The 144179-nt window shown below is 37.5% G+C and overlaps 1 protein-coding gene across 9 annotated transcripts; it reads right to left on the bottom strand.

Moving 5' to 3' along the window:
• Window positions 1-26568: 26568 nt before the first annotated feature.
• On the bottom strand, window positions 26569-132602 carry SNX13 (sorting nexin 13). 9 transcript variants are annotated; one of them, XM_083378685.1, is made up of 27 exons: window positions 132396-132598; window positions 119962-120159; window positions 107142-107254; window positions 105890-106017; window positions 98121-98210; window positions 95108-95229; window positions 89936-90057; window positions 84352-84453; window positions 83699-83787; window positions 79462-79545; window positions 78160-78298; window positions 75230-75318; window positions 71312-71411; window positions 62581-62774; window positions 61115-61219; window positions 59143-59275; window positions 57793-57830; window positions 57230-57299; window positions 53114-53286; window positions 50252-50359; window positions 49163-49273; window positions 45397-45558; window positions 41755-41826; window positions 33137-33282; window positions 31128-31196; window positions 30130-30242; window positions 26569-29843 (listed from the first exon to the last, which is right to left on the bottom strand). In XM_083378685.1, the coding sequence occupies exons 3-27, from the start codon at window positions 107185-107187 to the stop codon at window positions 29596-29598; spliced, it is 2853 nt and encodes a 950-aa protein (XP_083234811.1). In that variant the 5' UTR covers window positions 107188-107254; window positions 119962-120159; window positions 132396-132598; the 3' UTR covers window positions 26569-29595. The 9 variants fall into 9 exon arrangements, with proteins under 9 accessions (XP_083234811.1, XP_083234807.1, XP_083234808.1 ...); XM_083378681.1 differs by having other exon boundaries at window positions 105890-105992; XM_083378682.1 differs by having other exon boundaries at window positions 53114-53253; window positions 105890-105992.
• Window positions 132603-144179: the final 11577 nt, after the last annotated feature.

Here is a 144179-nt window from a genome sequence, read left to right as displayed (position 1 = left end):
GAATGACTGGCCCCCAAATCACCCAATGGCTCTCATGGCTAAAGCGGGACTTGAACGCATGACTTCCTAGTTTGTAACCTGGTGCCTTTAACCAGGTACCTAAATCTCCATTTCAACCAAGAAGAGTACATAAACTGTTCAGTTACCAAAATATGTCAGTGTAGGTAGTCCTCACTTGACAACCATTTTATGACTTTGAAGTTATGATAGCTGTGGAATGGGTGCTCCATGGACGGTAAAGCACTCTAAGTGGAGTAAATGATCATACTGATGCACCACCATCCTCAGTCAAGTGACTGCATGTCAGGCAGGACAGTTTTACAACCTGTCGTAATGTTCCATGATCACATGACTGTGATTTGCAATGTTTTTTTGCCAGTTTCTGCAAAAAAGTACCCATTCAAATAAATAGGTTCACTTAATGACTATGGGATTCACTTAATGACCACTGTGGAAAAAAGCCAGAAATTTACACAGGGTGCCTCAACCTATGACTATAGCAAATTATTACCATGATTCCAGACTCAGTTTACAGACATAGGTTGAGGAATATTTAAAATGATCACAATTCAACTGAGCAGCTACTGCTAGAAAAATAATTTTTACTGCCTATCGTTATCTTCTTTATACATTTCACTTAAATATGATTTCTCACATACAGCCAAGTTTTACATCCCAACCCATTCCATGATATAAAACTCCATCTGCAGCAGCTTTCTGACACAAGCCTTTTTACATTTGCCAATTTCAAAAAATATAGCTTTTCCTGACAGAGTCAACCTCTAAAACTTATTTATAAAAGATTACATCTGAAAGGTTGTTGGCAGCTGTTAACTAAACAAGGTCACTGTGACAAGTGACAAATACTATAAATCTATCCTGAAATTATTTCCTTTTAAATTTTAAACCATGTTCCCACGCCCAAGTGTTTCAGGAACTGTGCTGTGTCATTGGGAAAAAAATACATGTCTTCAGGGTGAAAAGCTCAGTACATAAATAGAGGAAATTTTAAGTGAAGATCTGGCCTAAAAATAAGCCGCCTTTATATTTCTTGATTCAAACCATAGAGTAAAAAATATGATGTTTGAGGATGATCATTTCCGCTCACATCAAGTATTTCTTTTCATTTGTTTTATTTTTAAACCAACCCACTTTAGGTCACAGCCCACACAGAACATGAGAAGGCTAAATTTTTTCTCCATAAGAGCTGACACACAGACACATTCTCTTCTCTTCTCTTCTCTTCTCTTCTCTTCTCTTCTCTTCTCTTCTCTTCTCTTCTCTTCTCTTCTCTTCTCTTCTATTCTATTCTATTCTATTCTATTCTATTCTATTCATGTTCCCTTCTCTACACACAAACATATAAACACACACACTCATATACACAGAACTCAACTTGCAGTTTAAGTCTCCTTTTTTCTTCACACTAGGGATCCTTTCTTAGCAGAGATTCTGCGAGTAACAATGACCAGGGTTTCAAAGCTTTTTCTGCTGAGGTGAAACAGGATCTGTTTTCAAAAAAAGACAAAGGTTGTCCTTTCTGATTTATATTTTTATGTTTTATATTTATTTTGCCACATCCGCTGATTATGTTTCAATTCATTGAAAGCAAAAATATTCAACACCACATAATATCTGCTTTCATTCATGCAACCTGGTTACATATGGAAATTTTTTCAATAGGATCTACACTGGACTATATATTCAACTGAATAGAGTAAATATGAAAAAAGCTCTCTAATATGACTATCATGACTACTTTCTTGATTAGTCATGATTAACATAAATAACTCAATTTTTTCTGTCCAAATGGTACATTCAGTCATAAACTACAGAATAAGTTTGCACAAGAATAGGTTAAAGTGTGGTTCTCTAGTTGTCAATTCACTGAGATGTGCAAACAGAGTTATCAAATTTCAGTGAACTTTAGCCTTGCCCCAAATTTTCTTGGTATTAGTGCATTCACAAATCCTGCGCCAGTTTATTTGGCAGTAATTATTTCTTTGTAAATGTATCTTATTTCCAAGTAAGTATTCATATGCCAGTATTAGGAAATTAGTAAAATATAAAATTGTTGTGGTAATTTTCATCACATTTCTAGGCTTACTTAATGATATTCATTTAACGTAAGGTAAGATATCATGAATTCTACTCTCTTTTCTAGTCTTATGCATGATAAGTTGACTGGATGACATTGGTCAAGTAACTTTCTTCCAGCCTAACTCCCCTTTGTTGAGAAAACAGGGAGAGGAAGGAGTCTTAGATATGTTTACCACATTAAGTGGTTTATAAAAATAATAAAGGCAGAATATAAATAAATAAATACACCTCAGAAATATCCAGCACTGAGAGAAAATAAATTACTTGAAAAGGACAAATTTGTCCAGTTTCAGATATTTTTGTTTTGATGTAGTGACAAGGAAATGCTGCAGATAGCTTCAAAGAAAGAGGAAAAAAGAATCATGTCCTGGCAGAGAATAAATGGTGACATCAAAACAATGGTTATAAATGGGATACCGGAAGGATGTAATGTCTGGTGTTTGAAAAATTAGAAAATATATAAAAAAATAAGGAAACTTATAAAATTAATGCAAACATGATATCAGAACCATTGAACCATATCTTTCAAAGATCCTGGAGCGCCAGGGGATTACTAGAGGACTGGAAAAGAATTGATGTTATTCCCATCTTCAAAAAAGGAAAAAAATGGATCCAGAAAATTAAGAACTATCAACCTGACATCAATTCCTGAAGGATCCTGTAAAAACTAATCAAGCAATGAATCTGCAAACACAGAGCAGACATGTCAAACACAAGGCCCAGGGGCCAGATCCGGCCCGCGAAGTGGTTTCATGCGGCCCGCGAAGCCACCCTGGAAACAGTGAGGGAACAGTCCCCGCTGCCTTGGCCCTGGCCCAGAGACCCTCCTTCTGCCAGAGACCCCCAGATCTGTCCCACTCCTGCCCAGGCCCCCATAGGCATCCTTGATGACAATGATGTAGAGCTGGCCATGCCCACCCAGTAGGCCATACGCACTCCAGCAGCACCCACCCAGTAGGCTGCACCCACCCTGGCCATACCCACCTGCCCCCCCGAGGGCAACCACAATGCTGATGTGGCCCTCATTGAAATTGAGTGTGACACCTCTGACATAGAGGAAAACAAAGTTATAGCTAGAAGTCAATAAGATTTGTTCATGCCAGACAAATCTTATTGCATTCTTTTAAAAAAAGTGACTGAATTAGTGGAAATTACATATACTTCAGTAAGGCATTTGATAAAGTAAACCACAACTTGGGTTAGACAGCATCACCACCAGATAGATTTGTAACTGGCTGATGAACCACACTCAACATGCAATCCTTAATGGAACTACATCTACATGGAGGAACGTATGCAGTGAAGTATCTTAAGTTTCTTTCTTAGCCAAGTACTCTTCAACATCTTCATAAATGATTTAGATGAGAGGATAGAAAAGTAACTCATCAAATTTGCAGACAATACCAAGCTGGTGGGAATAGCCAATACTCCAGAAGACAGGCTCAAGATCTAAAAGGATCTTGACATATTTGAACACTGGGGCCTATCCAACAAAATGAAATTCAGTGGTGAGAAAAATAAGGTTTTATACATAGACAAGAAAACCCAAATGTACAGATACAGAATACTGATACTTGGCTCAATAATAGTAATTGTGCAAGGAATCTAGGAGCTGTAGTGGACACCCATTTAAATACCAGTATGTTGCGATTGCCAAAATGCAGTTTGCATTAACAGAGGGATAGAATCAAGATCACATGAAGTTAGTATCACTTTATAATACCTTGGTAAGACAACACTTGAAATCTGCATCTGATATTGGCCGCCACAATGCAAAAAATATGTTGAGATTCTAGATAGAGTGCAGAGAAGAGCCACAAAGATGATTAGAGATGACTGGAGGCTAAAAATATGGGAACTGGGTATATATAATTTAACGGACAGAAGGATGGACAGAAGGGGTGACATGACAGCATTCTTCCAATATCTAAGGGGCTGCCACAAAGAAAAGAGATCAACCTATTTTCTAAAGCATCTGAATGCAAGACAAAAAGCAGCAGATGGAAATCTATCAAGGAGAAATGCAACCTAGAAATATAGAGAAATTTCCTGACATTGAGAGCAATTAATCAGTGGAATGGCTTGTTTTTAAGAAGAGATTGGACAGCCATTTTCTAAAATAATATAAGGTCTCTTCCTTGAACAGGGTGTGGGACTATAACACTCTCAAGGTCCCTTCCACCTCTGTTATTCTGTGATGTAAGAGTAATTATTTGTATTCTAAAATGCTTGCAGTCATTAGGAAAAAAAATTCGACAACCCAGGACTTGTTGAGTTCTCCTTTTTGGTTTTAAAATTAAAGAAGAAAACATCATTTTATTAAAGAAGAAAGATGCATTGCAGGAAAAATTTTCATTTAAAGAACATTTTGTATTATATGTGTAGTTGATCTACCATTTTTAAAAAATATTATAACATTTTCACTTGTTTTTCCTTGGCTTAAAACAATCTACAACTGATCATGCTGGAATACTGGTTTCTCCATGGTTTGCCCTTGTATTTTATGTATAGTGAGAGCAACACATTATTGAATTAGGAACTGTATCTGTTGAAGTGGGACATTTCCTTCTGATAAATTGAGTGTAATTCTTTGAATCATCATAATGTCAGTTTTGAATGCACCAAAATTTATCTTTGAGCTTCTCATGGGAGTTCTTCCAAAATCATCTGCATTTCATTGCATAGCCTTGCAAGATCACGATTTCTTATTAAAATGAAGGGAGATCCTATGTTCATTTCTAGTTTATTTGGTGGAAGTCCAAAAGGTTCAATTGAACCATGGAATTTGGATGATAAATTAGTTTTATTAATTTTTTCACTGAAGCACTGAAGGAACAATAGTCTTCATTCCTGGGAAATATCTAATGCATGTGGAAGTGCATCATTTCAGGTAATTTTTGATTTATGGTCATAATGGAGATTGCAAATTATGCTTGTAAATTGTGACAGTCATAAAGGCGGTCATCACATCATCAACCTACTTTTACAATCTTTTTTTGTGGTGATCATTAAGCAAACCGCTTGGGGGGGCAAAAGCCCTAACAAGCAGGCATATACATAGAATGAAGACTATTGCTAAGCACATTGATTTGTGCTTTAGATTGTAAGCCGCCCTGAGTCTTCGGAGAAAGGCGGGATATAAATGGGATTAAAAAAAAAAACCCATTGTTCACTATAAGATGTTTTTGTCAAAAAACAAAATACTTTTTTTGTCAAAAAATGGAAGTAAATGCTGGTTTTCAGCTAAATCTTTGTGAAATGTGGCCATGTGATTGCATACAGCTGTAAATGCAGGCTGATTGTCAAGAAACTGAAATACAGCCATATGACTGTAGAAGAGCCCGGCTATCAGAACTTCAGAACTAAGTCTCTTTTGAGTTATATGTTATAACTTTAAATGGTGTCTAAGAGACCACCTGTAAATTGAGGATTGTTGTTGTTAGCTGCAAAGTCGTGTCTGACCCTATGGACAACGTTCCTCCAGGCCTTCCTGTCCTCTACCATTTTCTGGAGTCCATTTAAGCTCATGCCTACTGCTTCAGTGACTCCATCCAGCCACCTCATTCTCTGTCGTCCCCTTCTTCTCTTTCCCTCAATCTTTCCCAGCATTAGGCTCTTCTCCAGTGAGTCCTTCCTTCTCATTAGGTGGCCAGAGTATTTGAGTTTCAACTTCAGGATCTGGCCTTCTAAAGAGCAGTCAGGGTTGATCTCCTCTAGGACTGACCGGTTTGATTGCCTTGCACTCCAACTGGCTCGCAGGACTCTTCTCCAGCACCATAGTTCAAAGGCCTCAATTCTTTGGCGCTCAGCCTTTCTTATGGTCCAACTTTCACAGCCATACATTGCAACTGGGAAGACCATAGCCTTGACTATACACACTTTTGTTGACAGGGTGATGCCTCCACTTTTTAGTGTGCTGTCTAGGTTTGCCATGGCTTTCCTCCCCAGGAGCAAGCGTCTTTTAATTTCTTGGCTGCAGTCCCCATTTGCGGTGATCTTGGAGTTCAGGAAAATAAAATCTGTCACTATCTCCATTTCTTCCCCATCTATTTTCCAGGAATAGAGAGGGCCGGATGCCATGATCTTGGTTTTCTTAATGTTAAGTTTCAAGCCAACTTTTGCACTCTCCTTCTCCGCAACAAAAGGCTCTTTAGTTCCTCTTCATTTTTTGCCATTAGAGTGGTATCATCTGCATATCTTAGGTTGTTAATATTTCTCCCAGAAATCTTAATTCCAACTTTTGATTCATCTAGCCCTGTCTTTCTCATGATGTGCTCTGCATATAAGTTAAATAGGCAGGGTGACAGTATACAGCCTTGCCGGAGTCCTTTCCCAATTTTGAACCAAGCAGTGGTTCCGTGTCCAGTTCTCACTGTTGCTTCTTGACCCGCATATAGGTTTCTCCAGAGACAAATAAGATGGTCTGGTACTCCCATCTCTTTAAGAACTTGCCACAGTTTGTTGTGATCCACATAATCAAAAGCTTTACCATAATCAATGAAGCAGAAGTAGATGTTTTTCTGGAACTCCCTAGCTTTCTCCATGATCCAGCTCATGTTGGCAATTTGATCTCTAGTTCCTCTGCCTCTTCGAAATCCTGCCTATTCTTCTGGTAGTTCTCGATCCGCATACTGCTGGAGTCTAGCTTGTAGGATTTTAAGCATAACTTTACTAGCATTGCTTCTACTTTATTGGTATTTTGTAGATCACTCAGAACTTATTTGAAAGAGCATGTGGGTTGTGATTATTTCCATCTATTTATTTATTGGAATTATTATTATGGTTATTTTAGCTGTTTTTAATATATTTTATTAGTTTAATAACAAATCCTACATTTAATCTTATAAGCCAACAAGAGTTGTTTGATTACAGTGAGTAATAAATCTAATCAATAAGTTAAATAAATACATTTGCTTCACCATTATGGAGAGAACATCATTCTTCATATTTGTATTAGAACTGATATTATACCAGCACTTGAATCAAATACACAATCCAGGTCTTAATTACCTCCAATTCCTTTTGTATGCAAACAAAAACACATGTTCCAAATTGTTTGTTTGGGATATGACAATGTATACAACAGCTGACTCAAACTTTTGTTAACAGGTGTTCCTGAAAAATATGCACATGGGGTAGAAAATATACTTTGTCACTGAAATGGCCAAGCCTGTTTATAATCATGAAAAAGCCTGCATCACTCCTAGTTAAGGGTGTCAGTTGTCCAGTATTTTACAAATGTGTCAGTGACCAATAGTATGCATTCTATTCATTGTATGTATGTATGGCAACAATATAACTTACATATTAAAAAGGTAAAGTTTCCCCTGCACACGCGTGCTAGTCGTTTCCAACTCTAGGGACCGGTGCTCATCTCCGTTTCAAAGCCAAAGAGCCAGCGCTTGTCCAAGGATGTCTCTGTGGTCATGTGGCCGGCATGACTAGATGCCAAAGGCTCATGGAACGCTGTTACCTTCCCACTGTAGTGGTCCCTATACCCACGCAATTATGTGCTTATCATAATTCATGAAATAGAGGTTGTGTAAGGATGATGGTTGATTGACTATTTTGTAAACTCCAAAGCTGGAAACTGCCACCACTATATTGCAAAAACAAAATCGTTGTGATTGTTTGAATGTCTTATTGCATTCAGGTAGACAAGAATAAGGAGCATATTCAGCAGAGCTGGCAAACTCATAGCTCAACTTACTTTAAAAAAAAAAAGTAAAAATTTGCTGATTTCTTTGCTGATCACTAGATGGCAGTATAGGCCTAAAGGAAAACATTTCTGTTGTTCCAGTTAGTGAGCGAGCCAGCAAGCAAGAAGGAACATGATAGAAGTTTTTCCTTGTATCGTTTGAATCCTGAAAGATGCCCAGACATTCCTAGTGTTATATGTATGTATGTATAGGAGAATTATTTATCAGCTTTAATTGTATTGCCACTTGGAGAAGAAAGAGACCCAGCTTTACTGAAACATGGCATTAATGGGACAGTTCTTAAAAATAATCTCAAATTTATAACTGGTCTAGAATGCTGCCATTTGGAGATTGATTAGTATTCTTCAACTTGTGTTGAAACAACTATGTTGGTTGCAGGCAATTTTCCAAGACCAATTTAAGATGCTCATTTTGTTACATAAATCTTATATGGTTTAACTGCAAGTGACGTGCTGGATTAATTTTTGTATTCTCAAGTCTTCAGTCCTTTCAGATGTTGCTCTGGATATGTAATGACATAACAAAAAGTGATAATGAATTAATCTTTTCTTTTGTTGAGCCTTCTTAGAGTAGAGAAGGTTTTCTTTTAATTACTAAGTAGAGCTTAATAACCAGGGCAAAAAGTCATAAAAACAAGTATAACTTATTTCTAATCCCAACTGTGGTTGTAAGATGAGGATGTCCTTTACAACACTTATTTTGTAGCATGTCTTTTATGGAAAAAAGTTTGATTATAATATTGGAATTGAAAATCTAAGCAGTCAACATAGAAAACTATGTAGCAAACAAAATTGGCTTCACAGTTTACTCTAAAAGCAGCAGCTTGCTCAGCAGTGGTTTGATAAACCATGTTTTATTAACTATAGACCACAGTGGCTAAATTTATACATTTGAAGTCAAAGCCAAGCAGTGCATATTATGACTTCACCTAATGTGTATAGCCTGCCAATGAATATATACAGTGATTCAAAGCTTTTCCTCAAATATTAGATTGTTCACTTTGATGAAAAAAAAGAAAAACATAGAAGAAATAAACAAAAGTTCTTAGATGATGGGATACTTTTGCAGATTGATTCTCTCAGTCTTCTTTTCTGGCAATAAAAACCAAAATAAATAATATATGAGTAAGCAATATATTTACCCACGCTATATTTTTAAACTTCAGCGGGTAAGCTTTATTTTTAGCTGCATATTTCTAACATCTATCTTAATGTAGGTCTAAATGTTCTTAATATTTATTTTTTAAAATATATTTTATTGATTTTTAACATAACCTTAATATTGGTAAACATTTACATTTAAAACGATAAGAATTAATTTCTATAGTTCCATAATCCACATTTCTTTGATTTTCTCTTCTTCCAATAATATTCTCTTTTACCAACCTTGAATTAGTACATTTCCTAGTATTTTGATAGATAACAATTGAATATAAACATTTTTCAAGTATTTAACAACCACATCAATATAAAGCTTCTTTTCTAAATGATCATCTTAATCACCTCATCACAAATCCTTTTTTCAAAGTTCTTACTTAGATTTGTTTTCCCTGCAATGTTTAAAACATTCTTACCCGTTAAGATTTTCTCAGAGTTAATTACACTTAAATATTAAGTCTTTTTCCTCATACAAGCCATCCCAACAATTTTATATTACTCAAATCTTTAAAAAAGGGGAAAAGAAAAAAAGAAGGAAATAGTTTGCTACTTAAAAAACATGTCCCTCTTAACAGTACTTTTTTTGTAAAAGAAAAAGGTGCCGGAACTCACACATGTCATACAACCTGCCTTGCCTACCCTAAAAGGTTCCATCCAAAAAAGGTGCTGGAACTCCGTTCTGAGCGTTCTATGAGAAAAAAAGCCCTGCCTCTTAAACTAAAATACATTTATATCCAAAAAGTTTCTATTGTTTTTAACCATATTCAAACAAATGTTTAATCTTTAAATATTTCATCTAATAAATCCAATCATCTGATCTTTTGAATCTATTCAGAATATTCTTATAAATTGAGATTTTCTGAAGATCAATTACACTTAAATATCTAAAACATTCTCTCATATAAACTATCACAACATTTTTATATTTCTCATATCATAGAAGAAAAAAATATTATATTACTTGAGGTGCCCATCTCTCTTAAACTAAAATACATTTATATCTAGAATTTTTTCTATTTTTAACCATATTCAAACAAGTGTTTAATCTTTAGATATTCCATCTGGTAAGTCCCATCATCTAATTTCTTAATTTTAACTTTAGCCTCTGATTAGTATGCTCCACTGGACCAAAAAGTCTTCCCATAGTCTTGTGGATGTTGTCAAAGATACAAAAGACAAAAAAAGTTCTTGTGGGAGGGTTTTGCCCCTGTGTATTCATTGAAAATCTTTTTCTTTCATTCTCTTAATTTCTCTTATCATTTTTTGTCTCTCAAATTCTCGAAGTTCTCCTGACAGCTCTATAATCCATTTTGTCAGATCTTTTTTCTTGTCCTCAGACTTATTTTGCAATCTTGAAGTGGAGGTTATCTTTTCCATATCCAACATTTCCTGCAAGTTTTTTTCCACCTGGGTTAAGTCACAATTCCATTGTTGGATTCCATCTTTAAATCTCTTTCCTCTAGTTTATATTCAGTTTTCTGTTTTATCTGATCATTCTCTATTTTAATTTTCTGAGACTTTTTTGTTGTAAGGTTAAATTGAAGATGTTTTTAATTTCCTTGTGGTTTGAAATCATTGTCATTTGAATTAGTTGCAACATAGCATACATTTTCTCCTGGAAAGTATTTGTTTTTTCTTGATATGTTCTTTCTGCAGGTCTCTGATGTTTCATGATAGCCGAAAATCAAAGTTTTCCTTTCTCTGCAAACAGCTTTAGAGTCACAATTCTATAATCCAGGAAGGTTAATCCCCCCCCTAAAGTTTATAGTTCTCACCTTGTAGGTAGCCTAAAATGTTTTCTTTTTGTTGCAGCTGTTCTCTGTTTAAGACATTGAAGGTCACAAAAATAAGTTATCTTTTTCTGGGCTTTCTATCATTTCCTGTATTAGAGCAACTACAGTTGTATATTTTCATCCATCACTAGATGTCAGCACCAATTCATTTTTCAGTTTTTTAGGTTTCAAAACAATTACTTTCTTCTGTTTTCATCAATAATTTTTTGAAAAGAAAATCTTAACAAATTCCCACCAATTTCAAACTTATCCAGATTTAAGTCTTATATTCATTTCATTTCAATATATTTCTGTCCCCCATAAAAGTTTAATTCACAACTTCCTTCTGTGAGAAGATGGGGCAAGGGTCCCCTTCCTTCTCACTTTCAGAGGATTTTTGCTTCTTTGGGTTTTTTTTTCCAGGAAATCAATTATCAAGTAGAAGACAGAGAATCAGTATTCTTACCCAGTTCCAGACACATTGTTTATGATCAAGCTGAAATTAGTACTTTTTGGCTTCAGCTGCTTGTAGCTTGGGCTAGACTCTGGAGTGAGCCTTTCTCCTGCTGGTTTCTGGAGGGCTTTCCCCAAACAACTGGATCGAATGCCATTTCTCCATGGTTGGCGGGGCTTCCCTCTTTCTTTGTCCCCTCTCTGGGGCAAATTTAGGCCAATTTAGGGTCCCCTAGCAGAAAAGAATTGGCTTTAGGATGAGGAGCCCCGCGAGCCCTCAGCTATTTGCGCTACTGTGCAAAACCCTAAATATTCTTAATATTTATATTAATGCATTTGGGAGGAAGTTATTTCACCAGTATCAAACTTGATGAAAGATTCAGCAGAGCTGTATCTTGGGAATCAGCTTTAAATATTACCAATAATGTCAAAGCTCAGCAGAAATGCAGAATTGATTCCATGAATTAATTAATTGATTACTTTCCCCAAAATTTCTAAATGCAAAGAAACAGTTTCATGTAGCAGTCTAAGTATGGATAATAAAGAGGTTCTCTCAAATCAAAAAACATAGACAGGTATAAAAATGTGAAATTTAGCAAGGAGAACTTGCTTCAAAATTTGTTGGGTCTCTATACCAAGGTGGTATCCCTTCTAATCATGATGTCCAAATCTTTGTGGAATTTATTCAAACTATTTTGAGGGATATATATGAAAACTGTAGCATGCATCCTAAATTAGACTTCGTAGAAAACAAAACAACAGTGTTAGAAGCACCTTTTCTAGTCTTCTATTCTTCCTGCTCAAATAGGAAACCCTATACCATTTCAGAGAAGTAGTTGCCCAATGTCTTTTTAAAAGCCTTCAGTGATAGAACATCCACAACTTCTGAAGGCAAATAGTTCCACTGATTAATTGTTCTGATATGATTATTATATCTATAACCCTGTATTCAGCTCTGGGAACTGGGGTGGAGGAAGGGGGGTGGTTTGGGGTGGGTGGGTTTTGGGGATATGTATTGTAAATATTTTTTGTAAAACTCTTTAAAAAAAGTTAACATATAAAACAAATTTTAAAGAAATCAACAAAGAAAACAAAATAAGACAAATGACATTTAAAAAGTGCATTAAAAACACATATACACATAGTGTTCTACCCTAGTTGAATGCTGATTAATATATTACAATAGTATAATTTCCCAAACATTCCAAAACAGGTCCAAAGAATTTTAAACTACTGATTCTATTTGCAAGTTGTTAACCTGTCATTTATATAGTACTTTAATAACAAAATAGTTAACAGAAAGAACGATAATAATAAAAAGACGAGATTAAAATTCCAAACTCTCTGTTAACAAACTATTATTGTAATCATCTAATAGAAATTTACCCTGGCTTCTTAACTATCTCACATCATTACAAGAATTAACATGACTGGTCCTCAATCAAATAAACATGTTTGTTTCTTATTTCTATGTCTTATCAATTGTTATCTGATTAAATACAATAAGTCCAATCCCCAAAGCCAGTCTATCTTACCCAAAAAGTCCAGATGAAATTGTTATTTAGTTAAATGTGATAAATACATTCCCCAATCTCCTTCAATGCATATTTAAAAAGACAAATTTGTTCTTATGCATTCAAACATTTTATGTTGTATAAGAGTGAAAGCTGGAACTTCAGGAAGACATATGGATTCAACTCTGTTATTTCTAAGTCTGGGTCCATATTTCCCAGTTAATCTACTGCTTTAAAATCACATTCATTGCCTCTGGATGTTTTCCACAGCCTTTATAATTCATCATGCTTTATAAAAAAGCTTTCAGCTAAGGATTGCATACCTTATGGAGAGAACCAAAATTATTAAAAATAATAATATAAATCAAAAGGAAGGGGGAAAAAACAGTCCCATGAGGTGGTTAAAATAAACCAGCATTCAGTCAACCAGTCAACTCTTAACTCTTTTTATCTTAAGGATAAAAAACAAAATAACACAAAAGATTCAAAAAGTAAAGTTAAAACCCAGGTATGCTTAAAAAAATGAACTACCAAGAGGAAGATATATGTATGCTTAGCGGCTTTCAGATCGCTCCCAATGGGAACTGGAATTGATCACTATATTCCTAAAGTATATCATTTTTTTAAAGAATTGATCATTGTATCTGCTTCACTTAAATTTTCTGAGAACTACAGCATATTTCTAGAAGTAAGTGAGGGACTATTTAAGACCAAGTAAATAGAACCATTTTCCAAAATTATGTTTTCCAAATTTCCTTTGGATAAATGAGTATATATACTCAACCTTTTTTCTAGAAGTAAAGGTACCATATTATTAGCTTGTACTAAATAAAAAGAATCTCTGTGTTTTTAGCAAATGCCTAAATGACAATCTATGCTACCTGGATAAATTAACATAGCATGGACAACTGTAGCAACAGTGAAACATTGAAATACTTTTATTGTAATTTACTGAGCTTGAAATGTCATTGACCAGCAATTATTAATTTATTTAACTATATATTTCCCATAACTTAAATATGCAATGGAAATGTTTCTAATTAAGCTTGATTCTGATTTTCTCTTATCAATTCATATATATACATTTAACAGCTTAACATGTCACTTCAAAATAATTACTCAACGCTTAGCAGGTGCTCTTCAGAGTAAGATGTAACCAAAAAGTCAACATCTGGAATTTACATCTGCAAATGCTCTTCCCATTAAATGGTGTATTGAATGATCAAAGCAAAAATTCCAGGTCACACTTCAATCAGTTCTGTCTCAAAATCCAATTATTGTTTGTGGAAACCTAAGCAGCTGAGAAATATGCATATGCTGTCTCTCTCATGTATACATACATGATAGACTTCACAAAGAATAATCACAACATTTGAAACAATTTGATTTTTGGAGGAAAATAAATGCATCTCCAAAATAAGATAAACAAGAGAACATAAAAAGATGGATGTCAATAAATATATAAAATAATTGTACATTATATAATTTTGTTGTAGTTTTAAACTAAGCTTTCTTATTTATATGTGTTAAAGTAAACATGAAATGTTCATACATTTGTTGATTCTTATATTGTCTTAAACTTGTTTTGATTTGGTTGCATAATATTAAGATGACTACTTCTGAATACATCTGGCATCACTAGCAGGTATTATGACTGTAAAACTTTATTAATAACAATGAACAATTGGAAAAATTAAGCCATCTTATCTGAGAATTACAAACATCTCAGACTATTTATCACCCTGGAACATTGTTTTGTGCAGCTGCAAACTTCATATACAGTAAAACCTCTGAAAGCTGACCACTCAAGAGACTGAGGGAAAGTGGTCAACATATGGAGTGGTCAACATATGAAACAACTGTACGTGTGCCTCATTTTAATGTACAGCTCTGGGTCCTCCTTACTTAATTCTTCACTTAATTCTTTTGCTTCATCAGTTGCTTCTAGCATTTTTCTGCTGGATTGTACATCAGTCAATACTGATTGGAAAATTGTTTCTGGGTCAGGTTCATTGTAGATTGCCACATCGTCATCTATTGCAATAAAATCTACTCCCTGAAATTCTGCTTTGGGAGGTGGGCTGTCTAGTGGGGCTGCAACATCTTGCCCTTTGGTTGTAACAAATCCAGCTTTCTTGTTTCAGGCTGAACTTTATTCCAAGCAGAACTCCAGAGAACAGCATCCAGAGCAGTAATTGATGCAATGGATGATTTTGCTCCTGCAGATGGACCATACCTTTGTGTTTTAGCAATGACACACTGCAGAAGCTAGGCTTGATAGTGTATTTTGAGTGTTTTCATTATGTCTTGATCAAGAGGTTGAATTTTTAAAGTAATGTGTGGAGGCAAAAATTTCAGTTTCACGTTTGTAAGATAATTCACTTGGGGATGGCTAGGACAATTGTCCACTATAAGGAGAATGGATCATTTCTTCTTCTTCATTTTCTTGGTCAATACCTCTTATACACTCCTCAAATAGGGCACCAGTCATCCATGCAGATTTGTTAGATTTCCAGATGACAGGAAAGTCCTTAGGCTGTCTGTTCTTGAATGAGCTTGGCTTTGCCAATTTACTAATACCCAAAGGCTTTAATTTCTCTCCTGTTAAGCTAGCACACAGCAGAACTGTGAAACATTCTTTAGAAAGTTTTCCACTCTTACATTTGTCACCCTTCAGAATGAGGCTCCCATCAGGCATCGCCTTGAAAAAAAGTACACACTCATCAGCGTTAAAAATGTTGTCATCTTTGAAGCCAATGGCAAAACTTTTCAATGAACTCTTCAACAACTTCTACTGGAAATCCATCAGATTCACTAACCAATACTTTCTAGGAGATCTCATGTCATTGTTTAAATTTCTCAAGCAACCACTTGATGGTTGGAAATCTGATACCCCCAAGCTCCTCTGCAAACCTTTTAGCAATTTCATGGATCATTGGTCCAGAAATTTGGGCATTAATGGTCCTCATTTGTTTGAATCAACGTACATTGCTCTATAACTTCATCCAGCAAAATTTTTCTCCTTTTCCATTGTAAATGTTCACTTGATTTATTATATTTCTCCAGGTACTCATCCTTATGTTTTTGGATATTGCTTACTGTCATTTTGCTGATACAAAAATGTTCTGCCATCTTTCTTTGACTACTGTTTTCTAGAAAATGTAAAAGATCAGCTCTTTCAGTTCCTTCCTTTTTCCCATCATAACTCAACTTGCATAGAGAAAAGACAAAAAAGTAAAACCTGGTTCTTTCTCATATGACTGCTTCGTATTTGTACCTAAACATTGTTTGTTACACTTTAAAGCTGTGTTTTCTTTCTTCCACAATGATTAAATCCATTATAAATTGCACTCTGTTGTTGGCGCTTTTCTTTGATGATTGCTGCAAGGTAAAACAAGTAAAACAGCTCACATATGTCTATGTCGTTTATTTGTTTCATTTTACCTTGGCTTTTTTTTTAATCGACCCTGAAAAAGGGGGGGAGTGGAAAAAAATGAAGCCTTTGTGCAATTTGTATTACAAATTGAATCCATAATTATCATAGTTAAACTGCTGAATCAAAGTCAAAAATATTGTATTCTTTGATATCTTTCTTGAAAGAAATTCATTACTTCCAATTCTGAATTTCCCTTTTCTTGCCCTTGGTGCAGGCTGGACTCAGCTGGTCAGGTTATAGAGCAGGTGGTCAAGATACAACTTACAAAGGTGGTCAATATAGAAAGGTTGGCTTTTTATTGTGTATATATAAAGTATGTCTGGTCTATGAAAATTAAGTCAACTTAGAGAGGGGGTTAATGTAGGAGCTGGTCAACTATGGAGGTTTCACTGTATGTGGTACTCTAAAAAAAATGGACAATACATCATTCTACTCTTTTTTAAAATATATGGTTTCATTTCCTTCTTGTTCAGTCTTAGTTAAATCCAATAGATTTGTTTGATAGATATAGACAAATATAGACACAGGCAGACACTCATTCTTAAGAAGAATTAAATTGTCATTATTTATAGACTTTTTCTCAAAGATTTTTCAGAGGGGTCTTTAGTAAGGTGGGTATCACCATATCACAGAAATATCTGCAGTTTGCATCCTGGTAACTATTTGTCATGCTAATTGCTATATTGGAACCAGAAAGTAGTGATTATATTGTGTTTTAAATATTTTAAAATTGCTAATGGCTGCAATAGCAAGAGAGGTTCTGCCACCATTTTTCCTCTACTATAGAGATAATTTTGGCAGCTTCTGAAGAAAACGTGCTTGGTATTTTTATTAAGAAGAGATGGTAGAAAATCTGTTAATAATACTGTTTTCAAGATTATATATTGCTGAGAACAGAATTGGAAGGTAATTACAAAGATTATCAGAAACCAGTAGATACTCTATAAATAATATAAAAAGGTAAAGGCTCCCCTGCACATGTGTGCTAGTCATTTCCAACTCTAGGGGCCGGTGCTCATCTCCGTTTCAAAGCCAAAGAGCCAGCATTTGTCCAAAGACGTCTCCGTGGTCATGTGGCCAGCATGACTAGACGCCAAAGGCGCACAGAACACTGTTACCTTCCCACTGTAGTGTTCCCTATTTTTCTACTTGCATTTTTACATGCTTTCTAACTGCTAGGTTGGCAGAAGCTGAGACGAGTAACAGGCACTCATTCTGTTATGCGGCACTCGGGATTCAACCCGTCAAACTTCCAACGTTCTGATCGACAAGCTCAGCATCTTAACCCACTGAGCCACCGCGTCCCATAAATAATATAAAATATTCTAAAAATTTTCAGGACAAAATCACATGGCTGCAATCTCACTGATGCTTGACCAAACTAAGGTAACTGAAAGTCTGAAAGAAATAGCTTATAATGATCATTTTATTGAAGCTTTGATTGGCTTTGCCTGAAGATGATCAGATAGCTGTTGTGCATCATCATTGTCTCCAGATATCCTTTTCATAAAGCTGATAATCTCAATAATTCCTTGTTACATTCTTTCGCTTTCTCACAATAAATAAAATTCACAATAAATGAACGAATCTAACTATCTAAATGAATAGAAACATTAAAAGGCTTGTATTATTATTTTGCTCTGACTTGACAACAATTGGATTAATCTATAAACTAGCAAATAAAAAATAGAGAAATAAATCTTTTCCCCAGTTTTACTTCTATAAGTTTAAACTTTTATAACTCAGCAACTTATTCCGTGATGTATAAAAATGACCTAGAGAAGAATTCTTATTATTGTATTGCTACAGTGGCTGCGTGTTTGAAATTATAAAATTTAATAGTCATATAATGTAAATTACCACTTTTAAACTTATTATTATTTGCTGTTTACATTCATCTATGTAAGTCTAATAATCCTTGTCATCTTCTTAATTAAACATTTACTTAATATTTCTTCATGTCCTTGACTAGCTGTTTGTATCATTTCTGCCTTCCTTGCTTTTATTTCATTAACTCATTAAGAATTAATTTTATTAACAATGGTCCCTTAAAGTTTAATTTCCCTCAATTCCTTCATATACTAATATCTGTTTAGTTATTAACAGAGTCCTAGTGAAAAATAATTGAAAAAAGAGTACCGCAATTTGCAAACTAAATGGAAGATGTTTCCATCTAACTGACAGGAGTGCAAGACCTAGTACAAGTATGCATGAAGTTATATTGATCAGATGTCTTTTTTTACTTCACCATTCAAGAGAGTGAAAACAGATGATGGAAGGTTGTCTATCAGATCTAGAATCAGGCTTCAGAAACATCAATTCAACCATTCCCTGGTAGGCTGGTCCTTAAAAAACTAAACTGGATCAGGCCTGATATGTATGGATAGAAGAGATCACTAGAAAATTACAGGGTTGCAGGTAGGATTGCAAAGTATTATTTATTTCTTTATCATATGAGACCATACCAACATACATTGACAATGTATGCAGCAATTAAAACACCTTCATAAGAATGCATAAAACAAAAATAGCATGTAAGGTACCACATATTTCTGTAATCTATCTTGCCACTATCCTGATCACTTAAAAAAGCTCTCATCATGAGGAAAACATGGTCTACTTTTTCTGTATCATTGCCAGAAAAACTATACTGTTTGTTTTCCTACTTATTAGTTATCAGTTCCTTCCTCAAAGGAATGCAGAGTTGTTCAGTCTGTTTTTCTGAGAACCACTGCCTGTAGCTTCAGGGTGATTTAGTCTCCAATGAACTTCATGAGGAGAGTGATGGTCTGAAATTGTGCTTTTGTAGTCATTCTGGCTCTTTCAAACTTAACCACCTTGTCATCCTTAGAATTATTATTTGTAAATTAGAATTTTTGATTACTTTGCTTTTTCAATGTACTCCAGAGGTCTAGCTAGAATTCATTTTCTTCCCCATTATTTTCCTAAATATTCATACTGGAATATGATTTCCCTGTGTTTTGCTTAATCAGGTCTAATTCTATGTAACAATCATTTAATTTCATGTATCTAACATGTAAAAAGTCAACAATCAGATCACTTGGATCAAAATAATATAGCTAATTCTTCAAATATATGCCCTGATTTGAATGACTGGGTGTTGAGAAAAGATTTCAGCTAATATTTCTCAGATAACACATGTCCCTATTCAACATGGCCAGTCAAATTTGAAATAATAATAAAGTTGGAAGGTACCTTGGAGGTCATCTAGTTCAACCCCGTGCTCAGGCAGGAAACAATATACCATTTCAGACAAATGGCTGTACAGTCTCTTCTTAAAAGCTTCCAGTGTTGTAGCATTCACAGCTTCTTGAGGCAGGTTGTTCCACTGATTAATTGTATTAATTTAAAAAAAATCATCCCTCTAAGAGTAATATATTTCAAAGTTTTTCCATTTCTTTAGCCATATTGAAACAAATGTTTCTTATTGTATTTGTTAACAAAAAAGAAAGAAATTCATCTTTCTAAGAGTAATATATTCCAAATTTTTTCCGTTTTTAGCCATAATCAAACAAATGTTTCTTTTTTTTAGTATTCTCTCTGATAAGTCCCATCATCTATTTTCTTGATTTCCATTTTAATCTTTTTTCTTTGGCCATTGCCTTTCTTAATCAGTGTGTTTTGCTGCATCATTCGTTTCCCTGTAAAGTATTTTTTTCTCATTCTTTTCCTTATCTTCAAAGTTGCTTGGACGTGTTCAAATATTTCCCATTGAATTAAAACATGATTTTTTATTTTATACGGTTCCATCTTTAAGTCTCTATCCTCAGAATTATGTTCAGTCATCTCTACTGTATTTTCCTGGGAAATTTCTTGGAGTGAAATTAAGTTGGAGATAAGTTGATTCATATTCTCAAAGTTGTTCTGTATTTCTTTGTAGTTTAAAATCATTGTCCTTTGAAATTGTTGCCGCTTATCATATGTTTCCTTTTGTAATGTATTCATTGCTTCAGATTTGTTACTCTCACTTTGTTTACACATTGGTTTGGCATTCCGAATCTTCAGACTGCTCACTGGAAAACAGGAACCGGAAGTCCCATCCATTGCTTCTTGTCTTGCCTTCAGGTGCTTTGGAGAATAGCTTGACTGCCTCGTCTTTGTGGCAACCCCTGAGATATTGGAACACTGCTATCATGTCACCTCTCGTTGCTCTTCTCTGTACTGTTTCTAGAGTCTCAACATCTTTTTTACATCGTGGTGACCAAAACCGGATGCAGTATTCCACGTGTGGCCTTACCAAGGCAATGTAAAGTGGTATTAATACTCCACATGACCTTGATTCTATCCCTCTGTTAATGCAGCCTAGCACTGTGTTGGCTTTTTTGGCAGCTGCAGCACACTGCTGGCTCATATTTAAGTGATTGTCCACTAGGACTCTGAGATCCCTCTCACAGTTACTACTATTGAGCAAGGTACCAGAAAAGAGAGGACAATTATAACCCCACAAAGATAATCAATGACAAGAACAGAAAACAAAAATCACAGTACCATATACACTAACAATTGCTTAAATTGATATTAAATGGAAATATGACACCATATTAAATACTATTAAAGAGTGATATAACACATTTTGCAAATCAAAATAACATTTCTAACATTTTCAACAATGGAAATCCATTTTTTGTTATTTGAACAAAAACTTTATTAGGTTCAACTAAAATATCAGAAAACTGAAAACTTTTGGTTTTTCAGAACCTTTAATAATGTAGAACTAGATAAACCAATGATCTCACCTTTGTGATTTCAAACCTAATAATATACTTTTATAAAAAGTGTATTATTAAAATCTACCTAAATCCTATTTTTAAAATTTTAAATTGTGACACTTGAGAAAATAACTACAGTTCAATTCTTTCAGATGGCATTCTTCAACTGGCATTCCTTCAGAGGTTTGGGAACTGTAATTTCCAGAATTATACATATTTTTGTATTGTCATCACATAATTTGTTCCTACTACCTAGGCATTATATAGCTGCAGTCACAAGAGACCAGAATTCCAAATTGGAGAAGGCTGCTTACATTGCATGAATTAGTGTCCAACTATCACCAGAATTTCAATACTTAAAATTCCTTTGTTTGAAAGTTAGACTAATACATGGGGGGGGAGGTTGGCTATATAGACTGCAGTGATTCACGTAGAATCATTATATGAGGTAGATGGCCAAACAAGTACTGCAGTTTTCTGAGTAAACAGATATACAGTCAAGATGTTAAAAGCAACACCAAAACATTATTATTTTCTACAAAACCAGAAAGGTAATTTTGCATTTCAAGTTTGTATATAGTTTCTTTTGTTACAATAGGGAAATTGGCAGCTGGATTAAAATACGATAGTTCTGTTTCAGGTTGGGAATTGAATTACCATCAAGTAGGAAAGATAAATACAATTAGATTGCAGGCTCTGCGTTAATACTTTTGAATTTCTTGGTTCACTGGTTGGAACCGGCAATACTCTTGATAATACAGGCAGGAGTGGATGCTTTATAACATTGGACAGCTGGAATGAGAGAGGACCAGTCACAAATTAAATTAAAGAGGTGTAAAATGCCGTGAGAACAAAAACAATTTGAGATGGTGAAAACAGGTGCCAAATGAACTTTACTCCATGTTCAGTTGCATTTTCTTTGTTCTTTATATATTAGCAGCTAGGTTGAATTAGAGCAGATTTCATGCTGCTGTGACCTTTATGGATTCCTATAAAGGAAAAAAAAACCCTGCAGGAACTTATTTTTTTAAACAGTAAGATACCCAACCATGATTGAACCCTGTTGATAACAGAATATGCTGATTGAAATTTAAAAAGTAACACCATAGTAATATAAATTTATATTCACAGGTTTTTTTTACAAAAAGTTCTGGTTTTATTTTACTTGTTCTTAAATTATTTCATTTAGAATCCATCTTAGAGCAAGGTGATAAATATATACCATATACTTAAAAATGTCAGGAAAATGAATTTTTGAAAATTGGATTGCTGCTTCTAATTTATCATGTAGTTTATCATAGAAATTACAGAAATAAATATTTTATTTAATGTAAGCACTTTCTGATTTTCATAAAGAAATAAAAGTGGAAAACTGATTTTCATATACAGAACTTTAGTTTACTTGTTCATTAGTTTACCTTCAACACTTCCTTTATGCATGTGTCATTTATTTCGCAAACCACCATTATATTTTGGGAACATGTCTTGGTTAGATTTAAAAGCACAATGCAACAGAGCAGGTCTATAGGAAAGCTAAACATTTCCTAATTAAATGATCTGATCACAAAATCTTTCCATTTCATTGTACCGATTGGTTTTGTCATTGCTTGGTGCCGGATTAATGAAAACTCCCAAGCTGTTCAAAACTTCTTAGGATGATATAACAACAGATGATTTCACTTTTTTCAGATTGTGGAACCAGCTAGCTAAAAAAAATCCTAAAATTCCTGATCAAGAAACCAAAATAAAAACTTCCAGTTTGCCATTGGCACCTGTGGACACATGGAGGCAAACTCCGCCTGCAGAGTCAAATTTCATCCCACTGGGGGATCCTGGAAAGGGTCAAAAGTTGCCCTGTAGGGGCAACAAGCGAGGTGACCCCCGCTTGATCATGGAAGGGCAGCAGCCTTCCGCTTGATCCAGGGCAGCTCTCCAAATTGGCGGGGGAAAGACCGGCCATAGCAATATGGCTCATCATTAAGCTGCTGACAGCCGAAGTCAAAATTACTAACAAGCACCTTTAAAGCAACACGAATGAAACTGGGTAAGATCTGATCTTCTCTTTAAGACTCTAAATATTCCTGCAAAAGTTGCTCAAAGTATTTTTCCTCCTGTGAGGAGAGAAGGGAATTGCTGCCCCACCCTCTAAGAACAGCGGCAACTGACTATCAAGGGGAAACAAAGCAATTATAAAAACAATTTTAATCTAATTGGATGCATACACTTTTGAAATTTGGGGACCAAAAAGTTTTCCTAAAAGTTTTCTTATTCTTATTTCTACTGGATACTCTGATTTTTATCTAAAAAGAAAAGAAATAAACTCTGAAAAACTATTATAAAAACGCAGGACTTAAAAAGTTTTAAACGGCATTGGTGACATCTTGTGGCGAACTATGGTATTACAACTTGTTATTGACTAAGAGACTTGGCTTGAAGCCCAGAATTTAGAAAAAAACTCTTTGACCTTCTCAGATACCACCTGTGATAAACTCAGCTGTAAAGAAGGAACTGCAGGGTGGCACATCTGGCCTGTTTGAACTATGAAGATAAACCTTTACTGTGAGAAATTGTTTTCCTATTTCTTTACATGAAAAGTATCTGTTATTATACAAGATGATGGAATAATTTGGATTATAAATTCTTACTTGGCAAACAATTTTCACTATAAAGACTATCTACAACACATCCCATACCTCGCTATAAAAAACACAAAACTATTTTTAACGTTTGATTTTAAAATTTTCAACTTAATACATTATCAAGATAATATTGATGAAGATCAGGAAATCTTTTTTATCTTGAAATCAATACACGAAACCATTTTTTCAGCGTGTAACAAAATAAGAGGCAACATAAAGGAACAAGATGTCAGCTTAGATATACAAACCCAGATCTTGATTACAACCAAAGAACTAACAATGCAGCAAATAACAGAAGAAGTGGAACAACTTAATACTAAGACAAAAGACCCAACTAACCAATGGATCCAGCCAATGGGAAAATTAGAAAAGAGAGTGACAACATTGAAAATGGAAGACTTTTTACATAAATCAGAAGAAATTTGAAGAAAAGGAAGAACAGATTGAATAGAAAATAAATTTATCAGGACAATTGTGGAAAATTGGATTAATAGAGAGGAGATTAAACGAATATAATTGGGCTAGTCCTTCCAAAAAAACTGTAGGTCTTTCTTATTTCAATTAATACATATAATAGAGGGAGAACTGTTTGAGGATTTGACAGGGAAGGTTAGTTGGCAAAAAAGCCAGAGTAAGGCTGAAAGAAACTAGGGTTTTGATCTAGTAGAGGGGATTTTATACTATTGATTAGTGGGTTAAATATGGTGGAAATAGATAATTTTTAGAAAATAAAGCAACAATTGAATAGGTAAGATGTGTAATAGGGTGAAAAAATAGATAAACTCTGGAAAATAGAATAAGATTAAATGCAAATAGACAAGATGTGTATTTAGAATTTTAGATTTTGTTATAAAAAAGGAAAAATGAAGAAGTTGAAATAAGGGAAAGTCTGGTTGCCTAAAGCTTGGAAATTGTAATATACCAAATGTTAACTTGAATATTGAGGGGAAATTAAAGCCTGGGAAAAAAGCAATAACAGGACATTGATTCTATATAAGGATTGAATGCAAACACAATTAAGAAATGTAGAAGCTAAAAACTATTGATAAATGTAACAAAGATGGTTTTATTTTAGTTGATAACAATAAGAACTATATTAGTTCAATATGAAATAGTAGATATTAAGGGAAAAAGAGAGGAAATATTTGATGTTGTAACTTGAGATTTGTGCTAAAGATTTATGTGTTATTGAATTATGACTACCCAGCCACATTGCTTTTTAAATGTTTAATTGTAAAATTAGAAAACTAGTAAAATATTATATATACATACATATAAAAATAAACCAAAATAAATAACTGCACTGGAATGAATTTGCATTGTGTGTCCTTAGTTTCTTGGAAACCTGCTAAGGTCTTGCACAACTCTAGAGTTCTGCAGAAGATAGTTGGAAAAACCCTGCATTATAAATCCTAATGCATCAGGTTTGTTCTTATGAACTTCTATCTAAAGATTAATTTCAATTACTGACTGTATAACTTTATTTTAATAGCTATTTGAAGTTTGTTCCTCTTAAAATAAGCATTATCATTTTAGCACACAGTGAGGTTACAAAAAATGATAAACCAGAGTTTTAAAAGAAATCCTTAGATAATATTTGATTCTAAGTGATGTTAATTTTTTGGCAACACTATGAAAATTGGCTAATATTATACCAAAAGAAATGGTATTTCAGGGTTGAACTACCCTGAAAATAAGACCCAGCTTTATTTTGACATGTGTGCCTAATATAAGCCCTACCCCCAAAATAAGACCTAGTTTTGGGGCGAGGGCAAGCATAAAAATCAAGCTACGGCAGGCATGGAGCTGCCCCAAGCACCCCACACCTGTTTACCTTAGGACGGCTGCAGCCAGGCCTCCCACACCAACACCTGTTGTGCTGCCTGAGTTCTGTGGCTGTTTGAAGCAACTTGCAGCTGGACGCCACATGGCGCATTGCGCCAGTGCTACCACTCACAGCATGATGCTGTGGCATTTTGTGCCGGTGACACCACTCATGGCATGATGAGCCTTGTGGCGTCCTGCCATCAGCAGCAGCACCGGTATGACGAACCATATGGCAGCCTGCTGTGAATGGTGGCACCGGTGCAAAATGGCATGTGGTGGCCTGCCATGAGTGGCGGTATTGGCACAATGCACCATGTGGCATCCAACTGCAAGCAGCTTCAAGCAGCTGCAGAACTCAGGCAGCAGCACAACAGGGGTCAGGGTGTGGGAAGCCTTGCTGCAGCAGTTCTAAGGTAAGCAGGTGTGGGGTGCTTGTGGCAGGTGTTGGAGCTTGGGAGGTCTGACTGCGGTGCTCCTAAGATAAGCAGGTAAGACATCCCCCAGGTCTTTTTTTCGGGGAAACACAGTATTGAGTCCTTGGAGTTCTGTATGCCAAGGTCATAAAAAGAGTTCTTTAAATAAATAAACTAGATAACACAATCAGTGCCTGCAAAAAAACAAGCAAGCTCAGAGAGCACCAAGGACCCGAGTCTGGGAATTGTCTTCACTACCTACTGGTACCTCTAAAGCAGTCTCTCATCTTAATGAGAGCCTTAGTCAGGCCTATTATTCACTGACATATCAGAATGAAAAAATATACCTTAAACATTTTTTATAGGGACAGACGACTCATTGTCAGTTCTAAGATGTATGTGAAATATCTGCAATATTTATAGATACCAAGCAGAGCAAGAGTCCTAGCACTCAAACCCAGCATTGTGAAAAACAAAGCTTAAGATAAAAAACAACACAACTACAATATCTTTGCCTGTCCTTCAGAAGATAATGCATTTCAGGTTGACCACTATTTATAGCAAGTGTGATTGAACTAGAGATCCACATAAACTTGTGTATAATATGTTTGTTCTAAATTACTATCAAACTTACTATATTTGCCAAAATAAATAATTTCTAAATATAGCTAAACCACAATTTGTTCTTTTAACAGGGATCAAAATCTCTTATGAGATAGAATTTAACTGTTATTTCAAATACATTGTTGTTCCCTTATATATAGTAAATTTATTATATAAGGCAAATAAATAGGTCAAATGCAAATATTTCTTTTTAATGCTTTATTAGTGTACTTTTTTCCAAGCTCATTCATTGGACAAACATAATGGGAACTCCAAATAAAAATTTAGAGTTTTCAGTTGTTCAGAACAAGAGAGACTATGACATTCCATTTTCCCCATTCTTTGTTAAAGAAAAGCATACTGATAGAATCATTAGGCACGCAATTGACACATACTATACAATTTTATGCACATGTCACTTATACATCTTCTACAGGTTGATGTGCTCTTTAGATTTTGCTCCTTGAAAAATCTATGCTCTTTTGAGCATAGAAAAGATTTTTAAGGAGTGACAAACCAGACTTTTAAAACAAGTCTTTAGATAAGCCAACACAGCAGCAATAACTGAATATTATACATTGTTAGTTAATATAGTTTACCCTTGTTCTCAAAACCTTAAAAATGTTTTTTTACAATTATTCAAATACACATGCATTACATGAAAATATTGCACTGAAGTTAGAATTGAGAGCGGAGTTCATATTTTATTTTTTAAAATCATTACACTTTCTGGTAGTATTAAAATTGTTTATTTGTAGCAACACCAGAGGCAGAAGCTTGAGGATGAACTATATGAAATATTCAACCTTACCATCAATTTTCTTAAATTAAGGCTAAACAAGTATATTTGTTGGACAATGGCACATTTATTTTCAGAGGGTAGTCATATCATTCTTAGGCTGGAATGTGTGTGGCTAATTATGTGCAGCAATAACCAAAATTTTGTGGATTCTTTAAAGGGTATACAATGATGGGCTACAGTTCATGTAATGTCAATGGATCGCATGTGAGTTAACTATAATAATTTATTAGGGCAATGTATACAACATGCTTCCTCCCTGTGGGCTCATTTTGAAACTAAATACAGATGACAAAATGCTATGGTATAGTGATTATTAATATAAAAGACATATTATGTTTCCTTAATACAAATATTTTACGACTAAGAAATACATTTCTAAAGTCAACTACTGAGAATAATCCTAAAAAGTAGAAATGATATTCATGGATAAGAGATATATTCTATTTTCCTGACTGCGATTTGTCCATTTGTATTTTAGATCTGGGTAATCTACAAGGATTAATTCAAGTTAATTAAGTTAACTAAGAAATCGAAGGCAAGTTCTAATTTGTTTCCCACTGGGTTTCCTTTGTCTGATGGTCTATGTAGATTCTGGCTGCCTACCACTTTAAAAATCAACTGCCTGGAACACAAGGACGTTTAGAGGTCAAATAGACCTGTTGAGAGGATGCAAGTTTAAACTGCAGGAGCAATTCAAAGGACCCAATATTCTTTCATTTAAAATGCAAAGAGCACCAGAATGCTAGGACCAAGTTTAACCATAGCAGTACTGATGTCCTATTTTTCTATGTAAAATAATTTTGATTTTTTTAAAAATAGAAACACTTATATATATATAAATCTTATTATAATTTCCATAGCCAAACTATTTTTATCTTTTCATTAAGAAATGGGTTGAAGAGAAAACCAAGAATCAGAAATGTATAAAAGAATATCTGTATGAAAACGTTTAAGGTCAATTGTCATTTATATTTAGAAACATGGGGCATGATAGACAGGGAAACAATATTTCATGTATTTTATCTTAAACTGTCCTGCTACCACTAAACGGTATTACATATATAGTATACAAATCTGTAATTTTTTTTTAAAAAGCCACAATTGCAATTGAGCACACGCTTCTTATAATAAACATGTTTTTTCCCCAGTTTGGCCAGTACTAAGCAAGCTTCATATTGTTGAAGCAATGCTGCTCCTTTCACCTTTCGTTTATTTTGAAGTTGCATATTATTTTCCCTGAATATAAATAGCAACTTCAGTTACAAGATGTTTGCAAATACAGTAGTACTTATACTCAAAAGTCAAACATTTCTTCAAAAGAAATCATGTTCATGAAAACCAAATATTTTTAATGAAAATGTTTAATATCAGAGTAGTAAATCATAATATAATTTGGCTATTAGGGATTTAAACTCCTTTTTAAATAGACTACATAATATATTATTTGAAGTTGAAACAAATAAACTATTTCCTTGGTACTCTCAGGGATTCTTGAAGAAAAATAAGAACAAAAGATGTAAATTCAAGTCCAAATAATTATTACTTCATTCATAATTAGATATTGTGGTGGAAGGAATGTATCAGAGTGATTTCTTTAAGGTCAAATAGGGCAATTCTTTTTAAAGACGCTCTTAATGTCAAGAGCACAGTGCTTTTGTTTGCCTCTCTCCAATCTCTCAGATTGTTAACAAGGAAATAAATGTACTAACTTGATTTAATTTTAAATATTGTTTTGAGCCTTCACTTTTAAAAGTTATATGTAGCCTTGAAAGACTAAATTGAAGAATATACCAAGACCCTTAAACCTATGCTTTATTTTTTTGTATTTCTACCCTATTCCACTGAATAGTGAAATGTGAACAAAGTCTTTCTTAATAAGTTAATAAACGTTTTCCAGATATTTAACTTATTTAGAAATATAATTTGAGAACATAGATTTTTTTTATAACCACTTGTCCACTAGACCTCATTATGCCAGTCCAACTTCTGCAGAGCTAGGAGGTACTCATAATACAAATCAAATCACACCTGATTCTCACATTGCACAATCTCCTAGTTCCAAGCAAAGTAGTCAAGTCCTCTATTTCTACCCTAGAAGTTGAGCTTTATTTTAATCAATGGACCCAATATAGCATTTTTCATTGTTGGCAATCACAATCTAAGATTCAGAAGAGACAGAGATTCTCACAGCAGACTAGTATTCTTCTCAATGTTACACAAAGATACACTGAATCATTTAAAACACATGAATCCAGTTCATGATAATGGTTGCAATAGTGATGAAAAATGAGAAGAACCACATTTCTTATGTATGTATTAATGATCTAATATAAGGTTCTAAAAGATTGGTGTGAACAACATGAGTTTTAAGCCCCAGAGAATATACCCAGGTCTTGGGCAAATGGACACCAATTTTATAGTAGGAAGTGTCACCTTTTCTGTAAATAAAATGATTGTGTAGATTGTAGTTTATGTTTATATAGCTGCATTTGCTTTGAACGTGAATGCAATCTTTTGAAGAGATCATGGAATCCGTACTCTGAAAATAAGGTTTCCAAGAAGCCTTCCAGGAAAACATATACCATTCTCTTATTTAGTTGAGTATGCTGGAACATTTCAAAGACTCGGAGAATGCCTTTTCTTGTTGTCTCGGCACCAAGGATATGCTTCAACTCATCTAGACAAACCATAAAACAAACTTCAGTGAAAGCTTTATCTTCATTTTTCACATATATATTAATTGAATGAACTTCTGATTATAAATTATTAAAAATACCATTTAAAAATGGATTCCATAAAAAGTTAAATATTATATTCAAGCAATATCACTTTTTAATATATTATTTCTCAACTTGTTTATAAAACATTTATATGTAGAGAAAACAAGATTGTATTTAGTTACTACATTTGATATATTTCCTATTTCAGTTCAAGAAGTAATTAGTTTAATATATTCCACGTACCAGGCATTACTCCCAGCAGTTTTGTTTTTGCAGCAATTCGTGTTCGCATTCTAATTGCATTATCTCTGTGGGGAACAGTTTCAGCTAAAATGCCATTTGGCCAAAAGGCATCTCTAGAAGGAGACAAATCTACTTATTAAAATGACTATCATTTTAGAATTACAATATCTAAAAATAGTGCTGTTACCAAAAACATCTTGCCTATGACAGGTCTGAATAAAATAAAAGCATAGCACGTGAGTGATTTTTTTTCTTGATAAATGTATGTGCATTATCAGACTCTGCTTTTGAGTGATTTATTGAATTTATAATGTCTTTGGCATTAATTAGACATTCTTTCATTTAGTGAATATGTTTCTAATGATTGGCTGTTAAGTGAACACATGACTGTAAGAAAAAAAACTGCAAAGAACATATCTGTTGCCACCTCATTCAGATAAAGCTTTGCCCTATGGCATTCTGTGCGTGACATTTCCTCTTTTGCCTTCTCACAGACCGATGATTACTTACAAGCTAGCTCTGCCTGAGCTGCCTTTTCTAGCAGCATAGTCCTTCTCTACAAAACAAACTGCAAATTAACAAGCTCATTTCTATGACTTTAATTGATAGAACCCTCTTGCCAACTGTTGCTATTGCCTGAAACTGACCAGACTTTTATCAGTTTCAACTGAAGGATTTTGTTCTCAGGCACCAGAAATTTAGTGATAAATGCATACAATGATCAGAAAATGATTTTTAAATTACTGTATTTGTGAATGTTGTTAACCAATATATTTACCAAATGAGGGGGTGATTTTACAGCTATTTCATTTAATCAGAAGCAAAAACTTTGATTTTTTTTTATTGTAAAGGATTTTTATACCTTTTCTTTTTGTATCTATTTACAAATTATTTGCTTTCTACAAAGTAAAACTTTTTGTAAATGGCTAAATATTCTAAGCCTTAGTAAGTTCTAATGAAGAAAAAAATATCTTGTAATTACTGCTTTAAAGACCTACCTAAACCGTTTAACTGCATCTGCTACTTGCTCAGGAGATGTCATCCAATCAACATGATCAACTATTTTTCTGAAACAAATGAAATTTCTGAATTATTTTTTTGAAACAAGTATTTTCTTTTATTTATCTGTATCCAAACTAAATTACTTAAACCTGGGTCCCACTAAAATCACAAGAACACCACTAAGAGCAACTATAAATAAATCCAACCCACTTCACAATAATTAAAATCCTTCTGATAAAGAAGCAAAAATACAACAATAATGAAAAGAAGAGAACAGAAATGAATATACTCCATTTATATTTATCATTGTCAAATTCATACCCTTCTAGGTAACAAATTTATTGCTGATACAATTGCTAAAGTATTTTTACATTTTTTGCAAATATGCTGACTGAAAACATATACTTCAAAAATAGAGAAATCTCCTATGAACTCTTTGTGGCTTATTAATAATGTCATACAATTCCTGAGAATCAGAAAAAGCTAATCTTGATACATATGATGAAATTTAATTTAATGATAACTGCAGTCCAGGTTTCCCCATCTAAGTGCAACCAGGGTTATGAAGATGTGGCACACATTGCTATGTTAGTTAGATAAAAAAAGACTGGAACATAATAAGGAAGAATATATTTTTAGAATATCATAATATGCTCTACAGCAGACATGTCAAACTTGTGATGTTACGTGACGTTGTGCAATGTATTGGGACGGTTTAGCCATTGCAGGCAATGGGATGGGCATGGCTTCTGGATGACGTGTCCGGCCCATGGGCCGGCAATTTGACACCCCTGCTCTACAGGGAGCTGCTCTCGAAGACGTTTTATGAGGTACAGCTGCTATAAAATGCAGCACTCAGGTAGTGATTGATGAAGATCAATCAAGGAAAGAAGCAACCTGGAATTAAGGAAAAACTTCCTAACAGTGAGGTCAATTAGTCAGTGGAACAGGTTGTCTTCAGACACTGTGGGTGCTTCATTACTCGAAGTTTTTAAGAAGAGACTGGACATCCACTTGTCTGAAATGATATAGTCCAAGAGGCTGGACTAGAAGACCTCCAAGGTCCCTTCCAGCTCTATTATGATTAATTGAATCCTAATATCTTTGGCTATCCTCAGTACTTTGGGAATTACATTGTTTGCCAGTTGGTTTCTGGGCACAGTTAAAAGTCCTTTAAAGTCCTATGGCTCTAGACATCATTATCTGATAGAACACCTTTTTCTATATTCATCTGCATGTTCCAACAGATAAAATATTTTTAACTTTCACTAGGTCCTAACTATACAAGTATGTCATCTGATAGATCTTTAAAAGCAGATTTTTTTAGAAGCCTCTCTACCTTTTGGAATTTCCTCCTAGCAGATATTTGGTCACCTTCACCTTTTCTTAAAAGAAGAACTACTTGTTCTTCTTCAGTGGTATTACTGAAGGTGAGGGTTTGCAGGTGTGTGTCTTTTTTATTTCCTCATTTTTATTGTCCATTTTTATATATGTATTTAGTATCCTTTTTGAGATGTTACTTTATGTTGATACTATTAAAAAACCATTAGGAAATAATGGCATACAAATGAATAACTAAATAAAAAAGGTATGTAAAATAGCTGCATCAATGGTAGATAGAGGCATCAAAAATATCTAGCATAGTGAAGCTCCACCCTTGGGCATTGTACTGGTATTACATGGACAAAAAGTAAAGCTTGATTACATTGCCATATTGCCTTTTTAAAACTTCCCACTGCAAAGACTGCTGATGTGACTTATGGAGCCTGATGAAACAATTATGAAAGACCAGGGTACTAAATCAGACAGGCAAATCCTTCCTGACCTATTCTATGCAGGCCCAGCAATATGAGAAAAGCAGTTATATATTCATATCATATTCATTCCTTAATTCACAATATACCGCTTTTAAAATAATTAATATTTAAAAGTGGGAGCATAGATTTTTTGTATCTTTTGCACATAATGCACAGGTTTTTAAGAATGCTGCAATGAAACACAGTACTTATTTATTGTATATCCATGCATTGCTCTAATAAGCTGCTGAAGCAAATTTTTGATATTCCGTCGTAGCCACTGATTTCTCTCCTTCAGATCGAATATTTCATCCATGAGTAACAGCATTATTTTAAGAGGTACATTGTCTTCTACCTAATAAAATATAATGGAGTACTTATTGTTAAAGGCAAAAAAATTATCTAACTTAAACAACATTGCTTGTTAAAATATTTATTAATACTAGAATTCTTGTGTTCAAGCAGCTATATTGGATTAGTCCAGTAATATTTATTATTCTTGCAAACAGAAATAATCCGTACTTGATCTAGGAATGACACAAAGAGCAGAAAATTTTCACATATATTATTTCTATGATACTGTAATAATGTGGCAGAATACTGTAATAGCAAAGGAAAGATAAATGATAGCTATTATGTGAACAATTTTACATTTATTAATAGTTCACCTATATTTTTACCAGTATGTTCTCTGAAAAACTAATAAAACACGATACAATTCAAACTATATCTTGAAATTAAATGAGGGAGTTAAAAAACTTCCCTGGATTTACATTTATCTAGTGAAATTAATTACTTTGCCCATCATCTTTAAAGAGCACAGTACTGTGCATATTACACACTGAATTTGTAATATCAAAATGTTTTAGAAACATTAGAAATTTCAGACAAATCTTTGCTAGCATTACATATCATTTTTTACAAATCTAAAAAGCATTTTCTGAATCAGTCAATGCACAATGGATTGTGAAATGCTATAATACAAATACAATAAAATAAGCACCAATCAATAAGCACAATATGGTATACCATTATTCCATTACCATTATATAATATGGTATATCATATTATTTATTTATTTATTTATTTTATTGAATTTGTATACCGCCCTATTCACGTAGGACTCAGGGCGGTTTACAGGGCAGTTAAAACCATGAAATACAAAAATTAAAATCAATTAAAACAATTAAATTAAATTCAAGCCCCAAGAGTAAATCTAAAACCCAGTTAAATTAACAACCCCACAGTCTGGACCAAACAGATCAAAAGCCAAGTTTTCAGGTCCCGGCGAAATGAGCGAAGGTCGGGGGCAGTCCTACGTTCCGTGGGTAGTTGGTTCCATAGGGCAGGCGCACCCACAGAGAACGCCCTTCCCCTGGGAATAACCCGCCGGCATTCATTAACCGACGGTACCCTGAGAAGGCCCTCCCTGTGGGGGCGCACAGGACGATGGGAAGATGATGCCGGCAGCAGGTGTTCCCTTAGATATTTATTTATTTATTTATTTATTTATTTGTTTTTATAAACCGCCCTTCTCCCGAGGGACTCAGGGCGGTGTACAAAATAAGATAGGCATACAGAATGAACCGTAGTGAAAAACAAACAATAGTAAAATACAAATTGGGACCCCAATAAGAGCTATCAGGCCAGGCCGGACTGCTGGAACAGGTAAGTTTTTAATTCGCGCCGGAAGGTGCGGAGGTCGGGGGCCATCCGGATTTCGGTTGGCAAGCTGTTCCAGAGGGCTGGCGCACCCACTGAGAATGCCCTCCCCCTGGGGGCCACCAGCCGACATTCCTTGAGCGGTGGCACCCTGAGGAGGCCCTCTCTGTGGGAGCGCACAGGACGGTGGGGCGTTGACATTGGCAGAAGGTGCTCCCGCAGGTAGTCCGGACCCATGCCATGTAGGGCTTTGTATGTCATTGTCAGCACCTTGAACTTCACACGGAAGGCAACTGGAAGCCAGTGTAGCGCACGGAGGAGAGGTGTGATATGGGAGTATCGGGAGGCTCCCAAGAGTGTCCGCGCCGCTGCACTTTGCACCAGTTGAAGCTTCCGAGTGGATCTCAAGGGCAGCCCCAAGTAGAGAGCGTTACAGTAGTCTAGGCGAGAGGTCACAAGAGCATGGGTGACTGTACGTAAGGCATCCAGGTCCAGATAAGGCCGTAATTGGCGAACTAGTCGAACCCGGGAGAAGGCCCCCTTGGTCACAGCTCCTATGTGATCTTCCAGGGAGAGCTGCGAGTCAAGGAGGACACCCAGGTTGCGGGCCCTATCAACAGGGGGTAGTAACTCGTCCCCGATGTTAAGGGATGGGATGTTCTGAGTATCCTGGCTAGCCGGTACGTACAGCCATTCAGTCTTGTCCGGGTTCAGTTGAAGCCTGTTCCTCCCCATCCATTCCCGGACCACTTTCAGGCAGCGGGACATCACGTCGAGGGCATCACTGATGTTGTTTGGAGTTGAGATGAAAAGCTGGGTGTCATCAGCATACTGATGGTACCCTACTCCAAAGCTGCGAATGATCTCGCCCAGCGGTTTCATGTAGATGTTGAACAGGAGAGGCGAGAGGACCGACCCCTGAGGTACTCCGCAAGCGAGAGGCCTCGGGGTCGACCTCTGTCCTCCTGCCAACACCGACTGCGAGCGACCCTGGAGAAAGGAGGAGAACCAGCGCAGAACCGTGCCTCCCACTCCCAGTCCCCTGAGGCGTCGCAGCAAGATACCATGGTCGATGGTATCGAAAGCCGCCGAGAGGTCTAATAAGACTAGGACAGAGGAATGGCCCCTGTCCCGGGCTCTCCAGAGATCATTTATCAGAGCGACCAATGCCGTCTCCGTGCTGTACCCCGGCCTGAAGCCCGATTGGTACGGGTCTAGATAAACCGCTTCGTCCAGGATCTGAGGGAGTTGGTGCGCCACCACGCTCTCAACAACCTTCGCAAGGAAGCGAAGATTGGAGACTGGACGAAAGTTATTCAATGAGGATGGGTCCAAGGTGGGCTTCTTGAGGAGAGGTCTCACCACCGCCTCCTTCAAGGCGGTGGGGAAGTGACCCTCACTCAGAGAAGCGGAGATGACCGCCAGGAACCAGCCTCGTGTCCCCTCTCGAGCTGCATATGCCAGCCAGGAAGGGCACGGGTCCAGTAAGCATGTGGAGGAGCTCAACCTCCTCATAATCCTGTCCACTTCCTTGGGAGTCACAGGATCAAATTCCTCCCAGGTGACGTCGACAAGACTGTCCGGACCCAAGCCATTTAGGGCTTTATAGGTCATCACCAGCACCTTGAATCTCACCCGGAGGGCATCCGGAAGCCAATGTAGCTCACGGAGGTGTTACACAGGAGTATCGGGAAGCTCCCATCAAAACTCGCACGGCTGAATTCTGCAACAGTTGAAGCCTTCGGGTGGTCCTCAAGGGCAGCCCCATGTAGAGGGCATTGCAGTAGTCTAACCGGGAGGTCACGAGTGCATGAGTGACTGTACGTAGAGCATCTCGGTCCAGATAGGGATGCAACTGGCGCACCAGGCGAATCTGGGCAAAAGCCCCCCTGGTCACGGCTCCTATATGATCTTCCAAACTGAGCCGTGAATCCAGGAGGACGCCCAAGTTGCGAGCCCTATCAACGGGGGGTAATACCTCATCCCCTATTGTTAATGATGGAGAAGGCTGGTCAGCCCAAGATGCCAGTATGAACAGCCACTCAGTCTTGTCAGGATTGAAACAAAGCCTGTTTCCACCCATCCAAACCCGGACCGCCTCCAGGCAACGGGACATCACGGTGAGGGCATCACTGGGTTGGTTTGGGGTGTAAAGAAAAAGTTGGGTATCATCAGCGTACTGGTGATACCCCACCCCGAAACCACGAATGAGCTCACCCAGCAGCTTCATGTAGATGTTGAACAGGAAAGGAGAGAGGACTGACCCCTGAGGGACTCCACAAACAAGAGATCTCGGGGTGGACCTCTATCCTCCCATCAACACCGACTGCGAGCGGCCCAGGAGGTAGGAGGAGAACCACTGTAAAACAGTGCCACCCACTCCCAGCCCCCTGAGACGCTGCAGTAGGATACCATGGTTGATGGTATCAAAAGCCGCTGAGAGGTCTAATATGACTAGGACAGAGGAACAATCCCTGTCCTGAGCCCGCCAGTGTGACCAATACCGTCTCTGTGCTATGCCCAGGTCTGAAACCCGATTGGTATGGTTCGAGATAATCAGTTTTCTCCAGGAACAGAGGGAGCTGATGCGCTACCACACTCTCAACAACCTTTGCCAAAAAGCGAAGGTTGGAGACAGGACGAGTTATTCAAAATTGCCGAGTCCAGGGTGGGCTTCTTGAGGAGGGGCCTCACCACTGCCTCTTTCAAGGCAGCAGGGAAAACACCCTTGCTCAAAGAAGCAGTTATTACTGCCTGGAACCAGCCTCGTGTCTTCTCCTGAGCTGCATAAACCAGCCAGAAGGGGCACGGGTCCAATAAACAGGTGGTAGAGCTCAGCCTCCTCATGATCCTGTCCACCTCATTGGGGGGGTCATAGGATCAAACTCAATCCAGATAACACTTTCAAGACCACTCGATTCCTCCCTGTCAGACTCTGTCCAGTCAGAGTCCAAGCCGGCCCGAATCTGAGCAATTTTATCCGCAAGATGATGACTGAACTCCTCGGCCTGCCTCTGCAAAGGATCCTCCCTCTTCTCCCAATGAAGTAGGGAGCGAGTAACCCGAAACAGGGCGGCTGGGCGATTATCTGCGGACGTGATGAGGGTAGTGAAGTAATTAGACTTTGCCGTCCTCATTGCAGCAAGACAAGACCTTGTAAAGGCTCTTAGCTGCAATCGGTCAGGCTCAGATCGGCTGGATCTCCAACAGCACTCTAGACCCCGTCTCCGACGTTTCATCTCCCAGAGCTCCGAAGAAAACCATGGAGCCCACCGGGATCTGCGTCGGGTTAGGGGTCGCAAGGGGACAACACGGTCAAGCGCCTCAGTGGCAGCCCTTTCCCAGGCATCCACTAAGGCGTCGGCCGAGCTGTCAGTGAGGGACATAGGAACAGACCCAAGTGTCATCTGGAACCGATCAGGGTCCATTAGGCGCCTGGGGCAGAACCACGTGGTCGGTTCCGCAGCCCAGCGGCAGGGGGTGATATAGCAGAAGACCAGCTGCAGGAGATAATGATCAGACCATGTCAGGGGGACAATAGTTAGTAAGCCCCCTCACAGATCATCCAACCATTGTCTAGATAAGAAAACCAGGTTGAGAGTGTGATCCCCCCGTGAGTCGGACCCTGAATTACTTGAGTCAGGTCCATGGCCGTCATGGAGGCCATGAACCCCCCGAGCTAACTCTGATGATACTCCCAGAGAAGGCAGGTGGAAGTCACCCAGAACAATGAGTCTGGGGAACTCCACCGTCAACCCTGAGAGGGTGTCGAGCAGCTCGGGCAGGGCTGTTGCCACACAGCTGGGCGCCAGGTATGTTAGCAACAGGCCCAACTGAGCCCGAGGGCCACATCTCAAGAGGAGGGACTCACTCCCGCCTATCTGTACAAAGGTGGTCTCCCTCGGACATAAGGTCTCCCGAATAACCACCGCCACCCCACCGCTCCTGCCCTGAGCCCGCGGCTGATGTAGTACACAGAAACCCGGAGGGCACAACTCAATCAGAGGGACACTGCCCTCTGGGCCCAACCAGGTCTCTATAATGCATGCCAGATCCACGTGTTCCTCCTCGATCAGATCACGGACGAGGGGAGCCTTGTTCGCAACGGATCTGGCATTAAAATACACAAGCCTGAGCCCAGGGTCCTAATCCCCATCAATCCCGGATAAAAGGGGGCCAACCGGAGGGTTGGAGCACGCCACTGCTCGAAGACAGCGGGGGCATGATCCCAGATGTTGATATGGCCCTCCGTGTAACCGCCTGCTGCCATTCCCCATCGTCGTGGGGATTTGCAACCCCACCCCAGTACTAACGGAACCAAAAGTCCGTGCCCCCAACCCCATCTCACCGGGAACCGTTATAGGCCCAGACTGACAGCCGGCTGGAGAAACACAGTCCGATTCCCTCCCCTCCCTACCATTCTTCCCCCTCCCTAACCCTTTAAAATAATTGGCTAAAAACATACCAGGGGCCTCTTAATAAATTTATACCAGAGGCCCCTACCTAAGCCCAACCACCTCTTGGGGTCCCAACAATTGGGGCTGTCCTTAAGGGAAGAAAGGGACATGGCAACAGGTCGTATCTAGGAGGGAGGAGCCCCCCTGAGAGCAAATAAGTCCGTGCTAGAGTACTGAATACGGGCCATAGTATAATAAAAAACCGCATAGGGCAATATAACCAAATGGATAGTTAGATGACAATAATGATGTTAAATTAAGGCCAGAATATATCTCAGTCCACCAATTCAGTTCAACTCGGCTCTCACCCGAGTCAGCCAGGCAGAGCAAGCACAGCGGCTCTCTCACCGCCACTGAGGGAACCCACCTATGGTGGACTGAGCCCAAACTACCGGGAAAAATCTATCCCACTGATCTCTCATATCAGTTGGTGGTTGATGACCAATCCAGACCGCCCTCTCACCGCGACTGATCCCGGGACCATGCCGGACTGGCAATGGGAAGCCATAGGGGCAGGGACAAATGTTCGTATTCTGCCCTTCTCCAACCAACCGGGCATTAAGGAGACAGTCTTGCATATCAAGACAGTGTAAGTCAGCCAATCTAGGGGGCTCGAACCAGGCCCCTCCCAACCAAGCAAAGTACGAAGGCCATGGCATGGAGATTTCACAAGCCATCGAGAAGGGAATCTCCGCGCCGTTGAAAATGGCGCCCACCCGCTTTTCATATCTCCATATTAGATCAGTATACCATAAATTAGGGAATGAATATACCAATAATGAGCCCAGAACACTGAAAATTACAGAGTTGAAAATTAATTTAAATAATGTATATAGATAAATCTAGAATATTAAAAAAAACATGCATAAACATATAAAGCTTCTGAGAAGAAATAAGGAAATTTGGCAATGTCACAGTCACAGTAACTAAACAGAAATACCAACTGGAATGCTTTGATGTGGCAAGTAAAAAAAGTGAAGTATAGAACAGGTGCAGACATCTGAACCATGACAAATATATCCATAACCACTGATAATATTGTGGATTTGTATTCTCATTAAAGATAAAATGTCTTTCAATTGATTTCATATATTTGGAATTTGGTAAAGTAGGGGATCACAAACTTAAATATTTTATTGGCTAAAGTATCTTAGAAGTGATACAGAAATCATCAACTGCTGATAAGATTATAAACATCCTGAAAATGCTTCTTTTGTATAATCATGCAAGTCAAAATCAAAAGAAATGCTCAATCAGTTCTGCATGCCTATCACAGAGGCCTAAACCAACTCTTCTTTGATTCTTGCACATTTTTTGTGGATTTTACACCTGACCCAAGGATCTGTTTTGTTTTAGAAAACATAACCAAGGCTTGGTTTGGAAGAAGAATATTCCAAAATTGTAGAAAGAATCACAGGCTAAAAATTTAAGCATTCCTCCACTGTTTAAAAGGGTTACGGTTTGTCATAAATTTTTACCTGCATGTCAAATAATTAGCTGACTTATTTATTTATTTATTTATTTATTTATTTATTTATTTATTTATTTAGTTAGTTAGTTAGTTAGTTAGTTAGTTAGTTAGTTAGTTAGTTAGTTAGTTAGTTAGTTGGTTAGTTAGTTAGTTAGTTTTATATACCACCCTATTCCCGAAGGACTCAGGGCGGTTTACAGGGCAAAGTTTAAAAACAATATAAAAGTTAAAAAAGAAATAGAATTAAAATGAATTAAATTAATTACTAGCCTAACAAATTAAAACAAAGTTTAAAACTTAAAACCCCTCAGTCCAGGCCAGATAGATCGAAGAGCCAAGTTTTCAGGTCCCGACGAAACGAAGGTCGGGGGCGGTCCGGAGTTCCACAGGTAGGTCATTCCATAGCGCAGGCGCGCTCACAGAGAACGCCCTCCCTCTGGGGATCACCCGCCGGCACTCCCTGACCGGTGGCACCCTAAGGAGGCCCTCCCTATGGGAGTGCACAGGACGATGGGAAGTTGATGCTGGCAGCAGGTGCTCCCTAAAATAATCCAGGCCCATGCCATTTAGGGCTTTATAGGTCATCACCAGCACCTTGAATCTCACCCGGAGGGCAACTGGATTCTAATGTAAATAATCCACATTATCTATATAGATTTAACTATAAATATAATTATTCCTTAATCTTGAAGGAAGTAGAGGACCAAACTGGAAGTATCCTTAACTTCAAAATAAACAATAAATTGGTATATTTATTCATTTATATGTATTCAATTTCTATAGTTGCCCAATTCAATAAGGGACTTGTATTAAGTATTACCTGAATAAATTCTTTGTGATATCATTTTATTGACTTTATCAATAGACAATAATTATTTGAAATTGAATGTTCCTTTTTTACCAAAGCTCTGAAATACAAAACATTTATTTTGCTTATATTTGTTTTTATATCTTATTATGTTTTGATCTAGGACACAATGCTCATACATTCAGAGTTTGTCTTTGTGAAGAAACTGCTTTGCTAAGATGGACAGCTTTGACAACTGAAAAAATTTTTCTAAGAGTCCAATGTAAGACATAGGGATTTGAAGTTAAAAAAATGTTCATGCACAATAAGAATTGATAAAATAATTAGATTCTAATGAAAGGTTGGATACATTTCAATAAATAAAAAAAATACAATTTGCTATTTTGTAATTCATTAATTCTGTTGAAATTAATCAAATAATTAACTCACATTATCATCTAGGTGTGCCGAAACCCGACAGTGTTTAGGATCAACATATGTCTTCTGCATTAAAGGAGGCTCCTAAATATTCCAGACAGGGAAAACATGTTATAAAAGACAGAATCATTTACAAATACAGGGTAACAAAACGTAATTCAAAATCGTATTTTATGACACACACACACACACACACAGAACTCTTTCTTATATGTGAAGTATTTAAATCAAAGTTAAAAGAAATTTCAAATACTTTATGATTCTCTATAATCAGATAATAACCATCCACATTTTTATACTTATTAATGTATAGCAGCATATAGAACAAATAGAATTGAATTTATGAAATACAATCTCATATATCATATATGACATTATACAATGTTTTTATAATTTAAATCAAGGTATAATGTAATATTGTGATCAATTACATAATATGTTTTCATTTTACTGCAGTTTATCCCATAGTTTTTGACTTATACAAATGTAATGTGTATAATTAATGAAACCTGTATTCGTTAATTTACAAACGTTATCTTTAGTCAATATAACAAGAAAACATATTCAATTCCAATTACTATCTCTCTCCCTTTTTATTTGGTCATTTACATTTATTTATTCAAATATTTAAATAATCTTTAAAAAGAAAGATGCATTCATATGTGCAGAGCAGAGGTAGGTTAGCAATGACATGGCCAAATGGTATATTTTATTCAGGGATAAGTAAACGATTGATGAAAGCAAGGCTACTGGGAAAAATGAAAGAAAACAAATTGCTTCAGATATTTGTCCCATCCAGAAATGTTGGTGTATATCTGAATTGTGTATATCTAGCCTATCAAAAATCAGGCCTAACCCAGCTATTTCTACACTAAACTATACAACTTAGGCATTGAATACAGAGAGCATTCTATTCTCCAAGGATATGAAGTACCACAAAGACATGTTAATTGAGAATATGTTATAGTAGGAAAGGAGGTTTGAAATACACTCAGGGCTTTGGACATTTTAATAGAATTTTCAGAGTTGATAATGTGTACCATTCTTATACTGTGACAAAAAATGTGAAGAAATTGCAAAGCATGCGAAGTAGAAGCTTCCATAATATCCAAGTCTAAAATTACATTTTGAATCAGAATCAAGGAGTTTTTATGCAATAGTTCCATTTAAAACAAAAAACAAACAAACAAAAAATAACATGATTCACCTGTATAATCAAAGTCTCACTAAAATTCATTTGGGGAATCAAACATAAGCAAACTTCTAAACTGAGCAATTATAAAATACCAAACAAATTTAGAAATCATATTATAACTGTATGTCTACTTGTACGCTTGCAGACACATATAAAACACCTACATATTATATCTGTATCTATATGTAGCACAAAAATTTTCTTCTAAATAATTAAAAAGTTTTAACTTAGCTCAGAAGCTGTTATAACTATGATTAAGAAAAATGTAACTAGCAATGCTTATAATATGGAAAGTCTGAGAATTATTTATTACATTTATTTGCCACCCAACTTGATCGAAATGAGATTTTTGCACAAAAAAGTATCTGCTCCTCATATGTACTTCACTAGTTGCTTTGAAGATAAGCATGTTGCTCCAAAGCAATAGATGTTATTTAATTAATTTGTATGCTGTTTGTTCCCAATGGCACTGGATAGGTAACAATAATCACCAAAACAAAATATATTTATCCTCAAAAGCAACATACTTACAAATGAAATAAACTGTGTATCAAATCAAAACTATGCTCTAAAAAAGATATGTGATTTGCCAAATTCCATACTTCAGTCACAGCATGCTCCATGCCAGGAGTTAATCAAGTTTAACTGCTCTCCAGTTAAACCCAGAGTGGAAATACAGACTAGTTTCCTTGGGGAAAAATTCCAGACAGGAACAGTCATGGAAAAATGCCCACTTCCAAAATGCCCACTTGTCAAATGGCTTTCTTATGCAGATAGGCCATGAAGAAGCTGACCCTACTTGACCTGTCTGAATGGGCAGATAAATATAAGATACAGCATTCCTCAGATAACTATGTATGCAGGGCCTTTACAACTAGACAACCAGTACCTGATCTGTACCCAGAACATGAAACTTCTGAAGCACTGGAGTTATCTATTATTGTCTGAGTAGGCAATGTAGTTGCTGAAAGCTTTTCAAGGTAACCCCTGTAATCCAAATGCAAGGTGAGTAGGGCATAGGTTGACTGTAAGCAAGGGCCCCCAATTCAGGAATTGTTGTAATTCTCACACAAGATGTAACTGGATCTGTGGTCAAGTACCATAATCAGTTCCTTATTCCACTGGACAGCTTTGACCAAACTGGCTACCACATCCTAAGGAAGCTCTCAAAGCTCTTTATACATATTATTTATGGATATGTTATTTATTTATGTTGGGGAAATACCAACATTCTTTTTCATAATGGAAGAGGTCACATCGCAAATAGCAACCACAGAGTGATCTGTCCATGACAACGGGCTATGCTTGATATCCTCCACTTCCAAATTACATCTGTCCATTTAGCATGGATCACTTAGATACATCAGACTCTCAATAAGTTGGGTTGGGTCTATGGTTGTCATGACAGTCTAGGCTCCTCAGCTCCTCCATAAGCCTTGCCTAGCACAGGCAATTTGAAATTCTCAATGTCACTAGTGTAGGATATTCCACTGTTACCCCAGAAACTAGGCTAAGCAGCAGAGATGTTATTATGCAGCAAGGGGAATAGAATACAAGCAATAAATCCAATTCCCCCTTCAGGTGCAACTGCATTAATAATGTTTCATACTGGTCATCTAAGAACAGATGACTACTGATGAAAACTCTAATGAAAATAAATTGCCAATGAGGATGGTTTCCTTACAGACAGATCAGATATTCAAGGGCTGCAGCTAAAATCCCAAGGCTCTGAGGATTTGATATCCTTATATTTGAGATGAAGAATGGATAGTGGATAGCATGGATAGCAGAATTGGCCAGAAATACACACTGCTAAAAGCAATTATTCTCTTTCCATTTTCTCCCTGCTTTCTTCTCTATTTTTTATTAACCTGTGAACTCAGACTAAGTAGTTAATAAAAAACATAATTTTATTAATACAAATTCATTTTGTTCAGATAATTTTCTGCTATTCAAAGATTTTTAATTTCAATATTTTTAAAAAGATACTGAGCTTCTGAAAGCAGTACATATATAACTAATTCTTTTTAAAAAAGATTTAGTATTTACTTGCATTATTAAGAAATGATAATGATAAACCCTAAATTAGTGTTTTCTATTATTAATAAACTAGCATTTTTATTTAATAATCATTTAATGTATGAACTCAGGTATAATGCACAACATCAGACAACTCAAAAATTAAGGTAAATATGGTAGACCATTATGTGCCTACAGAAGGTTCCTTCTGAATTTCTTAACAGATTTCTCAGTTGCATCTTCTATTTCAGAATAAATTCAAAAACATTTTTGATCTTCAGGTCTGCTTTTTCTTGGGGTAATTTACTATATTTTCAGCCCTCCAATACCAGTGTTTTACCAATAGTTAACATATTGAACTTTTTGCCTGTTCTGTTATTTGTTTAATCAAAGTAACTCAAAACAGTACAAACTCTGTTGTTTTATATGTACATTCTTACCTTGAAAAATGATTGCTTTATATCTTGTCCCAATCTTTCTGATATTTTGCCCATGTTGTCTGACATTTTTGTCATCCCCTCTGTGAAGCTGTCAGGGATGGACTTGACAGCATTTGAAACATTTCTCATAGAGTTACGCAGTGGATTTACAAATGTGTCCACCTGAAGAGGAAAACATTTACCACGCTTGCAGAAATCTATGAGGACATGATTACAGTCATCCAATAATGCATGTTGGAAAACATCACACTATTTTGGAGACTAGTAACACAAAATTATTAATAAAAATAATACATGGTATAAATATAAAGCATTCATATTCAGTTATTTTGAATATAAAACATCTTAAACACATACTCAAAGTGAGTATTACTGCATCAGACAGATTTTCTTTTTTGTCCTTTATCCAATCCTAAATTCAATTCCCAAATCTACATTTGGACAGCAATTTTTTTAGGACAAAATGTGGTGTGTGTGTGTGTGTGTGTGTGTGTGTGTGTGTGTGTGTATATATATATATATATATATATATATATATATATATATATATATATATATATATATATATATATATATATATATATATATATATATGTATGTATAAAGCTGGGAGAAAATTAAAAGGAAAATGATGAATAATAAAACATTAGCTTATAAGTTCTCATACAACAACTATTGGAATAAGAAAAAAATTAATGAAGGCAAATGCTGTACTATATTCATATGTTACTTTGAGATTCTGCAAGTTTATATCCACATAGTAATAAGTAATGGTAGATCTATAAACAAAAGTTTGGTAAGGAGGAAAGCAAAATATAATTTTAGAATTAATTCCTCACAGTTTGCCATTGCCTGTTTTATTTCTCATGCAAGATGTCCACATTATTATTATTATTATTATTATTATTATTATTATTATTATTATTATTATTATTATTATTATTATTATTATTATTAGACACCACTTAGAAAATGTGTGCATTGACAAAATTTCCATCTAGCAATTACAAAAGGAACATTCGAATTAGATGCTTGGACTGGCACGTATTACGTCTAGGTTCAGTGGAAGAACTTGATGCATATGAAGGTCAATGTCAGTTAAAGTAGTGACAGCTGTGAGTTCACAATATTGTGCAAATAACAACAACAACTGCCTATTCTAGGTTCTTGGGAAGGACTCAATAGTGCAAAATCCATTCTAAACATCAAGCTGACTATAAGAAGGAATCATTAAACATTTATGCTGCCCAACTCTCAACAACTTTGGATAATTCCTAACAATCTAATAAAGAAATTACAATAAAATCAATAAAAGTTAAAAGATAAAGTAAAGAGATAGAAAACGTGATAAAGCAAGGGGTCTCTCTCTCTCTCTCTGACTTCACAGATTTTCTAAACAAAAAGCAAAGTGGAGGCATCCAGATCTTGGGAGGAGCCTTGAAGACTCCTTCCAGAGGAAAGGACTGCTACAGAGGAGGTATGCTTCCAAGGTCTCGATAAATGACATTGTTTAATTAAAGGAAACCAGAGTACACCAATCCCTGCAAAATATAATTGGTTGGGCAGATTTTACTGGAGACAAGTGTTCGTTCAAGTAAGCAGATTCTATGCCATGTGTTATGACATTGGATGAATTTTTCAGAATACTATTAAATCTGAATGCTAATGTTAGAATTATCTGATGTTTGCAGTAAAGCATAATATCTATTATTATTTATTTATCTGCATGTATTTTGTTCAGTTCTGCATTTCATTTTCAAATATCTAGAACCCACTGATTCCTTGATCTGTTCGTTTATGAAATTACTCTGCCACTCAAAATATGGAAAAGAGTGAAAACATTACCAAATGTAAAATATATTAGCAGTCTAGACAGCAGGAATAACATTTTCTAAAGCATGCAGCTTGTGGACAAGACATAGTAGTAGTTAAGATGAGTGGAAGTATATTGTATTCAGGTAATCCCTGACTTATAACAGTTTGCTTAACAACAGTTCAGAATTATAATGGCCTTGGAGAGGGTGGCCTATAAGTTGCTTCTGTCCACTTTGTTTACAAAGATACAGCCCGTATGGCCACATGATCATGATCTGGGTGCTTGACAATCTGTTAGCACTCAGAACTGATTGCCAAGTGTTCATGATCATATCACCATCATTTGCAATCTTCTCTGCTGATTTCGCCAGAAAGTCAACAGGGAAGCCAGCAGGGAAGATTGCAAGCTGTGGCTGCTTGCTAAAGGACTCCCTCTTGTCTCTGGGGGCTGGACAACACACACCCTTCTGAGGGAACTGAACTCATTTGGCAGGGTGCAAAAATGGAACCGAAATCCCGAAGATTTTATATCCATTCTTGCATTACGCCAAAGGAGTTCTATTCCGTGCATGGAAAGAAGCTGTATTTTTTGGCAGGCAGCTCTTTCAACCAGCCCCCTGAGATAAAAAGGAGCTGAAATCCAAGCAGAAGCAGAGTCAATGCAGTAAGGTAAGGAGTGCAGAGAGCCTCAGGTGTGTGGGGAAGCCCTGGAAGAGCCTATGTGGACCACATTCAAAAGATTGCTTCTCTTTATTCAGGGGCTGCTTGTATTTTGACAGCAAGAATTTTCAGGTCCTGAGAATATCCCCTTGCAACTCCTATGGAAGCTTTGCTGTGAATGTTTGTAACTTTTGAGTTAATTTAAGTAAAGATAAGAAATAAAGAGACATTCTAATTAGGGCACATAATTTTAGAAAAGCCTTCTATAAATCAGAAAGCAAATGAAAATGATTTTTATTTGTGCAAAAATGTTAATGCTTAACAAGTTGCTGGTTTGTTAAATTTTATGGCTAACTGCTTTGAACATCCTTTAAATTAACAGATATAATAAACTAACTGAAACACTGTATTTATGAAATTTGTGAAATATCTGGAATGAATCTTTAAAAATATTACTTTTGTTACAATTTTAAGCTGAAGCTTACCATTTTTGAAAGACATAGGAAAATTTTCCAAGGTATTCTTCAGCCTACTCTCGAAGGAAAATTGGTCTCTTCTTGTTCAAGTAGACGTGTGAAGTGATAACACAACACCAATTTTATTGCTTAATTCCATAAAGGTTTTAAGAAAAACCAAACAACTCAGCTTATTGGAAGCTACTTTTATTGAAATATTTTTAGAACTGCTATTAATTAAATTTGAAATATTGCCTTTTATACATTTTATTAAAAAGAATGGTTGTAGCAAAAAAAAATACCTGTGCAAAAAGCCTGCAAAGGAACGTACTTTTACCTCAACTTCTGAATGATCAGTTTTGACAAGGGCTGTATGAGAAAAAAAGCTTTGCTTTGATTCCTTCATGTAAAACAGCCTCAGAAAGCAATTTCAGTGGGAGACATGCACTCTCTCTTTAGAGCAGGCAAATGGAAACTATAAAGCAAGTGATGCTTGAAATGATCAGCAGTTTTAAAGGTAGATCAAAGGACAGAAATCTTAACATATTTAAAAACACTACATAAAATTTTAGAATAAACTTCTACATATTTCTTCAAAAGAAAATGTGCTCACTACAAAGATTCTGTAGCAAAAAATTGGTTCTGAGAATAATTCAATAGTTCTATTCCAAAATCTTATTTGCAGTCTGTATTTATACAAAGTAATAAATTCATACATTAACTGTGTCACATTGGTTAAAGAACTACGTCATAGGAGTTTTGATGAAATGAAAACAGACTAAATTATTTATTCTTTGAAAAGTTCTGATTGCTAAGTTATAATATATACATCTTACCTTCCGAGCAAAATCCCCCTTCTCTTTATTGTATGCCTTGTTTTCTAAGAAATCATACACACAGTGTGCTAAAGCCGGATAAGCTTTCATCACTTCGGGTGTTAACAAAAGCTAGTAAGTAAAAGATGCAAATTACATTAAGAAAGATGACTATATATATATATATGAATGATTTAAATTGATGTGTGTTTGTTTTGGTGTGTGTGTGTTGTTTTTTTGATGAGAGCAAAGCAGCTTGAAATAGCTATACCAGTCTCCCTTTAATTCTGTTAGCAATACACACACATAACCATATACGTTTACACACACACACACACACACATCCAATACTGTATTGCCCAAAGTCCTACCCAACTGTAGTGAATTACTGAATTATTGCTGAACAATTTTAGCCATCCCACTCAACTCCCCATGGCCAAAACTCCACATTAATTTTAAGGGCAGTTAGCTCTTTATGATAACTGTGGTTTGATTCTATCTGGAAGTGAACTCATTTAATGTGCCAGTCTCCCAAAAGCCCAACAGGTGATCCTTACTAATGATGTTGTGGTAACAGGGACTCCACTAGTAATTAACATGAATTACTAGACACAACATCACATCACCATAACAACAATGACAGTTCTGGCAGTCCCAATTGCTGTTGTTAGGCAAATCCCAGGCAGTTGCAGCATTACATGATCAAGTGATCACCACTTGTGATCTCCAGCCTATTGACTTTGTTGGAAGCTGGCAGTGAAAGTCACAAATGGTGGCCACATGCAATATTATAGCAATATTATAATTGTGAACTAGTTGCAGAGCAACCAAATTGTGATCATGTGATTGTTGGGGACATTGCAATGGCCACAACCATAAGAGCCTATTGATAGCCTATTGCTATCATAACTTCAGTCACTAAGGAGTGGACATTAAATAAAGCCTAGGGTGCGTTTTAATTATTTACACAATTATATTAACGTAGTACCAAAGCATGCTTATCCTAAGTACCTATAAAGTTTACTGCAATATCCTAGAAGTCAAATGGGGAAGGAAAGTAAAAAAAAAATACACTCATCTTTAATTAAGAATCTGAGTATAAGAACATACCTGTAAGTATGAATTTAAATCTTTCTTCCTTTTTTCTAAAAAATCTCTATCCATATTGTTGAATGTTTTTTTACCAGGAAGCTTCAATACATTTCCTAGGTTTTCAAACTAAAAAAAAAATAGATGTAGTGGTTCATTATAAATACACACATACTGTAGCATTTCAGCAAAAGAGAATATTGCTTATTAATTTCACCATACAGAATTGCTGAAAGCTAGGTGGCATTTACATGTAATAAATAAACAAATGTCATAACCAATATAGATACAACACTGCTATTTTCTTCACAATGTCTACTTGGCAGGAAAGTCTTTTCCAAATCTCTTAGACTGTTTTCCTTGTTTACTAGAATTAACTATGATAAAACTTATTTACATAGGTGGCTAGTTTCACTGGAATTTACAATCACCAGTTTCTAGACTGGGCCGCTCTAGACTGAAAGTATAGGTTTGAATAACTACACATCAGTATACATTTTCTCAATATTTAAATTAGCTATAAAAACGAAGAGCCCAGTTTACATTCTCTATTTTTCATACAAGATTTTTTACAGGATGTTCTACAGGAACATTTAATTGAGTTAATTTTCAATATTGTGTCAATATGAATTTCTAGAGTAATGTGATTAAGAAACATTTTGCGATTGTTTGTAAAAAATATATCTGCAAGAAGTCAATGTACACAATTTATAAAATGTAAAATAACAATAATAAGATAGTTGAAGTGAGAGAGGTGGCCTTAAATTGCCTAATTTTAAATTATATTATGAAGCTGCTGCATTAGTAGGAATAAGTGATTGGATTAATTTGACGCAAGGGAGGTTATTAAATCTTGAGGGCCATGATTTGTTGTTTGGCTGGCATGCATATTTGCTGTATGATAAGAAGGTAGACAACGTGTTTAGGGTGCATATTTTAAGACAGGCATTGCTGAGAGTTTGGAAGAAGTATAGACATAAGTTAAGTTGCAAGATACCATTGTGGGCAATTCCAAAACACGCAATAGAAAATATACATGCTGGCTTCAAACATGATGTGACTACGTATAAGGAGATCCTCAGTTTGGAAAGAAATGTTTGGTGTTTGAAATCATATAGCCTCTTGCGAGAAGAGAAGGTTGTTCAAAATTGGTTTCAATATACTCAGTTACGGGCCAGGTGGAAAGAAGACCAGAAAATTGGATTTACAATGACTGATGAAAATTTTATAAAGCAAATTAGAAATCAGGGACCAGCACATATCAAACGGATATATCTTGCATTGATAGAGATTGACTCAGAAACAGAGCTTGTTAAGGATTGTATGATAAAATGGGCCCAAAATATCCAGGAAGTTATCACAATGGACATGTGGGAAAAGATTTGGGTGAGGAACGTAAAATTTACTCAAGCTCAAAATCTAAGAGAGAACTTTTACAAAATGTTTTATAGATGGCATTTAGATCCTAAAAAGCTTGCAAGTATGTATCCAAATTATCAGCCTAAATGTTGGAGGTGCGGTGATGAAGATGCAACGTATTTTCACATATGGTGGACATGTAAGAAGGTTAAGGCTTTTTGGATAAAAGTCTGGTGGAATATGCAGAAGATTTTTAAACAGAGGATAAAGTTTTGTCCGCAACTTTTTTTGTTGGGAATAATTGCAGACGTTACAGGTGTGGACACCAAGTTGATGTTGAACTTAATTACGGCAGCAAGACTTTTGATAGGCCAATATTGGAAGAAAGAGGAACTGCCGACCATAGAAGAGTGGACTTTAAAGGTTTCCGACCTGGCAGAGACGGCGAAGATTTCGGCCTATTTGAAAGATCATTCGCAAGAACGCTATATTATGGAATGGAAAAAATGGATTGAGTTTATCCAGAACAAGTATAGGGTTAAGAAGTTTTATGTAGCATTTGAATAAGTCTTCTTTCGTGTTTTTTTCTTTTCTTATTTTAGTTTCTTTTTATACATATTCAATATTACTAAGGCTTGTTTTATCCTATATAAGCTAGAGGGTGATGGATTTTAGAGTTTATAGTTGTTAGTATATGATTGTTTATGATTGCTTTTTATATATATACCTTGTATTTAGCTCTGGGAAGTCGGGGGGGGGGAGGGGGGAGGGGGGGGAGGAGGGAGGGGGAAGGGGGGATTTTTTAAAGGAAAATTGTATCTTAAAACTTTTCAATAAAAAAAAAGAAACATTTTGCGATTGTTTGTAAAAAATATATCTGCAAGAAGTCAATGTACACAATTTATAAAATGTAAAATAACAATAATAAGATAGTTGAAGTTTAGAATAGAAAGTCTGGTATGCAAATTTCATCAGCTCTGATTACCTTACTCCAATTTCAAGTGTATAATCAGGAGACTGTGGAATGGTTTTAAGCAGGGGTTGCCAACCTTTTTGGGTTAGTGGCCCGGTGGGAGAGGTAGGGACAGGGACCTTTATACGCGCATGAGCACACACGCAAATGTGGCTGCGTGCACATGCATGTGAAGTGAGCATGCACGCTCCACAAATGGGGCTGCTAGCACTAGCGCGGCACTTGCCTAGTCCCAGTGAGAGGCTTGTGGCCTGCCTAGCACTGGCAAGAGGGTCGCGGCTTGCCTAGTGCCGGCAAGAGGCTGACGCTTGCCTAGCATCAGCGCAAGGACAAGGGTTAGTGTGTGCACATGCAGGTGTGCACTGAGCAGCCACTCAGCAGGCCTAGTGACCAAGAAGCCATGGCCCATAGGATGGGGATCGCTAGTTTTAAGAATAAGATAAACCAAAATCCATTGATTTCAAGTAAACAAAATGAAATTTATCCATTGCTAATTTTAATTAATCGATGTTTTTCTCAAAAAATAAACAAATCAAGATAATTTCAATTACCTGTTCAGTGATTCTCATATGGAAGTCATGGAAATCACTGTAGCGGCGATATGTTTTCCACTCATCATTACCAGTCGCAGTTCGACGTTGAACAGTTATAGTATATAATGCATATGTCCTCCCATGGTCATTACAAACTCCTGCCATAATATATGGGTTATAATCAGCATAGACTATCAATTAAAACAAACAATAATGAATAGACGAAAAGAAAGACGAAAGTGGAAGAAACATAAAATGAACAGCTGTTGAAAATGAGAGAAGTCAAATCAATATGGACATGCAAACTACTTTCTTCTGAAATTTTACATTTTCCCCCTATTTATCTCAAAAAGAAATGTGATCGGTATTTTATATAATATATTATATTATTTACTGTTACAAGAAAAAGCCTGGGCTTTAAGTTTCCTTCCTCATCTCAGAGATGCAAGGAAAATAAATATTACTTTTTTATTCAATTTATTTATTTATTTATTTATTAGCCTTTAATGGTTTTCAAGTGGTGCTTCGGTTGTTTTGGGATTGCACCTAAGGCCTCTATTACTATTGGTACTATCCTTGTTTGCCTTTGCCACAATTGTTCTATTTCTATTTGTAGGTCTTTGTATTTTGTTATCTTCTCCAGTTCTTTCTCGTCTATTCTGCTGTCTCCAGGCTCTGCCACGTCCACTATCCAGACTTTTTTGTCTTTCTTATCGACTATTATTATTATTATCATTATTATTATTATTTGGATTAATATACCGCCCCTCTCCCGAAGGACTTGGGGTGGTGTACAGGGCAATTAAAACACTATATACAACACATAATATACAAAAATTAAAATAAATTAAACCAAGTAGCCCTAAACAATAAAACACATTCTAAAATTTAAAATTTAAATTCTAAAATCCCAATCCCTCAGTCCAGGCTGGCAAGTTCAAATAGCCAAGTCTTCAGGTCAAGGCGAAAAGAGCGAAGGTCAGGAGCCATCCGGAGCTCAACAGGGAGCTGATTCCAGAGTGCAGGCGCGCCCACAGAGAATGCTCTCCCCTGGGGGCCGCCAGTCGACATTCCCTGACCAACGGCACCCTGAGGAGGACCTCTCTGTGGGAGCACACAGGGACGATGGGAAGTTAATGCCGGCAAAAGGTACTCCTGTAAATAATCCGGGCCCATGCCATTTAGGGCATAATAGGTCATCACCAGCACCTTGAATCTCACCCAGAAGACAACTGGAAGCCAATGCAGCTCACGGAGCAGAGGTGTTACATGGGAGTATCGGGAGACCCCCATCACAACTCGCGCAGTCGCATTCTGCACCAGCTAGAGCCTCCGAGTGGTATTCAAGGGCAACCCCATGTAGAGAGCGTTGCAGTAGTCTATCTGAGAGGTCACAAGTGCATGAGTGACTGTGCATAGCGCATCTCAGTCCAAATAGGGCCGCAACTGGCGCACCAGGCAAACCTGGGCAAAAGCCCCCCTGGTCAAAGCTCCTATATGATCTTCTAAACTGAGCTGTGAGTCAAGGAGGACACCCAAGTTGCAAGCCCTATCTACAGGGGGTAACACCTCACCCCCTATAAAGATGGAATAGAGTAGACAACCTGAGATGCCAGTATGCACAGCCACTCGGTCTTGTCGGGATTTAGACGAAGCCTGTTCCTCCCCATCCAGACCCGGACCGCCTCCAGGCAACGGGACATCACGTCGAGGGCATCACCGGGTTGATCTGGGGTGGAAATAAAAAGCTGGGTATCATCAGCGTACTGATGATACCACACCCCAAAACCATGAATGATCTCACCCAGTGGCTTCATATAGATGTTGAACAGAAGGGGCGAGAGGACTGACCCGAGGGACTCCACAAACAAGAGGCCTCGAGGCCGACCTCTTCCCCCCTGCCAACACCGACTGCGAATGACCCAGGAGGTAGGAGGAGAACCACTGTAAAACAGTGCCACCCATTCCCAACCCCATGAGGCGCCGCAGTAGGATACCATGGTTGATGGTATCAAAAGCTGCTGAGAGGTCTAATAGGACTAGGACAGAGGAGCAACCCCTGTCCCGAGCCCGCCAGAGATCATTCACCAGCGCAACCAATGCCGTCTCCGTGCTGTACACGGGCCTAAAGCCCAATTGGTAGGGGTCCAGATAATCCGCTTCCTCCAGGAACAGAGGAAGCTGATGTGCCACCACACTCTCAACAGACCGGACAATAGTTGTTCAAAATGGCCAGGCTTCTTGAGGAGGGGCCTCACCACCGCCTCCTTCAAGGCGGCAGGGAAGCTACCCTCTCTCAAAGAAACAGTTATTACCACCTGGAGCCAGCCTTGTGTCCCCTCCTGAGCTGCATAAACCAGCCAGGAGGGGCACAGGTCCAATAAACACGTGGTGGAAGTCATCCTCCCCATGATCCTGTCCACTTCTTCTGGAGTCACAGGATCAAATTCTTCCCAAGTAATGTTCCCAAGACCGCTCAATTCCCCATCGTCAGACTCTGCCCAGTCGGAGTCCAAGCCAGCCCGAATCTGAGCAATTTTATCCGCCAGATATTGACTAAACTCCTCGGCACGACCCTGCAGGGGCTCCTCCGTTGCCTCCTGATTCAGGTGGGAGCGAGTCACCCCAAACAGGGCAATTATCTGCAGACGCGATGAGGGCAGCAAAGTAATTAGACTTCGCTGCCTCCATCGCTGCAAGATAAGACCTCGTGAAGGTTCTTAACTGCAATCGATCAGATTCAGACCGGCTGGACCTCCAACCGCTCTCTAGGCTCCATCTCCGACGCTTCATCTCCCGGAGCTACACGGAGAACCATGGTGCCCGCCGGGATCTGCGCCGGGTCAGGGACCGCATGGGAACAATGCGGTCGAGTGCCTCCGTGGCCGCCCATTCCTAGGCTTCCACTAAGGCTGTGAGTGAAGATGGCAGGCACAGATCCAAGCACCTCGTGGAACCATTCAGGGTCCATTAGGCGCCTGGGATGGAACCACCTGGTCGGTTCCATAACCCCGTGACGGGGGGCGAAACGGAAGGCCAGCTGCAAGAGGTGATGATCGGTCCATGACAGGGGTGTAATTATATTACTACTACTACTACCACCACCACCACTACTTCTGAGAGTCATTGAGGCCACGCAAAGGTTTATCTGGGCCTTCAGGGTGAACTCAATAGTGTAAATGAGTGTGGAACTTTCTTGAAACTGCTGAAAGGACTGTGTTATAAACAGAAGATAGGTGGTGGTATACTTCCCCATCCTGTTGAGAGAAGGTGCTCAATCTTAATGTAGATGGCTGTTTGATCCCTCTTTCAAACCAGAATGTGGGCAGAAAGAACTGCTGGTTTGAAAGAGGGTTCAAAGAGGCCATCTATATTAAGACTGAGCACCACCTATCTCCTGTTTACAACGGTGCAGGACTTTGGGGAACCTGGCAGGGCAGGATGGGGGAAATAATAATATGTGAGCATGCTGCAGTATTTCTGCAAAGTTAAAAATTCTATAGAAGAATTCTACAGTCATTCATAAGGGCAAATGATTGGGTGACTTCTGTAGAATTTGTAAGTTTGAAACAGGGTTGTGTATAATTTTTGGTAGAAATTTTGAAACTTTGAACAGTCATTAAATGATCTGTCATACCTCGAAGATCACCTATACAATATTGAATGGTGATATAGCACTGAGTTAGGTGATATATATCAGATGTCAGAAGAATTCATAATTTGGGACAGCAATGCATATTGTGCTCATATCTTTAGCATATTCCAATATAATTGATGTTAATTCTTTATTTGGTTTTATAGAATGATTGAATGAAAGAAATAATGTCACAAGTGGAAAAAAATACATGTTTAGAGAATGAAACAACCATTGATATGAAAGTTAAACTCTAATGATACATTAAAAAGGATAATAAAACAGAAATGTTTACCGGATATAAATGGAAAATTAATCTTAAATATACAAATAAGTTTATTAGCCAATGTAAGTCTTTCTTCTTGGAGTTTCTGCATTAATAACACCAAGAAAACAAATGTTTTAATGATAATGGATAAAAACTATATTAAATAATTAATTACAAGGTTAATCAGTTACGGTTATTTTACCTTCTCATAAAAACACAATACTAAACTCACCAGTATCTGAAATGCATGCATGTAGCTGTATTGACTCATCAGCAGACACATTTGAAAGATCATCCAGTGACTAGTGGGTAAAGAGAAAGCCATGGTTATTATTTATATTCCAGAAATTTTATTGCATGAATGGCAAGTGTTTTTTTCACTGCAGTTTTTTAACTTTGGAATTTCCTCCAAATTAGGTATACCCAATACTATCATTATTATTTTCTGATACCAAACAAAGACATTTTTATTCTCCTAGCATTTCTGAGTTTTATGTTTAACTGATGCTTTTTAATTTTCTGATACTGTTTTATTTATATATTCTGTACTTTACATTAGATTTTTAAATATTGCAATGTATGTTTTATTCTATTTCCTTTAACTACATTTTTTCTTGTAACTAGCTACTTAACTACTTTCAAAATAAAATAGTATCAAAAACAAAAATATATTAACTATTTAAAATCACAAAATTTTCTTTATACTGTCATTTTTGTTTTTGTTTCACTCGTTGCTTTTGTCTTAAATAAACAGGTAATATTTTGAACTTTTATAATATTGAAAAACACACTTACCAAATTAATGCTGCCTGTAGGAGATCCATTAAATGATTCTGTGTAAAGAGAACACTTTTTAATAAAGCCATACAATGGAAATATATTGAAGGAACATAAGCATGAATTTATATTTATATACATACATAAACTATATGGATGGAGAAAAAGTGATTAACTGGGTAATACTGTAAATATTAGTTAATTACCATGTTTTTTCACCCTAAATCCACATATTTTACTGCACGTTAAGTAATGAGAGTGATAAGAAATGGAATGCTTGAACTGAGAAGTGAACTTTAGGACTTTAGGATACAAAGTATTACAACACTACAGTCATGATATTTTAAATCATATTTTTCTCCTGTTTTTAGAAATGAAGATTTTTAAAAATTTCTCCCTGTGCTTAAAAATATAAACAGCTGTATACAAATTTCTGTACAATGGATAAACTTACTATTTAACAAACTAGGAAATAAACATTATTACAACTTAAGATCATTATAAAAAAGCCAAGATATAACAATTCTGTAGTCACAATATTATAATAATTTAAAAAGGAATAGTGAAAATTCCATCCATCTATTATTTTAAATAGGTTGGAACAAATTAATTACTAGCATGGAATACTTAGTTTTGGTGATTGTGAAAACTCAAATGAAAAACTGTGCTACTGTCAACATAGGCCACTAGGAGGTAGCTAAGCAGATATTTTGTTTATAATACGGTAGTAGAGGTATATTTAATGTAAAGAGACAAGAGTGTTATACATTAAAGAGTTTCTGCATAAGCTTAAAAAGAGGTCATATTTAATTTTACTCCAGAAAGTTATTCTTAAAGAAGAAAAATGTTTTTTCAGTTCTTGTAGAACAGACATGTCAAACTCGCGACAAACTCGTGAGACGTATCGGGACTATTTGGCCATTGCCAGCAATGGGGTGGGCGTGGCTTCTGGATGACATGTCCGGCAGATGGGCCGGCAATTTGACACCCCTGTTGTAAAAGTATGAAAATAGTCATATTCGTTTAATGAATTTCGCACTTCTGTAGGTATGAAGCAATTTTTCAGAATCAAAGCATGCACACTACCTGTTACTGTGGAAATTTGTAATAGCTATAAAAGAGCAACAAAGAACAGCAGCCGTCAAATGGAATAGTCACAATTCTTATATATTGAGATATGCAAAATTTCCCCAAATTATTTTTAGTGCCTCCTACGTAAGTCTCTTTGCAAAAAAAAAAGAAAAGAAAAAGAAAAAGAAAAGAAAGAAAAAAGAAAAAAGAAAAGTTAAATCCTATCTGATGAGGAAAAATTACTTCCTATCTGTTTATACTTACAGGTATAAATCCTACCTGATGAAATCAACTCACCTCCTTCACCATCATCTGATCCTCTGAAACTAGGATCCTTTAGCATATCTAGTTCAGCAAGCATCCGTACATAAAGTGCATGCTGTTTGAATGAAGGATAGAATCTTTCGTCCTGTAGCATCAATTCATATACCTTAATGAAATTAAATCTTAATATTATGCAAAATAGGTAATCTAAATCATAAAGCACTTTATTATATAAAGGTGCATGTAATAATAAAAACCTTTATTGTCAAAGTACAACATGTGTACATTGAGATTAGCTGAGCCTCCCCCCGTGCTCTCTCCCCCCAACACACAGTGACAACAAACCCTCCATCCCACCACACTATGTGAACCAACTACACCACACACCGGCCTCCCAAGTCAATTCTGCATAAGATTATGTCCCATTTAAAAGCCTAACAGCCCACGGATAAAAGCTATTCTTCAGCCTGTTGGTACGGCTGGCTATATTCCTATATCTCCTACCGGATGGTAGGAGAGTAAAGAGATACCGTCCAGGGTGTAAGTCATCCCTGAGAATCTTCCTCACTCTTCCAAGGCAACGAGCCCTGGCGATGTCATCCAGTGGTGTCAGGGAACAGCCCACAATGTCTTGTGCTGTGCTCACTACCCTCTGTAATACTTTCCTATCCGCGGCTGTCAGACCAGCATACCAAACCACAATACCATACGAGAGGACGCTCTCTATAGTAGACCTGTTGTTCTACCCTGTTCTTCCGCAAGACCCTAAGAAAGTGAAGCCTCTGTTGGGCCTTTCTAGCCACCTGAGTTGTGTTAACTTTCCAGGTCAGATCTTCACAGACGTAGACTCCCAGAAATTTAAAGGAGGAAACTCTCTCTACACAGTTCTCTCCGATGTGAAGTGGGGCAGGTTCCTCCTTTTTTCTCCGGAAGTCTAACACCATCTCTTTTGTCTTGCCGATGTTTAGGTGTAAGTTGTTGTTACTACACCATATGGATAGTTTTTGTACCTCCGCCCTATATGCTGTCTCATCCCCACCTGTAATAAGACCCACCACAGTTGTATCATCTGCGAACTTGATTATCGCAGTGGATGGGTCAGATGATACACAATCATAAGTGTATAAAGAGTACAGGTAGGGGCTAAGCACACAGCCCTGTGGTGTACTGGTGCAAAGCTTCAGGGGGGTGGACAAAGCAGAGCCGACCCTCACTGTTTGTAACCGATCCCTAAGAAAGTCTTGAATCCAATCGCAGATGGCGGGGGAGAATTTCAAGTCAGTCAGCTTCTCGATGAGAATGCTCGGCAAAATGGTGTTGAAAGCCGAGCTGTAGTCAACAAAAAGCATCCTGACGTAACTTCCAGGCTTCTCAAGATGACTTGCTACAGAGTGTAAAGCAGTAGCTATGGCATCGTCTATCGACCTATTTCCCCTGTAGGCAAATTGATGTTTATCAAAGTCCAGTGGGAGGCATGTCCTAAGATGTTGGAGAACCAATCTTTCGAAGCATTTCATGACTACAGATGTTAATGCAATAGGTCTGTAGTCATTCAGGCACTCAACTGCAGTTTTCTTGGGGACTGGGACAATGGTAGCTGCTTTCAAGCACGATGGTACACATGCCGTTTGCAAGGAGATGTTAAAAATCGTTGTCAGGACCCCTGCTAATTGATCGGCACAATTCCTGACCACTATCCCCAGCACCCCATCTGGGCCTGCGGCTTTGCTGGGATTCACAGCCTTCAATACAGCTCTCACTTGGTGTTCACACAGGGTGAGTGGCTGAGAGTCAGAAGGCCGGCCAGCAAAGGCTACGGGGTCTGGTCTTTTAAACTCGCAGCGGGCGAAGAAGATATTCAGCTCCTCAGCCAACAAGGCATCGTAGATGTAAATAACGTAATAAGTATTTGCATTATTACTCTACATTTCAGTATAAAAACCAACAAAATTAGTCATAAATATTGACACAGTCATGATTAGTAAATCACAATAAAACAGTATACCTTTCTTTGAATCTGATCAAAAATTTCAGGAGTTGGGTCCTCATTATTCAATTTTTCTTCCAGCTTTGCTACCAGTGTATCATCAATATTAATTCTTGGAGAAGCCTACCACAGAGAATTAAATTATTTTATTTTTATTTTATTTGTTTGTAAAAAAATAAAAATCAGCCATTATTATTAAAGATAAAATAAAGCTAAATAATACAAAAACTGTATGTTATTTTAATAAAAGCAAAGAATTCAGTTCAAGTCATTCATAAAAGTTATATTATTTCATTTTAAGGTATTGGAAAGAATATTTACAAGTGACATATAAATTGAAATAATTATATGGGGATGAAGTAAGAAGAAATGAAATTTCTGTTATATGTGCTTTCTAATTACTATAGATTCTGATATACATAGATTACTCTATATATTATATGGGGTAATTTTATATGTTCAATTTTATCTCTATTCAAGATTAGTTTGCTTACAAATTTATCCCTCAACTTATGACCACAATTGAACCTAAAATCTCTATTACTAAGACATTTGTTAAGTGAGTTTGGTCCCATTTCACAACCTTTCTTGCCATAGTTGTAAAGTGAAGCAAGTAACATGATTGTTATGTTAATATGGTTTCCCCATCGTATTTGAGGTCACAAAAAGTGATCACATGACTCTGGAACATTGCAACCATTATAAATAAGAGCCAACTGCCAACCATCCAAATTCTGATCATGTGAGCATGGGGTTGCTCAACAGTCATAAGTAAAAAATGGTCATGTCACTTTTTTCAGTACCATTGTAACTTTGGTCACTAAACAATTTTAACTTGAGGACTACCTGTAATATATTCTTACAACTATGATTCTTTTTATTATTATGATTTTTAGTAGCTAGTGCAGCAGACTTCACTATTTTTTGATTATTTTTGGAGTGGTACCTAGGTACTCAACCACTTTGATACTCACTGAATTTGCTACTCAAAGCATTTTGACATGAAAATTTTGTCCTGGTACTTACCATTTATTTGGTAATCAATGCACAAGCTAGAATGTGTCAGTGTCAGCTGCCTTGTGACTCACTACTTTATTCCTTATGGGAAAAATTTGTTTGTACTCATTGCTTTTGGTACTCATTACAGCTCCTGGAACCAATTAACAATGAGTAACAACATACTACTGTATATCCTGCCCCAATTATATTGTATAATTTTTTTTTAATTTTTAGATTAAATGTTCTATGTTAAGTCTTATTACAATAAACTTTATTTTGAGTAATCAATATTACCTTACTTTGTTCTATATATCTTATTTAATTGATTAGCTATTGTAATAACTTTGAATGCCCAGATTATTGATTTTAATTTTCTGAAATTTTTCAAATTATTCACTTCTACAAATCATTTTATAGATGTTTTATAGATGTTTTAAAATGTTTATAAAACATTTTTGTTTTTTTTTTAAATAATCAATTCTTACCTTTTCTGATAAATACTGTTCATATATTCCAACTGCAGCTGTTCTTAATAGACCTTTGGTTTGTGTTGTTTGATGCATTCCATCCTTCTGATGGTTCAGCAATACTTCTAGCTGTTTCTGAGCTGTAACCCTGTATCCTTCTACTGTTATCCAGAAAAAAAGATGTGCTTGACCTCCCATCTGCTGCATGTAATCTAAACAATAAAATTATTTATTTTCAATTATGTTGGTGTGGTTGTTTTGATTATATGAGTTGTCCAGAGTCTTGAAGATGAGATGGGCAGTTATACAAATAAAATCAAGTAACTAAATAAACAATTCAATCATCTGTATAAATGGTTATATTTAAAATATCTTCTAATTGATGGAGCCCTTTCTTTCTTTAAAAATGCCAAATGCATTCATGCTATTTTTCTGAAGAAATATTTCTAACAGGGATGCACACAACTATTAAAAACCACTTACATTTATATATGCTTCATAGCACTTCACAACACTCTCTAAGTGGTTTACAGAGTCAGCATATTGGCCCCAACAATGAGTCGTCATTTACCTACCCTCAGAAGGATGGAAGACTTAGTCAATCTTGACTGGTCAGGATTGAACTCCTGACAAGGGGCAAAGTTAGTCTGCAATACTAATTCTAACCACTGTGCCACCATGGCATATTATGTTACTTGAACCTTGAAGTATAAAAAGAAGTCTTTTGCATATGATTTTCTTTGTTGTGTGCTGCTACTTATTTTAGGATGTAAATACAGACCGCCAGTTGGGGACCCCTTCTGTGTTTTTATGGCTCAGAGAGACTTGGTATTGTGTCTTTTGTTACATGTTTATATACTGTTTCAATTTGCACACTGTGAGCAATGAACAATTAGATCAACAATACAAATCTTCAATAAACCAACACAAAAATTATCTTTAAAATATTACATAAAATGTAACAATTTTAGATGAAACAGTTTAGTGCTGAAATCGCTCCAAAGAAGTTATAAAACCAGGTGTTAATGAACATTTGCAAAATCATAAGAATAAGAAATACTTTGCTTTTGGGGACAGGTTCTATCGAGAGGGACTTCATAGAACTTTGTCTATTCCTTCAGTGCCATTTCTGATAGCAGACATCTTTCAACAGGCATTTTCTACTCATTTGAACTGGTTAGACACAGTCTATCCAGATACCCAGGACCTGAGCGACACGAGTTATAACCAGCACTTATATTGTACTTGGAAACACATTGGTAGCTAGTGAAACAATGGTATTGGGAATGTTACATGGCTACATGTTCTCATCTCAATAAGCCAAAAGTAATTTTTAAAATTATGATAACTAGAATAAGCCTTAAATATCTCCTTGCTTTGCTAAAACTGCTGAATGAATCTAGTAAGTAAGCAAAAAGGTAGAATGTCTACAAAGCTTAGACAAGTACATTAAGAATTCGAAACATTATTGAGAGAAACCCCATTGTGCCAGTGGATTGCCTGGGTCTCATTTTCTGCTACCTAATCTTCAGGCAGCTTTTTCTAGAGGGAAATAATTGAAAGAAAAGCAACACATTTGCCAGCTTAGTTATTCCTATGATCCTTGGGCGATAAAAAGACAGCATACAGTTTCTTCTGAATTTCCACTGCTTTCAAAAGTTACAACATGGGATTTTAAGATGTTAGATTTGTGAAAAAATCCACGAGATGAGATATTGAGATGAGTGAGAAATGATTCATTGTGTTATAAAGAAAAAGAAATTACTGTTCCAGACAATCCAGAGGGGGGGAAAGGTGCCACCGTCTTGGAGAACAGCTTTTATCTCTTTGATTCCGAAGGAAGACCAGGATGCTACTCAAGTTAAAAATTACAGACCGATATCGCTTTTAAATACAGATTATAAGATATTTGCTAAGGTTTTGGCTAATAGACTGATGAGGGTTCTGCAACAGGTGATTCATGGGGATCAAACGGGGTTTATTAGTGGTAGGCAAATGAAAAATAATGTGAGACATATAGTTGATGTGTTAGAGTTTTTGGAAAGGCACAACCAGATCTCTGCAGCGCTAATCTTTTTAGATGCTGAAAAGGCCTTTGATCAATTGAATTGGCAATTTTTGTTGAAAGTTTTAGACAAAATGGATTTTGGGGAAAAATTTTTACAACCGATTAGGGCATTATATCAAAAATAAACTGCCCGAATCATAGTTAACAATAGCCTGACAGCAGCATGTAATAATATTGAGAAGGGCACAAGGCAAGGGTGTCCGTTATCGCCCTTGTTATTTGTGTTAACATTAGAGATATTATTGGTTAAGATTCGGAATTCGGAAAAAATTAAGGGGATACAAGTTGGAGATCAGGACTATAGATTGAGAGCATTTGCAGATGATCTGGTTGTTACAGTGACCCAGCCAGAGAACTCTGTTGTGGACCTGATGGAGATAATAACACAATATGGGAAGGTTTCTGGATTTAAAGTAAATACACAGAAAACTAAAATTTTGGCTAGAAATATGACAGTTTCACAGAAGGCTCTCTTAGAAGGATTAACTGGATTTGAGATTGTTAAAAGGGTTAAATATTTGGGGGTGATTTTGTCGCCCTCTAATACAAAGCTATATAAAAATAATTATGAAAAACTATGGGGGAAAATTCAAAAAGAATTGGAGAGTTGGGAAAAATTGCAATTGTCTTTGTTGGGACGGATTGCAGCAGTGAAAATGAATGTCCTGCCCAAATTTTTATTTTTATTTCAAATGATACCGATTCTTAAGAAAGATTCTAACTTGGAGGAATGGCAGCGTGGTATCAATAAATTTGTGTGGGCAGGGAAAAATCCACGAGTTAAACTTAAAATTATGCAGGATACTCGTGAGAGAGGTGGCCTTAAATTGCCTAATTTTAAACTATATTATGAAGCTGCTGCATTAGTAGGAATAAGCGATTGGATTAATCTGACGCAACCGAGGTTATTAAATCTTGAGGGCCATGATTTGTTGTTTGGCTGGCATGCATATTTGTTGTATGATAAGAAGGTAGATACTGTGTTTAGGATGCATATTTTAAGGCAGGCATTGCTGAGAGTTTGGAAGAAGTATAGACATAAGTTAAGCAGCAAGATACCATTGTGGGCAATTCCAAAACACGCAATAGAAAATATACATGCTGGTTTCAAACATGATGTGACTACGTACAAGGAAATTTTAAGCTTGGATAGGAATGTTTGGTGTTTGAAATCATATAGCCTCTTGCGAGAAGAGAAGGTTGTTCAAACTTGGTTTCAATATATTCAGTTACGGGCCAGGTGGAAAGAAGACCAGAAAAATGGATTTGCAATGACTGATGAAAATTTGATAAAGCAAATTAGAAATCAGGGACCAGCACATATCAAACGGATATATCTTGCACTGATAGAGATTGATTCAGAAACAGAGCTTGTTAAGGATTGTATGATAAAATGGGCCCAAAACATTCAGGAAGTTATTACAATGGACACGTGGGAAAAGATTTGGGTGAGGAATGTAAAATTTACTCAAGCTCAAAATCTAAGAGAGAACTTTTACAAAATGTTTTATAGATGGCATTTAGATCCTAAAAAGCTTGCAAGTATGTATCCGAATTACCAGCCTAAATGTTGGAGGTGTGGTGATGAAGATGCAACATATTTTCACATATGGTGGACATGTAAGAAGGTTAAGGTTTTTTGGATAAAAGTCTGGTGGAATATGCAGAAGATTTTTAAACGGAGGATAAAGTTTTGTCCGCAATTTTTTTTGTTGGGAATAATTGTCGACGCTACTGTTGTGGACTCCAAGTTGATGTTGAACTTAGTTACGGCAGCAAGACTTTTGATAGGTCAATATTGGAAGAAAGAGGAACTGCCGACCATAGAAGAGTGGACTTTAAAGGTTTCCGACCTGGCAGAGATGGCGAAGATTTCGGCCTATTTGAAAGATCATTCGCAAGAACGTTATATTATGGAATGGAGAAAATGGATTGAGTTTATCCAGAACAAGTATAGGGTTAAGAAGTTTTATGTAGCATTCGAATAAGTCTTCTTTCATTTTTTTTTCTTTTTCTATTTTAGTTTTTTATATATATTTAATATTGCTAAGGTTTGTTTTATCCTATATAAGCTAGAGAGTGATGGATTTTAGAATTTATAGTTGTTAGTATATGGTTGTTTATGATTGCTTTTTTATATATATATACCTTGTATTTAGCTTTGGGAAGTCGGGGGGAGGGGGGGAGGGAGGGGGGGAGGAGGGAGGGGGAGGGGGGGAGGTAGGGGGGAGGTGGGGGGGAGGAGGGAGGGGGAAGGGGGGCTTTTTAAAGGAAAACTGTATTTTAAAACTTTTCAATAAAAAAAAAGAAAAAGAAATTATAGTCTTGAAACAGACAGGATAAGAGACTCACGAAAAGAATATCAATTTCTGACTAAAAAACTAATTGAAAAAGAAGTGAACTTTAGATGGCTGGTCCCGGAAGGGATTCTAATCAATTGGGATTCTAAGAGATAAAGACTGGACTCCATTTTCAAAGCAATGGAATTTTATAAAAGACACAGAGCTTTCCTTGAAGAAAAAAGTCCAGAACTTCAAACAGATAGGGAATGTAGAAAACAGGGAGGAGTAGCACCTGAAGAGGTAGCTGCACTAAGAGAGGAAGAAGAAATAGTAAATATAGATCAAGAAGAAGGGGTGAAGGTAGGAGAACAAAGACAGGCAAGAACAATTAGAAGAATACAACCTAAATATAAATAAAGAAAATGGAGAAGGAAAATGGGATTCTCTCAATGAATATAAATGGAAAATGCAAAATAAATGCAAAAGTTGGCTTGAAACTTAACATTAAGAAAACCAAGATCATGGCATCCGGCCCTCTCAATTCCTGGCAAATAGATGGGGAAGGAATGGAGGTAGTGACAGATTTTGTTTTCCTGGGCTCCAAGATCACCGCAGACGGGGACTGGAGCCAAGAAATTAAAAGACGCTTGCTCCTCGGGAGGAAAGCCATGGCAAATCTAGACAGCACACTAAAAAACACAGACATCACTCTGCCAACAAAAGTGTGTATTCTCAAAGCTATGGTCTTCCCAGTTGCAATGTATGGCTGTGAAATTTGGACCATAAGAAAGGCTGAGCACCAAAGAATTGAAGACTTTGAACTAGGGTGCTGGAGAAGACTCCTGCAAGTCCCTTGGGACTGCAAGGCGTTAAAAACGGTCAGTCCTAGGGGAGATCAACCCTGACTGCTCTTTAGAAGGCCAGATCCTGAAGTTGAAACTCAAATACTCTGGCCACCTAATGAGAAGGAAGGACTCACTGGAGAAGAGCCTAATGCTGGGAAAGATTGAGGGCAATAGAAGAAGGGGATGACAGAGAATAAGGTGGCTGGATGGAGTCTCTGAAGCAGTAGGCGTGAGCTTAAATGGACTCCAGAAGATGGTAGAGGATGAAGAAGGAAGAATATTAATGGTGGAAAAAATGATAAATCAAAAACAGACATTGATGGTAATAATATATGCACCAAATAACAAACAAGAAGAATTTTACCAAAAACTACATAAGGAAGTAGTGAAAACAGAATATCAAAATATTTGCTTGGTAGGAGATTTTAATGCAATTGTAGGTGGAAAGCTACACTATAAAAGCAGCAAAATAGGGAAAAAAGGAAGAAATATACTACCTAAGGCTTTTATCAAAATGGCAGAAGAAATCTGTTTACAGGATCAGTGGAGAGAAAAAAAAATCCAAAAAAATCCCAGTATACATTTTATTCAAATAGGCACAAATCACGGTCCAGAATTGATATATGGTTATCCTCTGAATGAAGAATGAATATACATGAGATTGTGATAGAAACCAATATACAGGCAGATCATAATTCGATAAAGGTGACTTGAAAAAAATAAATAAAAAATTTAGCTAGTCATTGAATCAAACTTTATAAAAAGGGAAAAAATGTATACAAATAGCAGCAAAGGAAATAGAATTCTTTTTAAAGAAAATAAGAAAGAAAACAGATAGCTTCAAAATGTGTGGGATAGGACCAAAGCATACTTCAGAGGCTTAGCTATAACTTATATGGCAAGAAAGAATAAGGAAAAAAAAACAACAAACGAAGTTAAAGAAAGAATTTAAAAAACTTGGATTAGAATTACAAGCAGACCCACAAAAGGACTTTTTTAAAAAGTAAATGGAGTTAATAAAACATAAATTAAACTTAATAGAAGCTGAAGAAATGGCCCAACAATTTAAAAGGGCAAAATAAAACTTTTTTGAAAATGCTAATAAACCAGGTAGATGGTTAGCCTATAAATTGAAAAAAGAAAAGGAGAAGAAATTGATCAATAACCTACAATTTGAGAAAGAATGTTTACAATTTCAAAATGAAATAAAATATAAAGAATTTTATGAAAAATTACATACACACACACACACACACACACACACACACACTATATGTGGAAAAAAACTAATTACCAAAAATACCTGAAAAATTTAAAAATATGTTAAATGAAAAAATAACAATGATGGAATTGATGGAGGCTATATAAGGTCAAAAAAATGACAAGACTCCAGAAGCAGAGTTCTATAAATGCCTACAAGACACATTAAGTCTACCAATGAAAGAAGTCTGTAATGAGCTACTATCAGAGACTAAACTATGAAATACCTGGGCAGAAGCTAATATTACCTTAATTCTAAAATAAGACTCAGACCTGACTCAGATAAAGAACTACATACTAATATCATTACTAAATGTGGATTATAAAATTTTTGCTTCAATAATAGCAGAGATTGAAAAGATTTTTGATTGAATTTATCCATCCAGATCAAAATGGATTTTTATAAGAGACAAATAGAAAATAATTTAAGAATTCGATACACTGGAATATTATGAAACAAATAGCACTAATTTTCCTAGATGCACAGAAAGCCTTTGATAATGTAAATTGGCAATTCATGTTACAACAATTAAATTGGATGCTTTGAAGAAAAAAAATATAAACATAATCAAAAGAATATATTTTAGACAAACAGCCAAAATAATTGTAAATGGAGACTTTACAGAATATGTTAATATAAAAAAAGATACAAGACAAGGATTTCCACTATCTCTACTGCTATTTATATTAACTTTGGAAGTGCTGAATAGAAATGTCAGACAAAACCCAGAAATTAAGGGAATGGAGATAAAAGATAAAAAATATAAACTACAAGCATTTGCAGATGATTTTGTATTTATACTAGAAGAACCCTTGGTGACAAGCTCTAAATTATTGGAAAAAATAGAAGAAGTCGTAGGATTGAAAATAAAAGAGAAAAGACTAAAATTATAGTAAAGAATCTTACAGAAAAACAAAAAAATCAATTCTCAGGAAAAACAGATCTCCAGATAGTTAAGAAAATTAAATACTTGGCAATATACCAATATACAATATACAAAAATGCATATAAATAAAATTTATACAAAATTTTTTATAGATGGTACTTATCACCTGCTAGGCTATTAAAAATGTTTAAAAATATATCTAGCAATTGTTGGAAATGTAGGGAAAAACCAGGCATCATCTTTGGTGGACGTGCCCTAGAGCAAAAAAAAATTTGGACAAAAATTCATACTTGGTTAAAAAAAAAGTTAAAAATACATGTAGATTTTAAGCCGGAACTATTTTTATTAGGTATAATATCAGGAAACTATGAGAAAGAAAATGTATACTTAATGGTACATATATTAACAGCAGCAAGAATTGTTTTTGCACAACATTGGAAAAATGAAGAAACACCAACTGAAGATGACATAATTAAGAAAATACTGGAATGTGCAGAAATGGATAGACTTACATTGAAGCTTAAAGAAAAAGATACAAAATATTTCAAAAATGGGATGTATTTTATCAGTGGCTAGAAAAATGGAGTAGAAATTAGAATTTTAATATATATTAAGCTAAGACCCAGACAATACATTGTTTATTAATCACTTAAGAACTGTAAATATGAAAAAACTAATAAAAATAAAATTAAAAAGATGTGGCCTGATAGTACAGGAAACATTCAAGCTATTCAAATTTTTGTTTTGAGATAATGCAGCCAACTCAAGAATATTTCAACAGAGTACTGTGAGTATGGCAATTTTTTCTGAACTGTAAACAAAATGTTTTATGGATTTCATGCATATTCAGATTCGTTGACATGAATGTTCAAATAGAAGATCTTTTTAAAACACTTGTATGCAAATCTCAGTAGGTTGATTTATTTTGCTTGATATTTTTATGGATAAAAGACTAATACCATCTAAACTTCATCCAATGCACATAAAATACTGAAACTTATTCTAGTTAATGACAGAATTTTTTTCATTTCTATGGTGTAAAGCAAGGATGTCAAACTCACCACGTCACGTGACGTGTTGTGACATATTGACTTTTTCCCCCTTGCTGGAGTTGGGGTGGGCGCAGTTTCTGCGTGACGCATCGGGCCCATGAGCTGACAGTTTGACACCCCTGGTCTAGAGATAATGTAATTGTGTGGATATTTGGGAAAGAGGAACAGTCATCTGTTCATTAAATCAGTTGGCATATTTAAAAAAAGCAAACCTACTAAAATAGATGGGATCAAAAAAATCCTCACATCAGTTATATTTATTTTTTAGGTAAATACATGCACATCTATAGCATCCTATTACAGTGCTACTTTTAATCATGCAATATATATGCAGTTCCAACTATTGTTTTCTTACCCATAAAAAACTGTAGTGCAATATTGTTTACTAGAATGTTGTCCAGAGGGACTGTGCAAAGTTTTCCAAAATTTGCAGCCAGTTTCACAGTATCTATTTCCTGAATAAAGATACAATACATTAATAGACATGGTTATGCAATATTTATACAACACACCTTATTTTTGCTACATATCAAAATCAGGAATGTTGTCTTCTTATAAGATTTTAGATACAGATATTCAGAAATAAAAGTTTGCTTGATAATAGATTTAGGTACATTATCTTGAGCCAGGATCTTAGTTCAGTAGCAATCAGATACCGTATTTTCCGGCGTATAAGACGACTGGGCGTATAAGACGACCCCCCAACTTTTGAGATGATTTTCAAGATTTTTTGTCTTATACGCCGGAAAATCAGCGAGCCTGGGAAGGCACACCCTCCCTTCTCACTGTGGAGGAAGCAGGGCAGGCTGGCATCTGGCGGGAGCCGGCAGGGCAGTCCTACGCACGTGCGCGCTCCCCGGCTCCTAAGGAGTCCTCGGGGAGCCATGGAAGGCGCCTCACACTCTTCCCTCTTGAGGCAGCATTGGCGGAGCCGTCCGGGAGCCGGAAGGGCAGTCCTGCGCACGCGCGCGCTCCCTGACTGTTAAAGAGCACTCCTTAGCAGCCAGGAAGTGCACGCGTGTGCAGGACTGCCCTGCCGGCTCCCGCCTGACGCCGGACGGCTCCGCCGATGCTGCTTCAAGAGGGAAGAGCGTGAGGCGCCTGCCATGGCTCCCCGAGGACTCCTTAGGAGCCGGGGAGCGCGCGCGTGCGCAGGACTGCCCTGCCGGCTCCCGCCAGACGCCAGCCTGCCCTGCTTCCTCCACAGTGAGAGGGGAGGGTGTGCCTTCCCGGGCTCACTGACTTGCAGCCAAGCCGGAGCCGAAAGGGGCTTTTCCTTCCACCCACCCTTTGGAATAGACGCAAGAGCTCCCGGGGTCTGGCATTTGCAAGGGGGAGGGGAAGGGGCTGAGAGACTCTTGGGGGTGGGAAGGGAGAGTCACGTTGGAGGGGGGGAATGGACTAAGGAGGCTTGAAGTTGCTTTGCAAGAACGGGGGCGCTCGATTGATTTATGTACTATTTTCCGGCGTATAAGATGACTGGGCGTATAAGACGACCCCCCCCAACTTTTGAGATGATTTTCATGGGTTAAAAAGTCATCTTATACGCTGTAAAATATGGTATATAGCAAAACTTATAACTCATTTTTAGACTGATCTGAAATAACATAACCTGACAAATTCAAGTTACTGATACTATATATTGAAATCAATTCAAACGATTCTAATAATACTGAGCTCTATTATTTGGTGCTGAAGAGGATGAAATTGACCGGTTCTATGAAGCCCTACAGCACCTTATAGAACTAACACCCAGAAATGATGTCCTTATCATCATGAGATTGGAATGCTAAAGTAGGAAGCCAAAAGATAACTGGAATAACAGGCAAGTTTGGCCTTGGAGTACAAAATGAAGCAGGGCACACCCTGATAGAATTTTGTTAAGAGAATACGATGGTCATAGCAAACACTCTTTTCCAACAACCCAAGAGACGGCTTTACACATGGACATCACCAGATGGTCAACACAGAAATCAGATTGACTATATGCTGTGCAGCCAAAGATGGAGAAGCTCTATACACTCAGTAAAAACAAGACCAGGAGCTGACTGTGGCTCAGACCATGAGCTTCTTGTTGTAAAGTTTAGGCTTAAATTAAAGAAAGTAGGGAAAAGCGCTAGGCCAGCCAGGTATGAATTAAATCATATCTCTGTTGAATATACAGTAGAGGTGAAAAATAGATTTAAGGAATTAGATCTGATAGACAGAGTGCCTGAAGAACTATGGACAGAGGTTCGCAACATTGTACAACAGGTAGTAACCAAAATCATCCCAAAGAAAAAGAAATGCAAGAAAGCAAAATGGCTGTCTGAGGAAGCTTTGCAAATAGCTGAGGAAAGGAGGGAAGCGAAAGGCAAGGGAGAAAAAGAAAGATATGCCCAATTAAATGCAGAATTCCAAACAATAGCTAGAAGAGATAAGAATGCCTTCTTAAATGAACAATGCAAAGAAATAGAAGAAAACAATAGAATAGGGAGGACCAGAGATCTTTTCAACAAAATTGGAGAGATGAAAGGAACGTTTCATGCAAAAATGGGCATGATAAAGGACCAAAATGGCAGGGACCTAACAGAGGCAGAAGAGATTAAGAAGAGGTGGCAAAATTACACAGAACTATACAAGAATGAGCTTAATGTCCCAGATAATCACAATGAGGTGGTCACTGACCTCGAACCAGACATCCTAGAATGTGAAGTGAAGTGGGCCTTAGAAAAGCTGAGCAACAACAAAGCTAGTGGAGGTGACAGTATTCCAGCTGAGCTATTCAAAATCTTAAAAGACGATGCAGTAAAAGTGCTACACTCAATATGCCAGCAAATTTGGAAAACTCAACAGTGGCCACAGGATTGGAAAAGATCAGTTTACATTCCAATTCCAAAGAAAGGCAGTGCCAAAGAATGTTCAAACTATCGCACCATTGCACTCATTTCTCATGCTAGTAAAGTTATGCTTAAAATTCTACAAGCTAGACTCCAGCAGTATGTGGATCAAGAACTACCAGAAGTACAGGCAGGATTTTGAAGAGGCAGAGGAACTAGAGATCAAATTGTCAACATACGCTGGATCATGGAGAAAGCTAGGGAGTTCCAGAAAAACATCTACTTCTGTTTCATTGACTATGCTAAAGCCTTTGATTGTGTGGATCATAACAAACTGTGGCAAGTCCTTAAAGAGATGGGCATACCAGACCATCTTATTTGTCTCGAGAAACCTATATGCAGGCCAAGAAGCAACAGTGAGAACTGGACACGGAACCACTGATTGGTTAAAAATTGGGAAAGGAGTCCGGCAAGGCTGTATACTGTCGCCTTGCCTATTTAACTTATATGCAGAGCACATCATGAGAAAGGCAGGGCTAGATGAATCAAAAGCTGGAATTAAGATTGCCGGAAGAAATATCAACAACCTAAGATATGCAGATGATACCACTCTAATGGCAGAAAGTGAAGAGGAACTAAACAGCCTCTTGTTGCGAGTGAAGAAGAAGAGTGCAAAACTTGGGTTGAAACTAAACATTAAGAAAACCAAGATCATGGCATCTGGCCCTCTCAATTCCTGGCAAATAGATGGGGAAGAAATGGAGGTAGTGACAGATTTTATTTTCCTGGGCTCCAAGATGACTGCAGATGGGGACTGGAGCCAAGAAATTAAAAGACGCTTGCTTCTTGGGAGGAAAGCCATGGCAAATCTAGACAGCACACTAAAAAGCAGAGACATCACCCTGTCAACAAAAGTGCGTATAGTCAAGGCTATGGTCTTCCCAGTTGCAATGTATGGCAGTGAAAGCTGGACCATAAGAAAGGCTGAGCGCCAAAGAATTGAAGCCTTTGAACTAGGGTGCTGGAGAAGACTCCTGCGAGTCCCTTGGACTGCAAGGCGATCAAACCGGTCAGTCCTAGAGGAGATCAACCCTGGCTGCTCTTTAGAAGGCCAGATCCTGAAGCTAAAACTCAAATACTTTGGCCACCTAATGAGAAGGAAGGACTCACTGGAGAAGAGCCTAATGCTGGGAAAGATTGAGGGCAATAGAAGAAGGGGACAACAGAGAATGAGGTGGCTGGATGGAGTCACTGAAGCAGTAGGCGTGAGCTTAAATGGACTCCAGAAGATGGTAGAGGACAGGAAGGCCTGGAGGAACATTGTCCATAGGGTCGCGATGGGTTGGACACGACTTCGCAACTAACAACAAAAACAAATTATTTGATTTAGAAAATCAAGTATCATAGTTGACTCCGATGCTTATGTATAATTGCAATACATTAAACATACTTACTTTTCCTGACTGTAGCCTTAGTATTCTTGAATCACATACTTTCTTAACAAAGAGTAAGCTATTTATCTGATTTTTAATGTGGTTAATATCTGAAAAGAAAAAGTTAAGATTGAAAAGGATAAAACACATCCATTTAAATTCCTAAGAAGTTGGAAATGTATTGCTCAAGATTACAAAGGAGAAGACAATCAAACTCTGTAAAGAATTTTTTTTTCAAAATGGAATCAATACTGTTAAAGATAAGCACAGAACTTTTAACGAAGTTAATATGTGCTGGCAATGAAAACTTGGGTTTTCTGAACTATTGCAGTAAAATACATTCTTGTATTTTTCTAGCTTTCATTCTAAGTTTCATTCTAAAATCATGAGATACATTATTTTTATTTATTTATTTATTTTAATTCCATTTATATCCCGTCCTTCTCCGAAGACTCAGGGCGGCTTACAAGCTTAGCAGTAGCCTTCATTCTATGTATATGCCTGCTTATTAGGGCTTTCACACACACCCCAAGCGGCATTATTACAAAGTCAGCTTATTGCCCCCAACAATCTGGGTCCTCATTATAGACATAAAAGCATTGTATTTACTGTATATATAAAAACAACTTTTGAAAACCTAAGGATATACATGGGGCTGCCCTTGAGAGCCACTCGGAAGCTTCAACTGGTGCAGAGTGCAGCTGCACGAACACTTTTGGGGGCCTCCCGATACTCCCATATCACACCTCTCCTCCGTGAGCTGCACTGGCTTCCGGTTGCCTTCCGAGTGAAATTCAAGGTGCTAATGATGACATACAAAGCCCTACATGGCATGGGTCCGGATTACCTACGGGAGCACCTTCTGCCAACGTCAACACCCCTCCGTCCTGTGCGCTCCCACAGAGAGGGTCTCCTCAGGGTGCCACCGGTCAAAGAATGCCGGCTGGTGGCCCCCAGGGGGAGGGCATTCTCAGTGGGTGCGCCAACCCTCTGGAACTGCCTGCCTACCGAAATCCGGATGGCCCCCGACCTTCGCAGCTTCCGGCGCGACTTAAAAACTTACTTGTTCCAGCAGTCCGGCCTGGCCTGATAGCTCTTGGGGTTTCATTTGTTTTTACTATTGTTTAATTGTATACCTACCTTCCTCTGTACACCGCCCCGAGTCCCTCGGGAGAAGGGCGATATATAAAAACAAATAAATAAATAAATAAATAAATAAATAAATAAATACCTCATGATTGAGTGTAACATTAACTATGATGAAAAACTCATTTTAAAACAAAATAGTCTTTTAAAATAACCTCTAGCCCTTACATACATTAAATTTGTTTCAGGTGCCAAGAACGAAGAATGGCATTTGGAATTATGTAACAGTAGGTCCTTTATTGTTTTTCACCTATAGACAGAATCTTGCTGGACTAAAATACTGTAACTATCTGCATAGCTAGAGATACACTATGAGAATAGTGAGGGAGGAGCCATTTTAATCCTCTTTTTATTGACCAAACTTTTCAAGTTCTTTAGCCACTTTGCCTTCTGGAAATCCAGACTGTATTCCACAACTTGCCAGAACAAGTATTTCCACAGCATACAATTACCTACAAAATTCTTTTTCCTTTACAATGCCTACTGGAATTAGTTTCTTAACGGAAATTTTATACATAGAGCACATGGCTTCCAACTAAATGATATCCCATCTTGACAAGCTTATATGCAGATTTAAATTCCACAACATAACAAAAATGGGATAAAATCATAAAAATCTTGTTATTCAAGAGAAGGAAGTTTCTTATTATTCCAAAAGTCAGTTATGGAAATTTATCTAGCTATCCAAGAAGCTTATATGAGGCAGAATTAAATATTGCAAGGCTACTTGCATCTTCATTCTATATCTTAAATTCTGGCTTTTCTCAAAATTCTCAAGTTATCTAATTCTTAAGTAGAAAATTTATCCCTTAAGAAAGATTATAACCTTCTAACTTCTAAGATAATGCTACGTGAAAAAGTAGCCTCTTATTTTAATTTAATTTTTAATTATAATCCCATTTATATCCCGCCCTTCTCCGAAGACTCAGGGCGGCTTACAATCTAAGCACAAATCAAATGTGATTAGCAATAGCCTTCATTCTATGTATATGCCCGCTTAGTAGGGCTTTCGCGCCCCCCCCAAGCGGCATTTTTACAAAGTCAGCTTATTGCCCCCAACAATCTGGGTCCTCATTTTACCTACCTCGGAAGGATGGAAGGCTGAGTCAACCTTGAGCCTGGTGGGATGCGAACCTGCACTAATTGCAGGCAGATGGTGTTACTTAAGGAGGCATCAGCCCACTGCTCCACCAAGGCTCTTTATATAATAATAATTATAATAATTATTATATAAATAATAATAATAATAATTATAAATATTATTTTATTATAATATTTTATAATTATATATTTTATTATATAATATTTTATTAATAATATTATATAAATATTATTATTTATTATTATTATAAATATTATTATTATGCTGCCAGCGTCAACTCCCCTCCGCCCTGTGCGTGCCCACAGAGAGGGCCTCCTCAGGGTGCCTCCAGTCAGGGAATGTCGACTGGTGGCCCCCAGGGGGAGGGCCTTCTCTGTGGGTGCTCCGGCACTATGGAACCAACTGCCGGTTGAGCTCCGGATGGCATCGGACCTCCGATCCTTCCGTCGCGGGTTGAAGACCCACTTGTTTGAGTTAGCTGGTCTGGCCTGAAGGGGAATATGGGTTTTTTAATTGGTTTTATTATTTTACTATTGTTGTATTTTAATTGGGCATGGTTTAATTTTCTTTTAATTTTTGTATACCTATTTATATATGCCCTGTGAACCGCCCTGAGTCCCTAGGGAGAAGGGCGGTATAGAAATCCAATAAATGAAATGAAATGAAATATAATAATTGTAAATGTAAACGTAACAATACCAACCATCTCCAGCTGTATCCAAGGAACGAAGATACTGCAGTTCTTCTGTGGCTTTTTCTCTTACTGCTTCTAACTCTCCTACTTTATCACTTACTTTAACTATGTTCATAAAGGCCTCATAATTGCAAATTGAATCACGAATCTGAAATATGTGAGAAAGAAAATGTTAATAAAAACACATTTTTCAGATGTGAATTTTATATTAAAATAAGCACTTGCTTTTAAAGTCTGCATTTATATACCATCCCTTAAAGTCGGATACAACTAGCAGAGTAAGACCCACAGGGAATCCTTTACCTTTTTTATATATAGTTGCTTAGAGAAGTCCATGATTCCAATAAAGGAAAATATTTATATGAGTAGGTCAGGGTTTAAATGAGTACATCAAGTATATGAATGTTGAAAATAGACAACAATCACAATCTCAGAGGTTATAAGTGTCAGAGTATTTGTTACCTATAGAACTGTCGTTCCTCACTATGAACCCTAATGTATCCAAATTCTGTATCTGCAATATTCACTCATTTCTTATTTAGAAAATATAAACAACAACATACAAATATAGGTAGTCTTCACTTAGCAACCACTCATTCAGTGATTGTCAAATTTATAACTGAAAACAAAGATTTACAATTAGTGTTCAAAGTTCCGGTCTCCCATGGTCACACATCGTGATTTGGGTGTTTGGAACCAGCCCACATTTATGATAGCAGCATCTCACTACCTTCACAGCTAGCTTCCAACAAGCAAAGTTAATGAACAAGCTGACATGAAATGGCAAGTTGCGGTCATGTGATATCACACTTAATAACCACCAGTTATTTGTTTACTGATCTTAGCAGGAATTGATGTCCTATGTCAGCCCAATCATGTAACACGATGCTAAATGACTGCACCACTTAGTGGCGGAATTGCTGGTGCCTACTGTGGTTGATGAGGAAGGACTATCAATAATAAATACACACCTGAATTTGAAGAAAAATTGGGTTTACATTTATACTACAAATGCAAATATATACGTTTATACATATTTATTTATTTATCTCTATAGCCATGTTTATCTATCCAATTATCCATCCATGTTTTATCTATCTGTATATCTGTCTATCCTGCATCCACCCATCATCTCCAGGATTAGTATTTTTTTACTCTGCTTTTTCTGAATCAATTTTCCTGCTGTTTTCAAGAATAGGAGGCAGTTGAAGCTGAAATATATTTACTTAACTATTCTGTTTAGCCTGAAAATTGTTGGTTCCTGTATTGCTAGGTTTGGCTTTATGCACCAAAGATTTTTAAATAACTTACCATACATATGAAATGCTGATTAATATAATCAGGATCACTGAGCTGATTTATTAATGGAAGAAGAATTCCTTGAGAAAGGATTTCCTGAAAAAAAATGGAAAGTAAAATTAGACCTACGTGGCTATACAAATTGAATGAATGAATGAATGAATGAATGAATGAATGAATGAATGAAAAATCTTTCATATATTTTGAAAAATACATTTAATATACTTTAAGGATTATTTTCAGTAAGTAGCAGCCAGTTTTCAGATTTATGCCCCTAAGTAAGCACAAGCACATTTTAACTCTAAATACCAAATCCAATAAGAACATAATTAAACTGAAATCTTTTTTCATTAATCATCTTCCACTCCAATTTAATAATACAAAGAATGGCTGCATACACTGTCCCCATGTTCTATAAGCACTGAAGAGTCAACATTTAAATTATTTAAATACATTTAAATTATTTAAATACACTACTAATTATTTAAAACCTCTACTATCCTGATTTCAAATTACAGAATCTATACCAATATCTTCGCATTGAGTTACTAGTTTGAACTTTTCACTTTTCTATGAAGGAAAGAGAAGAAATGCTGAAAAGATGAATAGGAACTAAGATTGCAAGAAAAAAACGAAATGTCTGAAATATGACCTAAATATTGATTCTGAATTAAGTTTCCTTTTTCAAAAGTTTTTGAAAATTCTGTATTCTTGAAATACAAGATATTTATATTTGATAACTGTGTTTGTTCATGTCTCTGAAGAAAGCCTACTGTCCAATTCTTCCTTATTTTGGAGGACCACTGCAAAAAGACATATTCAGTAGATTTTCTCAATATAAACATACTACCCATGATAACAATAAATGCGATGATGCAATCCCATTTCATCACCTTGTCATCATAACTGGATAATAAAAATTAGCCTGAAAAGATTAATTTTGTTACTCTCTGAATCTTAAGTCAGTTGAATGTAAAGTTTTTTAACAACAGAAACTCATAGATATTTAATACAACAAAAATGTAATAAAGATAACTACATAGTTTGCATACTGAAAAAACAGCGCAGATAAAAACTAGCTTTCATTAATATTTTATGCAACAGATTAGTTAGAGATAGCTTACTACCACATGGGTTGTCTACATTTTGAAAATGATTTAGAAGAAGAATTAGGTTCTATGTATAAGTGCAGCAACTGTTTACTATTCATTCAGTAGTCTGGCAAATTTTAGGGCTCTGTTCAAGCCTGAAGATACTGCTGCAAAAAAATTAGGCTACCTTGCTGAATAGCAGACAATGACACAAATATGAAGTCTGAAGCATTTTTTCCTAATCATGGTTTTAAACATCATGATAACAGCTAATGGCTACATATGAATAGTTATTGTTAATAATGAAACCTGTAATGATGCTATTTTAAAACCTGCATTTTTACAGTATAAATTGTAGCGTGAGATATTATTGACAATGAAAAACAATGTTTTATTCTATGCGTATCAACACCAAATTACAGTTCTCCTCACTTACAACCTCAATTGTGATCAGAATATGACTGAACACAAATTTACAACCATTTTTACTATGATCATTAAGCAAATCAACATGGTTCGTTACATAAATGATTGTCAAATTCCCCAATTAATACTACTTGCCAGAAACTGGCAAGATAGGTCACAAATCACCATCACATGAATGCAGGATATTGAACTGGTTGTAAATGTGAGCTGTTTGTCAGGCATCTGGAATGTGAATTATGTTACTAGAGGGATGATGTGATTAGGTTCAAGGACAGGTTATAAATTACTTTTTCTGAGGCCATTATAAATTTGAACTGTTCTTGAACCAAAGATGTCAAGGACTACCTGTAGGTCCTGCTTACCTTAGGAAAAAGAGTCTGATAAAATATTTGTGTGTTTGCTACAACATTTTTTCAGAATATTTCCTAACTTCCCAATCTATCTTACAGCTTTATTGTTTAACTAACTAGATCTGATCTTGCTTAGCTTCAGCTAGATTACTTTCAAACAAATATCATATTCATTTTATGAATTTTGGGAGATATCAGATGTCCCAACCACTTTATACGTTTTAGAGAGAAGGATGCTGGTATAGAATTAAAACTTTACTTAAGAAAATGTTGTGTAAAAAATATGTTTAAACTGAAAAGATATCTATAGTTATTAAGAAGTGGTAAAAGAAAAGCAGTAGAGCAGTAGCTCTTGAAAATACAGTGGCAAAATAGTTGATTAGTGGTGAAACAGTGCAAAAAAGATGATACATTATTATAATCATCATCATTTTATCCTGGTTTTTCTTTATAGAGAGAATCCTCAACTTACTACCAGAATTAGGACTGGAATTCCAGTGTCTAAGCCAGAGGTGTCAACCTGCTGGCCTGTGGACCGGTTGCATCATGCGGGGGTGACACCCACCCCAGCTCCGGCAATCTGAAAAAAGTCGTGATACATCATGACACGTCACGTGATGTGGTGAGTTCGACACCCGTGCTCTAAGCAATATGATCGTTAAGCGAGTCATCACGTGAGCAGACTCAATTTTACAACCATTTTTATTGCAGTTAAATGAATTACAAGGTTAAGTGAATCATAGATTTGTTAAGTGAATCTGACTTCCTCAATTGACTTTGTTGGAAGCCAGTTGGGAAAGTCACAAATCACTGAAAGGTGCTGCAACCATTGTAAATGCAAGCCAGTTGCCAGGTGCCCAAATTGCAATCATGTGGCTGTGAGCTGGAATGTAACAGCCACAACTTTGAGGATGGATTGTCATAATTTAAAACCGTCATTCAATGAATAGCCATTGGTCAAGAACTACTTGTATATAAGTGTGTCTGTATTTTGCAAAACACAAAACAAAATATAATCTATAATTATTAGACTAGAATCTAATAAGATTAGCTTTGTATCATTTATGTTTATGTTTAGCATGAAGCAAAAGCTGATGTTACAGGTTTTCTTATACAGATAATCCTTGAGTTACAATATTTCACTTAGTGACTGTTCAAAGTTGTGACATAACCTCCCCAAATACTTATGACACAGTCCCAAGGTTATGAATTTTGCAGCACCATGACAGTTGTTTGCCTTTATGAACCACATAGGCGCTGTAATATTCACCCTGCCTGTTCCCCCCATCCGCTTTTGCAAAGAATGGTGAAGTGAAGTCCTGCAAGATCACAGTGCCCAGAAGCTTCCAGTCTCTGGGCAAAAGTTTGTAAGCCAATGGGACATTTTGAGGCAACATGATTTCGCTGCCCCAGCCCCTACCATCGGAGTGCAAATACTTTTTGTGCCGAGACTACAAGCCTTTGGGGAAGACTCACCGAGGCTGCCCAATGTTCCACCTATGGCATGCAGCCTCGGTGAGTCAAGAAACCAAGCAGGGCACACTCATCCTGATCTCCCCACTCCACTTTTGGAGCGCCAGGAGCAGGGACAGAAACCGTGGAAGAGAGGCTGGAGAAGAGACAGTTCACTAGATCTTCGCAAGGTGAGTCTCCACAGGCCCAGTGCCTATGGACACCTGGCACGGCAAGATGGGAAGAGCAATTATGGAGAACATGAGATATCTCAGTGGATTGGGCAAAGCCTTGGATGGTATTAAACAGCTGGCCTGTTCTATCAGTAGCCCCCCCCATGGCCTTCCCTACCCTGAGATGTCTCCTGTGCACTTAACCAACTGAACGTTCGATTAGTGAATGCGTGGGTAAAAGCAGGTGTTTTCACATTCATTTTATGTGATACACTCCAACAAATCCTTGGGTTATGAATTTAATGGGCAGGCACCGTTACATTCATAATTTGAGTACTACCTGTATACAGTTATGTAAGATGTCTACGATTATTAGATACAGAAGTATTAGAAATAGCAGAGAATTAATGCATGTCTCCTGTATTTCCGGGCAGATGTTTCTTGCCTCAATTGGAGCTCTTGTTCAAAAAATGACTCAGTACCATGTTGAGGTAAAAGAATGAAAAGCAAAATGAAGTTGGTCAATCTCTGGGACTTCTTTAAAAACAAGTTCTCAATTGTAGACTGTCCATTTTATTTTCAGATAATGCTAATGAATATTATATTTAATAATTATTTTAAAATTGTATATATTATATAAACATTTATATTTACATAAATATTTAAATAATATTTATATTATTATATAAATATTATGCAGCTCTTACGCTAAAGAATATTAGATTACTGCAGTAATATAATATGAAATTAAATTTACCCTGACAAAATATCTCATGATCTTGTTCTGGAAGTCCCCGGGAGGTAGCAATAAATACAATAAAACTTCACACAGATCCCTTAGGAATCCTAAAAGTACAAGGTAAGAATGTGTATCAAAATCTAGTAATATTCATCTATCCATCCATCCACCTATCTACCAAGATTTTACATACTTCAAATACCATTGACTATTTTAGATGTAAATATACATCTAAGCTTTAGATAAGTTTAGTGATAGGATTAAACATTGGAAACATTTTGCAACTTTTCTAAACTAAAGAAAATATAGTATAAAAATACTATTCCTTTCCCCAACAATAGAATTAAATATCATATCTATGATATAAAAATGCTTATTGACCACCAAATAACTATCAATATACACATTTAGACAAATCAATTTCTTCTTCCCTTAAATAGTTCACTGCAGACTTTTAATTTTTAACCAATCATATTCTTTCTTTTAAAGTATATAATCCTTTTATAATTAATTAGTCATATAATTTGCACATAATTAATAGCTACTATTTTTATCCTATGTTAATTATGTTTTAAAGCTTAATAAAGTTATCTATGTCTATACTGTATAATATAGATGATGATCAGCACATTTCATTTAAAGCATAATTAAGAAAGAAAATAATCATATACCTTCTTCATCTTTGGGAGATGTGCAGACTAGATCACGACAGATGGTCTCTTCCATTTCAACTTCAACTTCAAAAAATGTATCTACAAGATCTTCTGCTCCATCTACACCAAAATTGGAAACTTGAGCAGATTTTATCTAGAAGAATTTGGTCTGCAATTATCCCTATTACTGAAGTAATTGCATTCATATTTCTCCTCCTTATTAACATCTTATTTTAACATTTAGGTAAAGGTAAAGGTTCCCCCGCACATGCGTGCTAGTCATTTCCGACTCTAGGGGCCGGTGCTCATCTCTGTTTCAAAGCCGAAAAGCCAGTGCCTGTCCGAGGACGTCTCCGTGGTCATGTGGCCAGCATGACTAGACACCAAAGGCGCACAGAATGCTGTTACCTTCCCACCGTAGTGGTCCCTATTTTTCTACTTGCATTTTTACGTGCTTTCGAACTGCTAGGTTGGCAGAAGCTGGGACAAGTAACAGGCACTCACTGTTACGCGGCACTCGAGATTCGACCTGCCAAACTGCCGACCTTCTGTTCGACAAGCTCAGCGTCCTAACCCAGAGCCACCGCGTCCATTATTTAACATTTATGAACTATTTATATATGGTTTGATAATTTAATTATCTTTTCCTATATTTTCAAAGGTAAACAGTTGCTAATGAAGAGACTTACTGTCAATTTCGAAGAATACATTGTACCTACAGCTGTACTGCATTTACAGTACTATAGAGTGTAGATAGTGTCTTCCACATCAGACAAAAGATAGTAAGGAATATGTTCTTGCATTTGAATGTATAACACATAGCAAAAAAGAATAATAATTCTTACTGGTTTGTGCAGTAGTAGGCGAACTGTTATTTGCTAGGCTGTATTGTATTGCACATCCTGTATTTCCATTTCTTTTAGTTACTTTGCAAATCATGTGAAGATGGCCAAAATATTCTACATTCAAGACCAGCGGTTGATATACTCTACCCCTTCAAGTTGTCTTCCTTCCATCCAGGTTACCGTGAGGGGAAAAAATATTTGATCCCCTGCTGATTTTGTATGTTTGCCCACTGACAAAGAAATGATCAGTCTATAATTGTAATAGTAAGCTTATTTTAAAAATGAGAGACAGAACAACCGCAAAAAAAATATCCAGAAAAACGCATTTCAAAAAAGTTATAAATTGATTTGCATTTTAATGAGTGAAATAAGTATTTGACCCTTTTGCAAAACATGACTTAGTATTTGGTGGCAAACCCCTTGTTGGCAATCATAGAGGTCAGATATTTCTTGAAATTGGCCATCAGGTTTGCACACATCTCAGGAATGATTCTGTCCCACTCCTCTTTGCAGATTCTCTCCAAGTCATTAAGGTTTCGAGGCTGTTTGGCAACTCAAACCTTTAACTCCCTCCAGATTTTCTACGGGATTAAGGTCTGGAGACTGGCTAGGCCACTCCAGGACCTTGATGTGCTTTTTCTTGAGCCACTCCTTTGTTGCCTTGGCCGTGTGTTTTGGGTCATTGTCATGCTGGAATACCCATCCATGACCCATTTTCAATGCCCTGGCTGAGGGAAGGAGGTTCTCACTCACGATTTGACGGTACATGGCCCTGTCCATCGTCTCTTTGATGCAGTGAAGGTGTCCTGTTCCTTTAGCAGAAAAATACCCCCAAAGCATAATATTTCCATCTTCGTGTCTGACGGTGGAGATGGTATTCTTGGGGTCACAGGCAGCATTCCTTCTCCTCCAAAAATGGCGAGTTGAGTTGAGTTCATTGACAAACTTCAGACTGGCCTGTACATGTGCTTTCTTGAGCAGGGGGACCTTGAGGGCACTGCATGATTTCAGTCCTTCACGGCATAGTGTGTTACCAACTTGGTGACTGTGGTCCCAGCTCTCTTGAGATCACTGAAAAGATCCTCCCATGTAATTCTGGGCTGATTCCTCACCGTACTCATGATCATTAAAACTCCATGAGGTGAGGACTTCCGGTTTGCCTACAGCTGTAAAATGGACGTCTGAAGGACAGCTCCCATCTTCCATGTCCAGATTTGCATCACTGGGGGGTCCTAGAGGGACCGAAGTTGCCCTGGAAGGGTGTCCAGACAGAAGGGGCCTTTGCAGAAACGTGGGGGGGGCAGCAACCCCCTTGTTAGTGCCTGCATTGCCTTTGTACCAGCGGACTAATGACTGACCATAGGAATATGGCCAGCTCCTAAGCTGCAGACAGCTGAAGTCAAAGCTAACATCAGGCAACATTAAAGCAGCGTGGAAGAGTCAAGGGTAAGAATCCTCTCTTGTACCTCAATCAGCTCTTTTTCACCTAATTAAGCTGCTAAGTACTTTTCCCCCTGTGGAGAGGGAGGGGGAATTTAACCCTCCCTCGGAAGGTGGCGAACAAATTCAGGGGTATTTTTTGGAAACAAAAAAAAAAGTTTAAAGAAGAAATAACAAAAGAAAAGGACTCTTAAAGTACTTGGAGGACACCCAGTGGCTAAATTTGAAATTGCAATTCTGGGGATAAAGAGTAACCTTGAACACCAGGTGTAAGGGTCTACAATGGAAGATTTTCAAAAACAAATTCATGCTCTGTGGGAAATATCCTACCAAACTTATCAGCTTCTTTCTACAGCTGGCGATGAAATAAGAGCCTTTGGGAAAGAGTTAGAAAGTATTTCGATGAAACAAGCTCAAACTCAGACTGTGATTACAACTAATATTTTATTGGGACAGGACTCAATAGAAGAAATTGAACAATTAAATACATTGGCAGAAGAATTAAATAGTCAACAAATACAGGTTTATAAAGATGGTGATGGAGAAAATATGGAAGGATGTTTACTTGGACCAGGACAATTGTATCAAGAGGTGAAAATAAGATTTGGTGCTATTGGCAGATTCTTTAATTCTTCAAAGGTGAAGATTGGAGGTCCACCTCAATATGATACAGTAATACAAGAATGCTTTGATGATCCGGAGGCAAAGAAGCGTAAAATGACATGGCAAAGGAAGAAAGCAAGAATAAGATTGAAGAAATATGAACATTTTTAAGAGGCCTGAAATAGATAATATTAAAATAGACAGGATGGTACTGGGATTACAAGAATGATTTGATGAGTAGATAAAAATATTGATTACCCAACAAAAATAATAATAAAAATAAAAAATAAAATACAAATGTATGAATATTAACACTGAAATATTGAATTTTTTAAAATGATATGGGTTAAGATGTATATATGCTAAGAATGATAGAATGTAGTTAGTATATTTGGATGCAGAGATATGAAGGATGTATTGAATGTTAAAATAGAACAAATTTTGGTTAATGTTTAATTTGTGGAAACTATAAATGAGAAACAAGAATATTTTATTGTCCTCCTCCTTTTTCTTTTTTTCCTCCTTGCGATTTGTATCTTAATGACTACTATTTAAAATATTGTAAAATTGAGATAGATATGAAAATGAGATAAATGAGAACTGGATTACATTATTAAGTATTGAAGAGAATTGTATAAAGGAAAAAGAGGTTATTTAGTAATATGAAATCAAAATCTTAAATGTTTTAATTTTAATATTAATGTAAAATTAAAGCTAGAAAAAATAGATAAGGTGTTTGATATTTTAAAGATGGAATGTTAAAATATGAAATATATTAAAAGATCGATGGATATACATTCAAAAAATAAAATAAAATAAACTATTAAGTGATTGATGGATAGCAATAAGAAATATGTTAATTTAGATAAGAGATAATATATATCGAAGAAAAAAGAGAGAGGAAGTATTGGCTATAATAATGTGGAGATTTGTAATAATATGTATCTTCTTGAAATGGAACTATTGTAACTCGTACACTACATTACTTTTTAAAGATTTTATTGTAAACATTGAAAAACTAATTTTATATATGTGTGTGTGTGCGTGTGTGTGTGTGTGTGTGTGTGTATCTTCAGAAAACATATATATAAAACATATAACCTCAGAAAACATATATACCGTATATACTTGAGTATAAGCCGAATTTTCAGTATATACCTGAGTATAAGCCGAATTTTTCAGCCCCCTGGGCAGCTGAGAGAAAGGGGCGGCAGAAGCTGCATCCCCCGAAAGAAGTCTTCACCGAGAAAATGGGCGCTGAGACGCCTCATTCTCTCGCTCAGCTGAGACTTCTTTCGCGAGATCCAGCCTCTGCCGTGCTGCACCGAGAGAACAGCAAGCCGCCCCATTCTCTCGGCGGAGCACTCCACCGCCCCATTCTCTTGGCGGCTTGCCACCCCGTTCTCTCATCTCAGCAGAGACGTCTTTCGGGGGATCCAGCCTCCAGCTGCTGCATTTCCCAGCCTCGGCTTATACTCGAGTCAATAACTTTTTCCAGTTTTGGGGTAAAATTAGGGGTCTCGGCTTATACTCGAGTCGGCTTATACTCAAGTATATACGGTATATATAAAAACTCCATGAGGTGAGATCTTGCATGGAGCCCCAGACCGAGGATGATTGACAGTTATTTTGTGTTTCTTCCATTTGCGAATAATCGCACCAACTGTTGTCACCTTCTCATTAAGCTGCTTGGCAATAGTCTTGTAGCCCATTCCAGCCTTCTGTAGGTCTACAATCTTGTCCCTGACATCCTTGGACAGCTATTTGCTCTTGGCCATGGTGAAGAGTTTGGAATCTGATTGACTGATTGATTGCTTCTGTGACAGGTGTCTTTTATACAAGTAACAAGCTGAGATCAAATACTTATTCCACGTAAAATAAACCTACCATTACAATTATAGACTGATTGTTTCTTTGTCAGTGGGCAAACTTACAAAATCAGCAGGGGATCAAATATTTTTTCCCTACTGTATGAATTCTGGCTGAATAGAAATGAAACAAGAAAGCTTTTCTACAGAAGGCACATCTGTCTCTGGCCAGTGATTTCTGTTTATGCAGGAATCCAATGCTGGATTTACATAACCAAAATTTTCTAATCCCTCCCTTTAAATTCTCCTGCAATTGCCTCTATTTTCCCTTAAAACATAAGGTATATTATAGGGAAGCCTACAATCAGGGCAAGGATAAAGAAAGCAGAAAAAATAGCGGTGGAGCATGTTTCTGTATCATATTACAATGCATTCCACATACAATATGCTATTTATCTGTAATGCAAACAAAACAGTTACTAAATTAAGGAATTTTTAGTGGAAAAACAAGGTGTATTGCTGTTCTACTTCTGGAACAGCACTGATCCTGAGATCCATATGGCCATGACTTTCAGGAAAGTCTTAAAGACTTAACTTTTCCAGTAGGCATTGTATCAGGATGATTTGTGAATTCACAGATTTAGTATTGGTTTCAAGTTTTCATACTCTCTGGATGCCTGTCTATTATGTTTACAATATTATTTTATTGTTACATTGTGTTAATGTTTTTGTACAATACCTTGAATTGCATCAAAATTACATGGCCTTATAAATATAATAAAATAAATATAAAAATAGTAATAACTTTATATACAGACAGATTTGAATTAATGTAACTTAAAAAAGAAACTGCCTTCATTTAATTTATTATAACATTACTATAAGGAGAACATATTTAGGCAGTACCTTTAATCTGATCATCTCTTTCACTTATTCTTTGCTGAGCTTTTCTGAATACTCTAAGATGAGTAGTAAAATCATCTACAATTCGTGTAGTAAAATAAGGTTGCCAATCTATTTCTTTTGTCCTTAAAAATAAAATAAAAAATGACAATGTATTACATAACAAACTTCTAATACAAAGTGGCACTTTATTTCTCTGATCTTCACTTGTTTGTTGGATTATAATTTTAGTTATATTTTTGACACTACAATATGTACCGTTTTGCTAAGATCATTTTTATTTGATATTACAGTTTGTTTGGCTTTTGTATATACAAATGTCATTCAAAATGGAGAAAGGTCTCAGTTTGATTTTAACAAAATTATCCAGCTGGAATGACACGATAGCCTTCTACACAATATATTAATATATTAATTTCAGCCAATTCATGAATCTGCTTTGCCAAAGCCAGGCTTCTGCAAAATAAAGCTAGCTTTAATTTGTGGTGAAACATTTTGAACACAACAGAGAATATAAAGCATTGCCATTAAGAATTTTTCAAGATGATGAAGGTGTTCCTTATTATAGGTGCATGTGTCTGCACCATAAGGAAACTGGGCAATTGTTTTCCTTTGGAAAATCGAGGAGGCTGTGGGTATAAACTGGCAATACATTTGATTTAATAACAAAAAAATACCAAACCTAAGGGGCCAGTGCTGTGGGATTGAGCATTCTATCTCCCTAAATCCTAAAATACAGTGAGTAGTACTGATGATGTTACCTATTGGGTAATGAAATGTCTACAAGAAAACCATCAAATCCAGACAGCACAAATGTACCCCTAAAATACAATTTAATTTTTATTATTTCACTTGCTCAGTAGCACAGCAACTAAACTGCCTTTACATAAAAAATCTTACTTTGGTTTTAGACTAATTTAGAGTGAATCAATTTCATCATAATTCACTGTGAAAGAACCCAATGCTCTTAGTCCCACTACCTAAAAAAATAACATGACAATGTTATTTACATAAAAGATGCCAGAGATAAGAAATGGTTTTAGGGGTTTCTAACAACTTGTGTGACAGAATTTATATAAAAACTGAAAAAGAAAGGAGCTAATATACAGTCCACATTCACTTCCTAAGTTTGAGGGATGTTTTGCATTATAATGCACCTTGCAGAAATTATTGTTGCATAGAGTCATATACAAAAAAGGGCTCCAATTTTATCATTGAAGTCTCCAGCTTTTCCAAACTGTTACACAGGACAGAATCAAATAGGTGGCATTAAAGGGCCTCATGAGACTTGGCACTGTATTTTTCTGTCAACAGACTATGTTAAACCTTTTATGTCACCAAGCTCCCTCTGTATAGTTATACAAGCTGAAGTTCTTAGTATGAAAGCCATGTTTTATGGCAATGATGATGAATCATAGATAATTAGCAATAACTCCGTCAACTGAATTCTACCTAAATCTCACTGAAATTAAAGTTTATTAAGTTTTGATAAAATGCATAGATAAATTATAGCTAACTCTTCACATCAGCCTAAGATGTTCAGGTTTTTTTAAATGAAAACACTGAAATCAGAACTCTTAAACAAAAGTCAATAACAACAACTTCCATGAAAACGAGGATTATTTTTTAAACGTACTTAATAGTGAGTTATCTTCTTCTTAGCATTTTTAGGTATCCCTCAACTTATGAAAATTGGCATTGGAATTTTGATTGTTAAGCAAATTATGTTAAGCTCAATTCTGTGAGCATTTTTATCCAGTTGTTAAGATGAATCACATAGTCATTTAGTGAATACGGCTTTCACAATTGACTTTACTAGAAGCCAGCTAGGAAGATTCCATGGGAAGAATTCCATGGATGAGAATCCTAAAGGGGAAAACAACTCAAGAAGCTTGGGAAATTTTGAAAAGTGAGATAATAAAGGCCCAGTCTAGTACAATACCAACAAAGAAGAAAAATAACAGCTCTCAAAAGAAACCAGCATGGCTGCATAAAGAACTCTCTGATAAACTGAAAGATAAAAAGGACAAGTATAAGAATTGGAAAGAGTGGCACATAGCTAAGTCAGAATATCAGCAAATAGCCCGTGCCTGCAAAGATGAAGTAAGGAAAGCTAAGGCTCAAAATGAACTAAGGCTTGCGACCAAAGTCAAAAATAACAAAAAAAATGCTTCTTTCAACATATAAAAAACAAGAAAAAAGTTAAGGAAATGATTGGTCCATTAGTGGGGGAAAGTGGCAAGAAGGTGACAAGCAATAGGGAGAAAGCAAAACTATTTAATTCATTTTTTGCATCTGTCTTTACACAAAGGGAAAATACAGTCCAACCTACCCAAACCAGTGCCATAAAAAACAGAATAGAAATGCAAGTTAAGATAGGCAAGAAAATGGTAAGTGAGCACCTGTCCAGCCTAGACGAGTTCAAATCACCAGGAACAGATGGATTACACCCCAAGGTTCTCAAGGAACTGGCAGACGTGATCTCAGAACCACTAAACTATATTTTTCAAAGATCCTGGAGCACTGGGGAACTACCAGAGGACTGGAAGAGAGCTGATGTAGTTCCCATCTTCAAAAAAGGGAAAAAATAGATCCAGGAAACTACAGACCTATCAGCCTAACCTCAATACCCGGGAAGATTCTGGAAAAGATAATCAAACAACAAATCAGCGAACACCTTGATACAAACAAAGTCATCACTAAAAGTCAACATGGGTTTGTCAAAAACAGATCATGCCAGACAAATCTTATTACATTCTTTGACCAAGTGACAAAACTAGTGGACCAGAGGAATGCTGTAGATATAATTTACTTGGACTTCAGTAAGGCATTCGATAAAGTAGATCACAACCTACTACTTGATAAGATAGAAAAATGTGGGTTAGATAGCATTACCACCAGATGGATTCGTAGCTGGCTGACAGGCCGTACTCAGCGTGTGGTCCTCAATGGAACCGCATCTACATGGAAGGAAGTGTGTAGTGGGGTGCCCCAGGGCTCTGTTCTGGGCCCAGTGCTCTTCAATATCTTCATTAATGATTTGGATGAGGGGATAGATGGGGAACTCATCAAATTTGCAGACGACACCAAGCTGGCAGGAATAGCCAATACTCCAGAAGATAGGCTTAAAATACAAAAGGATCTGGAGAGACTCGAACACTGGGCACTATCTAACAAAATGAAATTCAATGGTGAAAAAAGTAAGGTTCTACACTTAGGCAGGAAAAATCAAATGCATAGGTATAGTATAGGTGGTACCTTGCTCAATAGTAGTAACTGTGAGAGGGATCTCGGAGTCTTAGTAGACAATCACTTCAATATGAGCCAGCAGTGTGCTGCAGCTGCCAAAAAAGCCAACACAGTGCTAGGCTGCATTAACAGAGGGATAGAATCAAGATCAAGTGAAGTACTAATACCACTTTACAATGCTTTGGTAAGGCCACACCTGGAATACTGCATCCAGTTTTGGTCACCACGATGTAAAAAAGATGTCGAGACTCTAGAAAGGGTACAGAGAAGAGCAAAAAACATGATTAGGGGGCTGGAGGCTAAAACATATAGGGAACGGTTGCTGGAATTGGGTATGTGTAGTTTAATGAAGAAAAGGGTGAGGGGTGACATGATAGCAGTGTTCCAATATCTCAGGGGCTACCACAAAGAAGAGGGAGTCAAGCTATTCTCCAAAGCACCTGAAAGCAGGACAAGAAGCAACGGATGGAAACTAGTCAAGGAGAGAAGCAACCTAGAAGTAAGGAGAAACTTCCTGACAGTTAGAACAATTAACCAGTGGAACAACCTGCCTCCAGAGGTGGTGAATGCTCCAACACTGGAGGTTTTTAAGAAGAGACTGGACAGCCATTTGCCTGAAATGGTATAGGGTTTCCTGCCTGAGCAGGGTGTTGGACTAGATGATCTCTAAGGTCCCTTCCAAATTATTATTATTATTATTATTATTATTATTATTATTATTATTATTATTATTATTATTATCCAAATCATGAACACATGACTGCAGGAGTCTGCAACTGCTATAAATGTGAGGTAATTGCCAACTGTCCAAACTGCAATCACGTGATTGGTATAATGATTGTAACTCTGAACATGGTTTATAAGTCATTTTTTCTGATAGTCATAACTCTGAACTGTTGTTAAATGATAATAAATTGAGGACTTCCTGTAGCATAAGGTCATGTTCAACTTACTTTTTTAAAAGTACTATGTTTTCTGTCATTTTCCATAATCACTTCATGCTTTCTAAAAGTTAATCCAGTGAAGTAGTGTTCAGAAAAAAGTTGAGATTAAATGAAGCGTACCTCATATGATATAAGCAATTTTTCAACAATGTTTTTTCATATAAGATATTAATTGCTTATACACAAATTCATATCAGAAAATAATAATAAAATTACTGTAATTTTCTCCTTTCCAAAAGCCAACAGGAGTATGGCACAGAGTATTTGCAACATAGGATATTTGTTTGCAATCAGCCTCATAAACGAGGAGGAGTTGTCTCTGGGATCTGGCAAATGGCCCATGCTGGATCCATCTTTAAATCCAAGCATGATTTTGGCATGGACTATTTGCAGTATGGGGCATTAAAACCAGCAGCCAGAGACAAGAAACCTCCCTCTTGTTCTGAGAGCTGGCTGCAAATGCCCCATGCTGCAAATGTTCAAAATGTTGCATAAATGTTTTCCAGTCATCCCACAGAAACCAGAGGAAATCCTCTTTGCAGGCAGCAGTGTCTTGGAACCTTTCCTGCTGGCTTTCCCACAAACTGTCTGGAGAAGCCAGCAGAGAAGATAAAAAATGTCAATCACATGATCATGGGATGCCTGGTAACCAATCATAAGCGTGAACAGATTACCAAGAAACCAGACTGCAATCACATGACTGTGGGGTCTGCAGTGACCATAACTTCGAGTATGGGTCATAAGTCCCTTCATTCAGCAGTAATGTAATTTCTAGTCTCTGAACTTGATTAAGTTCCTTATGTTTATTAATCAAAGACAACCTGTAACAATATTGCTCTGTGAAATACCTAAGTAGTTTTTGTAAATAACATGTGTTTGAGGATACTCACATGCAATTGCTATAAACACATTTAATCTTCTTTTATAAAATATCGGGAGATTTTTACAGACATGTTTCAAAACTACTGAAAATAATTCTTACCGAGAAGAAAACTGAATTAGTGCATTTTGGAGAGTCTGCCTGATTTCAAGAAGAAAAGATTCATCATCACTTAGTGTATAATACCAATACTGGACATAGTCACGCAAGGAAAATTGAATGATCTGAAATATATACATTTTTTAAAAAAATCAAACATTAAACATTCATAAATAAATTACATTAATATTACACAATTACACAAATATTTAGCAAATCAACTTCATAAAATAAATAAAAATTATAATGGGCTAATTATGTTTGCATTTACTTTATAAAAATGTATAAAAATCTGTGAAACTTCGAACAGCTAACACTGATCACTCTCTCAAGTACTTATAACAATATTAATTATGGAATACCACAATTGAGCCCAAAATTTCCCTTGCTAGGAAATTCTGTTTTCAATGATTCTCTTTTGCCTTTGATGACTATTTTCAAGGGATTTCATATAGAAATGTATTCTAGTAATAAAAATGTGTGCACCCCCACTCAACCCCAGTACTTTGGACTTTGCCTTTCATTTTTCAAGCCCTTACAGCTTCATATTTTATGCTTTTTTCATATTCTAGAAATTTCAGAAGTTGAGAAGGAGCCAAAAAGTATATGAATTGATATATTTTAGAAATATCAGTACATTTATATTAGCAAACAAAGAACACCATTCAGTGTGCTATGTGGTATGCATACTATCACAGTGTTTCTATAATTCAGGGGACTATTTTCTTTCTTTGAATACTCATAATCCTAGAATTAAGTGATTATGTAAGAGGTTAATATAATTTGTACAGGGACAATTTGTGAACCTGCTAAAATATTGCTTACTGTCTTTCCTCAGTGCACCTGTTTTATTATTTGTTTTTAGTTTTTCTATTCTGATATTTTGTTATAATACAGGATACTCACAGCAACTTGGCAAGTGGGAGAAAATGAGTATATGAGCTACTGTTTATGCATATCTACAATTACATGAGCATTTATGCAGAAAACTATAGCCAATTATTTTAATAATATTTTTGGGGGGGTTATATAGAATAACTTTACAGTAAACAGCTGTAATAGATGATTCATATTTTTGTAGCCTTAAAACCGCTCTTTCTAACCCTGCTTGTTAGAATCAATACAAGTTCCACATATTTTTTTCAAATATCATTCCTGGTGCTCTACGCTAATTTCCATTAAATTATGATGTTCCATTCTTTCTTACCACAGAATGCATGGTCTGAAGTTTCCATTCCTGAATTGTAGCAATCCATTAGTGATAATTTTGTACTTATTTTAGATTTAATATTAGCTTACTCCAATAATAGTTTCTGAGATCAGATAAGAGGTAAATGTTTTTGCCCCATTAGACAGGGAGAAGTGGTAGAATAAGCAAACTACCTAATATTGACATTTCCTCATGTAGGCAAATCATAGTAACATCTTATTCTAGTTACGATCTATTCAGATTAACAGCACAGATAATATAGTACACCTGCACTAACGAAAACCAAAGCTGATTTTAACTTCATCTAGCTATTTAAACTTCTAGCATACATTTCATCATATTCAATAAATTATGCTCAACATGCATACTTATGTTTTTAAAACAATTCTGCCATTAGTTCCAAAACAATTTATAAAATTTATAAAACAATTAATTTTCCAAAACAATCCAAAATAGTAACAGCAATCATTGTGCAATTCCTTTCATTTCTGAACTTTCAAGAGTAAATTGGGGGAAGGAGAGAGAACTGGGAAGAATTATATTATATTATAATAATATAAGCAGAGGATCAAAGAGTATGTATATATGTATGTATGTATCTATATGTATGTGTGTGTGTATATATGTATATATTACAATTTTGCTATCTATCTTTGCTAAATGTATTAACCAAGGTTGGGGTCAAGCTTATAGGACAAAGATTATATCTACTTTTTCCCCCTCAGATCAGAGTCTGAAGACAAAAAATCTAAAACTGATTCTTAGCCTAACCTCAGTAGAAAACAAATATTACTATAATACAGGTAGCCATCGTTTAGCAATCAAATTGGGACCAGCACTTTGATTGCTAAATGAAACTGTCACTAAGCAGAAAATCACATAACTGCAACTATTTTACAATATTTACATTATTTCAGTTTTTCTTTTTCCCCACTCTCCCAGTTGTCCTAGTGCTCAACTTGGATTAGCATAACGAACAAGAAGAGAATTAATGTTTGTATTTTCATTCACTGGACAGGAATGGAGTACAAGACAATAAGCAGGCATACAATGGAGAACACACACTGAAAGAAATGTGTTAGCGCTGACTGCATAGTATGCTCTTGGCCCCAAGCAGCTTAGGAACTGAAAGTATAACGCTGATTAAAATCTTGTCAATTACAAGCAGCAACTGGGAGCCAGCTAACGTCACAAATCTGAGTTTAACTTGGGAGGAGAAAGAAAGATAGCTCAACAATACTTTGCTTGTTTAAGCAAACTCGTAGCTATGCCAGGGGGGAAAAATGAAGGAAAAAAAGGGCACAGGACAAGACAAGACATGCTAACTGACTGTTTCAATGAACACAGGAAGAGAGGGAGGGAGGAAGGGGGGGATGTTGCCAAGGTCATAAATATGGGCATTGGTTGCAATTATTTTTTCAGTAGTGTTTAACTTCAAATGATTGCTATTTGAAGTTGTGGTTAAGTGAGGTCTATTAGTATCACCATCCTAGCTTGGAAAACAGAGAGGGAAATGCTGACAAAAGACATACATTCAATACGTTCATGAATCAAAGACTTTTGGGTAAAGTCAAAAACATTCAGAAGAGGGTATATTTTATATTATGTTGTGAATTTTCCTTTCTAGATCTGAAAATGAACAGATAATTCATACTGCACATGGCATTCATGTTACCTGTAATATAAATTATATTGTACCATTTACATACCTAGATTATTCTCCTATCAAAATCTTTACATTTAATAATTGAACTCACAGAACATTATATTAATAAATTTTTTAAGAATCAATGTTTTTCAACTCACTTGCTGCAGAGGTTCATCAATTATATAGGCACCGGTTAACCTCCTATCAATCTTAATAGGTTTGCTTTCCTCTTTCATTTCTTCTATGCACTTTGGGAAAAAATATACAAAGTTAATTTATCAGTTTAGCTTGCAATTTTAGTTCACATAAAATACAAATCTGAACAAAGTCTATGCTTTATAATATAAACACAAATACAATTTAATAGAGGGGGGAATACAAGCAAAAAAAAATTCTACTCCACTTATTTTGTCAGTGATCTTTCCAGATTTTAATTAAGGCAGGATATAAATAAACAAACACACACCTGCACTGTTATTACTTCCTCATAAATCCTGCCGTTAAATTGTTATAAAAAGAATAACATATTGGACTAGGACTAAGCCTAAATTCAAGCCGCTTCATGACCTTGATATTTAAATCAACCTTATTTACATGAATGGCATGTAAATAATATACATACTAATATAAATATAAATATAATATAATATAGTATAGTATAAATAACATACACCTTACCTTACTATTTCCGTTAGAAGATACTACTCTCTTAGAAATAAGTGCACAATTTTCAAATGATCACAATATATCAAAATATACTAAATGATATATGTAGATTCATATAATCTAGATCAGGGGTCGGCAACCTGAAACAGTGAAAGAGCCACTCGGAACCGGTTCCCTCACGAAAGAAAAAAACTGGGAGCCGCAAAGGATGCGCATGTGCACGCATGCGCAAAACAACAGGCTTGATTGACAGAACAGTGGAGCCCAAGGGGGGACATGCAGCCGCCCTGCCCCCTCTGCTCTCATTCACTCGCCTTTGCTTGGAAAAGCTTCTCTTTCGCTCTCATTCACTCATGCTTTGTTTGCAAAAACTTCTCTCGCACTCTCTCATTCCCTCACTTTTGCTCTAAAAAGCCTCTTTCATGCTCATTCACTCATACTGCTCAAAAAACGTTTCTCTCTCACTCTCATTCACTCACCAACTCAAAAGGCCAGCCGCAGCACCTCCACTGACTTCCATGGGGACGCTTGGCAATTAAAACCACTCCCGCTACTGCTGCTACTGCTAAATTTTTCACTTGATGCTTGGTTCCGATTTAACCTGAGAATCCCCGGATGTCACTGCTGGGGGTGTAGGAGGCTGCCTTAGCGGAAGCCAACAACAGTAGCAGTAGAGGCGGCAGCGAGAGACGCTGGAGGTCTGCGGCAGATCCATCAGCCTCCACCTCCCCCACAGAAACAAATCCCTGTGCAGGCTCTCATGGCAGCAGCGAGCCCCAAGGACAGGGCAATCGCTCCGCCGGCGGCGGCTATTGGGGCGGCCCAGTGCAGTCTCCTTCTCTTTGTTTCAATTTGCTTTCTGCATTTTGAATGAAGAAACGAGATTTGGCATTTCTCCGCGCCCGAGAAACGCCCATTCCCTCTGCTGAGCCATCCCAGTTACTTCCCTGTAGCACCTCCATATCGCGCAAGGGCACACAGGGAATCCGCATTTCTCCGCGCACGCTGATCAGCAGGCGTGGAGAAACGCCCATTCCCTCTGCTGAGCCATCCTAGTTACTTTCCTCTCCTTACAGTCTCCCTCTTTCGAGTCTTCATCCCAAATGCAGAAAGCAAGCTGAAACAAAGAGAGGGAGACTGTATGGAGCGCGAGATCCGCACGCGCGGAGAAACACTGAATCTCAAGTCTTCCTTCCAAATGCTTGCCTTCTGCAACGCAAGCAACTGGGACGGCTCAGCAGAGGAAATGGGCATTTCTCCGCACCCGATCAGCGGGCGTGGAGAAACGCGGATTCCCTGTGCACCCTTGCGAGATATGCAGGTACTCCAGGGAAGTAACTAGGATGGCTCAGCATAGGGAATGGGCGTTTCTCCACGCCTGCTGATCAGGGGCGCGGAGAAACACCAAATCTCGTGTCTTCATTCCAAATGCAGAAAGCAAACTGAAACAAAGAGAAGGAGACTGCACTGGGCCGCCCCAACAGCAGCCACTGCCGGCAGAGCAATTGCCCACTCCTTGGGGCTCGCTGCTACCATGAGAGCTGGCACGGGGATTTGTTTCTGCAGGGGAGGCAGAGGCTGACAGAGATGCAGCAGACCTCCAGCGTCTCTCTCTCACTGCCACCTCCACCGCTGTTGTTGGCTTCCGCTAAGGCCGAACGTGGGCAGCCTCCTCCACCCCCAGCAGTGACCGACCCACTCACTGACCGACCCACTCACCTTTCCAGCAGTCCTCCGCTGCTGCCATGTGCAGTCTGAAGAAAAAGAGGGTTGTGGGCAGTCCCACAAACCAAAGAAATTCAACCAATCAATTCAAGCTTCGCAAGGTTTTTTTTCATGAGAAGTTTGAATTGATTGGTTGAACGTTTTTAGTCCCAGTTTTGTTTTGTTTTTGTTTTTTTGGGACTGCGCATGGCAGAGGACTGGGAGCCGCAGGAGATGGCTGAAAGAGCCGCATGCGGCTCCGGAGCTGCGGGTTGCTGACCCGTGATCCAGATAATACATGAATTCCAAGATCACAAAAATACACACATTTTTATATCTTCAATATTTTTCATTAGGCTAAATTTCTACAATCAACATGGATGGAAGAGAGAACATGTACAGTAAAAATTATCTATTTGCCTAAAACAAAATTTTACATAATTATAATATACAGCATTAATCTTCAACTATCAACAGTACCCAGGAGTGGAATTTCTATTACTAAACAAAGCAGTCAAAAGGTACAATGATATATGACTGCACAGCTTAGCGACATCAACCCCACAAATCCTGCTATTTTTAAGCTGGTTAGCATTTTATTAAGTGAGTACTTCCCTGCAATTTCTTGCTGACTTCCCACAAGCAAAGTCAATAGATCCCAGCGAGCTCCATGGTTCTCCGCGGAGCTCCGGGAGATGAAGCGTCGGAAATGGGGCCTAGAGAGCTGCTGGAGGTCCAGCCGATCTGAACCCGACCGATTGCGGTTAAGAACCTACATTAGGTCTTATCTCGCTGCGATGAGGGAGGCGAGGTGTAATTACTTCTCCACCCTCATCGCGTCCGCAGATAATCGCCCGGCCGCCTTGTTTAGGGTGACTCGCTCCCTTCTTAATCAGGAGGTGAGGGAGGATCCCCTGCAGGGTCGTGCCGAGGAGTTTAGTCAACATCTGTTGGATAAAATCGCTCGGATTCGGACCGGTTTGGACTCCAGCTGGGCAGAGTCTGGCGATCAGGACACGGGCGGTCTTGTCAATGTTATCTGGGAGGAGTTTGATTCTGTGACCCCTGATGAAGTGGACAGGATTATGGGGAAGCTGAGTTCCACCACATGTTTATTGGATCCGTGCCCTTCTTGGCTGGTTTATGCAGCTAGGGAGAGGACACGAGGCTGGCTCCAGGCGGTTATATCTGCTTCTTTGAGCGAGGGTTATTTCCCCACCATCTTGAAGGAGGCGGTGATGAGACCTCTCCTCAAGAAGCCTGCCTTGGACCCAGCTGTATTGAACAACTTTCGTCCAGTCTCCAACCTTCGCTTTCTTGCGAAGGTTGAGAGTGTGGTGGCGCATCAGCTCCCTCTGGTCCTGGATGAAGCGGATTATCTGGACCCTTACCAATCGGGTTTCAGGCCCGGGCACAGCACGGAGACGGCATTGGTCGCTCTGGTGAATGATCTCTGGAGGGCTCGGGATAGGGGATATTCCTCTGTCCTAGTCCTGTTAGACCTCTCGGCGGCTTTCGATACCATCGACCATGGTATCCTGCTGCGGCGTCTCAGGGGATTGGGAGTGGGAGGCACGGTTTTTCAGTGGTTCTCCTCCTATCTCCTGGGACGCTCGCAGTCGGTGTTGGCAGGGGGGCAGAGATCGGCCCCTAGGTCTCTCGTTTGTGGAGTTCCTCAGGGGTCGGTTCTCTCGCCTCTCCTGTTCGACATCTACATGAAACCGCTGGGTGAGATCATTCGTGGTTTTGGAGTTGGGTATCATCAATATGCCGATGATACCCAACTTTTCTTTTCGACCCCAAACCACCCCAGTGATGCCCTCGCTGTGATGTCCCGTTGCCTGGAGGCGGTTCGGGTCTGGATGGGGAGGAACAGACTTCAACTCAACCCTGACAAGACTGAGTGGCTGTGCATTCCGGCATCCCGGGACATTCAAAATGTTCCATCTCTTTCTATGGGGGGTGAGCTCTTACCCCCCGTGGATAGGGCTCGCAACTTGGGAGTCCTCCTAGATTCACGGCTAACCCTGGAAGACCATATAGTGGCCGTGACTAGGGGGGCTTTCGCCCAGGTTCGCCTGGTGCACCAGTTGCGGCCCTATCTGGACCGGGATGCCCTGTGCACGGTCACTCATGCGCTCGTGACCTCTCGCCTTGACTACTGTAATGCTCTCTACATGGGGCTTCCCTTGAAGACCACTCGGAGGCTCCAACTGGTACAGAATGCGACCGCGAGAGTTGTCTTGGGAGTTTCCCGGTACTCCCATGTTACACCTTTGCTCCGCGAGCTGCATTGGTTACCAGTTGTCTTCCGGGTAAGGTTCAAGGTTTTGGTTATGATCTTTAAGTCCTTACATGGCATGGGTCCGGGTTACCTCAGGGACCACCTGCTGCCGGCGTCAACTCCCCTCCGCCCTGTGCGTTCCCACAGAGAGGGCCTCCTCAGGGTGCCTCCTGTCAAGGAATGTCGACTGGTGGCCCCCAGGGGGAGGGCCTTCTCTGTGGGTGCTCCGGCATTATGGAACCAACTGCCGGTTGAGCTCCGGACGGCATCAGACCTCCGATCCTTCCGTCGCGGGTTGAAGACCCATTTATTTGAACTAGCGGGTCTGGCCTGATGGGGGTACATGGGTTTTTATCGGCTTGTTTTATTATTCTTGTTTTAACTTGGGCATTGATTTAATTGTTTTTTAATTTTTGTATTGTCATTTATATTTATGCCCTGTGAACCGCCCTGAGTCCCTTTGGGAGAAGGGCGGTATAGAAATCTCAATAAATTAAATTAAATTAAATTAAATAGGGAAATATATAAAAAAAGGATCCATTCTACATTTTTTAAAAATATTGTCAAAAAGCATGTGTTTTACCCCAACTGCCAAAGGTTATTTCCTACTGTCCTCTGATACAAAGAGCAGTTTGACCTTGAGACTGTCAGGAAGAAAAAGTGACAGTAACATCAATGCCAAAAAGAATTTGGCATTGAATTTTTATTATAATGTCATGAGATACATGACCAGTACAATATTTATTTATTTATTTGTTTGTTTTATTTAGATTTATATACCGCCCTTTCCCGAAGGACTCAGGGCGGTTTACAGGGCATTTATTTATTTATTTATTTATTCGGTTTATATACCGCCCTATTCCCAAAGGACTCAGGGCGGTTTACAGGGCAGAATTTAAAAACAATACAATATAAAATTAAAATAAAATTAAATTAAGTATAGCCCCAAAAAGTCAAAATCACAATTTAAAATCATTAAAACCCCTCAGACAAGGCCAGATAGCTCAAAGAGCCAGGTTTTTAGGTCCCAGCAAAACGAATGAAGGTCGGGGGAAGTCCAAAGTTCCACTGGCAGTTGATTCCATAGGGCAGGCGCGCCCACAGAGAACGCCCTCCCCCTGGGGATCACCCGTTGGCAATCCTTGACCGGCGGTACCCTGAGGAGGCCCTCCCTGTGGGAGCGCACAGGACGATGGGAAATTGACACTGGCAGCAGGTGCTCCCTCAGATAATCCAGGCCCATGCCATTTATTAGGTTTAGGTTTTAGGTTTTATTTAATTTGTATACCGCCCTTCTCCCTAGGGACTCAGGGCGGTTCACAGGGCATATATAATTACGATACAAAAGTTAAAATAAGATTAAACCAATGCCCAAATAAAAAACAATAATACATTAAAAACAACAATTTTAAAAACCCATATTCCCCCATCAGGCCAGACCAGCTAATTCGAATAAATGGGTCTTCAGGCCGCGACGGAAGGTTCGGAGGTCTGATGTCATCCGGAGCTCCACCGGCAGTTGATTCCAAAGTGCCGGAGCACCCACAGAGAAGGCCCTCCCCCTGGGGGCCACCAGTCGGCATTCCCTTACCAGCACCTTGAATCTCACCCGGAGGGCAACTGGAAGCTAATGCAGCTCGCGGAGAAGAGGTGTTACATGGGATTATCGGGAGACTCCCATCACAACTCGCACGGCTACATTCTGCACCAGCTGAAGCCTCCAAGTGGTCCTCAAGGGCAGCCCCATGTAGAGAGCATTGCCGTAGTCTAGCCGGGAGGTCACGAGCGCATGGGTGACTGTGCGTAGGGCATCTCGGTCCAGATAGGGCCGCAACTGTCACACCAGGTGAACCTGGGCAAAAGCCCCACTGGCCATGGCTCCTATATGATCTTCCAAACTGAGCCATGAATCCAGGAGGACGCCCAAGTTGCGGGTCCTATATATGAATAAGACTGTGGTAGAATTATCTAATATAGTCCAAATGCTTTGGACAGTCTTGAAAGGCTTGGAATGCCTTCCAAACAATAAAATGCTCAGGTTCACGAAACTACATGCCTGGATTTACCACTTGTGATCAGAATGGCTCAAAAATATGCTCTCCATCTTGTCATATATGTGATAGGGGTAAGAACATGCACCAGAGAGTGAGAACGTCTCTGGCAAGATTTTTTTAAAAAACATTCATCAGAATTCCTTGATGCAGGCAGAATCAGGACCTTAGAGAAACAGAACAGAACCCAGAAAAGTGCCCCATGCCTATAGTGAGCAAGAGGTCAAATGGACAATTGGCAGTTATAAAAGATGTATGACTCAGAAGTCTTAATGTTTATCAGTGATCTCATATTAATGCACAAAACACATATAATTACAAGCATGCTAAAAAGATAATTTCTCTGGTGGTTCTATTGTTGCCCTGGGTAAAAAGAAAAAGGGATCATGTAAAGGGCTCAGAAGCAAGGTTCTATAAGAGCAGAAGAAGTTTATTTTTTTTATTTTTTTTTAAATCCCATTTATATCCTGCCCTTCTCCGAAGACTCAGGGAGGCTTACAATCTAAGCACAAATCAAATGTTGAGCTGTGCAATGAAATAATAGTAATTAGCACTGATGAAATTACAGTATTGATATTGTGGAAATATTGGGTTACAATTGGCAATTTTTAAAAAAACTGTTAAAAGACCGTTTGAACTGAAATGCTAACTACACTTCAATCACAAATGCTGAAAATACATTAATAGCCTATTTTACAACTTCTCCCTTTATCTGATACAAGTGGTCCTTACGTCCATTTTGTGACCTTTCAAAGTTACAACATTAAAAAAATGACTCATGACTGATTTTCACTTATGACTATTGCAGCATCCCCATGGTAATGTGATCAAAATACAGCTGCTTAACAATTGAGTCATATTTATAATGCTTGAGGTGTCCTGGGTCACGTGATCACCTTTTGGGAACTTCTGACAAGCAAAGTCCATGGGGAAGCCAGATTCACTTAACAAGAGTGTTACTAACTTAAAAATTAAAATGGGACAAAATTCACTTAACAATTGTCTCATGTAACAACAGAAAATTTGGGCTCAATTGTGATCTTAAGTTAAGGACTATCTATATTCACTTTAAAAGATAAAGACATTGATTGCCAATAACTGATGATATTTAATAGCTGTTTAAAAACATTTTGCTTACCCATAAAAAATTGTTAACTGGAGAAAAATGGTATATAGTAAAATTTAGACAAAATAAACCCAGCTTTTATTTCTTGTTGCTTACCTTATTAATACCAAATGAGGTTGGAGGAAGAAAGGAGTCTTCACACTGTCCAAGGTACTTCTCTGAATTAGTTTTTCCAAACAAAAGTGTTACCACAAAGCCCCTCCAAAAATAAATCATATAACAAACTTTGAGATAATGTAGTGACTATCATTCACAATATAGAAGAACAAGTATTCATATATGCACATTCCTACAATTATTACATTAGGTTGTTAAATGCTCTATTTAAACAACGTTATTATCAACGCACAATTGGTAGAATTAAATTCCCCTTAATGCCTTTAATATTAGCTTAGTTCCTCCAGAGTTAATTAAAATTATTATAATTTCATAATATTGTCCACAGTAAATTCTAAAATGGAAATAGACACAATTGAAACTGAAAACTTTCAATGAGAATATAAAAGTTGATGGTAACATATATATTTTAACTCTTTTAAGATGCTTGTGTTCCTTGCAAAATATTGTTAACCAGGGTGAGTAAAACTTCTGAAAAAATTCCAAATAAGCTTATTTTGCTAGATATAAATACATTGGACTCTTTGGGAAATATAAGTTACATAATTTTCATTATATTTTCAACCTGTTTGTCCTTGACCTAAACTTTAAAGTTAGGCATACAGAGAGATGAGAGCTTATGCAATATAATTACACTTAATCTACAATGTATAATGTACATAACATATACTGATGCATATACAATAAATTATATAAAATACAATGTAAGAAAATGCTCATATCCCAGCCATAGACAGGTTGGCCTTTACACAGCTTTAGCTGATGTTCCCTTCTCTTCAGATAGACTTTCAAACCTTTGTTATCTCATGGCTTGACTACTATAACATACTTTACATGGGACATGGGACTGATCTTGAAGATCACCTAGAAGCTTCAGCTCATCCAGAAAGCAATGTTGCAGGCAATGATACCCCTGTAACTATCACAGCTTCACAAGATGCATTGGTTACCAACTTGCTTCAGGTGCAATTGAAGATGTTGATCATTACCTGTAATCTCACATGATCCTATATTTCCATATTTATTTTCATTTTTGTCCATTATTGCATTTTTTTGTCTTTAATGTTTTTATTTGTAATTTTCTAGAGTTATTGGGAGTTAGATGGCACATCAATTTAAGAGAATGATAATGAGAGTAATAGAGATAATGATAACAATAATAATTATAGAGTATCAATCTTAACTTTTAACATTTCTTCACCTTGATCAACAAATCAAATGATATACTTACCCACCCAAAGAGCAGAAGATATAAAATGCAAAGTAAAATATAGCATATGGTCCAAATGTAATTAGAAAAAGCAGAACAACAAGGCTTCCCCATCCCCATATGGAAAGATTGGTCTGGAATAAAATGAGAGAAAAAACTAGGTTTACGTTTACATCTAAGTATAAACTTTTCCCCAATATTTTCTAATTTGACATAACTGTTACGGAGTATCAAATAAACTCTTTATACCAGAATTTATGTATTGTCAGGATTTTTTCTTTTTGCTGTTTCATTGAAGATACTTAGAAGTAAAAATTAGGTAGTCATTCACAGAGATGGAAGTAATGCATTAGAGAAAATACTGCCAACATTATAAATAAAAAACTATCAAAGCTGAATATTTATCCTTCATTGCAGGATTTTTCCAAAGCTCCTTGTTTTCTTAATTTAATCTTTGCTTGCTAACCACTTGTTCAGGAACCATTAAAAGTTATGAAGGACTGAAAAAAGAGATTTATGACAGGTTTTCAAAGTTGTCATGTGATTGCAATGTGACTGCTTGGCAACAGTGATCTGTCACATAATGACCATTTCTATTCACAGCCAACTTCTGACAAGCTAAATCAATGGAGAAGCCATCAGGAAGTCAGAAAATTGTACCGATGTGACATCCCACTTAATAACTAATGGTGATTTGCCTCATGATTCCAGCTGGAACTGATGGTATGTCAATGCGGTCACATGACATTACACTCCACAGCTGTGTTGCTTAGCAACACAGTTGCAGGTCCTAATAGGGGTACGCTAAGTGCAGGCAACTTGTATTTGGCAGCTAATACTGAGCTAATAATCTATAATGCAACAATGATCCACTAATTTAAAATAAATTAATATTCATTAGAAAGTGCAGAAAACAAAACAAAGAACATTTTATTTTATAAGATTTTATGATTCTTTAAAGAAATTGGGAAAAATGCACAATGACTTTTGACCAAAGGGACTAACCTCACATTAGTACCAAAGATACTAATATTTGCTTGCAGTCCTTCCAGCATAATGTAGGATTTATCTCACATTTTCAGGAACTCAAAAAAGGCCTGTTATATTGAATCCAACATTTTTATATTCCTGATAAGAATCCTTTGCTTATGGCAATTGGGCACAAGATATATACTATTCTTGAAATCTTGATAATGATTGTCACTGATGAGGTTTAGTTTACATAAACTATTTTAAAACCAAGTAAAAATGTGACCAATCCTTCTCAAAAGAACATTCAACAAAATACAATCTCCATCAATAATTAAGATATTAATGTGATAATCTTCTATTCTTCTTTATATGAAATAAATTTAAAATTGTTCTTAAAACTCCAAGCATTACATTATTAAATAACATATGGCCTGTCAATAGGGACGCAGTGGCTCAGTGGGTTAGGATGCTGAGCTTGTCGATCAGAAGGCTGGCAGTTTGGCGGGTCGAATCCTGAGTACCTCATAACAGAGTGAGAGCCTGTTATTCATCCCAGCTTCTGCCAACCTAGCAGTTTGAAAGCATGTAAAAAATGCAAGTAGAAAAATAGGGACCACTACGGTGGGAAGGTAACAGCATTCCGTGCGCCTTTGGCATCTAGTCATGCTGGCCACATGTCCACGGACACATCCTTGGACAAGTGCTGGCTCTTCGGCTTTGAAACAGAGATGAGCACCGGCCCCTAGAGTTGAAATGACTAGCACACATGTGCGGGGGAACCTTTACCTTTTTACCTTATGGCCTGTCATATTTTCTAATTGCTGGTTAATAGCAGAAGTGCACAATCAGTTTAGAGATGAGATGAAAAGCAGAAAGCAAAAGAGTGTCTGTATAATATTGTTAGCTTTATAACAAACAGAAAGACAGAGAAAGAAGGTATGTGTTAGGTATTAGTCTAAATGCGGTTTGGAAACTAGTCAGCATTACACTAATATGAAGCCTAACCATTAAATTTCCACAACAGCCATGAATTATTTATTTGCTTATTCAATTTGTATGCTGCCCATTTCATATCAGTGATTCTGGGTAGCAAAGAATCATAAAAACAATTAAAATATACAAAACATAATACAAGAAAGATATTAAATATAAATAGCAGTCAAGAAATATTATAATCAGTATATCAATATAACTAGGAAATGTGGCTGTTCACACACTCCCAAGACTGAGTGCCTTGCCAAGTCTTTAAAGCCTTCTGAATGGCTAACAGAAGCACAGTCGTCCTAATTGGAAGAAGGATGTTTCAGAGGTAGGCACTATGGCAGAAAAGGCATGTCTCCTGGTCCCTATCAGCCAGCATTCCTTGACTAATCCTAATGATTAGTAAGTTCCAGTTTATGAAATAAGGCCATAGTCAAAACTAAGTTAAAAATACATTACAATTCATTTAATTTAAAAAGAAAACATCAAACAAAAAACATGCCTGTACAAAAACAGGCACTGATATATTGCAGGGGTGTCAAACTCGCAAAGTCACATGATCTGTTCCGATGTATCGCAAAAATTTTTCCCTTGGCCAGCAAAAGTGTAGGCATGGTTTTGCTATGATGCATCTGGCGGGCCAGCAGTATTTCCTCCCCTGCCGACCAATCACAGGGGCAGGGCGGAGAATTCCATGTCTTCATTCAATCACGTCTCTCCAATGGAGCTGATGGACTGCGCTGATTGAACGGGAGACAAGTGTTTTCGCTTACCTTCGGACCATAAGACGCACCTCGTTTTTCCACCCACTTTTGGGAGGGGAAAAGTGCGTCTTATGGTCCGAAAAATACGGTACTATGCTTATGGGTTGAATATCTAATAATTACATTACAAAATGTTTGGGCTCATAATTAAAGAGTTAGAGTAATGCTTTCAAAAAGAAGATTCCTGGAATTAAATGACAAGATACTCGAAACCTGACTAGCAATCTTCCAGGCATACGACTGTAATCAGGAAACCCCTCACTAACTGCAGTGTTTCTATTTTCCATAACCTGCCTAGTCGCTGTGAGCAAGTAGACGGCTTGCTTGCTTGCTTGATTTATTTATTTATGCACACATTAATACAAATACAAAAGCACAGAATGTACATATAGATTATAAGTGTGTACATGTTCATGTCTCTCTCCACACTATTTTTCATCTGAAAAATCACATTTTATAAAGTATATGTGTAGATACGTGTATATTTTCATTCTCTATACTGTTTTTACTTCTATGTGCAAATACCAAGCAACAGAAGAAATAATTATAGCTGTCCCTAATCAATACTTTTTCTTCTGAATGAATAAGGTAGTTTCTTCATCCAGTTATCTGCCTCAAAATTTTAGTTGAGACAGAATAGTCAATACTATACTATTTATCTATGTGTTGTATTTCTTCACCTACTGATTCTATAAAAACTTTTTTCTAATCCCTTTATATGACTTAATTTTTTGATACTCTTCATAAGTACACAGCATTATCTTTATGACAAAAGTGGACAGCCCTTGTAGGTCTCTAATGTTTATCTGCATGCATGTATATAGATCTAGATCTTAAGTCAATCTTCAAGATTTTAACAATGAAAATTTAACTTACTTTTACTTATTCACTGGTCTAGTGCTTTAACATAACTATAAGAAGAAGATTGACAATCCCATAAATGCTTATCTGGTGACACTATACTGTTATCACCTTACTGTCTTTCCTATCAAATAAAGTAGTAATAAAAATGTACCTTCTGGCTGCAGAAATACTCCCTGTAATAAATATTTTATCACTCCACTGGACATCAGCTAAGCAAAAATGTCCACAGCTGACTGTACTACACAATAATAGTCAATCTGGTCTAGAGGCTAAGGAAACAGGATAGAAAGTAGAAGACTGTGTGTTCTAGTCCCCAGTCTTAGCCAAGAAAAGCAGCTGGATGATTGGGCCACACACTCTTTCAGCTTAACTTGGTTAATGAAGTTGTTGTGGGGAAAAAAGGAAAAACAAAGTGTGCCAGATATGTTTAGCACTTCAAGTTATTTTTAAAAATAAATACAGGATACAAATAAATAAGTTGTTTATATCTACTACCACTTTTTTAAAAAATAGTTTTCAACATTTATTCTAAATGTTTACCAGTGATGGATTTCTGTCTTTGTTTTAACTCTTTCAGATACTTTAGCCTTTGCATTAAGTTGACATTTTTCTGAAACTTGCCTATATTTGAACTGTACTGTTTTCTGAATTGTCATCTTGATAACTTACTTGACATATTCCTCTTAGCCTTGTTGGAATAAGTCAGTATGGAGAAAACTATTCTAGTGTGCAGCAGCCTAAATGGTTGTCTTTAGTTTCTTTTTGGCTTCAGGCTAATATTTTTCTGCTGAAAACATGAATAAACATTTTATATTTTTGTGAAGTATGCAGGTTATATAATAAAAATATTATTACAGCGGCATCAGAATTATAGCTTTACAATACTATGGATGGTATGGAAAGAGTTGCTGAAAGTTTGGGATAGATTTGAACAGATTTAGAGTATAATATTATAATCTGATTTATTTGATATCGCTTACATTTTAATGCTGCTTTTGAGTCAAAAAGTTTCCCAGGTATATTTTAAAAAGACAAAATTCAAATAATGTGTACCATATAGACCATTAGAAGGGTTGGCTAGTTTGTCTTTACAGTTCATGTCATCTTCCCTCTCTACTTCTTTGCATAGTATGACAAACTTTTCATTACATCAACAGCTTAAAATACTCTGAAATAGAGTCTCAATAAATTATTGCAGAGATTAGAATTAAAGTAGTATAAAATAATTAGAATAGAATTACTGTGTAGCAATGATTTTTATGACTGCTTGTGTGATTGTGTTGTGTGATTGTTTCACCTAGAAAAGAAAAAAAGTGATCTACTTTTTCCCAAGTTACATCATTCTACTTAGTAAAACTGTCCAGTTTATTCTGTTGCATAAAGGAGTAAGAGAAAATAAATACTGGAATAAAAAATATTAAGTGAATGATTGTGCAATAAGTAGGTTTAAGAATTAGTTGGCAAAAAGCTCTAGGTATCATGTGACTGTGTTTCCTTTAAAAATAAATTCATAGTCTGTCTTAGCTCAATTATTTTTTAACATTTCTTTGTTAACACAGACGGAAATTTGAGTGGATAATCCTAATGCAGTTATCTTGTTCACTCAAAAACTCTTTTTGAAACCACTATGAAACCATTAAAACTATTTCCTTGCTGGAAGCCAAGATTTTACTTTGAAGAAATCCTAAATATCCATAATTTGACATTCTAAAAATGGGAGCAGGCAAGAACTACTAAGAAAAGTTAAGTCCCCATAAAGTAGAACTGAAGCTTTGCTGGAGCTGGCCAAGTAATGCAGCTGAAAATAAATGGGAGAGATCTAATAAGAATATTGGGAGGATTCTGCCAGTCGGGGTACAGTATTAGTTACTGGTAATATCCAATTATATTTTTTGATCCCCTGAGTGAGGCTGTTAAAGTCTGTCCCAACGTCTGAAGTCTATGCAGGCCTGAATGGGGAGAAGAACCAACTTTCACCTTGTGTGAGAAATCCCTACTCAAGGGTAATGCACAATCTGATCATCATGGACTTAATAGCTCCTGCTTGATGAGCAAGTGGCATGTTTGACCAAGAATGCCTTTGCACAGCTTCATTTGATGCACCAATTGCACTTTTCCTAGACTGAGAGGTCCTTCCAACAATCATTTATGCCTTAGTCATCTTGAAGCTTGACTATTTTAATGCAGTCTAGATTGAGCTGCCCTTTGAGTTGGAACTTTTAGCTGGGTGTGCCCATTAAACCCTCTGCTTCACAAAGTGTTTCCAGGTGTGATTCAAGATGTTTCTTGGGCCTTATAACCCTACATGGTATGGGGCTTTGTATTTGACTATCTATCTCCTGTGGTTTCTCCTGGCCAATAAGAACCAGCAAGATTGGTGTGTACTGAGTCTCTTCTATTAAACAAATTACCCTTTGGGACTAAGGAAGCAAGTCTTCTGTTGTACCATCTGCCCTTTGGAATTAAATTCCCCTTGAAATCTGGGTGTCTCCTATCCTGATGGCATTCCAGAGGGTCCTGAAGAACTGACTGTTTTCCCTGGTCTTAGGCTAGGAGATCTTTTTGAATTTTATTGACATTTGGATTCATCATTCTTTCTTTACTTGTTTTTTACTTGTTTTAATTATGTGCATTTGAATTATTATATTTTATCTTTTTGCTACATTGTAAGTTGTTAAGATTTATTTAGAGACTGTCTGCACCTAATTATTACAGTCTTTCAGAGGCAAGCCAATTTGGGTGTTAGAAGGGTCTTTAGGAGATTGGGTCTTTATGTACAGGTAGTCCTTGAATTACAACCATTTCTTTAGTGACCATTCAAAGTCACAGTGGCACTGAAAAAAGTTACTTGAGACCATTTTTTTATTCTTACACTACTGCAGTATCCTCATGGTCATATGATCCTTTTGTGGCTTTCTGACAAAGCTAATGGTGAAGCTAGATTCACTTAACAGCCATGTTACTAACTTAACAATTGCTGTAATTCATTTAAAACTGTGGCAAGAAAAGTTGAAAAATGGGGCCAAACTCATTTAACAACTATCTTACTTAGCAACAGAAATTTTGGGATCAATTACATCATAGATTGAGGTCTACTTGTACAGAAAAAGCACTAGTCACTGAAGCACCAGTTGCTGAAGGATTTAATAACTTGGCATTAATCAAAGATACTAGAGAAGATGTCATTAGGCTTGACACAGGGTTTTTGGTTTGTTGTGTTTTTTATCAGCTTTTGACAGACCTTCTGAAATGCAAATTTGAGTAAAGAACAAGCATGTGGACAAGGGTCAAAAATGGTCCTATAGACACCCATACTCAATTTATACAGACAATAATCAAAGTTGGGGACATTATTAATAATTAAAGTTAGAGAAGTGTATCAACTTGAGAATTTCTCCAGATTAACCATACATTAAGATAATAAGGGTTCAGCAAGTGATGCCTCTGACATGAAACAAGAATATAGCAGATGCTTCATTCTATGGTATCTTCCCCTCAACAAATTAGATGGCATGCCAGAGCTAATATTTTATTTATGAACTATCACTCAACTTGCAAAGGTATCTTTTTCAGCAGCTTTCTGAAATTTGTATCTAATTTCCCTCTGTACTACCATAGTTTGAAATTCTAATAAAAAAAAACAAGCTAATCACTATTTTATACATTATCTTTTGTTGAGTTCACTGGAAGATATTGCCAACTAACATGCTAAAACCAGGAATTGTAAAAAGACTACATAAAATCAATATGCCTTGTGTTGGTCATGGGCAAAGACCTTTAAGAGCTATTTAATAAAAGGATGAACGTTTTTGAATTTTTGCACAAAATTTGCCATATAGCAATTTTCAACCTGTAATAGTTTAACTTATCTATTTTTAAAAACACATTTTGGTTTAATTACTGGTTAACTTTATATGCTGTAATTATATAAAATTTTGTTTACTTTCTTTGAATTCCAGCTGCTTTAACATAATTACTTTATTATAAGCAATCTGTATAATACTAATTCAGTATAATTTCAAATAAAAGTGATATGTTAAGTTTCTTACTCAATTGTTTTCCTCTACAGTTGAAAATGGCTGTGAATTTTGTATTTGACATTTGCAATATTAAAAAAACAACACAAAAATATTTTTGCAATAAAGAGTACAGCATATCTGAAACTTTTTAACATCCAATATATTATAATACAGGGGTGTCAAACTCAATTTCATTGAGGGCCGCATCAGCATTGCGGTTGCCCTCAGGGGGCCGGGTGGGTATGGCCTGGGTGGGCGTGGCCTACTGGGTGGGCGTGGCTAGAATGCATATGGCCTACTGGGTGGGCGTGGCCAGCTCTATATGGTTCGCATCAAGGGTGCCTATGGGGGCCTGGGCAGGAGTGGGACAGATCTGAGGGTCTCTGGCAGAAGGAGGGTCTCTGGGCCAGGGCCAAGGCAGTGGGGGCCGTTCCCTCACTGTTTCCAGGATGGCTTCGTGGGCCGCATGAAACCACTTCGCGGGCCGGATCTGGCCCCTGGGCCTTGTGTTTGACATGTCTGTTATAATAGATTATTTCCAGAAATGCAGTTAATGGATAGTACGCATATAGTATATTTATCATTTACATTGTTAGATAATACTTTCATTATGTGAAATAATATACAATGTCTTCTTGTCCTCTCATAATGTTTTATGTGTTTCTACTTTACATCTATTAGAAGTATTTCTAATGTTGTTTTGTGGCTTTGCCAAAGTAAAGGGCAAGAATTTGAAAAAAGTGACTTGTAACAATATGTCAGAACCCTTGCTTGTTTCAATTACACATAATCAGGACATATATTCTCAGTATGCTCAGTATCAAACAGTCACTGAGGTTTAAAAACAAAACATAACATAAACAAAATGAATAATGGGGAGGTTTCAGAGGTAGAATACCTTCCATGGTGGTATCTTTGGCATCTTCCCATTTGATGTACATTGTCCGTAAGTCATCTTTTAACATCTGATGCTATATTTTTGCATGATCTACCCCGCATCCACTTTCCCTCAGGCAGTTCCCATTATATAGCTTTTTTCGGGTAGTGATTTTCTAGCAAATGAACAATATGGCCACCCAGGCGCATTCAATATTCCAACACAATGACCTGCAACTTCCTAGATATATTCCACTGTAAAATTTCTTCATTGGTGGCAAGGTCACAGCAAGTGACAACTAGAATTTTCCATAAACAAAGTTGAAGGAACATGGGTTTAGTACCACAAAATATTTCTTAACAGTAAGAGATCTTTAAAAATAGAACACATTGCCTCAGGAGATTGTGGAATCTCCTTCAACGCAGTATGTATGTATTTATGTATGTATGTATTTATTTATTTATTTAGTATACCTCCTTTCTCCCGAAGGACTCAGGGCGGTGAATAAGGACTGCATGACAATCTCTCAGGAATGCTGTATTACTAGATTCCTATGTTGAACAATGGTTGGGCTATATGTATGTTCTCCAAGATCCCTTCCAATTTTTATATTATCTTATTCCATCTTCAGGAACAGATGCTTCAATATCAAAATATTTTGCTTGTTTTATGACACCAAGACTCATTATGGCTTTTTCCTAATTATCTAAATTTTATTTTTTTTAATCCTGTTAAAACACTAAAGTCATCTATGGCAATTAAGATTTCAATATAAATTATTTTTTTAATTTGATAGTGAGACCTGATATAAAATTATAAATATGTTTGACAACCTAGACCTGTTATATATAAAAAAAATTTTTATTATTAAACATTACTTTTTTCAAAATTATGAGAAGTAAACAAAAACAAACTTCTCAACATGACACTAAATAAAGATATATTTAATGTCAATTTCAAATGAAATTTAAGAATAATTTCTTTATGTCCTTGAAGTATATATCATGGAAATACTTTCCAAGATTGTGCTTGATATTAATTTATAGTATATTCTTCATAGACAATGTTGACATTCAATAAACATGTAACAAAGAGTATCTGGAGTATTATTTCTACCACTCCTCCCATCATTTCTCAATTTCTGTCATATTTGTTAATCAGACGAAACAAGTAAACCTGGGTCTTGAAGCTTAGCTTTTTTTTCTAAGCTTAATAAAGCTGTGTGTGTGGATCAGATTATTTTGTCACATAAGAATCCTCATTCAAAATTAAATTTTGAATACTATTTTTTCTAACAGAAGGACAAAAAAATCAATTTCTTACCTATAAATTGAGTCTTATATTTTCTAAGAGAAGAACATAACACTGTGTGCACGGGCTAAATTCTACAAATGGCCTAATGTAGATATTTCTAGAAAGCATTATGGCTTTGAAAATCAATTGTTCTCTAGGAGAGCTATTTGTCAATAAATTAAATTGTCTAGTAATGTATGAATAGGAGTTCTCTATCTTTTCTTTGCACTCGATCTCTCTTCAGGTTTTTTTTGTTCTTTTCTATTATTATTATTATTATTATTATTATTATTATTATTATTATTATTATTAATTAAATTTATATGCCGCCCTTCTCCCTAAGGACTCAGGGCAGCTCACAACAATAAAAAATTTAAAAACATAGAATGCTTCAATATCAAAATATTTTGCTTGTTTTATGACACCAAGAACTCATTATGGCTTTTTCCTAATTATCTAAATTTTATTTTTTTTAATCCTGTTAAAACACTAAAGTCATCTATGGCAATTAAGATTTCAATATAAATTATTTTTTTAATTTGATAGTGAGACCTGATATAAAATTATAAATATGTTTGACAACCTAGACCTGTTATATATAAAAATCTTTTTTATTATTAAACATTACTTTTGTCAAAATTATGAGAAGTAAACAAAAACAAACTTCTCAACATGACACTAAATAAAGATATATTTAATGTCAATTTCAAATGAAATTTAAGAATAATTTCTTTATGTCCTTGAAGTATATATCATGGAAATACTTTCCAAGATTGTGCTTGATGTTAATTTATAGTATATTCTTCATAGACAATGTTGACATTCAATAAACATGTAACAAAGAGTATCTGGAGTATTATTTCTACCACTCCTCCCATCATTTCTCAATTTCTGTCATATTTGTTAATCAGATGAAACAAGTAAACCTGGGTCTTGAAGCTTAGCTTTTTTTTCTAAGCTTAATAAAGCTGTGTGTGTGTATCAGATTATTTTGTCACATAAGAATCCTCATTCAAAATTAAATTTTGAATACTATTTTTTCTAACAGAAGGACAAAAAAATCAATTTCTTACCTATAAATTGAGTCTTATATTTTCTAAGAGTAGAACATAACACTGTGTGCATGGGCTAAATTCTACAAATGGCCTAATGTAGATATTTCTAGAAAGCATTATGGCTTTGAAAATCAATTGTTCTCTAGGAGAGCTATTTGTCAATAAATTAAATTGTCTAGTAATATATGAATAGGAGTTCTCTATCTTTTCTTTGCACTCGATCTCTCTTCAGGTTTTTTCTTTTCTATTATTATTATTATTATTATTTTTTATTATTATTATTATTATTATTATTATTATTATTATTATTATTATTATTATTATTAAATTTATATGCCGCCCTTCTCCCTAAGGACTCAGGGCAGCTCACAACAATAAAAAATTTAAAAACATAGAATACAAAGATTAAAAAAGTATTAAACAATAAATAAAGAAATAAAGGACAATTTAAGCCGATAAAAACCAAATTTAAAAAGTCCAGGCCCGCTTGTTGGAACAACCATGTCTTCAGGTCACGGCGGAAGGATCAGGGGCCGTCCACAGCTCCGGAGGCAGTTTATTCCAGAGGGTCAGCGCACCCACAGAGAAGGCTCTCCCCCTGGGGGTTGCCAGCCGGCATTGCCTGGCCGACGGAACCCTGAGGAGGCCGACTCTGTGGGAGCGAACCGGGCAATGGGAAGTTGACATTGGCAGCAGGTGGTCTTGCAAGTACCCTGGGCCTAAGCCATTTAGGGCTTTAAAGGTAATTACCAGCACCTTGAATCGCACCCAGAGGGCAACCAGAAGCCAATGCAGCTCGCGCAGGAGTGGTGTAACATGGGAGTATCAAGATACTCCCATAAGCACCCACGCGGCCGCATTTTGCACCAGTTGAAGCCTCCGGGTGCACCTCAAGGGCAGCTCCATGTAGAGAGCATTGCAGTAATCCAGGCAAGAAGTGACAAGGGCATGGGTGACCGTGCATAGGGCATCTCGGTCCAAAAAGGGGCGCAACTGGCGCACCAGGCGAACCTGTGCAAAGGCCCCCCTGGTCATGGCAGTTAGATGATCCTCCAAATTAAGCCGTGAATCCAGGAGGACACCCAAGTTGCGGGCCCTTTCTGAGGAGGGCAATAGCTTCCCCCATCAAAAAAATGGAACATGTTGGACAATACGAGATACTGGTATCCACAGCCACTCAGTCTTGGAGGGGTTCAGCCTGAGCCTGTTCCTTCCCATCCAGACCCGCACAGCCTCTAGGCACCGGGACATCACGTCAAGGGCATCGCTGGGTTGGCTCAGGGTGGAGATAAACAACTGGGTATCATCGGCATATTGGTGATACCTCACCCCAAAGCCATGGATGATCTCACCCAGTGGCTTCATATAGATGTTAAAAAGGAGGGGGGAGAGAACCAACCCCTGAGGTACCCTACAAGAAAGGGGCCTCGGGGTATATCTCTGCCCCCCTGCCACTACTAACGGCCCAACAGGTAAGAGGAAAACCACTGTAAAACAGTGCCTCCCACTCCCAACCTCTCGAGCCGTCGCAGCAGGATACCATGGTCGATAGTATCAAAAGCTGCTGAGAGGTCAAGTAGGACCAGGACAGAGGAGCAATCCCTGTCCCGGGCCCGCCAGAGATCATCTACCACTGCGACCAATGCCGTTTCCGTGCTGTAACCGGGTCTGAAACCAGACTGGTACGGGTCCAGATAGTCCGCTTCATCCAGGAATTGCAGAAACTGATGCGCCATAACACTCTTAACAACCTTCGCAGAGACAGGACGATAGTTATTCAAGGAGGCTGGGTCCAGAGCAGGCTTCTTGAGAAGGGGCCTCACCACTGCCTCTTTTAAGGCAGAGGGGAAGACACCCTCCATCAATGAAGCATTGACAACTGCCTGGAGCCAGTCCCCTGTCACCTCCCCGGCGGCCGAAACCAGCCAGGAGGGACATGGGTCCAATAGACAAGTTGTAGCGCTCAGTCTATGCATAATCCTGTCCACATCATCCAAAGACACAGGTCAAACTCACCCCAAATGGTATAACCAAGACCTGCCCTCTCCACTCCGCCGGATTCCGCCCAGTCGGAGTCCAAACCAGTCCGGATCTGAGCAATTTTGTCCTGCAGATACTGTACAAATTCCTCAGCCCTACCCTGCAAGGGGTCATCCCTCGGTTGCTGGTTGAGCAGTGAGCAGGTCACTCTAAACAGGGCGGCTGGGTGGTTATCTGCAGACATAATGAGAGCGGAAAAGTAAGCACGCTTTGCCACTTCCATCGCCACTAGCCACAAAGCACAAACTAATAAACAGAAAATTTAGTTTCTTTTCTTTCCTATATACCTACATATTTTTTGTCTTAAATCAACTTTATCCATTTCTTGTTCTTCCTTTTTTTTCTAGAAGAAAGTGGAAAGAGAGGTATTCATATAGAGTAGTTTACGTTGTGAGAAAATGGTTACTATATGAAGATAATGACCAATGAGTTTTATAAATGGGATGCTGTACTTTTAAAGGGAGACACATTTATTACTTAGGTAGGAGAAAATCTCTTGGCTGAAGCCAGTAATCCTAGATTTATACCACAGTATTGGCTTTATACCACAGTATTGCACAGGATTTGGGGCTGTATTTTCTTTCCTTGTCTATGGTATATGATCATTCTATCTGTAACACCAAAGACCAAGGTGTTTTTTCCCTATCTAGTTTCATTTGTGGATGGAAGACTCCATAAATTGTTGAACTAGTGCACTTGAAACTTCCATTCTTTTTCAAAAGGCATTTAGAACTGTAAACTAAGTTTAAGAATTTTAAAGGAAGAAATAGATTTGATTGAATAGTGTCACAATCTTGATGCATTAGACTATTCCAAATTACACTGAACTTTATTTTGTAATAAATCTACAGCTTTCTATCATTTATTGTTTCTTATACTTTTATGGTACAGAATTTTAGAAAACAGTGATGTCCATATTATAAGCAACTTTACCTTGTCCATAATTAGGATAACAATTGCTATGCCATGTTAAAAAGAGTTTCAAAACTGCTCACAACATCTATGAGTCAGAAACAGCATAATAAAACTATTAACTGGACTTCTGATTCAGTGGATCACATTTTTCCCTGGATAAACAAAGATGATGGATGTGACATAATTTGAATGAAGCAGTTAAATTCATATTAATATTACCTTAATTTTATGGCCTATGTTAATATACAGAATTTATATAATGATGTCATGAAGCAAATTATATACTGTACACTTATATTTAATTGCAATAAGGAATAACAGATTCTAAATAGTCTGACAAAATACATTTTTATTGTGTTATCAACACATACTACTTTTGATAAGCAATTCCACTAACTAAATGTAAAAGGTATGGAATCTGGTCATATTATTCATTCATTCTTTAATTTACAAATTGAAAAAGCACAAAAATGGAAAATTTACATGGAAAAAACATAGTTTTCTAGAAGACAAACTATATATTGAAGGATATTCACTGAGCTCTGAAAAGGAACTGGGTGGTCAGTATGCTATAAAAAAGATATTGACACTCTAGAAAAAGTGCAAAGAAGAGCAACAAAGATGATTAGACCTAGAGATTAAAACAGGTGATGAATGTTTGCAGGAACTGATATATCTAGCCTGAGAAGAAAAGAATTAGGAATGATATGATAGAAAGCTTCCAATATTTGGGGGATGTCATAAAGAACAAGGAGACAACTAATCCCCAAAGTACCTGCGGGCAAGACAGCAAGTAATGGGTGGAAATTTATGAAATAGAGATACAATCTAGAATTAAGAAGAAATTTTCTGATAGAGAGAACAACTACTCAGTGGGACAGTGTTGCCTTCAGAAGTTGTGGATTTTTAAGAGACAAGACAAAGATGTTACTGGATGTCCTGCTTTTGAATTAATTATTTGGCCCACAGATATATTTTAAAAATTTTTAGCTTTTAGTTTGTTAGAAGTAATAATAACAAGTTGTCTTGTAATATGCAAAAGCTATTTAGAAAAATGTAAAGAATGTAGCCATTTTCTATAAAGAAGATCAGGAGTACAGGAATATCTGATTTTCAATTGTATAATAGGACTTTAACATCAAAAAGCCTTTAAAGTAAAGCTTTTAGAATTCCTGATGTAACAATTCTGTTCTAAAATTTTAATTTGCACATGCATGTTATTCTAATATATACTATAGAATACATTAGACAACTGACTCTGTGTCCTGGCCACTATTCTGCAATAGACATGCAAATGCTGCCATAAAAACAACAACAAATAAACTAAAGCGAATGGCACAAGCCTGAAATCTATCCAAACCTTCGTTTACAAGTTTATGTTGCTTGTATCTAAAATGAAACATTTTAATTTACAAAATACTGTAGGATCAAGTTAATAAAGTTCTGAATCATATTTAAACTTCATCAAATTTATTATCAGGTTGTATAATTGTATAGGCTCCAAGATCACCGCAGATGGGGACTACAGCCAAGAAATTAAAAGACACTTGCTCCTGGGGAGGAAAGCCATGGCAAATCTAGACAGCACACTAAAAAGCAGAGACATCACCCTGCCAACAAAAGTGTGTATAAAATCAAGGCCATGGGTTTCCCAGTTGCACACTGGGAAATTTATGGCTGTGAAATTTGGACCATAAGAAAGGCTGAATGCCAAAGAATTATTTATTTATTTAGTTAGTTAGTTTTATATACCGCCCTATTCCCGAAGGACTCAGGGCGGTTTACAGGGCAAAAATTAAAAGACAATATAAAAGTTGAAATAGAAATAGAATTAAAATGAATTAAATTAATTAATAGCCCAACAAATTAAAACAAAGTTTAAAAACTTAAAACCCCTCAGTCCAGGCCAGATAGATCAAAGAACCAGGTTTTCAGGTCCCAGCGAAACGAACAAAGGTCGGGGGCGGTCCGGAGTTCCACAGGCAGATCATTCCATAGGGCAGGCGCACCCACAGAGAACGCCCTCCCTCTGGGGATCACCCGCCGGCACTCCCTGACCGGCGGCACCCTAAGGAGGCCCTCCCTATGGGAGCGCACAGGACGATGGGAAGTTGATGGTGGCAGCAGGTGCTCCCTAAGATAATCCGGGCCCATGCCATTTAGGGCTTTATAGGTCATCACCAGCACCTTGAATCTCACCCGGAGGGCAACTGGAAGCCAATGCAGCTCGTGGAGAAGAGGCGTTACACGGGAGTATCGGGAGACTCCCATCACAACTCGTGCGGCTGCATTCTGCACCAGCTGAAGCCTCCAAGTGGTCAAGGGCAGAGCGCGTTGCAGTAGTCTAACCATGTAGAGCGCGTTGCAGTAGTCTAACCGGGAGATCATGAGCGCATGAGTGACTGTGCGTAGGGCATCTTGGTCCAGATAGGGCCACAACTTGAATTTGAAATTGAAGCCTTTGAACTATGGTGCTGAAGAAGACTCCTGCGAGTCCCTTGGACTGAAAGGCATTCAAACCATCAGTCTTAGAGATCAATCCTGACTGCTCTTTAGAAGGCCAGATCCTGAAGTTGAAACTCAAATACTTTGGTCACCTAATGAGAAGGAAGGACTCACTGGAGAAGAGCCTAATGCTGGGAAAGATTGAGCGCAAGAGAAGAAGGGGACAACAGAGAATTAAGGTGGCTGGATAGAGTCACTGAAGCAGTAGGCATGAGCTTAAATGAACTCAAGAAGATGGTAGAGGACAGGAAGGGCCTGGAGGAACGTTGTCCATGGGGTCACAATGGGTTGGACACAACTTCGCAAATAACAACAATAATTGTATAATCAATTGCTTTCATTTTTTTGTTTTGGATTTTGGTTTGTCATCACCTATTTAGGTTTATTTCCTTCGTCTTCTATTAAGGAAGTGAATTCAGTCCTGGCATAACAAACTATCTTTTCTTCCTATCAGATTTAAAGTTATCCTCTTAGTATTTCATGCCACAACTAGAACACGAACTAAGCATTGTAATATACTCTAAATGCTATTAACAATAAATTTGAACACATTTTAAATATAGTGAATCTTAGAAAAGAAGATGCAGTATATATTACATATAACAGAGATTGTTATTGAGAAGCTCATATTATTTAGACCAGACATGTCAAACACAAGGCCCGGGGGCCAGATCCGGCCCGTGGGTTCATGTGGCCCGCGAAGCCATCCTGGAAACAGTGAGGGAACGGCCCTCACTGCCTTGGCCCTGGCCCAGAGACCCTCCACCTGCCAGAGACCCTCAGATCTGTCCCACTCCTGCCCAGGTCCCCATAGGCACCCTTGATGCAAACGATGTAGAGCTGGCCACGCCCACCCAGCAGGCCATATGCACTCTAGCCACACCCACCCAGTAGGCCACGCCCACCCTGGCCATACCCACCCGGCCCCCTGAGGGCAACCACAATGCTGATGCGGCCCTCAATGAAATTGAGTTTGACACCCCTGATTTAGACCCTAATTCTAGTGCCTGAATCTTTGCTTGCAGTACCGTCAGGACATTTTTTTAAAAAAAAAAAAGATGTAACAGCACTCTTATGCAATCACATATTTTGCATCTACCAAATAAATCTCCAGATGAAGTACCACATTAACAACAATTTGATTAGCACACTACTACTAAAACTGGATTTTAGTTTATGCAGCAGCAGAACTGCAAATGCAGAGCCTTCTTTATGAACTCTTGCTTGCATTGTCCACAAGCAAATGTTCCGAACAACATTGGCAATTGGTATTAAGTTCATTATAGGTCCGCTCAGCAATTCAGATTTCTTTGTATCATTACACACATTTTAATAAACATGATTTGGCCACAGTGAAATCCTGTGATATACAATAATTTGTTCCCTAATAAAGATTGAAGCAAAAGATGTTGCAGTCTGCCACTCACTAAGTATGCAGATCTCTTGTTCAATGAAATATGCTAATACACAGTGATCAACTGACTTGGTCATAAATGGTAGAAATTATGCACTGCTCCGCTACTTCAGTAGAAAACTGTTTTTCTCATTTATTTGAGATTTCTTCAGTTATGCCAAGGATAGTTCCTATGCAGCAATGTATGTCTATGTGTATGAAACCTGTATCTTCAAGGTACTCTTATTTTTTAGGCTCATGTGAATGCTTTCTAAACTGATTCTAGCTATTTCCATATGTAAAGCAATATTAAGCCTGAGGAAAGAAACAGAACTGTTTTAACAATTAAAAAAGATGTTTCACATGCAATCCTTGTGAAGCACCTTTTTAAGGAACTCTATAGCAAAAATATTTAATCAGTTCATTGACAATCATCAAAAATCAATTCCATTTTGTGAACTAGTTAGAGCAGGGCTTTTCAACCAGTGGTACGGGTACCACCTGTGGTACATTGGCATCTGGCAGGTGGTATGCAAACATCCTAGAAAAGTGGTAGCGGGGAAGGGGAATGAGCTGAACCAGTGGCAGCACCACACAAGCTTGAGCGAGAGATGGCTGGAGCTGCAGGGCTGTCAGGGCTGAGCGGAAGCACCAGGATCAGCACTTCTTTGGGACTGTCAGGGCTCAGTGGAAGTGCCAGGATCAGCACCAGGCTCCAGCTGGAGCTCGATGCTCAACCTGGTGCTTCTGCTGAGCCCAGAAGAAGTGCCGATCAGCTGGAATGTTGCAGCATCTCCAGGGTCTTGTGATTTACATTCAGATGCTTGCCAACCGATTCATATTTATGACGGTCACAGTGTCCCAGGGTCATGTGAAGTGACCAAAACCTGCTGCAACCACCAAGCAGATGGGGGGAATAAAAACCAAACAACCCCCCCCCACTCCACCCCCGCTGCCAATCCTCAACAGAAATGCTCACAACAATGAAAACCTCAGACAGGAGGAAGAGCACTGCCGGGCGGGCAGGCAGGTGTTTTGCTCAGCTGTGGCTTGGGGGGGCACTTTTTTCAGTGCCGTTGTAATTTCAAACAGTCACTAAGCGAACTGTTGTAAGTCAAGGACTAGCTGTACTTCATCACTTTTTTCCTTTTTTTTTTTGGTCATCAAGTTTTTGTCACCTTACTAGGCGACTGGTGGTACTTGGATGTTGCTATATCCTAAAAGTGGTACAATGGGTGAAAAGGTTGAAAAGCCCTGAGTTAGAAGATGTGCAACATCTTCCAATTGTCATTTTTTTTGTCATTTTGATTGAATATGTTTCTCTAGAAGAGCAATTCCAGTAACAGTATATAATTTAACGGCTTTTAAGAAACCTGTGACAATTTGGTAGCTCTTATTGAATTAAAAAAAAAAATCACATTTTGTTCTGTCTATGAAAGGACTGTACTGATATCCTAGCCATACTTATTCAAACTAGAAGGGCTAAAAAAGCAAATGTTTCTTATATGAGCTCTCTAATGTGTTTCAAACATTGTTTTTCAAATTCTGTTTTAGATGAAAGTTCATTATCTAGGATTACTCCATGAGATAGTAATCTTTTATTGCAATTTAACCAAGTTCTGTTCCAGCTGATGTCTGTATCTTTCTTGCAAAATTAGAAGAAGCTGAGTTTTATTTCTACTTAAGTAAAGCTTCAAATACTTTGGCCACCTAATGAGAAGGAAGGACTCACTGGAGAAGAGCCTAATGCTGGGAAAGATTGAGGGCAAGAGAAGAAGGAGACGACAGAGAATGAGGTGGCTGGATGGAGTCACTGAAGCAGTAGGCGTGAGCTTAAATGGACTCCAGAAGATGGTAGAGGACAGGAAGGCCTGGAGGAACGTTGTCCATAGGGTCGCGATGGGTCAGACACGACTTCGCAACTAACAACAACAACAACAAAGTAAAGCTGGTTAGTAACATAATAGATAATCAGCTTTTCTAATGCTATTAATCTTTTATAATCTCAATAATTCCCTTGCTTCTATTCCATATCAGTTCAGATTATTTTGGGGGGGAGGGATATGTGAACAAATTGGTAAATAACTAATAGATATTTTAAAAGGAAAGGCAATCTCTTTATATTAAGTCATTCAGGTGAATGAACTAACTGCATTTGAATTCAAGTTAGAAATTCTAGATCAGTGTTTCTCAGAGCAAAGACCTCCAGAGGCTGGTATTGTATTCATGAATTATATACCTACCATAAAATGAAAGGATTAATTGTGCAGCATACTCCCCAAAACATTGATAAAAAATCCTATGATTTGTGGACCTCTAAAAACTATCTTTAGTACAAAGGTCCCCAATCTTTTGAGCACCAGGGACCAGTTCCATGGAAAGAAGTTTTTCCGCAGACTGGAGGATGCGTGGTTTCGTGTGCTGCCTGCTTCCCTCAGATGGGCTTTCCTTGTTTGTGCGGCCCAGCTGCTGGCATGCTGCGGCCCAATACTGGTCCACAGACTGGGGGTTGGGGACCCCTGCTTTAGTATATGAGGTGAGATTCAATATCTGGACTGTAAAGTTCATGTTATTTAACCCCTAACAGTGAAAGATTATTTAGAATTAGATAGTTATAGAGACAGAATAAGAGGGAGAGTGGGTTGAATATTTTTATATCTGAATATTTTTATATCTGATTTTTATATCTGATATTTTTATATCTAGCTAGTTTCAGCACTGATAAATATAACACCATTTTTAAATCTATTTTTATAGTATGCAGTTCCAGGAATCCTTTTCCAATGTCCAGGCTTGAGTGTTTATTTGTGTAATTTGAATATCATTATCTGCAGTTGTACCAGGTTTCATATGCTTAAAAGCATTTTCCATCTCTACCACTGAAAAACATCTTTAGTACAGAAGTAATTCCTCGAGTTAGGATTGCAAGCAGAAGCAGAAATGTGTCAGTAAACAATGCAGGCCTAAAAGTGCAACATCACCCCCTGTTGCCATTGTTAAGCAAAGACATGAATTGTTAAGCAATTCACAACTTCCTGCTGGCTTCCAATAACTGAAGTCATTGGGGAACTAGGCAAAAAGATGGAAATCAGTTTGCAAGCAGGTCAAAAGGCAGGTAAGTAGCTGCTGTATCTGGGATGGAGGGAGAGAGGTGATGCATCAGTGATTGAGAGCCATGGTGTGAGCAGAGTGGGACTTGGGGTAACTGCTGCTAGATGGAGAAGTTGCACAAATGGCCAGAGAAGAGGTTTGAGAAGTGTGCACAAGGGACTGGGCTGGATGCTGGGAGAGGGTATGCAAATTGCTGGGGAAGTGTGGCATGAGTCCAGTGAGACTTGGGGATGATGTGCAAGGGTGAGAGACAAGTGTGAGTGCAGCAGGGTTGAGTGCCTGCTGCCAATGGGAGAGGGCATGCAAGGGTACAGAAATGACTAGGGAGACATGGACAAGTACAGCAGGTTTAGGGTGGTTGCTGTTAGGTGGAAAGAAAAGCATAAGAATATACAAGGTGATGTGTGTGTAGCAAGGTTCAGGGAGAGTGCATGAGAATGAACTGGTGGCTGGCAAGGCATGGGGGGGCTGGGGAAGGGTCACAGATGGGGACACTTATTCAGATAACTTTTGATCTTTCTACCAGGTTTCTCATTGGCTCTGCTTTTTGCAAAATGCGATCCCACCCCAGGACGCTGCAATTGTCATAGGTGGAAGCTACTGCCAAGCACCTAGATCATGTGACAGCAGAAACTTTGAGAATAGATCCTCATTTGTTTAGTGCCACTATAGCAATAGGTCATTACCTGAGGTCTACTTGCACATGCTCTTGATATTCATACTATTTCATTTTTTCCTGTAACTTTTTGGTAATTTTACATTTAGAAGAAAGTGGAATGCTGCTTATTTGCTGCTGCATGTTGGTGCTTCTCCATCCTGCTTTGATACTGTTCAACTCTCCAACTTGTTTCCAAATGTTAGTACAGTTGTGTATCAGATTTATCTTTTAGATTTAAATTATCTTTTAAATACCTATTAACTTCTATATGATTCTTTAAGTTTTTAATTAAAATTAAATTTAAATTTATTAATATTTCTATACCGCCCTTCTCCCGAAGGACTCAGGGCGGTGTACAGGGCAAGAATAAAACACAAAGCTACAAAAATTAAAAAGTAATTAAATACATGCCCATAAAAACAATAAATACATTAATAAAACCCCAATAAAATGATAGTAAAACCCCCACCAATCCCCCCTCAGGCCAGGCCGGCTTGTTCGAACAGGTATGTTTTCAGATCGCGGCGAAAGGAGCGAAGATCGGGCGCCGTCCGGAGCTCAACCGGTAACTGGTTCCATAGCTCCGGGGCGCCCACAGAGAAAGACCTCCCCCTGGGGGCCACCAATCTACATTCTCTGACCGGTGGCACCCTGAGGAGGCCCTCTCTGTGGGAACGCACAGGGTGGAGGGAAGTTGACGCCGGCAGCAGGTGTTCCCTGAGGTACTCCAGACCCCTGCCATGTAGGGCTTTAAACACCATGACTAGTACCTTGAATCTCACCCGGAAGACAACTGGCAACCAATGCAGCTCACGGAGCAGAGGTGTGACATGGGAGTATCGGGAAACTCCCAACACAACTCTCGCGGCTGCATTCTGTACCAGTTGGAGCTTCCGGGTGGTCCTCAAGGGCAGCCCCATGTAGAGAGCGTTGCAGTAGTCTAGTCGAGAGGTCACGAGCGCGTGAGTGACTGTGCATAGATCATCCCGGCTTAGATAGGGCCGCAACTGGCGCACCAGGCGAACCTGGGCGAAAGCCCCCCTAGTCACAGCTCCTATGTGGTCTTCCAGGGTGAGCCGTGAATCTAGGAGGACTCCCAAGTTGCGAGCCCTATCTACAGGGGGTAATAATTCGCCCCCCATAGCAAGAGGTGGAATGTCCGAATAAACCCGGGATGAAGGCATGCAAAGCCACTCGGTCTTGTCGGGGTTGAGTTGAAGTCTGTTCCTCCCCATCCAGACCCGAACCGCCTCCAGGCAACGGGACATCACGGTGAGGGCATCACTGGGGTGGTTTGGGGTCGAAAAGAAAAGCTGGGTATCATCAGCATACTGATGATACCCAACTCCAAAACCACGAATGATCTCACCCAGCGGTTTCATATAGATGTTGAACAGGAGAGGCGAGAGGACCGACCCCTGAGGAACTCCACAAATGAGAGACCTCGCGGTCGACCTCTGCCCTCCTGCCAACACCGACTGCGAGCGTCCCTGGAGATAGGAGGAGAACCACTGTAAGCACACTGTAATTGTAAGCACTCTTGGGGGAAATGCTCTAAAGACAAGTTATTTTAGCCATAATTCAAAATGAAGTTTACATTGAATCAAATTCTTTCAGAATACATGATCTTACTTTAAAATAAGGTTATGGAACAGGCAACCTGGATTTTTTTGTTACTATAATATCAGTAAAATTAATTTAATGGTTTAAAATAACTTCCATTCCTAATATATCTGCAGAATCCAGGGAAAGAACATTTAAGATCATTGTTATTTTCTGTTATTTTCTGTTACGATTGGATAACAGTTAAGGAAGTCTGCAACAAACCCAGTACAGGTAGTTCTTGACCACCACAGCCACGCCCACTCAGTGGGCCACATCCCACCTGGCACCTGGTGATAAATAAGTGGGATTTGGGTTGCAGTTTGGGCACTCGGTCTCTAAAAGGTTTGCCATCACTGGCCCAGACCTTAACCTAACTGAAAATCTATGAAGCTGACTAAAGAAACTTATTAGTCAGAAGCGACCCAGCAATAAAACCCAGTTAATAGAAGCAATCATTCAATCTTGGTTTCACATTATAACAGCTGCAGAACTAAAGGACTTGGTTCACTCCATGGGAAGACATTGTAAGGCCATAATTCATGCTAAAGGTTACCCAATTCAGTATTAACTTTCACGGTGATAAGTTTTGTATACCTCATTTTTTCTATGATGATAATTTTTGTATATCTCTTTTTCTATGTGTTTCACTTTTCTTCTTTATATCTGCTATTCTAATAGCAAATCCTTCATAAAAGTTATCGCATTACATTATTAAATTATCTTTCCATTGATATATAATTTTATGGTACTACTCAAAACAAAATGGTGTTATTAGCCATCAAACCTCAAATGCACATTTTTCTCAAAAGGTTTCCACAATTTTGGCCACTACTGTACATGCCACAGTGGACCAATAAGGAATCAAGACAGAAGTTGCAGCCATCCAACTGAAGCTTTGTTTGGAAACTTTCTCAATATTGCAAACAAGTACAAAGCTACAGGAATTGTACTGCTGTCTTGGTCTTTTTGATCCTACCACTAACTTATAGGCCACACTGAGCTCCAAAAAAAAAAATAAAAGTAATAATATAATACTAGCATTTTTTCATCAGTACAAAGGTTGATTATGTTGTAACCATTTTGCTGAGTAAACTATGGTTAAGTTAACCATGATAAGTATGATTTGAAAAGACATCTAAAGAAAGCATACTAATGAACTGACAGGATAAGGCATCATACTGATCTAATGGGCATCATATATATGCTACCTTTGGGTTTATGCCAATACAGAGTACAACTGTAGTGCAAAAGTTGTAATAACCTGGTTTCTACCACAGATTTATACAAAAATACCAAAAATCAATTAAGCACAATAGCTTAAACCACTCAACAGCAGAATAAGAATTCTCAGAAAATATTTTTAAGAGATACCTTTTAACAATGCTGTCACAGTGTGTTGTAAATCTTTAGGGTAAGACAGTAAGCAATCTTTACAAAAAACGTATTGCTGGCATTCAACCAAGAAGTGAGCATACAGTCCAAGCACTATGAAGTCAAAGTGGCTTGAAAAAGTAGCAGATACCTGAGACACAGATGTTAAAAATCCCACTTTCACTGGCATGTCACTTCCAAATAATTTTCCTACTTTCATCTGCTCTAATACAAGCAAGCTCACTCTGCCCTTGCTTTGGAAAATAAACTGCACCATCATATGAAAGAAACTGAGGCAGACACAGGATGCAATGAAGCACTGAAAGCTAAACCCGGCTACTGGGATCGTCTCAGCTGATGAAACAAAGCAACCTCATTACTTGGTTAACCGGGAAAAGAAGGGAGAGAAAAGGGGCTAGTGTTATTCATGTAAAAACAAGCTGGAAAGTAAACACCCTTCCAATAGAGGCCTACGGTAGAATAGTTCTTTTCAGCATTAGAAGCCTAATCACTCTGATGTCTTTTCAAAAGCCAAGCAAACCCTCCGCTGCTAAGCATCCGGGAAAATCCCTCACCGACTTCCGAAGTAAGCAGCCCCAAAGGAACACCCAAACCACAATACGAGATAAAACTCACCCAAGGCCAATCTACCCCAGAAAAGCGATGTGGCGCTCTGATTGGGAACAGTAAAGTGGGCCTAGACAGTCCGGGGCCAGGAGATTGGGTGAAAGAAGTCTTCAGAAAGCAGAAGAGCTCCAGAAAGAGAGGGAAATAAAACACAAACGCCTCCACCGCGGACCCCACCAACCTCCTCTCTTTTCCAATCCGCCCCTTTTGACGCCGAATTTTTACCTCAGTTAACATCATTACTCGCGGTGGAAGCCTCCGGCTCTAGCTCCGCCGCATGCTGCGTCTGTCTCCAGCCGCAGCCCAACGCACACCGGTAAGGGACACCGGCAACTCTCAGCCTCTTCAGCTATCCCTCCGTAACGCAAAACCTATTTCAACTACGGCCGCCGCCGCCGCCACTCGCTCAAGAGCGGCGGCCATCTTAGTTACGTGAGACGACGACGCTGTCGGTGGCGCAGCCGCCCAATGGGACAGTAAGTCGCGGGGCAGGCCTCTTTCTTTTGGTTGGGCTCCCTGAGCTGGCGCAGTTTGTCTCACGCCGAGGCAAGCAGAAATTTGTTCGTTCTGTCTGCTGCGCTTCCCAAGACGGGACTTTAAGCTTTGCAAAGCAGATCTGGATGAAAAGAGGAGGGCCGAGCCCGGGTTGGTACAGACTGTAGGAGATCCGGGTTTAAATTCGTTATTGTAGAGTATTGGCGTGTATATGCCTAATGAGTCTTACTCAGTAATAAAGTGGGTGGAGCAGGGACAAGACATTTTACAGTATTTATAATCTTGAAGAATAGAGAGTTTAATCTTTAAACTTTAATGGAAAGATTACCAACGGAGAACAAGGAAGAGGAGAAGAGGAACCAGCTGCAGGAACAAACTTGCTGACTTCAACCTTCTTTTAAAACTCATGATCCTTCAGTTGACAAAACTACCAATGTGAAGTTGACAGCCCTACTGCCAATCCTTTCCTGCCATGGATTTAAAACTCCACCAAGTGGTGATGTCCTTATTTATGGCGTTCCTGTTAGTGAATGGAATATTTCCCCGTTTTGGTTTCCTTTTCTTCCTGCCAAAATCATCAGCCTGCAGGAAAAAAATCCCCATCCAGGTCATAATTAGGAGTTAAGGACAGATGGCTAGCTCATGTTTGACCATCAAGACTTGTTCTGGCTTTGTACCGGTATTTTTTAAATAGAAACCTTTAACTGCAATTTTGGGACATGTTATGGTCTTCACATAGGAATGTGGATTGGGAGTTCTTGCAAAATGTTAAACCTCTGTTCAAAAGCAGGTCATTATGGAATGTTGTGCGATTTAAACACCCCCAGTATGTAACACCTGGGACCAAATGTATCATTTTTAGGATTATTTGACAACTGCAAAGGGCCTCCATTGCTTTAATAACTCTTATATAAGAACAACATTTGTCACATTTTATGCTCTGAAGCATCTTTTTGTCTTTGTACCTGAAGTGCTGTGGAGCCCTGTTATTTACAATAAACTAAATTACTCTTTAAATACCTGTGCTACCAATTCATCAATATGCTATGAGACCCCGCTATATGTCTTAGCCCATGGTGAGTTATGCCACAATCTCCATCTCTCAGTGCTTGGAGGCTGCCAAGAGCTGGATGGGGCTGAAACAGCCCTGGTAAGACAGAATGCCCTGAGTTAGAGTTTTTTAGTAGATGGAGAATTGCCACCTCTGGTCTTGGATGGAGTGTCACTGCTCCAGACAGATCCATAATCTGGGGATTCTCCTGGATTCAGGACTCCTACTCGAGTCATGGCCAGGAGGGTCTTCACATAACTCTGGGTTGTGCATCAGTTATGCCTTTCCTGGGTCAACAATCCTTGCTCACAGTCGCTCACACCCTAATTACCTCTTGTCTTGACTATTACAATACGTTGTACAAGGGGCTGCCCTTGAAAAGTATCCAGAAACTTCAATTGGTTCAAAATACAGGGGGACTTCCTGGTGGCACTTCAGCGGCATGGACGGTCGAAATCGACCGCCAGCCCTCTGATTCCGTAAAAGCCGCAGAGCAGCCGAAAATCAGCTGTTCTGCGGCTGAAAACCCTTCCCCTCGGGCGAAGAGGGGAAGGGGAGATTCAAGGTAGGGGTAGAGCTCCCCTAGAGCCCCAGAGTGTTTATTCTGGGGCTTGGAGGGTGAGAGCTCCACCGAAGCCTGGAAACACTCCGGATCGGAGGATTTCTCTGCTTCAAAGCAGAGCAAGACACCGAATCCACTCCTGCTGGACTTGACTTGATCTGATTGTTATCTTGAGGAATTAACGCAGGCAGAGCGGATGCGGGAGCAGTATAAACAGCAAGTATAAGACTTTAACTCTGGAATCTCAACTTTCTGTCGTTTTAAAAAGAAAGGGAAGATGGCGCCTGAATGATTAATAAATAATAAATAATAATAAACCTTTATTGTCAAAGTACAACATGTATACATTGAGATTAGCTGAGCCTCCCCCCCGTGCTCTCTCCCCCCAACACACAGTGACAACAAACCCTCCATCCCACCACACTATGTGAACCAACTACACCACACACCGGCCTCCCAAGTCAATTCTGCATAAGATTATGTCCCATTTAAAAGCCTAACAGCCCACGGATAAAAGCTATTTTTCAGCCTGTTGGTACGGCTGGCTATATTCCTATATCTCCTACCGGATGGTAGGAGAGTAAAGAGATACCGTCCAGGGTATGAGTCATCCCTGAGAATCTTCCTCACTCTTCCAAGGCAGCGAGCCCTGGCGATGTCATCCAGTGGTGTCAGGGAACAGCCCACAATGTCTTATAACAAAGAATCGAAAGTGCTTTGAGAGTGAAAGTGGCTGTTTGGATATTGAAAACTGTAAAGACTATAAGAAAATTATAAGAACCTAAAAGAATTTTAAGAAGAGAACAGCAAGACTATAAACATTTTGACTTGATTAATCTTTTTAAATACAGAGAATAAAATTGATTTAAGATGTCATTAAAATCGTCAAAACTTGGGGGCCCCAGGAGTGCAGGGACTTCGCCAGCACAGCAATCAAACTTACAGGCTTTAATGCCCCCCCCCCAAACTTTGACATTAAAAGACCTGCAGGACACTGTGAAATCTCAAACTAAAGAAATAGAAAAAAATAAATGATAAGATGGAGAAAATAGAAAACAAGATGGAAAAAATAGATGAAAAAATGAATGATAAATTTGAGTTAATGTCAGAAGAGATTGGAGAAATTAAAGAAACTATGCAGCTTAAAAATAAAGAAATAAGGGAAGATATTCTATTGGCATTTCAGGGATTGGCACAACACATTCAAAACATGGATGATTGTATGGAAGAATTAACTCAAGGCAATATTGCTTTGGAAGATAAGATGACTGAGGCTCAAAATAAAATGGAAAAGATGGAAGATGAAACTGTAATGCTACAATATAGAGAAATGGAATTTGCTTTAAGAATTAGAGGATTGAAGGAGAACAGGAAAACCTGAGAGAGATACTAGCAAAGGCCTTTACTCCAATAATGGGTTGGCAAGTTGAGGATTTCATACAGGAAATTGAAAACGTTTTTAGAGTCAACTCCTGGATTGTGAAGCAGAGGAATTTACCAAGAGATGTGGTGATTTATTTTTCGAAGAGGGTGATTCGAAATGAAATTATTCATGCTTTTTATAATAATAGGTTCCAAGTGGAAAATCAAGAAGTTTTGATATTGAAAGAAATTCCTCCAAAAATTTTAAGAAAAAGGAAAGAGTTTGCTTTTCTGGTAAATGAATTGAAAAAAGGCAGCATCAGTTCAGATGGGATATACCAGCTGGAATAGTGGTCAACTACTTAGGTACTAGATATCGTCTTAATACAATAGGGAAAGCAAAAGAATTTTATTTTAATGTACTGAAAGCAGATTTGCCACTATTTCCTGAAAAAAAAGAAGTGAAGGAGAGAAAAAACAGGCTCAAATGGAAGAGAAGCAGATTCATGCAGAAGGTTCGAATTTGTTGGTTGAAGAAGAACTACAATTAGTTGTGGATATGGACCAGCCTTTGAAATCAATAGAGGAACCTAGAGGCCAAAGAGTGACGTGAGCAGCAGCCAGACGAAAAGCGCAAGAACAGCAGAAACAGCAAGATCAAATTAAAACTCAAGAAGTTACTACAACGGAAGCAGTGGGTGGGGCAAGACCAAAGCAACAGGTTCATATGAATCTGCAGGAATTGTTCCAAAAGCTTCTAGTCGCGAAAGATGGTGACCAAGTTTCTAACTTGGAAGGTTAATGGCTTAAATTCACCACAAAAGAGGAAAAAATATTTTATTATTTGAAACAATATAAAAATGATGTTATTTGTTTGCAAGAGACATATATTAGAGTAGTAGACCAAAAGTATTTGACAAACTCCAGATTGGGAATACATTTTGTTGCATCTGCCCTGGATAAGAAGAATGGAGTAGTTATATACTTAAAGAAAGATCTAACTGCTAAATTAATTGAGGCAGATGCACAAGGACGATATATTGCAATTGAACCTATAATAGAAGGAAAGATAATACTTTTGGTTGGAATATATGCACCAAATCAACATCAAGAAAAATTTTACAAACTTTTACATGACAGAATAACCCAATGGGATTATAAATCTTGTATTTTAATGGGAGATTGGAATGGAGTTCTGGACACAGGAAAAGACAAAAGAAGGTCTTCTAATGGAATATCAAACTGTGTGAAACTGCCTAGACCTTTTGTTGAGCTTATGGATGACCTGGAATTGAGAGACATTTGGAGAGAGTGAAATATGGAAGAGAGGGATTTTACATTTTTTTCAGATAGGCACCAATCTTTTTCAAGGATTGATTTTATACTAATTACCAATGATTTTCTTTATAGGGTGAAGAAAATTAAGATATGCCCAAGAACTTTAACAGATCATAGTCCAGTGTGGATGGAACTGGTTCAAGAGAAAAGGGATAGAAGACCTTGGAGATTAAATGAAAATTTGTTTAGATATGAGGAAATTGTGAATGAATGTAGAAAACAAATGAGAGAATTTTTTGTAACGAATATGCAAAAGGGCACCTCGATTGAAATGGTTTGGGATGCAAGTAAAGCTTATATGAGAGGAGTCCTAATACATTTGAATAACAAGTATAGACATAAAAAGGAAGAAAAGCGAAAGGAGTTAGAAGAGGAAATAAAGATGAAGGAGAGGTTACTTATCTTGAACCCAGCTGATATTAGAAAGTGAAAGAAACAATTAACTTATTGAAAGGGCAGTTTAATATGTTGATGGCAGACCAGGTGGCAACCAACATATGATACACTAAACATAATACTTTTTATAACGCTAATAAGCCAGGTAGATGGTTAGCTTACTTATTAAGGAAAAAAGAAAAGTCTCGGACGATAGAGAAAATAGAATATAAAGGTAAAAAGGTTTATCAACAAGATATTATCAGAAAGGTATTTTCAGAATTTTATTCTAAATTATATGCAAGTGATACAATTCAAAGTATAGATATAGATAAATATTTACAAGAGGTGAATATTCCTAAGGTTAAGAACAGCGGGATGGAATGAATCAGTTAATAACTTCTGAAGAGATTGTTTTAGCAATTAAACAGTTGAAATTGAGTAAATCACCAGGGACAGATGGATTGACAGCTAGTTATAAAAATTTGCAGTCAGAAATGGTGGAGCCTTTGAAGGACTTATTTAGAACAATTCAACTTCGGGGAGTAGTGCCCCCATCATGGAGAACAGCTTTCATAACATTGATTCCAAAGGAGGATCAAGATCTTAGTCAACCAAAGAATTATAGACCAATATCTCTTTTAAACACTGATTATAAGATATTTGCTAAAGTATTGGCAAATAGAATAATGAATATAATGCAACAAGTGATACATAATGATCAATCGGGGTTTATAACTGGCAGCCAAATGAAGTACAATGTAAGACAAATTGTTAATTTATTGGAATATTTGGAAAGAAACAACTAAGTCTCTGCTGCATTGATATTTTTAGATGCAGAGAAGGCTTTTGATCAATTGAATTGGCAATTTTTATTGAAAGTAATAGAAAAGATGGAATTTGGGGATTATTTTTTACAGGCTATTAAAGCAATATATCAAAAGCAAATGGCACAAATAATTGTTAATGGTAATTTAACAGAAATTTGTAAAATTGAAAAAGGAACAAGGCAGGGATGCCCTTTATCACCATTGTTGTTTGTTCTAACACTGGAAATATTATTGATTAAAATACATGAATCAAATAAGATAAAGGGAATTAAAATTAGGCATCAAGATTATAGATTGAGAGCGTTTGCAGATGACTTGGTTGTTACTTTAAGTCAACCTACTCAATCGGTTTCAGAATTATTGGATGTGATAATACAATATGGACAAGTTTCTGGATTTAAAGTTAATAAGCAAAAAACTAAAATTTTAACAAAAAATATGACCATAAAACAAAGAGAAGTGTTAGAAAAATCAACAGGATTTGAAATAGTAAAAAAGGTTAAATACTTTGGGGTATATATCACAGCATCGAATGTGAAATTATATAAAAACAATTATGAATTGTTATGGCAAAAAGTACAAAAGGAGATTGATAGTTGGAAAAAATTACAATTGTCTTGGTTGGGGAGAATAGCAGCCGTGAAGATGAATGTCTTACCAAAATTTTTATTTTTGTTTCAAATGATACCAATACTTAAGAAAGATGCAAATTTAAATGAGTGGCAAAAAGGTATTAATAAATTTATCTGGGCAGGGAAAAGACCGAGAGTAAAGCTTAAAATAATGCAAGATGCACGTGAGAGAGGGGGTTTGAAGATGCCCAATTTGAGATTATATTATGATGCAGTTGTGTTATCAACAATTAGTGATTGGTTCAATTTAACGGATGAAAGAATATTGAATATTGAGGGGTATGATTTATTGTATGGATGGCATGCGTATTTATTTTATGACAAAAAGGTGGATAATATTTTTAAGACTCATATTTTAAGGAACGCTTTGTTCCGAGTTTGGAAAAAGTACCAATATATATTAAATAATAAAATACCTATATGGGCAATACCTAGACATGCAATAGGAAATATAAATGTGGAGCAGAAACTAGTTGTGATTACTTATAAAGAACTTCTTAGGATGGAAGGGAATATTTTGAAACTGAAACCTCTAAATGTTTTAAAGGAAGAAAAGATAGTACAGGCTTGGTTTCAGTTTATATACAATTACAAGCTAGATGGAAAGAAGATCAGAAAATTGGTATAATAAAAGTTGATGAAAATTTGATAAAGCAAATTAGAGATCAAAGTCAATCGCATATAAAAAGGTTATATAATGCTCTTATAGAGATTGATTCAGAATCGGAGTTAGTTAAAGATTATATGATAAAATGGGCTCAGAATATTCAAGAGCCCATAATGATGGATACTTGGGGAAAAATTTGGGTTAGAAATGTAAAATTTACACAAGCACAAAACCTAAGAGAGAATTTTTATAAGATGTTTTATAGATGGCATTTAGATCCTAAAAAGTTAGCATGTATGTATCCAAATCAACCACCTAAGTGTTGGAGATGTGGTAGTGAAGAGGCAACTTATTATCATATATGGTGGACATGTAAAAATGTTAAAGCCTTTTGGATAAAAATATGGTGGATTTTTCAGAAAGTTTTTAAGAAAAAAATAAGATTTACTCCGCAGCTATTCTTATTGGGGATTATTTCAGATTGTACTGTTATAGAAACTAAATGTTACACTTAATAACGGCAGCCAGACTTTTGGTGGTGCAACATTGGAAGAAAGAAGATTTACCTACAATAGAACAATGGATACTTAAAGTAATGGACGTAGCTGAAATGGCAAAAGTTTTAGCATATTTGAAAGAACAGTCACAAGAAAAATATATTTTGGAATGGAAAAGATGGATTGATTATATTCAAAACAAATATGGAACTAAAAAGTTTCAAATAGCATATGAATAATTCTTAACAATTATAGATGTGTTATTATAATTACTTTAGTTTTGTTATAAGGGAGTTAAAGGGTGGAAGGTTTGTTAACATTGTAATAGATACTTAGCATATGTTTGCATAAGATTGCTATATGTAATACCCTGTATTCTGCTTTGGGAAGTCCGGGGGGGGGAGGGAAGGAGGAAGGGTTGATGGGGAGGGGGGGTTATTATTAAAATTTTGTAAAACTTTTCAATAAAAAAATGCAGTGGCCCAAATGGCATTATGCAAGCCTTAATGTGACGTGTTATCTCCTGCAGGAATTGTATTGGCTGATAATTTGCTTCTGAGTCCAGTTCATGTTATTGGTTGTCACTTTAAAGCCCTACATGGCTTGGAAGCAGGTTATCTGAAGAACCATCTCTTCCCATTTACATGTACCTAACCCACAGGCAAGGAGGCAGGGAATACTACAGGTCCCTTCTAAGAAGTCCATCTAGCAGAATGAAAAAGATGGGCCTTTTCTGTGGTGGCTGTCTCCCTATAGAACATCATTCCATGGATATAAGATTGCACCCCTCTTTTCCAAGGTCCAGAAATAAGGAATCCAGAGTAGGACAGAGCCTATCAAATGACTTATTTGATTGACTGTTGTCACCTGGGCAGTGGTGGGTTATTATTTTTTATTGTTTCTTATATTAGGATTTTATCTATGTAAGTCACACAGAGTCACTTAATGTGAGTTGGGCAGCCATATAAATTTTCTAAAATAAATATTTACTTTGTGAGGGACCTCTGATAAAGCTTTTTGAAATAGACAAAATTTGTTGGATAACTGCTTCAGTTTGGGAGTGAGAGACTAGAATACCATGCCAAATACCACATCTGCATAAATGCTGACTTCACTTTTTAATGAAATAGACAGTGTAGTGTAATGGTGTGCAACAGAAAGTTCATCCTGTAACTTCCTCTTTGTCCAGAATAGTAGTTCTCAAAGGATGGTCTGGGGATTCTGAGAGAGTTTCAGGAAGCTTGTAAAGTCAAATATCTGTATTAACCTATCAATAGATAAATCCTTTATAAACTATAGCTCTTTGGATCCTGGGTCATTATTAGGAAGGTAAATGAACTGAACTGAACTGAAAAAATGAAATGAAAGTAAATCATAAATGATTCAGATAAGATGATAGAAGGGGGAAATCATCAAATTTGCAGATAGCAAGCTGGCAGAAATAACCAAAACTTCAAAATATAGGCTTTAGGTACAGAAAGAATCCCCTTCATGGATTACTGCCTTGTCGTGGTGAAGGGGCTTGCGTAATTCAATGAAGCTATGAGCTATGCCATGCAGGGCCACCCAAGACGGGCAAGTCATAGCAGAGAGTTCTGACAAAATGTGATCCACTGGAGAAGGAAATGGCAACCCACTCCAGTATCTTTGCCATGAAAACCCTATGGACAGTACCAAAAGGCAAAACGATATGACGCTGGAAGATGAGCCCCTCAGGTCGGAAGGCGTCCAATATGCTACTGGGGAAGAGCAGAGGGCTAGTACTAGTAGCACCAGAAAGAATGAAGCGACTGGGCCAAAGCCGAAAGGACGCTCAGCTGTGGATATGTCTGGTGGTGAAAGGAAAGTCCAATGCTGTAAAGATTTTTTCTCCATAGGAACCTGGAATGTAAGATCCGTGAATCAAGGAAAGCTGGACGTGGTCAAACAAGAGATGACAAGACTAAACATTGACATCTTAGGTATCAACGAACTAAAATGGACAGGAATGGGTGAATTTAATTCAGATGACCATCAGGTATACTACTGCGGGCAAGAATCCCTCAGAAGAAATGGAGTAGCCTTCATAGTCAATAAAAAAATAGGAAAAGCAATACTGGGATACAATCCTCAAAATGACAGAATGATCTCAGTTCGAATCCAAGGCAAACCATTCAATATCACAGTAGTCCAAGTTATGCCCCAACCACAGGTGCTGAAGAGGATGAAATTGACCGGTTCTATGAAGCCCTACAGCACCTTATAGAACTAACACCCAGAAATGATGTCCTTATCATCATGGGGGATTGGAATGCTAAAGTAGGAAGCCAAAAGATAACCGGAATAACAGGCAAGTTTGGCCTTGGAGTAGAAAATGAAGCAGGGCACAGGCTGATAGAATTTTGTCAAGAGAATACAATGGTCATAGCAAACACTCTTTTCCAACAACCCAAGAGACGGCTTTACACATGGACATCACCAGACGGTCAATACCGAAATCAGATTGACTATATGCTCTGCAGCCAAAGATGGAGAAGCTCTATACAGTCAGTAAAAACAAGACCAGGAGCTGACTGTGCCTCAGACCATGAGCTTCTTGTTGCAAAGTTTAGGCTTAAATTAAAGAAAGTAGGGAAAAGCGCTAGGCCAGTCAGGTATGAATTAAATCATATCCCTGTTGAATATACAGTAGAGGTGACAAATAGATTTAAGGAATTAGATCTGATAGACAGAGTGCCTGAAGAACTATGGACAGAGGTTCGCAACATTGTACAACAGGTAGCAACCAAAACCATCCCAAAGAAAAAGAAATGCAAGATAGCAAAATGGCTGTCTGAGGAAGCTTTGCAAATAGCTGAGGAAAGGAGGGAAGCAAAAGGCAAGGGAGAAAAAGAAAGATACGCCCAATTAAATGCAGAATTCCAAAGAATAGCTAGAAGAGATAAGAATGCCTTCTTAAATGAACAATGCAAAGAAATAGAAGAAAACAATAGAATAGAGAGGACCAGAGATCTTTTCAAGAAAATTGGAGAGATGAAAGGAACGTTTCATGCAAAAATGGGCATGATAAAGGACCAAAATGGCAGGGACCTAACAGAGGCAGAAGAGATTAAGAAGAGGTGGCAAAATTACACAGAAGAACTATACAAGAATGAGCTTAACGTCCCTGATAATCACAATGAGGTGGTCACTGACCTCGAGCCAGACATCCTAGAATGTGAAGTGAAGTGGGCCTTAGAAAAGCTGAGCAACATCAAAGCTAGTGGAGGTGACAGTATTCCAGGTGAGCTATTCAAAATCTTAAAAGACGATGCTGTAAAAGTGCTACACTCAATTTGCCAGCAAATTTGGAAAACTCAACAGTGGCCACAGGATTGGAAAAGATCAGTTTACATTCCAATTCCAAAGAAAGGCAGTGCCAAAGAATGTTCAAACTATCGCACCATTGCACTCATTTCTCATGCTAGTAAAGTTATGCTTAAAATTCTACAAGCTAGACTCCAGCAGTATGTGGATCGAGAACTACCAGAAGTACAGGCAGGATTTCGAAGAGGCAGAGGAACTAGAGATCAAATTGCTAACATACGCTGGATCATGGAGAAAGCTAGAGAGTTCCAGAAAAACATCTACTTCTGCTTCATTGACTATACTAAAGCCTTTGATTTTGTGGATCATAACAAACTCTGGCAAGTCCTTAAAGAGATGGGCATACCAGACCATCTTATTTGTCTCTTGAGAAATCTATATGCGGGACAAGGAGCAACAGTGAGAACTGGACACGGAACCACTGATTGGTTCAAAATTGGGAAAGGAGTCCGGCAAGGCTGTATACTGTCGCCTTGCCTATTTAACTTATATGCAGAGCACATCATGAGAAAGGCAGGGCTAGATGAATCAAAAGTTGGAATTAAGATTGCCGGAAGAAATATCAACAACCTAAGATATGCAGATGAAACCACTCTAATGGCAGAAAGTGAAGAAGAACTAAAGAGCCTCTTGTTGTGGGTGAAGAAGGAGAGTGCAAAACTTGGGTTGAAACTAAACATTAAGAAAACCAAGATCATGGCATCTGGCCCTCTCAATTCCTGGCAAATAGATGGGGAAGAAATGGAGGTAGTGACAGATTTTATTTTCCTGGGCTCCAAGATCACTGCAGATGGGGACTGTAGCCAAGAAATTAAAAGACGCTTGCTCCTCGGGAGGAAAGCCATGAGAAATCTAGACAGCACACTAAAAAGCAGAGACATCACCCTGTCAACAAAAGTGCGTATAGTCAAGGCT

Source organism: Vipera ursinii, assembly GCF_947247035.1.
Source record: "Vipera ursinii genome assembly, chromosome: Z".
NCBI classification, from domain to species: Eukaryota; Metazoa; Chordata; class Lepidosauria; order Squamata; family Viperidae; genus Vipera; species Vipera ursinii.
The sequence above is the reverse complement of the archived record's forward strand: the minus strand, read 5'-3'. Positions and strand labels throughout refer to the sequence as shown.

Bases quoted from the DNA above. Each gene is read 5' to 3' on its own strand.
- SNX13 (XM_083378681.1), bottom strand. From the start codon at position 120,099: ATGACCCCTTGCAGGGTAGGGCTGAGGAATTTGTACAGTATCTGCAGG. The intron at 105,993-107,141 runs GTAAGTATATCA...TTATTTTTGGAG, and splicing joins ATCTTCTGCTCTTTGGGTGG to GGGCTTTGTGGTAACACTTT. The intron at 95,230-98,120 runs GTGAGTTGAAAA...TATATATTTCAG, and splicing joins TTGATGAACCTCTGCAGCAA to ATCATTCAATTTTCCTTGCG.